This window comes from Mytilus californianus, unplaced genomic scaffold (assembly GCF_021869535.1).
Source record: "Mytilus californianus isolate M0D057914Y unplaced genomic scaffold, xbMytCali1.0.p SCAF_8, whole genome shotgun sequence".
NCBI lineage: Eukaryota > Metazoa > Mollusca > Bivalvia > Mytilida > Mytilidae > Mytilus > Mytilus californianus.
In genome coordinates this window covers 59739059-59883237 of record NW_026262734.1, presented here as the reverse complement: position 1 = coordinate 59883237, position 144179 = coordinate 59739059, and the positions used below count along the sequence as shown (strand labels likewise).

General features: G+C 32.2%; 4 long non-coding RNA genes across 5 annotated transcripts in view; 2 read left to right on the top strand and 2 right to left on the bottom strand.

Moving 5' to 3' along the window:
* Positions 1–6947, top strand: part of LOC127710828 (uncharacterized) — a 7292-nt gene extending 345 nt beyond the window's left edge. Inside the window, exons 2-3 of the long non-coding RNA XR_007986349.1 lie at positions 801–951; positions 6791–6947. This is a non-coding gene — a long non-coding RNA (uncharacterized LOC127710828). The remainder of the gene's footprint in view (positions 1–800; positions 952–6790) is intronic.
* A 25877-nt stretch (positions 6948–32824) lies between these two features.
* On the bottom strand, positions 32825–40807 carry LOC127710731 (uncharacterized). Its single transcript, XR_007986305.1, has 3 exons — positions 40686–40807; positions 36562–36733; positions 32825–32943 (listed from the first exon to the last, which is right to left on the bottom strand). It is a non-coding gene; the product is annotated as an uncharacterized LOC127710731 (long non-coding RNA).
* Positions 40808–48128: 7321 nt separating this feature from the next.
* LOC127710730 (uncharacterized) lies at positions 48129–88908 on the bottom strand. Of its 2 annotated transcripts, none has more exons than XR_007986304.1 (3): positions 88777–88908; positions 83619–83790; positions 48129–48245 (listed from the first exon to the last, which is right to left on the bottom strand). It is a non-coding gene; the product is annotated as an uncharacterized LOC127710730 (long non-coding RNA). The 2 variants fall into 2 exon arrangements; XR_007986303.1 differs by lacking the exon at positions 48129–48245 and adding an exon at positions 81413–81529.
* Positions 88909–135551: 46643 nt separating this feature from the next.
* On the top strand, positions 135552–140162 carry LOC127710733 (uncharacterized). The gene is made up of 3 exons (XR_007986306.1): positions 135552–135730; positions 139007–139175; positions 140064–140162. It is a non-coding gene; the product is annotated as an uncharacterized LOC127710733 (long non-coding RNA).
* The last annotated feature ends 4017 nt before the right edge of the window (positions 140163–144179 follow it).

The following is a 144179-nucleotide window of genomic DNA, read 5'->3' as shown; positions in this document are numbered from 1 at the left end:
CTTATCAGTGTGAATTTTCCTATGGTATACTTCGCCTCTTTTTTTCAAATCTTACAAATTGAAGATTGAAGGTAAATTCATATTACATTCGAATATTAATTTTGAAATTTAAAAAAAAAACCTTTTTAAGAAACCATATAACTCAAGGATGTCTTTTTTTCTTATCGAAACATATCCCTTTTCTCCTTTTATTCATATAGACAACAAACACATATGATTGATGTTAATTATATATTAAGCAAACATGATAATTTGGTTAATGTTATTTTATCTAACTAACTGAATCCCCCCGTTTCCTTGTAACTTATAAGATAAAAATGCAGAAACTATGTTATTTTTTAACGAATGATAGATTGATGTTTCCTTAACGTTCTCTCGTCACACGGCATCGTATTAAATGTACCCATTCTGATGGATGTGACTGCGAAATTATACATCTTGCACTGCCAAAAGATATCCGACCCCTCTGTAGCAAATATTTCCCTGCTGGATTGGATGACCATATAACTATATCCCACTCGAACGGTTTGTGTAATTTCTATTTTCATATTTATACAGTAGGTCAAAGACTTCAAACTAACCTCTATATTATCTTCAATGGTGCAAAACTATACAAAAACCGTCATAATAATTCAAATTTATAAGGATGTAGATATTTACGTATTGACTGTGTTTTTGGTGCTGTTTAAACTGATTGCAGTAAATTTTTGTGTATACTAATGGCTAAAAACACTGGAAGAACTTTTAAAGCGTTGATAAGTGATGATTTCCAAATTATATCTTAATATATTTTTCTGTAGAGCAATGTAATCCTGTGTGTCCATCCGTGCCTCCCGATACAGCTGGTGGAAGCGCTGAGATGTGTCAACCTGAAGGTGAACAAGGTGGATGTGGTGTTGGACAACTGTGTTGTTCTAATGGTTGCGGCCACGTGTGTAAACAAATATGCTAGTAAGTACTATAAAAAAACTTTGAAGACGAGATAAATTAATTATAAATGCAATAGATAGGTTCTCCGTTAGGGGGTTAACTGGGATGATTTGTTGGAAATTTGGTTTGCAATTGGTCAATCAGGGTAATTTGCATAAAGACATAAATTAAGCCTTGCAACAGGCCACCTATAAACCATCAAAGAAATGTTTCAATGGTTTTTAACGTGCAGAGAGGATGACACTCTCTCAAAAAACATGTACAAGAAACACTTGAGTTAAGGTCGTATGCGAATTTAAACAACGCAGATAACCAAAACAGACGCAAAACTTTGGCAATGATTTAACTGCCGGGCAGAAAAAACCAAAGAATTGGCCAGTTTTTCTATATCACAGTCAACCCTGTTGGTGATCGGCAAGTTGATAAACACAAAATACACTTTCTGTGTGAATTTCATTTTGGTCAAGAGTTATCTCATATACTATATTAATCATATAGTCAGATTGCCGAGGCTTTTGTCAAGGAAACACTTTTACTCAATTAACTGTCTGTTCATGGCGAGCAAGTATTCTAAACTAAAAAGCTATGATTAATTGATGAACATAGATTCTTATATTAATATTGCAAAAAAAGAAAATTTAATTGAATTTATTTAAAGGCCAAATTGCCTCCAAATTTTTTTAACATATATTCCTTGGATTTCAAAACGCAAAATATCAAAGGAAAGTTGCAATACTGTGGAATAAAAAATATGAAACCTTTTGTTTTTAAATCGAATCATTTGTTTGATATACTGTGTGTAATATTTTCATTAGTTTTAATTTTCCTTATTCTCAAATAAAGATTAAAAAAATTCAATCATAGTATAATTATTTTACAAAAATTTGCCAATGGGTACTCCTTAAGCTTTAAACAATATCTTGGTTGTTGTCAGCTTAACGTTCAGTGATAAATATTTCTTACATCTTCAAGACGAGAACAATTTGAAAAATATATCAGATAAGTACAACGAAGGTACTGTAATAGGTCGTCCACGAAGATTGGGACGGAAGTTTTGATTACAACTTAATAAAAGGGAATGTGGTAGTTAAACAGTCGTTACAACTATTCCCTAAGCCCTTTGGTGTATACTGAATGATACTTAAGTTTTGGAAACATGACTTATAAATCAGAAGTATATGGTTCAAAGTTTACATACCAAAGACTAATATTATATATTATTCAGGGTTTCAGACAGGGTATATAGTTTGTATAATGTGATATACCATTCTTAGAGTTTATAATGCCTGAGCCGAAATCGATGAATATAAATCGTAAGCCGGGAATGTCACATTAAATACCCTGTATAAAACCTGAATCACACACATATAACGGATTAGCCCTGCCTTAATGTATTTTTCCAGTACCAGGTATGGGTTGAACATTCACCAAGCAGTATAATTATTCAGGACTTGTTAATTTTTTCTTAATATTTTGTTTAATTCATGTATATGCACTTTTTCATTTTGACGAATATTTTTTTTCTTTAAGAATATTTTTGCAAACAAGTTTTTCGATTTAATGTGTATTGTTTGTATATTAGTTACTTTGTATGTATTATGACTTTTTTCTAAAACAAAAATATTAAAAATGAAAAAAAAACCAACTTGATATTTTCTGCGTACGTTAAAAATTTGTATTTGAGTGAAAATAATTTTAATCGTCTGTGCTATAATTTATATTTAAACTTTAAGTCTTTAATCAAGTATTTGATGTGTAAATCGAGTGATTTTAAATTAAAAACGTATTATTGACGGATAGTCGTCAGTTTTATCTCTCTGTGAGCCTCAGACATTGTTTAAGCTTTATGCTACGTCAAATGATAACGTTCGTTTTTACTTTATTGAGGTTCCAAATAGGGGTAAAAACGTCGTATATACCCCTGCAGTTTCCAATCATAAAACTCGACAAATTTGTAATTCGTAATACAAACGGATATTACATTGTACCATCCAAATATATATTTTAGAATAAAAAAAAGATACCTTTTTATACCATTTAATAAATAAAACACATAACTCATGGACATTTTTGTTTCTTATCGTTATCTAACGATTTTATTCATATAGACAGCAAACAAAAAATAAGTGATGCTTAATATGAATTAACCAAAAAAATATACTTTTGCTTTTTGGTTGTTATCTTCTTAACTGAATCCCCTCGCATTAACTCATCAGGAAAAAAAATACACAACCTATATAATTTTTTTGTGTGAATGATTGATCGCTGTTTCCTAAACGTTCAGTGGATAATTTTATAAATATTAAGAACGAAAGTATATTTACAATAAATACAATAGAAAGGTTCTGCATAGTCTATTGTCCTGAATGAAGTGTTGGAAGTATTGGCAATTCTATCACATTTTCTCAGTTTAAAGACTCATTTTTCTACATTGAAATGGAAAGTATCTAATTGGGAAGCTGAAATCATCCTCTTTTGTCGTAAAGCATTGTTATCAACTGACCCTCATTGTCATTTTCTAGATGCAACTTAAGATATGAAGCAGACTTAACGCTATATGTTGTATCATTTATTTCAAGTCCATTGGTATATTAAAACTATAAATGCAATTCATAAGTTTATGACCAAAGGTCTGTGCATATGGCTATACTTTTCATCATGTTTCGTGTGTTAATGTTGATAGTTCTGTTGATGTAATTTGTGGCACGTTTTTCACGTCTGTTAGGCAAGTACAGACACAATAATCTCGTTCACTCTTCTCACTACCCTTAACTTTCCTGGTTTAATTAGACCTAATGCACAAATTTATATTACTAAGGCAAAAATTCTTGAAGGCCGTACTTTGACCTATAATTGTTAACTTTTTACACATTGTGACTTGGATTGAGAGTTGTCTCATTGGCACTCATACCACATCTTCTTATTTCTATTTACACACATATCATGACCCAAAGACAAGTCGCTTTAGTTATGTATAATACTAAATAAATGAATTTGCCGTTTTAAAGGAACTCACTTAAATTACAAACTGTTGTCCCATTTGTTTTGGTTTTTCTCGTGCATGTATCAACTTTCCTTGCGTAAAGCATTGTTATCAACTGACCCTCATTGTCATTTTCTAGATGCAACTTAAGATTGTTTTTTTTTGAAATGCGCTTTACAATGTCCATTAGTCTAAATAGAAGAATAAATTATATATGGGATTAAGTTTCTGTTCTCTTAAAAAATAGTTTTAATAGTTTTCTGTCAAAAACAAGTAATAAAATATACAATAATATTGATTGAATGTTACTCTTACAGTATTTGCAACCTTTGGTGATTCTGTTTGACGTGAATATTTCCGATCGGTGAATGATCGGTGATGCGAACTTGACTAGTCCTTCAATGATTGGTGATCGATACAATGTAGCTTATTTAATTTATCTGACGGATTCTATCTGAGAGTAATCATGATAACCGTCAGCAATCGATCAGTCAATTAATTATATGACTGGATCGGACGGATAGATATATAATGAGCATTCTTATGTGAAACGAACTCTGCAATATTTATTGCGAACGACTGTTTATGACGTCTTCATTGGGTGTTGGATGTGTACTGATTGATATTCTTGTTTTCAATACATGATTTTTTTAATACAAATATAGTTGTTATTGGCTTTGAACTAGTTTTTAGTAACTGCGAGTATTCTTAGATCTATACTTTGTATTTTTTGTGATTTTGTTAGGGTTTTTTGTGTTTTGTATCGGTCTGATGATTTTAGCCCAAATCAACTAATTTGTATAGTTTGTTCTTATGTTGCGCTATCACACTGATGTCTCATGTTGGGTAGGGTTTGGCAAGCAAATATGTTTGTCCCTGCCGCGTAATGTGGGTTCCTGTCCCAAGTGGGGAGCCTGTGATTCAGCGGTTGTCATCTGTTGCTGTATATCATATTTGTGTTTCGTTTATTGTTATGTACATGGATCGGGCCCTATGTTTTCTCGTTTGAATTGTTTTTTCGTTTGTCTTTACGTGGCGTGTCGTAGGTTACTCATATTATACTTTGTGGTATAGGTTTTGCTCATTGTTGAAGTTCGTGCGCTGATCCGTGTTTGTTGGCTTCTTTGTCGTTTTATATTTTTGGGAGAGTTATCTCATTGGCTGTTATACCTCATCTTCTGATATTTATATCAAACATATGTGTTGATTAAGAGTGAAATTACTGATTTTAATGATAATCATAAACTGTTTTTTGATAGTTGTCTTCTCTGTGCATTAGGATGGGTTGGTTTTCATAAAATTGGTTAATTTAAGAGAACAGATACCAAAAATGTACTAGTTTATCACATTAGAAATAACTATATTTTTTAAATTTAAATTAATGCACCCTCTTTAACATTGTATATTAAAGCCTCTAGATGAGAAAGCTTTCATGAAAAGTGATTAATATAAGAGTAACGATACCTTAACTTACTTTGTGTTGATTAAGATTGCAATAATTTCTACATCTTAATTGAAATCATGAACCGTCGTTATATATTTGTACTTTTTTGTACATCAGGATAGGTTGTTTTTATAGAATGTGATGAATATCACAGAAACGTTATAAACATGTTTATCTCATTCAAAATGACCTTATATCTTCACTTTATTAAAATTATTTGCAATCAGTCATCAGGCGTTTTGTAAATCTTTTATTTCTAGTCATTTTTAATGAAAATTAGACAATTTATGCTTTTTAAACCATATGTTCTATAGTTAGGCATGTTAGTTGCTTGTCAAAAATTTATATTATCCTTACGATAAATCATTTAAAGTTTTAATCAAAAATTGATCCAGAGTTTTCAGAAAAGTGAGGCCAATAAGGCAAGTTGACCTTAACATTTAAGGGTCGGTTTGAAATTGTTTCGTTGACGTATGTATTGCGTCTCCTGTTTTTTGTTTGTTTGAAGTGTTTAGTTTGGGCTCAAATTGAGTTTCAGGTATATTCACGTCCTCAACGATAAAAGCAAAGTATGTCATACTTTCATTAGTTAACAAACATTAACATTAATTACAATAAAAAAGGTCAATATTATCTATAAAGTTGTAGTCTAAATATAATTCGCAGAAGACTTCAGAGTTCTCAACGTAGTGATACCTATTGTTTGTTAGTGTATCTCAGTTTGTGCAAAAGTATATACACCCTCTTAAATCAGATCTCTTTTATAGAAGAATAGAAAGAAAAGCGAGAAAAAAAAGATATTTATCAAACCTCATTGCTGTAAAAAATGAATAAAACACGTTATAAGTTTCAAATTTCCGACGCGCTTTTCTAGATTTACCTTCATAAGGAACGTTAAAAGCCGAATATTTAAAGACCAAGGATGTATACGAACCTTATCAGTTGAAAAGCTATATGACCAAAAAGGACCTAGAAATATAAGCAAGGTCTAGAAACTGAAAGTGAAAGCTGATTGTAAAAATCATGAAGTTATAAGCTAAAGTTACAGTACATTTTGTAACTTATAAAGCATTGAAGCATTTTTCTGGACATTTGTATATCCAGTTTATTGAATTATTGTTTTTAACTAAACTACAAGTGTAATCAAAATCACTGCTCTAGACTAATTTACCTCCTGAAATAAATTTTGAAAAGACCATTTTGATATTTCAACATTTGAATCAATTGGTTTGGCAAACAAAATTTCTGCATTTCTTCAATATTCTTTATGAATTTGGTCGTAAATTTTCTTCAAAACCACAAAGGAAATTACAATTCTACAGAATTTACTATTTTGTTTAGCAACCTTAGAGTTGAGAAGAAAATCCTTTATTTTAGTAATATATTAAGATTTATTTTGTAGAGAATAAATATTTGATTTGTTTGGTTTTCAGATGAACCAGATGCTGTATTTGATGTTGTTATTGCTAACAAGGAAGAGAGAAAATCTTTAAATTTGAAAGTAGATCGTAAAAAAGCCTCACATCCATTTCATGCATTTCGCATTTCAGCGCTTTTTGTTAAAATGAAATAAAATACAATTGAAAAGTAGACTAATTTTTCTTTTCTCAAATAGTTACCGATTTATTTTTTGTCAGTTTAAGAACAATATAAACGAATAAACGGGTTGAATAAAAAAAATAAACAACTTTTAAACGCTTACGTTAACATATGAGAATTTCAACTCACTTAACTATTCTTGGTTTTTGTGGCATTGTCGGTTTCGATTTCGGGTTGGGCTTAAGATGAATTTGTCGATATATCATGTTCCTGCAATATATATTGCCATATGTGACTTTCGAACCGTAGAATAAATAAATAAAATAGTTGTAACCGAACTCAACACTGACCACTTAAGATCCGTCATCAACACAAAGAGGAGAACAAATATAATAGGATTGCTACAGGAATTAAAGTATACAGACAGCTAAGGTTTTAACTTCAAACACCGAGTTTTTAACTCATATTTCATCTGTTCAAATGTTTCCATAGAAATCTTACTGGAATATGAAATTGAAATAGTCTGAATATTATCCCTACAAAATTTCCAGCAATGCGACATTAAAAACTTACTAAACGCCACATTTTGCCATTCAACATTCAACATGTTCAAGACAACTTTGTCGGAATAACTTATTAACATGTTTGTACTTACATAAGCAACACAACAGGTTCCACAAGTGGAGCAGGATCTGATTACCCTTCCGGAGCACATGAGATCACCCTCGGTTTTTATGGGGTCCGTGTTACTCAGTCATTGGTTTTCAATTTTGTGTTTTATATACTGTTGTTTGTCTTGGTCGTTTTTCGTTGCTTTTGCCATGGTTTTGTCAGTTCGTTTTCGACTTGTTTTTTTTATGAGTTTGATTATTCCTTTGGTATCTTTTGCCAATTCTACATGGTTTTTTTAATTTTAAATTCGCAAAGTAGTTCTTTACTTTTTAGAATATAAATACCGTTATTTTGATATTATCTTTTGATTAGTAGCAATATACCAACCTCACCCGCGTATGGAGTATACAATACTTAACTTATATGATTTTCAGGAGCATGCAGCTGCTACTCAGACTGTATAAACCGTCATCGGTGTCGGAGTAAAGATTGATGAGCCAGGGTTTTGTCAAGGAACATCTCGTTGATTATTTTTATAAAGTTCATTCGAAAGTACCAAGACCTAAATTAAAATTATGTATTATAATTTGAGTTTATAAGGAACTTTGTCAGCTCATTCAATTGAGTAGCTATATTTTTTTTCACACGGTTATTGACGTCACAATGCACATTCCATTCTAATCTAATTTTGCTACGTCATTTCTTCACACGAGCAGCAGGAGTTATCAGAATTCAACAAATCAAGCTCCTCATCAAGACAAATATGGAAGAGATATTGTTGTTCACTATGGAATGAAAATTTGCAACAATTCTAATCAACTAAAATGTTGTGTTAAGCTTACTGCCGGTACGATCATGTGTGTAAAATCTGCAAGGAAAATCATGGAAAATTTGAATATTCTACAAAAAAAGCTTTCCTGGAACTCAACAACAGAAAGAAAACAAATCAATCTCTAATAGACAGCACAATACAAAATCAAAATGACTAGAATTTAGTGATACAAAAGACGTTCCTTCAACACTAATAAATATTAACTAGAAATGGAACTTGTAAATCACCAAGATATGCATTTTGTGAACTGTTTATCTAAAAGTCTTCGTTATGGATATGATATGCTAGTTTCAGAAGTGATTTACCTTCTTTTGAATGTAAAAATTCTTCAACTACCAGAAACAATCGTGAAATATTCATACATTTATTACAAGAGGAGGTTGATAATGGTTTCTTAAGGGCCTATTATCTCAACACCCCTTTAAAAGTTATAGAGTAAGTCCTTTGGGTATTGCAACACACAAGTATTAAATAAAAGGCTTCTCATAATTAAGATATGCACTACAGAACTAATCATTTGATAGATGCAGACCTATGTTCCTAGACATACATTTTTTAAGAGGTCATAGATATTTTGCCAAAATCTAGTCAAAAATGACAAATATAGAAAATAGAGTGCATAATCTTCTTCTTGGTTACAAACATCCGATTTATCTGTCTAAGTTATTTTCCACTGCAATAAAAGTTTTTTTCGTTTGAACAATATATTATAATAATTTCCATCTTAAATTTAATTAGATATTCAGAAATAAATTGGTACAATGAATTCATATTTAGAGTTTCTTATATTTCTAGGATTCTAAGCCATCTGTTTATCCCTATTGATGTCTCTAGTTTTATATTTACTAAAGAGTAATATATGACTTTTGATATTTTACACAGAATGTTTTTTTTCTATTGTATTTTTGATAATTTACAGATGTTTAAATAGAAGCTGCATGTATAACACCTGTTTTCGGCTTTTTAAGATGTGGTGATTTTACTGTTCATGATACAAAAAAATTGTGTACCTAATAAATTCTAAGACTGATCCTTTTATATATGGTGTTACTATTCCTTTGTTCAAAAACTCTTCCGATATATGTCCTCGTATTGTATTGAAAAATGCTATAGACTTAGAATGAGTATTTTTAGCAATTCTTAGTCCTATTTTATTACTAAAAAAAGTGATCCATTATCAAGAAGCTTTTTCATTTCTCATGTAAAAAGTACATTAGACCAATTATGATGATCTAGGGATTTGTATAACATTCATTCAGGAGTGGTGATTCAACTACTTCCCACTAAGCACGACTGGAAGATAATCTTAGTTAAGAACTGAATCCAATAACTTAAAATGTATAAATTGTGTTTTCCAACCCTGAATCGTCCTAAATATTGATCGCATATAACAAATTATCAATATATACAGATGTCCCTATAATTTCAATTCCCAAGAGTTCATTAACCTCCCCTTGGATTTCCAATAAAAGTCACTGCTACAATTACTAATAAAAAAATAAACCCAATGATGAACATAAAAGCACCAGTTCCAGCTTGAAACATAAAGGAACACCATGCCCGTAAAAGCAAGGAAACACCAATACCGTTCTTCAATATGGTGAAAATACAAAATGTCAAATTCTTCGCTACTATATCTACAATGTTTACACCGGCCTTGTTACCAAATCCTCATAAATCTAATGAGTCCTCTCCAACTTAAAACCAAATTTCAGATGCTACTTTTAATTCACTGCATCGCTTACTTACTTCTACCAGGAGCTCTGCGACTGCTGGTTACAGATCCAGCTTCACACTGCAGGCGACATCTGCTCCAAGGTAGGTCAGCACCATCTCAGCATTGTCAAGATCAAATACATCCCTGGCCCTTTCGATGGCGCTGTTCACTGTGGTCACCGTCACCATTTTCCTGGTGTTCTGGTACACTAGGACCACTACAGATTCCTTGGTTATGGGTGCTGCCACTGCCACTGTTCAGTAATTGGTGGAGTGATCTTTCCAGTTGACTTGGGGTCCTCCACTGGTAAGGTAGGCTGAACCACTGGTATGGTGGGTTGTACCACTTGTATGGTGGGCTGGACCACTGGTGTAGTGGGCTGGACCACTTGTATGGTAGGCTGTACAACTGATAAGGTAGGCTGTACCACTTGTATGGTGGGCTGTACCACTTGTATGGTGGGCTGGACCACTGGTGTGGTGGGCTGGACCACTTGTATGGTGGGCTGGACCATTGGTATGGTAGGCTGGACCACAGGTATGATAGCTCTGGACTGAACAACGACGGGCCCTACCACACTAGGTGCACTCAGGAACCTACAGTTCATACGGTACACCCTGTCATAAGAGGGACCGTTGTTTCCCGTGTATTCTTCGGTAGCCACAGAAGCCCTGTCTACCTGGCCGAGGTGCCTGAGGAGGGAAAGGATTATCCCTGCTCGCTGCTGGACAAATTTGGTCGCCGTTACATCCTGGAAATTCCGGTCCTGCATGACTTCCCTGGAGAACTTACTCCCGAACAGTCCTGACAGCTGATCAGCCAGGGCCTGTTCGAATGCCTTGTGATGACAGGACATTCTGGAACAGGGCAGGCAACGTCCCGGTCACTGACTCGCCAAGTCCTCTCCTTATACCCACTGTGAGGTCCAGTCCAAACCGTATCCTCTTTGCCTCTCCATGCCTCTTGAATAACCTTCTTGATGCCATGGAGTCTTCCTCAGCTGGCTTATCTGCTGCAGAGCTGGCTGCTACTGGAGCGGACTGCTCCTTCGCCTTTACTGCATGCGCCTCCACTGCTGTATCCTTTCCAACAGCTTGTTCCTTAGCAGCAGTGTCCTGCACCACAGCTGGTACCGCCTGCTGCTGTACAGCTGGAACCTACTGCTGCTCCACAGCTGGTACCTCCTTGACCACTACTCTCCGATTCCCATCCAACAGGGATAGGTCAAACGGCTGAATGCCCACTCCCAGCTGGGAGTTACCACTAGGCCTCGAAGGCCTTGTTCCCTAATCAGTACTGTCATCACTACAAGATTGGAATGATTCTGCTGAATCTGTCATTCTGAAAAAAAAAAATTAGTAAACCTGTTGAACTACTTGCTTTCTTCTCCTCCTTTGTCGTTTGAGGGTGGAGTAGTACAAACAAGTTGACAGTTAGGACAGATATAAGGATCTATTTCATTGGTCTCTTGTACCGACATGCGAATACCGATGAGGTGAAACCATTCCTTGCAATTATTGCATTGAACTATAGTCTCGAACGTGTCTGGGCCACGACACACACAGTACCGTGAATTATTAGTCTTGGTCTGACGTTTTGCCAAGACGTCCTCACCTTTATGAATTGGTTCCTGCATGTCTGTCCTCACATGGCTTCAGCCGGTAGTGATTAGTATTAAAGACCACTGTGAAGTTTTTTTTTTTTTTTTTTTTTTTTAATTCTATATAATTTTATTTGAAATGTACATTTGTTAGAGATACATAAAGTACCGGTACCTTATCCCGGTCTCTTTGACGTTAGTATATAGCATTTCATAAGGTTAGTACTTGTTAGTACACAACATACAGTTTTGCTAATAAATAATGTATAACAGAATAAAAAGCAATTACTATGATATATTATAAATCTTAGTTAAGCACTCTGAAGTTTTACCGGGTAAACATAACCAGTAATCTTACCAAGATTGATACCTGGTTCTTCCAAAGATACCCCAATTTCTTGCATTTACTTAGTACCTTTGATCTGGGACATATACAAGGTCTCCCGGCTGGTATGACGTCTCAAATACTCTTAGATCATAGTCCCTTTTCATTTTTTCCTGGGTGGTCGTCATTTTTTCCTGGGGTCTTTAGTTTGTCCCGTGCTATGGTGTGTGCACTCTAGAATGCTTTTTCTTGCTCTATGATGTAACTGTCAGCCCCTCATTCTTCTTTTCACTCTGACTGCCAAACATAAGATCAGCTGGCTGATTTGTCTTTCTGCCTAACATAAGTCTGTTGGTGTGTACCCTGTACTCCTCACCCTCATAGTTCCCCCTAGCTGAGCAAGGTGTTGGTCCCAATTGTCTTCATTGGAGCCAACAAAACATCTCACCGCATCCATGAGACTGGGATTCTGTCTCTCCACCTGTCCATTGGACTGAGGACGATATGGTGTTGTCCGCGCCTTGTGAACTGCAGCAAATTACACACTGCTTTAAAGAGTGCGCTTCCAAACTACGTCCTGACCTGAGAATGGCTAGAACGGGTAACCGAATCTGGTGAAAAACTCATTTATAGCTGCTTGGGCAGTCACTTCAGCTGTTTGTGACGGTAGTGGGATGCATTCTGCCTACTTGGTGAATTGATCTGTCATCATCAGGATAGTCTCGTTGTTCTGTTTTGTCTTTGCCAAAGGGCCCATAAAGTCTATGTGGATTCTCCCCATAGGGCATCCATCATAGTATTTGGTCAGAGGACACTTACCATATCTGCCTGTTTTTTGTTCTTGTTGCAGGTATCAAAACTGAGTACAAATGAGTTGATGTCCTTGGTAATGTTATACCAGTGATATTTGTCCTTGATTTTGGAATTTGTCCTTATCACATCCTGGTGTTCTGCACTCGGCAGTTCATGATTATGCTCCATTACTGTCTCTCTAAAAGTAGCAGGTACAACCAGCTTGGTATATGCTCCCTCCTTCTGTGGTTGAATCTTTAATGTTTAAAACACCAATATTGTCCATGAAGAACATTTGTTTATTAACTATCGTAACTCATGGCTTTTGGTGATGCCAAAAACAAGTAAATGTTTAGAAGTTCACTGCTGTCTTTCACCTACGCTAGTATGAACTTCAGGTCTACATCATTCTCCTGTAGTATTTTAATTTCTTCTTCACCAAAACCAGAGATGATATTCCCTCTGCATGTGCGATTGCTGCCACATAGCAATAATTCGGACTGTGAACTACAATTTTTGCGGTTGAAGGACAAACAATCAATTCCATTCCTGTACTGACAGGTATTAAATCGTACTCTTGGGTAGACTGATCCCGTTATGACTGGTGCTCAACTTGTTCCATTGGGTCCGGGCTACTGGTGTTATAGCAAACGTCAATAACTATGGGCACACCTGTTTTTTTCAGGTTGTGGGACTGATTGTTCTTAGGTTGAATCTTTTTCTTGAGTTTCAAATAAGAGCATCATTGCTCTCGCTGACTTTTTAATTATTTTATGCTTCTTTTTCCTTTTTCTAGCCAGTGGGACTGTCTCGTCTACCTCACTCAAAAACAGTGCAGCTAACAACTTGTATGTTAATGTCTGTCTGGAATGCTAGTTGACGTTCATGGTTCCATGAAAACACATTTTTTCCTGTTACTTTATATAGTGGCACAGAGATCCTGGCATAGTTCTTGCTGAATGAACGGTGATAGTTCACAAATCCTAGAAATTGTTCAACTTCCTTTGTACATGTAGGCACCACCCAACCACTAACTGGTTGCAAATGTTGCTGACCTATTTGGAGGCCATGGTAACTTACTCTCCTCCCTAAAAATTCCACAGCATTTCTTAACAAAGCACATTTTTTAGGCTTCAATCTGAGTTCGTACTCTCTAAATCTTGTAAATACATTGTCTTTTTTTGTGAGATGTTCATCGAAAAATGGTCCTAAAACCAATATGTCGTCCAAGAAAGCCAGAACAGTTTTCCACGTTAGTCCCATGAGGATAAGGTTCATAATTTTTGCATAAGTCCCTGGTGCATTGCACAGTCCAAAACAATCTTGACACACTCACACAACCCATACTTTGTAACAAAAGCCGTATTTTTATGGTTGTCTGGTTTGATCTTGATTTACAAGTAGGCACTATTAGCATCCAGTTTGGAGTACAAGATGTTACCAACCAAAGTATCAAAACCTTCGTCTATAAGTGGCAGAGGAAAAACGTCCTTCGCATACGCAACTAAATATGTCGGGCATCACCAGTGTTGATTTCATGTTCTAAACTACTGAAGTTACCAAGGTCAAACTCTGTCTTTGTTACTGTAGTTGTAAAGCAATGTTCTCAGTTTTGCTTTCTGGTCTGTGGTCAAATTTTGACTTGAATTTGTATATAGTTTTTTGAGATGATCTGGTAAAGACTCCTGCTGGGGGGTGTACCATTTGGACTGGTACCCTGCGGACTTGCTGAGCAAGTGACAACACTTGGCTCCTCAGGCTAAACCATATATTGTACGACGGTCACTGCATGTGCCTCTGCTATTTTCAATCCACTATGGAGGTGGCCAGGGTTGTCCGTTACTTTCATGAAACAAACAACTGGACCTCAAAATTATTCTCTTGTACTGGTACTGTACAATTCATTCGCACTGCTGAGTTTGGTGGTACCACTATGGAGGTTGGTATTGTAATACTGTTTACAGTGGGTGTAGCTGTTGATGTCTCTCCTCCGAGGACTAGCTTGATAGTCTTGTCGTTGATTGACATGTATCCTTGTCCAATGTTGAGTATGACATTATTCCTAGCTAGAAAGTCATGACCAAGAGGAATCTCACAGTCCATTTAAGCGATATATAGCTGACGGCTGAAAAGTAGGTCATTTATCCTAAAAAGAGTAGGATTAGTTATCTTGCAGGTCATCTGCATATTTCTGACTGCAGCGTGAATAAGTGTTTCCATAATTACATAGAGTGTTTCTTGTAAGGAATCAAAAAATTTCTGCATAATGGCTACTTCTTAGCTTGTATCTATCAAAGCAGTCATTAGCTAGTCCTGGACATGTACCTTTACTCTGAAGAGTTGAGCAGTCCCAATTGTTCCGACAACTGTGAACCCATTACATGGCCCCTCAGCAACTGGTTCTTCTAGCACATTTATAGTAACCGACTTGCGTTTCGTTTGAGTTTTCTGTTTATACGTCTGCCTTCCTGTTGAAATTTGTAACTCTGGACAATCTCTATTGTATTGGTCCTGTTTATGACAATAATAACACTCCCCCTTTGGAGTCCGTGTCCTAAGATTACCTCTGCGATCATTATAATCACCTCTCCGGCCTTGTTCACTTCTTGGAGATTCATTGTTTACTCGGTAGTCCCTACTGGGTGAAGCACCACTAGATCTGTTTAATTGTCGTAATGCAGCAGTAATTGTGGCCATTGAGGACATCAGACTTTGCATCTGCATCATGCTTTGCTGTTGAATTTGTTGCTCCATCAGTGCTTTGTGTGCTTGCACAGCTGTCCTGGAATGCTGAAACCACTGGATCATTGCAACCTTTAACAAAATTTCTTTACTGCCTGTTTGTCATGTACCCTTCATAAAGGTCTTCAAGAAGGATTGTGATGCTAGGGACAATACACGATTCGCCCAATCCTCCAAGGATATATCTTTCGTTTGTGTTATCGTTTGGAACTGGATGTGTGATGTTTTTAGTGGCTCCTGAAACCCAAAGCGTTCACCATTTTTGACACCACTGAATCAAAAGCAATCTCTTTATTTCAGTCCAACAACACTGTGTAAAGGTCACTCGCCTTGTCCTCCAAGCACCAACATAGCTGTTCTCTCTTTTGTTTTTCTGTCCAACCTGCAGCCCCAGCATACCCAGAAAACTTAGTGAAGAATGAGTTGCCTTTTCCTGTATACTTCAGGTTCTTTGGCATTGAAAAGAAAAATTTGCTATCATGTTTCCCCGTTGGATCTTTCTTAGCCCTATAGTGGCTACTAGAAGAATGATGACCATCCGTGTCTGACTTCCCCTGCCTTTGTGACTTGCTTTTTGAGTGTTTTTCTGTCTGAACTCTTTGTATATACAGATGAGTGATCACTCACCTCCTCTCCTACAGGAGAAATTTGTCTACTTGAAACACTATGTTTAGAATGTGCTCGATGGTTTCTACGTTTGTGTCAGCTATGACGGTATACTACACCTGATGTAGTACTCGACGAATCTGAATCACCACTTGAATAATCTGAAACCTTAGCTGGACTCCTGTGATCCTGAAGCATCCCCGGTAGTCCTTGATGAGGTTACACTGGCAAGTGTATAGGTGCACCATAATGACTTGGTTGAGCATTTCTCTGAAGAAGATTTGGTGTAACTGTAGGCAGATGAAGCCTTCCTTTTTGATACGGTATATATCCCTGTGGCGGTTGACGCTGATGTACTGATGCAGCAACATGTTACAGCTGTTACACCAGCTATTATATGGAGAATTCCTGTTGACCCTTGGTTGACCGAGAACTCTGTGGTTGCAGGGTTGTTGAAACCCTATTTCAATGGTGTTGGGTTGCAATAGACCTGATCTGTTGTAAACAAGTGGTCGTGTTGGTTGAACTTGACTACTGATATGTGAGATAGGCACAGTTTGGTTGATCGGTTGGTGGTGGTGTTGTTGAGGACCCATCACCCTGTTGAAGTTTTGTTATCCAGCTGTCTGACCAGGAATGTTGTAGTAAATAATAATAATAATAAATACAATATTTATACAGCGCATTGTATAATAACAACAATTTATCTAAGCGCTTCACATTTGAAAATAAATAAAATACAAAAATACATAAAACATAAATTACAAAGCACCAACTTACAAGAATCAAACAAGCATATAAAAATTAATAAAATACTAAAAATGAAAAATGCATGTACCCTAAAATATACAAAAAAACAGTCTAAAACTAATGCAGTCAATTAAAAGTATATAAAATCTACAAGAAATCCTTAAAAGCAGTTCGAAATAAGTGAGTCTTGAGTTGCTTTTTAAAAACATCCAAAGAATTTACACTCCGCAAGGACGATGGCAAACTGTTCCAGAGTGTAGGTGCAGCCTTGTCAAAACGCCTCTCACCGTAGCTTTTCGTTCGGACGTCATTTGGAGGATGTAAGAGCATACAATTTTCCGACCTGAGGGATCTACTGGGTTTGTAAGGCGTAATTAAATCTTGAAGGTAGCTAGGAGCCTTGCCATTCTGGGCTGTCTGACCAGGAATGTTGTAGTTAATAATAATAATAATAAATACAATATTTATACAGCGCATTATATAATAACAACAATTACTCTAAGCGCTTCACATTTGAAAATAAATAAAATACAAAAATACATAAAACATAAATTACAAAGCACCAACTTACAAGAATCAAACAAGCATATAAAAATTAATAAAATACTAAAAATGAAAAATGCATGTACCCTAAAATATACAAAAAAACAGTCTAAAACTAATGCAGTCAATTAAAAGTATATAAAATCTACAAGAAATCCTTATTTAAAGCAGTTCGAAATAAGTGAGTCTTGAGTTGCTTTTTAAAAACATCCAAAGAATTTACACTCCGCAAGGACGATGGCAAACTGTTCCAGAGTGTAGGTGCAGCCTTGTCAAAACGCCTCTCACCGTAGCTTTTCGTTCGGACGTCATTCGGAGGATGTAAGAGCATACAATTTTCCGACCTGAGGGATCTACTGGGTTTGTAAGGCGTAATTAAATCTTGAAGGTAGCTAGGAGCCTTGCCATTCTGGGCTTTGTACACATATAAAAGAAGTTTATATTGGCAACGGTAATGTATGGGTAGCCAGTGTAATGATATTAGAACAGGCGTAATTGAGTCAAATTTCTTTTTTCGTGTAATCAAACGTGCTGCTGTATTTTGGACCCGCTGTAACTTACTGGTAATGTTGGTGTTAGTACCGTACAACAATGCATTGCCATAGTCCAGCCTTGATGTAACTAGGGAGCATACTAGTGTTTTACAGGATTCTACTGAAATTAAAGATCGAATTCGATCGATATTCCGAATTTGGTAAAAACAAGCCTTAGTGATCGCACTGGCTTGATGTTCCATGTTGATGGTTTTATCAAAGTACATGCCCAGATTTTTCACACAAGAAACGTCGCTTAACACAGTTCCATCAAATGTCAGACGGAAATCGGAAAGATGCTCAATTGATGCTTTGGTGCAAAAATAATTAATTCTGTTTTTTCTTCATTAAGTTTCAGCATGTTGACACTCATCCAATCACCAATATCAGACAAACATTTTTCTAGGCGTTTGGACAGATCGCACCAGTCTCCTTGCGGTCTTATGATTTGATAAACCTGAGTATCGTCTGCGTATGAATGGTATGACATTCCGTGGCGCCTACAAATTTCACCTACTGGTTTTGCAAAAATACAATACAGTTTCGGCCCTAAAACCGAGCCCTGCGGTACACCAAAATCGAGTTTTATATCGTCAGATAGTACTGATCCTATAGCAACACGTTGAGTCCTGTTCATAAGATACGATTGTAACCATAGCAAAGCATCTCCGGTAACGCCAAAGGAATATTCTAAACGATCAAAAAGAATTTGATGGTCGATGGTATCAAAGGCGGCCGATAGATCGAGCATGAGCAAAACGGCACAACAGCTTTCTCAACCCACCTCCTGTGATAAATATGGTTGACCTGATTCCTTGCATAGTTCTGTTGACGTGCTGCCTGGCTTGTTGACCTTTGGCAGGTTTGTTGAGTATCACTGTTGAAGTGGCTGTTAACTAGTAGCCCTTTGGTTTACTTTTTGAGTTGACCTGCTGACAGTTGCTTGAGTTGACATATTGACAGTCGGTTGAGTTGACATGTTGACGGTGGGTTGAGAAAGCTGTTGTCTGCTAGACGTTGCGTGCTTTTTGTCGATGCGGTGTGTTGCATATGGTATGCTGAAATAATTTTTTTAATGATTTTTTGAGTTGATTGTGCGTAGTTGATGATATGTTCAATTGGCAGTTTATCGGCTTGTTAATGTGGTTTTGTGTAGTTGATGGTATGTTCATTTGGTTGACTGTGTTGGCTGTTGGTGTGTCGACACTGGCTGTTGAAATCCTGTTTAGTTGGCTGTTGGCTTAGTTTAGAATTTTGTTGAAACCTATCGGTATATTGTTGGTCCTCAAAATGTTGCTTCATCATAGTTGTTGATGGCTCGTATGGCTTAATATTTTCACCACCAAACCTTGGCTGCTGGTTCGGCTCAACCTCTATCATGCTTTGTGTAGTTGTGTAGTTGATGGTATGTTCATTTGGTTGACTGTGTTGGCTGTTGGTGTGTCGACACTGGCTGTTGAAATCCTGTTTAGTTGGCTGTTGGCTTAGTTTAGAATTTTGTTGAAACCTATCGGTATATTGTTGGTCCTCAAAATGTTGCTTCATCATAGTTGTTGATGGCTCGTATGGCTTAATATTTTCACCACCAAACCTTGGCTGCTGGTTCGGCTCAACCTCTATCATGCTTTCACTAGTGTCATGCTGAATACCAACTGACTGGTTGTTTCCATGACACCATTTGGCCTGATCTTGACCCGTACGGTCTGGTTTATCGGACGGTTCATATTCAACGTATGGTTTACTACCATATAATGACAAATATCCAGGACCAACGATTTCTTGCTGTGATTGTTGACTGTGTAGGAATTCCTCACAGTAGGACCTATGGTCCTTTGATAGTCTGCAGTCATTCATCTCCTTGGACAGATATTCTTTCTCGTTGCAAGCACTCTGGATGTGTTTATTTCCTGTATAGGAGCTTATGACCCTGTCATTTGCATCTCCACCTCCTGTGATAAATATGGTTGACCTGATTCCTTGCATAAACATTGTCAATATCATGCAATTCACACGGGGGAAAATCAATCATATCCTACCAAACCCTGAGACATTTTATTTCTCATGTATGGAATTTGTGATAATATTTCTGGTGTTTATGTTATTCCATTATTTTTCATAACCATAACTCTATGGGCAGTAGCCGTACCCATGCCAGGTTCATGTAGGAGAACAGACTCCGGACTGGAGTTAGTTTAAATTTTTTACCCACTCATTATGTTAAATAACAACCTAATATATATGCAATGATACTCTCAATATAAATGAATGACAATACGATAAATAAAGAAAAAACAAGTCTTTACTGTTTCTAAATCCCGTTTAGAAATACCCCAGATGTGTATTGCCTATGTAAACAAATCACGGAAATCACTTCCGGTATTAATCTCCGTTATCGTCGTTTCCTGGTAAGGCGAGCTCACGCGAAACTCAATCTGAAAAAATCAATACTTTGAACAAAGTTTAAAAACTTTCAAAGACAGTGAAAAACTTATTATAAAACGCGTAAATCAATGAGGTAATACTTCTAAAGCAATAATGTTGAGCCTAAACTAACTTCCGAAGTCACAGCAATGCCAAATAATTTTGCAAGTCACGCTTGCTTACACCCGGTTAAAATTCCATAACCAAAATGGCTACCAAGGCCCCACGAATGTTCGTTTGAACCACCTGCAACTACCAATAGTGGGGCGTTCTTCTCGTGGAAACACTATTGCCCCTTGAAAGGACCCGACCAGGAATTTAATATGTATCTAGGTGTAAGGCTCTACACTATTATATTACCTCGATATTGGGCGTTGCTAACTGTGTCTTCTTTAGTCTCGTCTAATTGACTTCGATAACAATTGACAAAGAGGGCGCTGCAGGCGTGCGCAGACTCCGTCCTTAGATTCTTCTGTAAAGAGGCCCACTGGTGTCGGCTATCTACTCCTAGCTGGGAGAACTCCCGGACTTAGGGTAAAGATACAACATCTCATGTTTCTCTGCTAGATGGGATGGCCATATTTCTATATCTCAATTAAACAGTTTGTGTTATTTCTATTTTTTTATATGTTGTTGTTTAAAGACTTCAATCTAACCTCTATATTGTTAAATGGTGCAATATCGGACAAAAACTGTCCAATAGTTCAAATTAATAGAGGTGTGGTGTTGTTTATTCATTAACTGTTTCTTGTGCTGTTTAAACTTATTGTAGTGAATGTTGTTTGATACTAAATGCAAAGAACTTTTAAAGCTTTAATTACTGTTAAGTTTCCAAATTATATCTATATTTATTTTTCTGTAGAGCATTGCACGATTTCGTGTCTATCCTTGCCTAAATGTACAGCCGATATCTCAGTTCAGATGTGTCAACCAGGTGCATGCAGTTTTGGACATCTTTGCTGTTCTAATGGTTGTGGACACGTGTGTATGAAAGCGAAAAACTTATGTCGGTAAGAACTTTCTAAGTCCTTATCTGTAGCCCTTTAATTTTCAAAGTGCTGCAGATAGTTGAGATATAATATACGTTCATGACAAGAACAAATTAAAAGTAAATGCAATAAGTATGTTCTCCAATAGGGGATTAACAGGTATGATAGGTCGGAAATTTGTTTTGGCAGTGGGTAATCTGGATATTTTGTATGACGACATATTTAAGCCTTGCAACCGGTCCCCTCAAAGAAATGTTGCAAGGGTTATTAACGTGTAGAGGGGATGACACCCTCCTTAAACGAAACATCTGATTTAACGTCTGCGAAAATATAATAAACATCCCGCTCAGCAAAATACTAATAATAATGCTGCCGGGCAGAAAAACACCAAGGATAGGCATTATTTCGAAACAACGGTCAACCCTGTAGGTGATCGGCAAGTTGAATTTATTAGTTTTGTGCTTTACATGCAGCAATGTGATTTAAAAGTATCGCTTTCCAACACATAAAGTATTGATATTTCTGTGATCCATTCTTTATCACTATTTTATCAAAAGAACAATACCAACATATACTAAAGTAATACTATATTGTACAAAATTATTCGAAGAAGTAATTTTTCAATATCTATATCATTCAGTCACAAGTCTTTATTTATGTACAAATACCACTGTGACTGAAGTATGAAAATGATATGTATGAAAAGAATACATACACACAAGTTGCTTTAGTTATATATAATACTACATAAATTAATTTGCCGTTTAAAAGGAAATTAAGTTAGACGTTACAAATAGATGTCGCATTTGTTTATTTTCTTGTACATGCATTAACTTTCTTCGCGTTTAATTTGAAATGCGCTTTACAATGCCCAATAATCCCAATAGCAGAATAAACTATTTAAAGGTAAGTTTTTGTTTTCTCTAAAATCAGTCAAATGGTTTTCTGTCAAATAAAAGTAAAAAAATTGGCAATGATATTGACAGTTACTCTTCAGTACTTGCAACCTTAGGCGTTACTGTTTTGCGTGAACTTGTCCGATTGGTGAATAATTGCTGATGCGAACTTGACTGATTCCAAGCCGAGAACCAGTGATTCAGTGGTAATCATTTGGTGTTTTGGTTTATTGTTTTGTACATGGATCGAGCCGTTGTTATTCTTGTTTTAATTGTTTTTCGTTTGCATTATCGTAGATTTGTTTTTTGGCTTACTCATCTGTAACTTTGAGGTATTGGTTTGGTTCATTGATGAAGTGAGAAAATTGGAAGAATGAAATCGAGAAAAAGATAAGTCCAACAACATACAAAGTAATATATACGTAGTATATTAAAAAAGAAAAAGAAAAAAAAAAAGAAATTACTCTCCTCTCCGATTGTGTTGTATAAGGGTGCAATCATTTATTCATTTTTATGATAATCATGAACCTTCATTTAATAGTAATACTTTTTGTGAATCAGGATGGGTTGTTTTGCATACAATTATTAGTGAATATAAGAGAAAAGATATTTAATCACATTAAAAATGTCAATATATTTTTCAAAATTTAAATTAATGGACCTTTTTCAGCAATGCATTTTAACGCATCTAGATGAGTAATCTTTCATAAAGTGATTTATATAAACGTTAAATTTAACTTATTTTGTGTTGCAATTCTTTCTTCATTTTGATAGAAAACATGAACCGTATGTCTTACGTCCTTGTGATTCGTTTGTTTGACGTGCTAGGTTTAAGATTATATTAGATTTCTGGTTCATTCACTTCCTCATCGATAAAAGCAAAGAATGTCATAGTTTCAATAGTTATCAAACATTAATGTAAAATATTAAAACGCAATAATATACATACACTTGCGGTCCCCATAAAATTCTCAGAAAACTTCAGATTTCTCAACGCACCGATAATGCTTGCTTGATAGAGTATCTCCTTTTGTGCAAAAACATCTAAGTCCTCTTAAATGAGATTTCTTTTACAGAAGAATAGAAAGATATGCGAAATAGACCATTTTATTTTAAAACCTCATTGTAGTTATCGTCGTTTATGTCAAGAAACTTCGAATTGGGAAGAAAATCATTTACTTTAATATTATATTCAGATTTATTTTATAACCAATATATGTTTGTTTTGTTCGGTTTTCAGATGAACCATATGCTGTATTCGATGTTTTTATTGCTACCAATGAAGAGAGAAAGTCTACAAATTTGAAAACAAATCTAAATATATGCCTCATATGTGACTGTCGGACTATAGATTATATAAATAAAATAGTTGTTTACAAATTTAACACCAACCACCATAGATCCAACATTAACACAAAGAAGAAAGCAAATATGATAGGATTGCTACAGGAATTAAAGTATAAAACCATCTAAGGTTTTAACCCTCAAACACTTGTCTTATATTTCATATTTAATCTGTATAAGAACAGTCTTGTTTGCACCTGACATCTAATTGGAAAATGAAATTGAAATAGTCTGAAAATGATCCCTTCTAAATACCCAGCAAAGTGAAATTAATAAGTTAATAAGCGCCATACATAGCTATTCAAGACAACTTTGTCGTAATCGCAATTCCGTCCTCTTTTCCTCGAATTGGACTTACCGAATTGATCTTATCACCGCGTTTGTACTTACACAACACAACGGAATCAACGAGTGGAACAGGATCTGCGTACCTTCCAAGAGCACCTAAAATTCAGCCCTATTTTTGGTGGGCTTCGTGTTGCTAACGGCCTGCTTTATGTAAAAAAAAAAAACAATAAACGAAATACAAATATGATTTACAGCAACAAACGACAACCACCAAATTACAGGCTCCTGACTTGGGACAGGCACATATAGAATGTGGCGGGGTTAAACATGTTAGCGGGCGCCCAACCCTCTCCCTAACCTGGGACAGTGTTGTTACAGTACAACATATGAACAAACTTTACAAATCAGCTGAAAAGGGTTAGACTCATCAGTTCGATACAAAGCAGAAAAACAAGTAACAAAAACAAAGACCGGTCGTGGCAGGGTTTTTATACATCCCTACAACAAACAAGACACTAGGTACAGATTGAGAGTAGTCGCAGCTAGTTCAAAGCTGATAACAACTTATTAAAAAATCATGTATCTAAGACTTTAGTATCAATCAGCACACATCCAATATCCAATGGCTTTAGTATAAAGACGTCATTAACAGACAGAGAAAAACATGACCTTGTACAATGCCAAAATGCAGGTATCGACAGATTGTAAAACCGCCAATGTGCATTTGTATATGCATAAAACAATGATATTTGTTTGGTTTTAATTTACTAATAACAAAATCAATATCTATACCAATAAAAAAATATTTAAAGATCTAAATACAGTGTTGAATTTGTAACCTTTTTATAATAAGTTTATTCAAAGGATTAACTAGTTTAACCGTACAGTACCTAAATATTCGGGCTGGAAAAACAACACCCCCGTAAAAATAAAAATGTGCTATCCCGTTTGAAATAAGTTTTCTACAGGTACAGCCAAACTTTAAACCAAATATTTGTAGTTATTGAAGACTTTAGTAAAAGTTTTAAATAACGAAATCCCTGACATAATGATTTACCAGTAATACATAGATTACCTACTTTGAAATCCAAAATGTCACTTAGAGATACGGGCATAGCGATCCAGTTGTGAAATATAAACACCATAAGCTGGTGCCGAAGGAACATCACCATAAAAAAAAGGGAAATTATCAAAAGGGAAATAAAAATCGTCCCTTTTGTCGTTAAGTTTAGTGTAGAGTTTCCCGTGTAAAACTGAAATATCCAAATCTAGGAAAAGGAAAGTTATTACCTTTTATATTTAATTTATTTAAAGTAAGTTCCTTTGGGTAAATTTCGGCAGTATATTTGGAAAAATCTAGATTATTTAAAGAAAATATTTCATCAAGATAACAATAGTGTTGTTGAATTTATCAATTAAATAAAATTTAGACCGGTCTTTACTGAGTTTGGTCATAAACTGTGATTTTTAACAGTACAAAAACAAGTCTGCTATTAAAGGGGTGCAATTGGTGCCCATAGGAATACCTACAACCTGTCAATGAGATAATTAATCAATTTAACCTCCTTTTTGCAACTCCATGGACTGCTTTATAAAACTAAAACAGACAAAATACCTTTTTTGAATTCAAAAAAAGTTTTTAATTTTGTGTTGCAGTTCAGCCGGTTAAATTTAGGGTAATGGTTTCCAATTTCATTTATGAAGACATTTTGACTACTATTACTAATTTGTCAGTGAGGGAAAACGTGTTCCTCATCATCTAATTATTTTACAAACTTTACAAACTCTATGTTCTATGAATTTGAGCATTGACAAACACACATATCACTAGATATTTCCGACATTTGATCTTCAGATCTTGGCAATTCAATAAATAATCACTCGGACGGACATTAACGTCCGTACTGATACTAGACGAATGTTATCAACAATAAAACATTTCCAAGCTTTAGCACTACAAAAATATTAGTAAGTTCAAAGCGAGTTCTTCAATCTTTAAGCTGTGAATTGTATAAACTACTCTTTAAAACCAAAGTCGGCTTTCAAAACGTCGCAGATTACGACCAAGCACCATAAATACGTTCACAACATATGCTTGAAATAACCGAAACTTGAATTTGAGAATACAAGATTTGGTAGAATGCTTTGCACGGTACCATTTAAATGTAAAATTAGTAGTACCTCAATTTATAATTTCCATTTGTAGACAGTATATTGGTATCGTCTTTCATTTAAATTGTTAAAAAGAAAGGGAGAAGCAAACAGACAACCCTATCAATTATTAATCTTTAGACGAATGAGAAACATGAGAGATTTACTATAAAATGTATTTTGAAGAAAAAATTGAAGAACTAAGTTAAAAGCCAATAATGAAAAGAAAGTATAAACAGATTAATTTAAACTTTTTATTATGACACTTATAAATAGTATTACGGAAATACATTTTAAGGCATGTTTTCTCAATTCAGTTTTAACAGATGCATATATCCCACTAAGTGCAGGTTTATGCTTAATCGTGTCATTATCTATTATTTAACTATCAATTAATGTGACAACATTTAATAATCTAGTGACAACATAATGCCAAATTGAATAGACTGATTCTGGCAAGTGTATGTGTCGATTGCTTGTGTAGTAATGTAAAAAAGTTCCTAAATTCAGTTATTAGTTTAACATTTGTGATTTTCTAAGTCAAATTAATTACAATAGTTATGATCATGATTAGAGACCAAATAATAAATTTAATGTTAATACAAATGTTTTAAGAAAGAACAACGGCGTTAAGAACAAGTTCATACAGTAACATATGAATGATATATGTTTTAAAAAAGTGTTCATGAAATGAAGAGTACTCGCACACGTTGTCAAAGCATGTTCTGGACAAATACACTAACCTAAGTATACTAATATGCTCAGTCCAAAATACTGGGTCTTGAAAAATTGTTGGTATATTCATTAGTTTATTTCAAATTTAAGTGTTCTATTTATAATGATCACAATAAAATCCATATCTGCACTGGACTTTATTTGACAGTTGTCTCATTGGAAATCATACCACATTTTCTTATTTCTATTATCTGTGAATTCCTCGATAGAAACAGAGGTAAAACCACAACTATTTCGTTTGGGCAACGTTTAACTTCGTTGAAATGACGTGCTCTGTTGCGTATAGTATTATGCGCTTAGAAAATTTTAACAAAGGGAAAGAAAACCTTTGGTTTAATTTTGTCTTGTTTTAAGGATCTTCTATATAATGTGTATTTGCTATACCAAACTGTACGAAATTGTTTAGGATAATATATGCTATGCATCTAATATACATACATTTTACCCCACCATTAATTATACGACTGATGATCTTGAATTGTTTTCTAATGAACTGGTGTTTACAACTCCCTTTTTACGAATGCTGACGAAGACAGTGTATCCCATGTAAGACATAAGCAAACATTTAGCTATATGGGATGAACTGATACCTAGCCTTGTCTAGCCAGAATGAGGAAGTTAGATCCGATGCCTCCGGTATAACAAAGTTAGATTAACAAATAAGGTTAACTATATGATATATCAAAGCATGGTTCACGTGTATGACAAAATAAGAATATTTCCAGAAATCAAGCAACATTGTTTAAAACCATGAAATAAAATATCAACAATTTGTTTTATCAATCCTTAAAAATTGGTTTCGATAAAAAAAAAAAAAAATGTGTGCACAATTGCATGAGATTCGTGTAAACTATGTAAAACATTCGATTCACCGATCTTATCCAAACAAAGCATAATAATGTAATATACAAGCTACAGTAAAATCTTCTCTGCTATTTATTACTTGTTTATACATAACTACAACTTTACAACTTAAGTTTACCATACATGTCACATTTGTCTTTATCTTCATACCTCTTTTAAATATTCAATTTAAAATTCCATTCTGTCAAGGTAACTATATTGCCACCTTTCTGTTGCGTTTCAATTCTTGTGTATTGGTGTGGGTGCTATTTTGTTTTCTATGTTGTATTTTGTATTTTGTATACTGTTATTTGTCTTTGGCAACGTTCTTTTCGAACTATGGCATTGTCAGTTTGTATTCGACTTATGAGTGTAAATATCCCTTTGGTATCGTTGCCTCTCTTTTTTCAAATCTAACAACTTGAAGATTGAATAAAAATTCATATTACATTCGAATGTTTATTTTGAAGTTTTAAAAATACCTTAGACATTTTCAAGAAAACATATTACTCAAGGATGTCCTTTTTCTTCGTATCGAAATATATCTTTTTTCTCCTTTTCTTCATGTAGACAACACACAAAATAATTGATATTGATTATGAATTAACCTAACAAGATATTTTTGGTTTTTGGTTATGCTATTTCACTTACCAAATCCCTTCGTTTTTTTTGAAATCATAAGATAAAAGTACACAAACTATGTTGTTTATTCGTGAATGATTGATCGATGTTTACTTACGTTCAGTGGCAAATATTTTATGGATATTTACAATACATGTACGTGTTACATGTTAATTTTTCAGTAGAGCCATGCAAACTTGTATGTCCTAAAGGTACAGGCGGTGCATGCGTTGAGAAGTGTCAGTAAGGTCAGCCAGGTGAATGTAGTCCTGGACATCTGTGTTGTTCTAATGGTTGCGGCCATGTGTGTATGAAAGCAAATAAATTATGCTGGTAAGATTTGTCTAAGTCCTTGTGGTAGTTTTTTTTTATCTTAAAAGTACTATAAATAGTTTAAATATAATACACATTCAGGACGAAAACAAATTATTAATAAATGGAATAGGTAGGTTCCTCAATAGGGTTAGCATGGATGTAGGGTAGTAATTTTGGTTTGAATCTGGGCAATCAGGGTATTTTGCATAATGACATAAAAACAGCTTTGTAACATGCCCCTTGGGAACCCGTCAAAGACACGTTGCTAGGTTTCTTAACGTTCAGAGAGGTGACTCTCTCTCTCTCTCACTCAACGAAACTTCTGATTTCAGTGGTTGTCGTAATGTTGTTGTGGTTCATAGGTGTTTCTCTTTTCTCGTTTTTTATATAGATTAGACCGTTGGTTTTCCTGTTTTAATTGTTTTACACTTGTCATTGTGGGGCCCTTTATAGCTTGCTGTTCGGTGTGGGCCAAGGCTCCGTGTTGAAGGCCGTACTTTGACCTACAATTGTAAACTTTTTATTCTTTTGAACTTGGATGGAAAATTATCTCAATGGCACTCATACCACATTTTCTTATTTATATTGTATTATCAAATGAAAACTTTAAAAACCTTAATAAGATATCTGTTGTATCCTTTATTTCAAGTTTATTGGTAGTTTAAAACCATCAATGCAATTAATTATTTTATGACCAACGTATGTCAATATTGATAATTGATATAGAGCTATTTTTATGCACGTCTGTAAATCAAGTACAGAAAAAATAATCTCGTTCAACCTTCCCGTTACTTACAAATTCCCTTGATTAAATTGGATCTAATGTACAACTTTGAAATTCTTAAGCATATATTCTGAAATTAGTTGTCGGATTTCGTTTACTTAATAGATAAATGTGCACTGCAAAGTAAGCAATCTTATAAAAGATCTGATTTTTTATTATTTTGTTGGATGTAAACAGAACTCAAAGGGACTATTCAGAAATTTTCATACTTGAATCGCGAAAGTACATTTTAAAACAACTTGAAGATAACACCTTTTTTATACAGAACTTCACCCTTTTGTATAAGGATATTGGAATGACACACTCCTAAACTTTAGAATTTTCCCAAATACTTTCTATATATACATGTACAATCCGTCATAAACGAATACGTGTTTTATACGTGACATCTGCAACATCTCTGGGTACAATGCCTCTGTATGTATCGATCAGGCTTACAATTATTGTCACATTAAACTTTTATGTCTGTTTGGGTTGCTTACTCAATTTTTTCAATATAACGGAAATAAAAACAACTATCATCCAAGTTGGAGGTTTATATATATCTATTAAACCAGTTTAAATCACTATTTTCTTCGGAAAATGCCTGTACCGAGTCAAGAATATGGCAGTTGTTTTTCACTTGTTCCGTTGATTGATAGCGTTTTATTTTGTCAGTTGTTTATTAACTTTCCTTTTTTGAATTTGCCTTAGAGTTCCGTATTGTGCAAACGCATCTAAACTCTCTTAAATCAGGTTTACTTTATAGAAGAATAGAAAGAAATGCGAGTGAGACAGATTTTTTTTGTAACCTCATTGTAGGAATCGTCGTTTAGCATGTTCAGGCCAAGAAACAGGAATTGAAAACTGATTGCAAAATGCAGGAAGTTGTAGGATATTCAGTAAAAGTACATTTTGTAACTCTTAAAGCACTTAAATATCTTACTTGACATTTCTATGAAAATATCCAGTTTTATTGAATTTTTGTGATTAATTAATTTACAAGTGTAAACAGTGTCACTTCTCTGGACGTATTTACCTCCAGAAATAAAATAAAAAATGATGATGGGAGTTTTTAACGACCTTGTCTGGCTATACAGCCCTCGCACTGTCGGAAAATAAAAAATAAACATTTCAATCAATCGTTTTGGCAAACAAAATTTCTGCATTTCTTCAATATTCTTGATAAATTTTGGCGTAAATTTTCCCAAAGCACATGCAAAAGATATAATAACTCTGCAGAATTTACAATTATGTTTAGCAACCTTGGAATTTGGGAAGAAATCCTTTATTTTAATATTATGTTAGGATTCATTTTGTAAACAATAAATGTTTGTTTTGTTTGGTTTTCAGATAAACCAGATTCTGTATTTGGTGTTGTTATTGCTACCAATGCAGAGATACAGTTTACAAATTCAAAAATAAATCCTTGAATAAAGGCCTCACATTAATTTTGTAGGTTGTAAATAAAAACAAAAGACAACAATAATGAAAGAGTCATAATGATGAATCTTTTGTTATCTTTATATTTCTGGAATAAAGATATCTTCAAAATTATTTTTAATTCTGACGGTTCATTGATATTAAAACTCTACATTGTTGACATCCTAATGTTTTTGAAGTCTGTTTAAAGCGAAAAACTAATCGTTATCATTATCAAAGGAACATCAAGTTGACATTTAAATTATTTGTTCTCGCCCTTCACCGTCAGTTTAATATTTTGCAAATATTCTTGTAAAAAGGTTGTGATTACATCAGTTTAAGTAGAAGCACTTTTTGAAGTCAATGTTATTTGGTATGAAGTCTCTTAAATTGTACTGTATCCGGTCTGCCCATTCTTTCATTTTAGCTTTCTTTCATTGAGAGTTTAGCCTGAACCTTGATGGTGATGAAAATCTAATTTAGTTGAGGACCAGTGTTATAGAATTGTTAAATAAGTAATGACTGTAATGACATCATGTGTTAGCAAGAAATGTGCAGCGTCTACCTCCGAACAAAACTTATGGTATTTAAGGTGGAGATCGTTTAGTGTCCGGGAATTGTTCCTTAGAGTGTTACTGGAAATCGAACAATACTCTCAGTAGTCTGTTCTAATGATCAGCTGAAAATTGTCCTCCTCTAGAATTTTAAATTATTAGACAATTTTATTAATAGAAATTGTGAAAGATTTATTGATTTTGTTTGTCTTACAGATCTAGAAATACGTATGAAACTACTCATCTCTCGTAAGAAATTTAATAATAAATGATGAATATTTCTTAGGTCTCTTAATAACTACTGATTTGTTTACCGTGACTAGACCTTTTTTTATGATATTTGCGAAAATAGTAAACTATGTATTTTTAAGGAATGACTGTAATATTTTTTCTGCCTATGAAGAAATTACATAAGAAATGCGGTGCACACTGAATAACCAGAGTAGCGGGTTATTTAAATGTGTGCACCACATGTTTTAGATTATTTCGAATACACAGAATAAAATATTACAGTCATTTATTATAATTCAATTCTAGATTCCATTTTTAAGGTGTAAATTTTGAAAAAAAAACGTTGCTGACGTCACGGTCACATGACAAACTTATGTCTATGAGTTGATAGACAAAACACTTTCAGCTAATCAGAAGACGTTTTACATCCAAAATTAAATCATTTATTGATAGATGAATTCCTTTCTTGTTACTGATGACAATAATCACAGTATAACATTAAAAATTCGAAAGTACAGAAAAATCAAAACCTCTATTGGTCAGTTGATGCATCTAAAGTATAATTTTTCGGTTACTTTAGATTATAAAAATTAACTTTATATGTCTATGCATATATCTTATTCTGAAAACCTCCTTGTTATTCACATTTTAGCATAATCGAGGCAAAATTGTAAAAAAAAAATTCTTAAATTGCACCGGACATTACCCCCTTGTTTGATCCAATTGCGTGATTTAGATTAAATGCAGGTGTAATATAAGTATGATCTTAATTACACATTACACTTGTGATTTATTTTAAATCAGTCTCATAATATTGAGAAAATTAAAACTATGCTCGTGCTTATGACAATTTGAACATACACCTCTGGTATCTTTGATGATGGTTTTGTGTAATAAGCAAGTAAGGAAGGGTCTCAAATAATTACTGTCAAACCTTGTCGTTATCTTTATGTGAACTTTCTTCTCGTAAAAATATATATGTTTAAATGACACCCTCACACAAGAGCTGTATGTTACTTTTGTAAAACACTTGTGAAGATTTGTGCCTCGAATCTTTTATGTTACATGTATGTACAATATCTCATTTGAATGAAACCGCAAAGTAAGTATTTCATCAAATACCCCTTTTAAATCATTTTGTCAGACAATAGGCTGTTGCTCTGTTCGCATGCAATTTTACTCCTTCCTCATAAATTTTCATTGCAATTGAAGAATTTAAATAGCACGAGTTATTTCGGATAATCAATTTTGTTCACTTATTTGAAAAATAACAATGAAGGACATACTAAATGAATGAAGACGATACACTTAATACTTTTTACTTGAGAAGACGTTCCATTCCAAAGTCAGTGTTAAGGCAAAGACAAATATCAAAAGAACAACTGTCCTTTATCTGAAATATAACTTTTTCAATCTGGTAGCCTACAACATAAAAGAAAGCAAGTATAGTATTAAAATTATATTACTACTACATGTACATGTTAGCAACTTTAAACAAACACTTAATACCCATTTAAATATTTTAATCCTACATGTTATATAACTTATTTTCATCATTTGGTCGTTCGATTCGTTGGAATTTGTTTTTATTAAACTATATCCATTGTTTCTCCGGTACCTTTTGGCAACATTTTTGATTTTTTTGGGGTAGCTTTCGTTTTCATGTTTAGATTTATTTGTTTTTGATTAAGCGGTGGCGATGGTTTGCGGATAATTTGTTTTTGTCGCATAAACATTTTGTTGATATATATATATTATATAGCTCTTCACACTTTGTTTATCCGACATCAGACATGGGGTCTATTACTTTTGAAAGTAATTAATTACATTCGAATACAATTACAAAATCTTCGATTAAATTGTAATTAATTACTGTCCAATTACTACATGGCAAATGTAATTAATTACCTTAAATACTTCTGAAAGGAAAAAAAGATATAATATTGAAAACATGCATTGATTCCATGATATGTACATGAGTATCATACATTGCTTTATAGTAATAACAAATGAAATCTACAGCGACTATTTTCAAATTCAGCCAGTATCAAAGAAGAGATAAAGTTAGATTTCTGGTGTTTTACGGGAATAAAGAAAGAAAAAAAAAAACACACATAAATCTGAAGTTCACTTAATACTTTGTCTATCAGAAATCCCTTGGACTAAAGGAATGGTTTCATTTAGTGCTCAAAGTGATAAAAAGCCGTTTCAATATTTTGAAAATTTTAAATTTTGTTTTTATTAAAATTTTATATTTTAATGAACATGATGTATTTCATTGAAAATGATACAAAAAGAGATCCCTAATTTTAATATTTTGAAATGATTTTTTATTCTGATCACAACTTAGTAAAATAATTTTTCCTAAAGAATCTAGAAAGCCTGACTTTTTTAAAAATATACTTTAGTTTCAATCACACTCAATTGATTTAAAAAACAATCATGTACCTAGGGGTATATTTATCTCTCTCTAATTGTCTTAACACCTGTTTAACATGCAAACATAACTGTTGTAAAAACAGTCATTATATATTTTAAAATAAAACAAATGTACGCAACAAGCTAACTAAGGTATAAGACAATGTTTTTTTTTCAAACACAAATTATGCCATGTTTCAACAATCATTTTCTTTTCCTTCTTTTTTAATTTTTGCTCATTCATTACAAAATAAAAAATCTCCCATGGTTGTGTAATTACAGAAAGTATACTGTGTAAGCTTTCCTTTTTCAGCTAACTACATTTACTAAGGTCATGGCATTTCATCATTTTTGAGAAAACACAAGATTAAATCTTTCTGATCCAAAATTACAAATTTAATTGAGTTGTAATTGAAAAGTAATTGTCAATTACAGAAATTTTGGCTATGTAAACCATTACTTTCAAGCACTTGTAATTGAAAAAAATGCTCAATTACACATTACATTCATTTACTTGAGAAATTGTAATTAATTACGGTCAATAACAATTACATATTTCAATTACCCCATGTCTGTCTGAAATAGTCTTGATAATGGGTTAAGTTGGGTAACAGGTTTTTCAAATCCTTTATATATGAATATACAGTCACAATAAGTTAGGCTATCAATATTGGATCCAAGGCTGTTGCTTTTTGTGTGTTTTTGTTTTGGCTGTACCTGTACTGTTTTTGTGTCATTGATGATACCCTCATTTTCTTTGTTTTTCATTTGCAGATATCATGTTTTTCGAATTCAAACTACATACCATTTTTTTTTTGCAACAGATGGGAATTTCCACAAATTTAGAACCATACGTTTCTCTTATATAAAAATAACTGCCTACGGAATGTAAGGTTATTCAGCCAGTATTTTGTAAGTTTGTTGAATCAAACAAACCAGCCGGTTTAAATTTACACACAGTGAATTTGTTAAATGCTTGAAAAACAATAAGAGCTGCTTTTTCAAGAAAGGCTAGACTGTAGGCATTGCAACAACTTTAAATATGTTATAACTAGTTGCTCATGCTTCATCATTTCTATATGAATTTTGAATTTAAAAAACTCAATATGCCAACTACTGAGTTATTTTGTCAAAATCAATTTTTGGTTTTTATTTATGCGATTATTTTCTCACAGTAAAGAAATGAACCACATGGGATGTTGGGTGAATGTAAATGTGACAGCAACTAAGCACCAGTAGAAGCAAAAAAAAAAACCAATTCATACGTCCAATTTTGGATAAAAATCTTTGATTGTTTATCAAAGGGTACCAGTACACATAAACTAACCAGTAGAAATTTTCACAGAGTACGTTAAACACAATTAAATTTACATAGTGGAGTGTACTGAATCAAGGGCGATGTAAACCACATAAAGCTAGGTCCGAAATGAAGCTTAAAAGGTAAACTACCATAACTTATTCGTTTCTGATGAATGTACGCACACCTTTTAAAGACTATGGACTATATAGAGCTTACAATATTTTAAAGAAACCTGCATGTTGCTTTATATAGGTAAAGGAAGATGTAGTATGAGTGCCAATGAAACAACTCTCCAACCAAGTAACAATTTATAAAAGCAAACCATTATAGGTCAAAGTACGGCCTTTAACACGGAGCATTGGCTCACACCGAACATCAAGCCATAAAGGGCCCCAAAAATTACTAGTGTAAAACAATTCAAACGGGAAAACCAACGGTCTAATCTATATAAAAACGAGAAATGAGAAACACGTATGAACTATATAAACAGACGACAACTACTGTACATCAGATTCCTGACTTAGGACAGGTGCAAACATTTGCAGCGGGATTAAACGTTTTAATGGTACCAAACCTTCTCCCTTTTCTGAAACAATAGTATAACATGACAACATAGAAAGACACACTATAAAATATCAATTGGAAGGCTTAACTCAATCAAAAAACGTAAATTAACACACGATGAACGAATAAATTTGATCTTAGATACCTAAATGCAAATACATAGTTAATAAAAATTATAAGGGATAAATAATTAAGGTCAAAAGTAAATAAACAGGTTTAAACAAAGTTAAAGTATGATACCACTGAGAAATGTTAAACAATATTTAGAAAATCATCACTTTTGAAAAAACCTGCGTCATATTATACACAGGTAAATGAAAATAATTTTGTTCTTAAGTATACTTCTTCTTCTGTGTGTATAAAATCTTCCGTTTAGGAATATCATGAAATTTCTTTAATATCAATAAAACTAATTTAACACTTGGTGCATATGGGGTGAATATCCTCAATAAAACTATACAATAAGTGCTAGATAAAACTTCCTGTACAGTATTTAAGGAGAAATGAAATAATTTTGATGTTCATAGTACGAAGAAGTGAAAATTAGTAGTAATATCAAATAATCAAAGCTGGTATATAGGCAAGATCCATGTTAACATTGAATAACAAACAAGCATTACAAATAGTATCAACAGGTCAAATTAAAAAGAAAGTACGATTTGAGAGTACTCGCAGTTACTTATGCATGTATCACAGTTGTTATCGATGAGTTGCATTTATTTTAATATTCAGGAAAGTAATGTATAACATTATCTTACCACATATGTAGGTGATTGCGGTTTTAATTGTTAATCCGAATTCCCTTTCTGCAATCTTTACCACAGCCAACTGAACAGCAAAGATATCCATTTTTACAACCAGTATGTCCACACATGTCAGCGCAGTGGCCGTGTCCATCCCCGGGAACAGGTGGACATTTCAGTGTATATTCTGTTAAATAAATGTATCAATAGCGTATATATGGATATAAATAACAATGATCACTGTGGCTTGTTTCTGAATTTTGATTGTTTATACTTAGGATGAAAATCAGTTTTTTTTAATATATAATATTGTTTTAACCTTTGAGACAAAAACGTTTCTGGTAAATAAAACTAAACAGATTTCCAACTCTACTTGCTAAAATGCATTTCTTCATATTTTACAATATTTTAGAAAAATGTAATTTTCAAAAAAAAGTAGGTTTTGTCTCTGTTTAAATATTTTATGATTTGATGGAATTGATAACAGTGTGAAAAACCGTACGATGAGTTTTGCGTTAAGTTGTACATTTTAGTGGCTATTGCAATGGCGTATAGCCAACGTATCATTTTATACAAATGTACATATAAGAATATTTTGTATATCCAACGATCGTAGTCATATTCATTAAAATTAAAACATTCCCACCCGGCAATAATATGAAAGCTAAAAATGGGCGTCTGAGATGCATAAATACGTAGCCAGGTCAGGTCAGAATCAGAACATTTAATATGATGTATCGAATAGGAACATTACAACATTCCCAGGAACCGTTGTTGCGAATAAAGATGTTTCTTTAACAGGTTCAATTTGATTGTCGACATATATCATGTAAAAATGCATACAACTGTTCCAATGCGGTACCCGAATTCTCTAGATTCAATAATTACACCTAATTAATTTCAAGGATCAGTTGGAGTACGATCATACTGAGGAATTGGTATAATGACATTATCCCCCACAGAAAGTTCTGATAATTTCAGTTTCATTTTCTTGGTTAGATTTTCGGCTTGGCTCTGTTGGCCAGACAGCGCACGCTTCCTGGCAGGTATAATTGGTGTGTCAACGTCATGCAGTTACGTCTTGATTTTCACTCGGGCCAATTTCTAATATACTATCAGAATTGTCACTGGGACCAATTTCTATTACACTATCTGAATTGTCACTGGGACCAATTTCTTTTATACTATCAGAATTGTCACTGGGACCAATTCTATTATACTATTAGAATTGTCACTGGGGTAAATTTTTATTGTACTATTAGAATTGATACTGGGGCCAATTTTTATTGTACTATCATAATTAACTGACATGCATGTATCAATTACATTTCCTGTCTCCATCTGAATATTTTTTGTATTTTGTAATTAAGGTTTATCGGGTGGTCATATAATAAAAATTCTATAGAGTGTATCAATGCTATTTTTATAACAAAATCCATACTATAAATTATTATACAAGTTATAAGTGAATTTAGTCAAATTTTGTACATATTGTAATTTGTGCAAGCGATTTTTGTACAAATAACAATTTTTACAAAGTCAAAATACAATTTATAGTTTGTACAATTTTTTTTTGTACATGTTAACATTTGTACAAAATGATAACTTGTACACAACATATACATAGATTAGCTTCGCTTATAAAGGATATATATTACTGAAAATCAAATGTCAATGAGTAGTATATGATAATTCTATATAGTTTAACTGTAATAACAGGTAACTGATGTATAATACATACATTTTTTCTCGATGAAAAATTGTATACTTGATTTTAGAATATAGCAAAGTGCTCTCCACCTATATAATTGTAGGATTTTGTGTTTCTTAGTTGTAAAGAATGAATGATGCTCTTAGTAATGGATATCCTATTGTTTAGGCCTACTTACAGTTAAAAAAAAGTTGCTATAAATGAGTTACAAATGCCCCGAAGCACATTTATCATAAAGAATTTGTGATTAAAACTGACTAAAAGATGACTAAAAGTTGAATTTTGAAGCAAATAAAAAAATCACAAAAAGATGAAATTTACTGTTGCAGTAACATTGGTACCGTGAACGTTATTATAAGAATATTAATAACTTCAAATTACTTAAACAATTACTCTTTCAAAAAGTCAGAATACTGGATCCGCGGTTGGTGAGAATAGTAATTTCCAATATTCTGATTAAATTCTAAAAAACGGAATTTAGTTTAACTTTTGAATATATTTTAAACTATTTTAATATTTCCCTGACATAATGAAATAGTATTTGATATAAAGTAAAATATAAAATTGAGAATGGAAATGGGGAATGTGTCAAAGAGACAACAACCCGATATATAAAGGACTGGATTGAAATATTGGCTGTAAAATAAAATGTATTTGCAACTCAAATTTTGAATTTATTGATTTGAACTGGAAATAAACAAAAAGATAATTCCTCGCTAGAATATTACATGATTTACATTCACACTCACAATCAGGAAACATTTCTAACCATTTCATTTTACTGTTGTGTCATCTTATGTCAAAAACACAATCTATTATACTTTCCAAAATTATAAGAAAGTCCTTACATCACTAAAACTAATCCATTGATTTTGAAAAGTTTTCAGCTGTATGACCCGTTTAAGCACTGCAAAAGGATATTACCAACTTATGATAAATACATTAATTAAACTTTTACTGAATACACAAATTAACGAAATATTTGTACACGTAAATGAATTTTGCCTTTCCAGTGAACGGCTAAGATTAAAAAGAAACAGAATAAAATGACTGGTTTTTATAATTTGTTTGATGTTAAACTACCAGGTTTGGGTAAAGCTTTGGCGCTCACACACCTGTTCTTTTTCATAGGCAAAGAGCCTATTGCTTTTTATTTAATGTTATCAGATAGAATCGAATTGATGTTTCAATTTTTTGACTCGATAAACATTTTCTATAACGTACTAGACTGTATTGGTTATGCTTGTAGCTCACTTTGTCATGTAAATTATATTTGGTTTGCTAATGGCTTATTTAATATTACCAGCTAGAATCGAATTGTTGTTTTACTTTTTTGACTCGATCTACATTTTCTATAATTTTTATATTAATCAAGACTTCATTTTTGTTTAGCTATTATATGAAACAAAATAACACGGATTATCAAACCATTAAATAGTGGTATGTTATATAACATGTCTAAGGGTTGTTATCTGAATAAATTGTCATTGATAACAAAACTGTTATCTATTTCCTTTTGTTCGTAATCATTCATTGGTTTTTTGTATGGATTACCGGAGTTATTTAAAAGTTTCACTATTCAATTGATTTTATGTTATGTAAACAAGGTAAACATGCATGTGCAGTAATAAATTCTGTGATATTTATTCAATAGTTTTTATATGCATGTAAGCTGCAATTGTATTCGCGTGTATTAATTTCGCGAATTTAAAGTTACAGCAAAATTCAATACAACACGAAAAAAGTACATAAACAGTATCATAATTTTTTGGGACTTTAATTGATAGTTGTCGCCTCGCAAATTTCGCCAAATCTCCCTTTTGTCATAAACTTGTTCTATCAATGCTTTATACTTAGTTTTGTTTAGCTTACTTATATTTATATCAAAACATTATTAAAAAACTTAATGTAGCAATGTCATCGGGTTCCTATTCGGAAATTTACTTTCCCTACAGTTTACTTTTCTGTTAATTTGACTTAAGATATGGCACAAAATAAAAGGAAAACTATCGTTTCTTGTCTGAGTTGAAAACTGAAAGTTCGGTCCTCTATGCAGAATTGACAATACCAACGTTATGAAACAACTGCTCTCAATTCTTTTCAAATATTTAGAAATCCGACTGTCTACACGCTGTTTATAACTGAATTTCCGTCGTCGGCATGTTATCTTATTATGACAGACGATCCTTTGACCCAATCTTATCAACACGTTTATTGATATACACAGAGGTATGCGCTTCTTCGAGATGATCTAAAAAGAACCAGTTGTAAATATTGGTTACCGATTAGAAGTTGTACAGTTTAATGCGGACTGGTTATTCAGTTTGTCATATTTGGCGTTCAACTGAGTTTACATCAACAGAATTAATCTAATGGACGACATTTCATGATTTGATTTTAATATGAATACATGAAAAAATATACGTACCTTGACTCGACACTTCTGTGTTAAAGAGAAATATCAGAAACACACTGATAAGAATTCTGCTGGTAAGTCTGAACATTGTGTTGTCTTTAGACTGACGACAGAATAATTATTTTAAACTGTATCATTTTTATATTTAATACATTACTTGTCAAACACTTAATTATTCAAAAACAAAAATAAGTTTGGGGAGTAACCACATAGGGTAAACATGTCCTAAATTAATACTACATGAACATGTAGACGCATAACAAATTAGCACACGCATTTTTTTTATGTCATTTATAAGTATTTATTACGTTCATTAACCTGGAACACTGTCACCTTATGCCATCAATGTAATTAAGACTCTTATTCAATTGAAAGTACATTTAAATATACTTTTTTGCATTGTTTAATACGATTTGGTTTCTTTTAGGGTGTTTCCACAAACATAATTAATGTCTTACAAGTAACGACTCTTTTGGAAAACAAAATACTATCATTCTTTCAAAGGCAACTTTTGGTATTACAGTTATTTTGGAATAAATGGAAACATATACAAAAGGGACAATGAAAAATCAAAAGTCGAAGAAAACACAACGGTATAGCAAAAAGATATTGCAGGAATGATGCTTAGATATCATGTTAAAAATATTATTACAGTTTTTATTCTTTTATGGGATGATAAAATTTGGAATATCAAAATATAACTTGTGAGGTTGCACTTGAATTCATTATTTCTTTCATAATACTAGCATTTCAAGTGCTTAAAAGTTTTTGTTAGTTAAACAATATTTTACATTATCGTGTTACTATCATATACCTGGTATGATCTATAACATTTGTATATTTTTTCAATGCATTGGTTGGACATATTTGTAGGAGAAGAAATTTTTTATCCTCCGAAGGCTTACAAGAAACCCCAAAGATTTTTCTTTGTGGTTTTTGAAAAAAGAGAAAAACCTTGAAAAACAACTCCGAATTACACTAGGTCATGTTAACAAAGATGATATTAAAAATTTGTGATAAAGTAAAAAGTCTACCAATTTTCAAATTTACCAAGTAAGTGTATCACCTTTATTTTTGCGATGTTTTGTTGTTTGTGAGTGTCTGTGTGTGTGTATGTGTGTGTATGAATGTGTTGTTTCAAGCTCAAATAGTGTGTTATAACATGTATAAGGTTATGTATTAAAGACTAAGTAAAAATGGAAATGGATCCGCTATATAATGAATTTCCCAAACTAAATTTTTTTTGTTTTAAATGAAATGTTGTCTCATATACATGTTGATAATTCTATAAATAGGTCCTTGCATTAATTATCTGAATTAAAAGTTTTGATTGAGGTCTGTTTCTGTGGAGGTTAGAATGCCCCCTTTGTTCTGCTCAAAGTTTTATAAAGTCTTGGATTAGATTTTCATCAATAGAAAAGTATAACAGAAATACCGCAATCCAGGGCAAACCATTAAAAGAGAAGTCCATAAATACCGACCAAATAAAACGCTATTAATCAACGGAACGAGCGAAAAAAAAAAACATCTGCCATATTCCTGACTTGGTATACGCATTTTCCGAAGAAAACCTGGTTTTATAGCTAACTTAACCCTACTTTTATGACAGTCACTTATAGTTCCGTTATATTGACACAATTTGATGACGTCAAGAAAAACATTTTTTGCCGTTGATATTACATACCGTATAATTATATCCACTTTCTCGGTAAAGTAAAAAAAAAAAGTAAATATAAATGCAAGGGATGTGTAAATACCGAGTCACTTCAAAAGGCATACGAATAAAGGAATATAATAACACGAAGAGAAATAAAGGGGAAAGTTAAGTAAAATATAAAACTACACAAGTTCAGCACCGAGAATCTATAACCAAATACCACCTTGTATCATTTGTGAATTAGACACTGACTATTTACCTATTAGGTCTCGGTATTTTCCAATGAACTTGATGAGCAAAGGATGAGACGTTCTTTGACAAAACCCTGGCTCATTATTTGTTTGCTGAAATACCGATTGCGTTTTACAAAGAATGAGTAGCAGCTGCAAGCTCTTGCAAATCGTTTGAGTTCAGAAATGTTTGCTTGCGGGTGAAGTTGTTATATTGCTGCTAAAGTGAGAAAAATTAATAATTTCAAAATTGAAATCGTCTCGTTTGTCATAGATTTTGGTAATGAGATGACCCTGTTGTCAAATTCGAAGTATATGTCTAGAATTTAAGAAGCTGTATCGGTTTTTTTAATTTATAGTTTAGAAAGATATATTAGTCGGACCCAATCAGAAAAAATTGGATTGTTTATGGAAAGAACATCATCAATATACCTGTATGAGAAATTAAATAATCTAGCTTCTTTGATCTTCTTCTTTAAGTATCTGAACGACCTCCGACTCACATGAACACAAGAAAAGGTCGACCAGGAGAGTTGCACAAATGGTTCCTATAGGAATGCAGATAATTGTATTCCAAATTCACATATATTTGATAAAATTTATCATTCTTAAGAGATTTATATAAAAGTTACTAAAGCTCTGGCTAGGGCACGAATTTTTTCCACAAGGACAAACATTATTGTAAACATACATAAATTTAATGAATAGAATGTCTCATACGCATACTATGATCTATAATTACGAAATAAATTTAGGAGTATTGAGGAAAATTGATATTTTTGCTTGGACTTACAAACACAAATCTCACCTACTTATACTAAAATGTTGTAGAAATTTTTAAATTAAGGTGACTATCTGAATTTAGTCCGATCTGAAAATTCTAGCTTTTTTAGCTGTTAATACGATTCTTAAATTTAAAAGCAATTAACCAAACTACCAAATAACCTGGCATTTTGTAAGATCAATAAATATTTGAGATAGCTACAGAGTTTTATTAAAATCCAAATTGATTTGAAAAATTTATAGAAATTTGTAAAGGTGACTATCTGAATTTAGTCTGAATTGAAAATTCTTCCTTTGTTTACCTACTACATATAATTAAATTATAGAATTTGACAGAAATGAGGCAAACTAAGAAATAACTTGGCATTTTGTAAGATCAATATAAAGTGGAGATAGCTGTAGAGTTTTATCCAAATCCAAGATGATTTGAAAAGGTTATAGATTTTTTTTTTAAAGGTGACTTATTTGAATTTAGTCAAAACTGAAAATTCTTGCTTTTTTCAACTTTTAATTGAATCCTTATATTTGACAGCAATTGACCAAACTACCAAAATGACCTGGTATTTTATAAGATCAATTTTTAATTGAGATAGCTGTAGACTTTTCTGAAAATTCAAGTTGATTTAAAAAAGTTATAGACATTTTTTAAAGGTGAGTATCTGAATTTAGTTCAAATCGAAAGTTCTGGCTTTTTTTTACATTTTTATTAAATTCTTAAATTTGACAGCAATAAACCAAACTACCAAATTACCTGGCATTTTTTAAGATCAATATATAATTGAGATAGATAGGCTGATTCAGACCAAGTCTAGAACAGTCGAGAAAATTTTTAAAGTCATGACTGGTCGAGACTGAGTCGAGACTGTCGAGACTTGTCAATCATTTGTCCAGACCATATTCAGACAATACCAAGATGATCAAGTACTCAGTTAGACTTATTAAGTACTGTCGAGATTATGTCGAGTCTTGTCAATTAAAATATGTGCTCGACCTTACAGGTTTAGATCCAAATATGGTCTTTTCAGACTCTGAGCAGTATGTAGTGATAATACAGTGTAAAGTGTAAGGTTTGTTAACGTAGCTTGTTTTTTTTTCGCAACATATAAGTGTCCTTTATAATTACAATATGAAAACAAGGAGATGTGGTATGGTTGCGAATGACGCAACTTTCAAACAAAGTTCAAATGAATGTAAGCATTTGTTTGCACCTGTCCTAAGTCAGGAATCTGATGTTAAGTAGTTGTCGTTTGTTTATGTGGTTCATAAGTGTTTCTCGTTTCTCGTTTTTTATATAGATTAGACCGTTGGTTTTTCCGTTTGAATGGTTTTTCACTAGTAATTTTTGGGGCCCTTTATAGCTTACTGTTCGGTGTGAGCCAAGGCTCCGTGTTGAAGACCGTACTTTGACCTATAATGGTTTACTTTTTTAGATTTTGACTTGGATGGAGAGTTGTCTCATTGGCACTTATACCACATCTTCTTATATCTAATTAAATACAACCATACGGCCTTCAAAAATGAGAAAAGACCATACCGTATAATCGGCTCTATAACGCCCCGACATAAAAATATGAAACTATTCAATTGAGAAAACTAACGGCCTGACTTATTACAAAACAATTTACGAAAAAAAAAAAATTGACAGACCTGAACTAACGACAACCACTGAACAACAAGATCCTGACTTGGGACAGGCACAAAAAGAATGTGGCGGGGATTAAATGCACACACCCTCCTCTAACATAGGACACTGATGTAACGGCACAATACAAGAACAAAATATACAAAACAATAAATAAAAAAGAAAAATGAGCTACAGCAAAATACGATAACAACAACTGCCGGCTCATAAATTGGGACAGGCACATTAAGTTTGTGACGGGGTTCAACATGTTTGATGGCGCCAAACCTTCCCTAACCTTGGACAATGGTGCACCAGTACAAAATGAGTTGAAAAGGGCTTATTTCGTTTGAATTGTTTTATATTTTTCATTTCGGGGCATTTTATAGCTGACTATGTGGTATTGGTTTTGCTCATGGTTGAATATCGTACGGTGACCTATAGTTATTAAATTCTATGTCATTCGGTCTCTGGTGGAGAGTTGTCTCATCTTCTTATTTTTATATTAACTCATCAGATCGATATAAAGCAGAACGTTATCTTACAAAAACACAAACCAGACTTTGCAGGAAATTTGTACATCCCTCACAACAATATAGACACTAAGTACAGATCTGAGAGTACTCACACTTGCTGACAGCTGCTTCAAAACCAAACACAACTAATACAAAAAACCTCATGTTTATAAAACTAAATTATCAATCAGTACACACTCAACATCCAACAGATTTAGTTACAGTTGGTAAAAGTATTGTTTATATGTTCTTACTTATATAGATACATGTAGTTAACTGTGTTGGTCGTAAATGAAAACAAAGGACATAAATAATGAAAGAGTCATAATGATAAACATTTTGTTATTTTTACATTTCTGGAATAAACATTTCTGGAAAACCATTTTTTTAAATTTTAGACGAAGTCGGAGAAGCGAGACTTATTCGTGCTGTTTCCGTGTCAACGATTGTTTAAGTTTATAATTTCGTTAGTTAAAGGGGAACGATTAATAGTAACTCTAGAACAGCTTGTAATAAAATTGTATTATGTGTACATTTCATTGATGTGGTGATTATTCGGCACCCCCTCAAACCAGGTTCATTGATTTTAAAACTCTGCATTGTTAACATCCTAAAGTTTTTGATTAAGTCTGTTTAAAGCGATAAACTAATCGCTATCTTTACTTTGAATTTGTATTATCAAAGGAACATCAAATTGGCATTTAAATTATTTGCTCTCGCCCTTTATCGTCAGCTTAAATATTTTGCATATATTCTAGTAAAAAGGTTGCGAATATGGCAGTTTAAATAGAAGCACTTATTGAGGTCAATGTTATTTGGTATGCAGTCTCTTTAAGTGTACTGTATTATATCTGCTTAATCTTACATTTTAGTTTTTTCTCTTTTAGAGTTTAGCCTGAGTCTGAATGGTGATAAAAATCTAAACAAATTTGGTCGAGGATCAGTGTTTTTTTAATAAGTTATAACTATAAGGACATCATGTGTTAGCAAGAAATATGCAGCGTCTACCTACGAACAAAAGTAATGGTATTTAAGGTGGAGATCGTTTAGTGTCCGGGAATTGTTCTTCAGATTGTTTCTGGAAATCGAACAAGAATTTCAATAGTCTGTTCTAATGATAAGCTGAAATTATCCTCCTCTAGAAATCTAAATAATTAAACTATTTTATTGGTAGAAATTGTGAACAATTTCTTGATTTTGTTTGTCTTACAGATCTAGAAATGCGTATGTAAATACCCATCTCTCGTAAGAAATATTAAAATAAATGAATAATTTTTTTAAGATCTCTTCACAACTAGATACTTGTTTATCGTGACTAGACCTCTTTTTTACGATATTAACGAACGTAGTATGTATTTTTATTGATATACGAATTCCTTTATTGTTACTGATGTCAACAGTCACAGTAAATAATGGCAACAGTAGTATACCGCTGTTCAATAGTCATAAATCGATTAAGCATCAAATCGATTGAGCATTAAAACATTAAAAATTCAAAAGTACAGAAAAAATCAATACCTCTATTAGTCATTTGATGCATCTAAAGTATAATTTTGCAGTTATTTTAGATTATAAAAATTAACTTAATATGTATATGCATATATCATATTCTGAAAACCTGCTTCTTATTCACATTTGTGCATAATCGAGGCCAAATTGTAAAAAAAGTAAAATAAAAAAAAAAATTGAATTCCAAGGAAAATTCAATACGGAAAGTCACTTACCAATTGACAAAATCAAAATCTCAAACTCAACACACAAATGGAAACCAACTGTCATATTCCTGACTTGCATTTTGGTACATACATTTTCAGTGTCGGCTAGAGCAAAATACTCTTACTTTGCGTATTTGACAACTGCTTGGACCGGATCACATTCGTTCCAACAATGCAGTTCCGGATTCCTATTAATATTATACTACGTAAAGGTGACCAATTACCAACAGTGACGCCATAGTTTAAAGATCGTGTTTTCCATGTTTAAGTCTATGATGTAACTGTTCATGGGTGATTTAAAGTGGGTCATGTCCCCAACAACACCCCCCTCTACCTTTTTCTAGTTATATTTCTCAAATTGCACAGGACATTATCGCACTTGTTTGATTTAATTGCGTGATTTAGATATGTAACGTTATTATGATCTTAATTAAGCATCACACATGTTATTTTGGTTTAAATCAGTTTTTGTAAAATTAATGCTGTGTTCGTGCTTATGACAATTTGAACGTAATCCCCTGTTATCTTAGATGATGGTTTTTGTGTAATATGTAAGTAAGGAAGGGTCTCCGATAATTACTGTCACGACTTGTCGTTATCTTTATATGAACTTTCTTTTCGTAAAAAAATATGCTGAAATGACATCCTCACACAAAACCTGTATGTTACTCTTGTGAAACACTTGTGAAAATTTGCGCCTCGATCCTTTTACGTTTATGTATGTACAATATTTCAATTTAAATGAAACCGCAAAGTAAGTATTTTATCAAATACCCCATTTAAAATCATCTTGTCAGACAGTAGGCTGTTGATCTGATCGCATGCAATTTTACTTATTCCTCATAAATTTTTATTGTAATTGAAGAATTGTAATGGCCTGAGTTGTTTAGAATAAGTTTACAATGAAGGACACATTAAATGAATGAAGACGATATATATAATAATTTTTACTTGAAAAGACGTTCTACGCCAAAGTCAGTGTTAAGGCAAGGACAAATATCAATAGTACGAATGTCCTTTATCTGAAATCTCACATTTTCATGCTGGTAGCCTACAACATAAAAGAAAGCAAGTATGATATACAAAAAAATATCGATACTGAGGTAAAGTGGAATAACTGCTACATGTAAGCAAATTTACAAACCTGTTGGTGCATTTTTCATTGTTATTCAACGCAAAATAATTATCTAAGATACCTGGACGATCTCTTTTCATAAAGGATCTCTTTTGTTTACTTATTGTACCTCGAACTTATTAACCCGGTGTAAGTCTTTAAGTTGAGGTTCAATTTACTAAAAGTTAATTGGACATGACTAATTAGACACGCCCTCTTAGAATCAGGGGTTCAAAATAGTATCGGGGAAAAAAAAAACAGACAGCGCAAAACCATAATTTACAATTTCAGGGAATCAAAGTGCTTTTGGTTGATTTATAATCTCCGCTCAATAAACAGAAGTATTTGAGTGGAAATACAAACCTGTCCGAAACCGGGAAATGTTGGCTGCAACAGGAATTTATTTACAAAATAAGTCCATATATCATTTACTTATAGTGGCCGTTATTGGTTGTGAATGGATGTCGTTTTGTTGTTGGCATTCGTCTACCGTAGAGAAAAAAGAGGGGGGTAGGGGTGGCTAATAGCTTAACTTCCGATTTTGATCATGGTTCAACTTTATTCTAGTACGGCATATATTTTACCTGTAGCCAACGCTCTATCTTACTAAAGTTTGCCACTGGACATTAAATAAGCAATAAAATAATCAGCTTCATTTACTGATGTATAACCCTAAGTCTTCAGTTGACAATTATCACAGTTTTCTAATTTTTATATATATTTGATTTTTATTTGAATTTGATTTTTTAAGCGAAAGTTTAAAAATTTCTTTCCTCATTTTCTCTTTTCTTTTATTTTTTTGGACATTAAATAACGTAGTCCACACCAGGGGTTATATTTTATCCTATCCAGACAAACTAAGGGGAGGGGAGTGACCAGAAAAAAAATCTTCATTGAGTGTCTATACCTCATATATTGAAGCGTACAACGACGGCAGTCTCGTCTATGTGACAAAATGTGAGGTGTCAAGTTTTTTTTTTATATATGGTATAGTTGTCACAAAAGCAAAAATGGGTAAAAACAAATATTGGCAACAATTTATATAAGTATTAAACTTATTTTGGCTGTTTCATTTATTTTTTAGATACTGTCAAACTGATCGGTGTTGTTATTTAAGTATTTATACATTCGAATAGCCAAACTGTCGCATCCCTTTAGCAAGGGTATACTGTCGGACGGAAGAAGTCCAGATATGTCAATATTTCTATACCCCAGCCAATCCTTTGGTTTTGAATACAAGGAAATAAAGGTATACATTATTGCGACAGCAACTTAACGACACAGACAAATCAAACATGTAGAGTCAAAAACATGTAAATATGATATGAATATTAACCCTGCTTTGTACTAGATCGACACGCTAAGCCGGATTTTTAAACGTATAAGTTCACAAGGTGACCGTTCGCAGGAAGAAAATTCACCCTACCAGGATACAATTCTGACTCCGAGCCGACCAGTCTGTGCTTTTACTCATATATGCCGCTTGTTTAGCGTTGAAAGGGAAAATACCAGTTTTAACGTCTTTGTTTAACCCGGTAGGGATTCGAGGCGAACACACTCCCACGAAACCAACCAGAAGAGCGGTAGTATAGAATATCATACCAAAAACTCAAGTACAAGAAACAATACAGTTTCACAGAATTCTCACAGTTACTAAAGCGTGCTAAAAGTATGTAACCTAAATTAGATGCATTAAATGATATTTGAAACTACACGTACATATCGATGGACGAATTCAGAGTTTATTTCATAGATCAAAAGTAAAATCACAAAAATACTGAACTCCGAGGAAAATTCAAAAAGGAAAGTCTCTAATCAAATGGCAAAATCAAAAGCTCAAACACATCAAACGAATGTATAACAACTGTCATATTCCTGACTTGGTACATGCATTTTCTTATGTAGAAAATGGTGGGTTGAACCTGGTTTTATAGCTAGCTAAACCTTTCACTTGTATGACAGTCGCATTATTCCATTATATTGACAACGATGCGTGAACAAAACAAACAGACATAATAGGTAAAAATGTCAAAAATAGGGGTACAGCAGTCAACATTGTGTTATCATCTTAATCACTATAAAACAAACAAATGTAACAAAGAAGCACATAAAGGCATACATCAAATTTAACATCCTCATTGTGCTTTTTTATTATACGATTGTATTTATCTATGTAAAATCCACCCATAAAGAATTGAAGGTTTTAAGTACTGGTGTAGAATCACGTGTTTGACGTCACACAGGTAGATATAAGATTATTTTGTCGTTCAAAGTATGACGGGATACATAAGTACAGAGTCACGTCAAATGGATATCACAAAAACAGACTTAACAGTAAAAGTAATATTAATAAAATAAAATAATTTTGTCGCTCAAAGTATGACGGGATACATAAGTTCAGAGTCACGTCAAATGGATATCACAAAAGACAGACTTAACAGTAAAAGTAATATTAATAAAGACAAATAAAAGAATACTATTACACGTTATTAAGATGATAAACAACGTAAGTACGCAGAATCTATACTTCAAGACCATCGTGTATAATTATGAAGTTGATACGGAATATTTATCAACAAGGTCTTGGTACCTTCCGATGAACTTTTTTAGAAATAGGTCGAGAAGTTCTTTGACATATCCCTGGTTCATCAACTTTCTGCTCAGACACTGGTTACGTTTTACAAAGTCTGAGTAGGAGCTGCAAGCTCTTGAATACCGAACAAGTTGGGAAATGTATATCTCATATGCAGGTGAAGTTGGTATATTGCTACTAAGGTGGGGGAAATTGATAATTTCAAAATTAAAATTGTCTCGTTTGTCATAGATTCTGGTACTGAGATGACTGTGTATGTCAAATTCGAGGTATAAGTCTAAAAATGAGGCGGAGGAAGCCGTGTCTGTTGTTTCTTTAATTTCTAGTTCTTGGGGATATTTATATTTATGGAACCCAATCAGAAAAGTTCGGATTGTTTATGGAAAGAACATCATCAATATATCTGAAAGTGAAATTAAATAACCTGGCTACTTTGATCTTCTTGATTTTGTCAAGTGTCTGAAGGAACTCCGATTCATATGAAAATAAGAAGAGGTCGGCAAGGAGAAGCGAACAGTTCGTTTCCATAGAAATGCCGACAATTTGTTGAAAAAGTCTACCACCAAATTCAACAAATATGCTGTCAATAAGAAACTCCAGCATATTGATCACTTGTTCCTCTTTGTAGCATGATTTACCCTTTTGTTCACTATTAATAGAATATGCCTTATGGTATCCCAAAGTAATACATTTATAACGTATGCTACCATATTTATGTTGAAAAGCATTGTGGATTATTTCTTTTCGCCGGTTTTTCAATTTCACATGGGGAATGGTGGTATACAAGGTTGAAAAATCAAAAGTTTTGATAGAACTAATTTCTAAAAAAAACCGAGATTTGAAATTATCCAGAAGTTCTTTAGAGTTTAAGAATCCACATATAGTTAATACCACTGCGCGAGTAAACAGTTTCACAGTATTTCTAAAGACCCTCTTTCACTGCGGATATAATTTTAGACAATCTAGTGGACAATTCTTTAGTGGAACATGCAGATGAGCCGGCAATGTACCGTTGTTTGTACGGAATTTTGTGAAGTTAAGCTATCCAATACAAACAAGGTAAGTCCTCCGATTTGTTGTTTAGTGCAATGTTTATTGAAGCCATGAAGGACTTATGATTCGCCAAAATCTCATCCTTGTCGAATGATATGTTTTTGTATGTGGGATAACATGAGTGCTCATTCATTCCTAATTATTTTACAAGACACTCGTAGTAATACGATTTACATACAAAGACAATATTATTTGAAGCTTATTCAACGCTCTCTACAAATTAAAAACTCTTGCGCCAATTATTTAAGGGGTCCGGATGTGGCAAGCTGTTGCAAGGCTAAATTTCTGTCCTTATTCAATATACCCTCATTTTCCAGTGGTATTCCAAGTTTCACGTCCAACCTCACTGTCAAACTCCTATTGCAAGACCTACCTATTGTTTTTAAAATTTATGTGTTCTCGTCATAAACATGCATGAATTATTTGCCACTGGGCGTAAAGCAAACAACAATCAATCAACTTCATAAATTATTCCATGTACATAGTACACGAAGACAAGATCTTGTACAATGCTATAATGTAAAATTTCCATTTGAATCACTCAATAATAGTGCAAAAATGTTTTGTTTATTTTTTTTTTTGGGGGGGGGGGGGGTATTTTTTCACTACATAATTGAACACTTATAATATTTTTTTCAAATATTTCTTTACTATGGTTCTTATCTACCGTTTTATTACGATTTATAATATATGATTATGTCAGGCAATTATAAAACTGAGAAAGGTAAAAGTTGTTTTTTCAAGGTGTTTATGTTTCATTTAGACGTGAAAAGGGAATGACGGACGACTAAAATAAAAGTGTTTTCATATAATACATTGTATTTCAATTTAAGAATGATAATAAACCTTTCGAAATTATCTCATCTATACACGTTTTAATCGAGCCACTCAAACCTACATAACTGGATGCTAAAGATGTTACATTTAGGCTATTTAATACGATTTTATTCATTGATGTTTACAGGCATAGTTTTTTATTTAAAAAACCAAACAAAACAAGACCCTGCTCTACTAGTGGCATCTGTTCTGTTTTCCTTGGCAAGTTAACATTTCGTTGATTAGTCGCATTCAGCGATTACTTTTTCTAGAGAAAGCGGATATGATTGTGGATGCGACAATCGGAACATATTTGTGGTAATGTGTGACACAAGTATCGTACAACGAATATTTGAAATAAAAAAAAAAAAATTGATGTTTGAACTTTGAATTTGATTGACTTTCAAAAAGATCATGTGAGGACAGAATTTATATAAATTTAGAACCATATGTTTCTCTGATGTAAATATAACTGCCTACGGAATGTAAAGTTCTCATGAGCATTATTCAGCCAGTATTTTGTGAGTTTCTTGAATCAAACAAACCAACCGGTTCAAATTAACACACAATGACTTTTTGAAATGCTTGAAAACAATGAAAGCTACTTTTGCAAAGGTAGACTCTAGGCATTGCAACAACTTAAACTATTTTTAACTAGTTGCTCATGCTTCATCATTTGTATTTGACTTTTGAATTTTAAAAACTCAATATGCTAATTACTGATTTATTTTGTCCTAATCAATATTAGTTTTTTAATCATGCAATAATCTTTTAAAAGTAAAGAAATGAAGAACATGAGATGTGGGATAAATGTAAATGTGATAGCAACCTAGCACCAGTAAAAGCAAAAAAAAAAAAAAAAACAATTCAAACATCTAATTTTTGATAAAATTTTTTTGATTGTTTATCAGGGTACTAGTACTCATAAAAAGTAAAATAACACAAATACCGAACTCCAAGGGAAATTCAAATTGAAAGTCCTTTATAAAATGGCCAAATTAAAAGCTCAAACACATTTAATGAATGGAAACAACTGTCATATTCCTACTTTAATAGCTTTATAGCTAGCTAAACCTCTCACTTGTATGACAGTCGCATAGAATTCCATTATGTTGACAACAACGTGTGAGAAAAACAAACAGACATAATAGGTAAACACGTCAAAAATTTGGGTACAGCAATCAACATTGTAATATAATCTTAATCACTATAAAACAAATAACTGTTATAACAAAGAAACACAAAATGGCATATAGACAAAGTACATAAGCAAAAATGAAAGACAAGAACTCAAAATTAACCATATTACAATAAAACAATGGCAGGATGTATAAGTACCGATCTACGTCATAAACTAACCAGAAGAAATTTTCACAGAGTACGTTAAACAGAATTGACACTACACACTGGAGTGTACTGGATCAAGGGCGATGTAAACAACATAACATTAGGTCCGAAATGACGCTTAAAGGGTAAACAACCATAACTTATTGTTTCTGATTAATGTATGTACACCTTTATTAGACTTTGGACTGTATAGAGCTTAAGATATTGTAAAGAAAGCGGCATGTTGCTTTATGCATGTATCAAAGTTGTTATTGTTGAGTTGCATTTTATTATTGATATTCAGGAAAGTAAGGTATAACAATTTCTTACCACATATGTAGGTAATTGCCACTTTAATGATTAATCCGAATTCCCTTTCTGCATTCTTTTCCACAGCCAATAGAACAGCAAAGATATCCATTTTTACAACCAGTAGCTCCACACATGTCAGCGCAGTGGCTGAACTCACCTATGGGAACAGGTGGACATTTCAGTTTGTAGCCTGTTAAATAAATGTATGAATTGCGTATATATTGATATAAATTACAATGAGTAACGTGACTTGTTTCTGAATTTTGATTGTTTATACTTAGGAAATGTAGGATGTAACTCAGTTTTTTTTAATATATCATTGTTTTAATCGTTGAGACAAAAAAGTTCCTGGTAAATAAAACAAAACAGATTCCCGATTCAACGTTGCTAAAATGCAGTTCTTCATACTTTACAAAATTTAAAAAAAATGTAATTTAAAAAAAATGTAGGTTTTGTGTCTGTTTAAAAATATGACTTGATGGAATTAATAATAGAGTGAAAGACCGTACGATGAGTTTGCGTTCAAGTGTACATTTTAGTGGCTATCGTAATGGCGTATAGCCAACGTATTATTTTATTCAAATGTACATATACAGGTTATCTCCCTTACTTGCAGAGTGAGTGTTTTTTTGAGCTCCGATACATTTTTCGATTTTCTATTGTAATATAGTCTTAGAGTCTATAACTTTTTGGATTTGTGTATGCATAGAGGAATTTGCTATTTTTCATGTGTTTATAGGCATTTTCACACAGGCGATAGTGTGATTCTATTGATAGACATTTTTTTATGTGTGCGACATTTGAATTCAACTCACCAGTTGTTCAAAATGTCAAACATACAAAGAATACTATCAGTTCATTTTTATACTCTTGGTTTTAAGGGGATAACACACGATGAAATAATAAGGAACTTGAAAAACAAATAAAATTAGAGAGTGTTAAATCCATCCAACTGACTAAAAAAAGTTGTGTTGTTACTTTAAGTGACCTAGATGCCAAAGAAAGGTTAGTACAGTGTGAATTAACAATAAAAAGTAGAAACGTCAAATGTGTTGATGTAGACAACACAATAACGAATATAACAACAAAAGACCTTCTAAATGAACTAAATGACTGCTATGTAGCTACTAAAATGCTTCAGTATGGCAATGTCGTCCCGGGTTCAGTAAAGCGAGGATATATTCGATGAAAAAATATAGAAAATGGGTCAAGAAACATTCTAATCATTTATTATGTTCCGACAATACCAAACAAAACAACATTTAGGAGATATGATGTCCGAATGATTGCCGACAATGGTCGTAAAGATTGTATGCATTGTAAACAAAGAAATCATCCTTCCTATGCTTGCAAAGATAAACCAGATCATAGTAAACGCTGCTATAACTGTGCAGAAATTGGGCATTTTGCTTGAGACTGTCTTAATGAATCGAAAGATTCCTTCTGTAAAATAACCGGGCACGTCCGTAATGACTGCGTTGACTTTGAACACCGTGAAATGATAAAGTCTTATGGTAATTATGCTAATGATATTCTAGACGGTAGGGAAGCACAAGAAAATGACAAAAATGAAAGTCAGTCCATTGACCCCTTACATGTGGCAACCTACCATCTATAGACACCAAATCAAAAGGGACAAACGTAATGTTAGGAGCTTTAAATTGTTTGAGAGTTGGTCGATTTGAGGATAATCTAATCAATGCCTCTATCAATGGTGCCTCCCTAGAAAAAATATTTCAGTGTTTGGGTGCGGCTTTTGAAAACCATCGTGTGAACAGTAATGGTTCACATGTAGGCAAGTTCACCATAAGCTTAGGTACTAATGACTTAAGTAAAAACAACCACGACAGTGATCAGGTGAATGTTTCTGCAACACAAGCTATTGTTAAAGTCAAACAAGCATTTCCAAATGCGGATATTGGACTATGTGGTATCATTCCGAGAAAAGGGAACAGTTACCATATTCACACAGTAAATGAGACAGCTACAATTGTGAATAAGTTCTTTGAAAAATTATGTCTCAAAGATGAAGTGCTGACCTATATTGATGTAGAACGTATTTTCACAAAAAATGGAATCGTGATTAAGCCGCTTTATGAAGAAAAAAAAAAACCAGATACTAGTGGAGTTCATATCACGACCGAAGGGGATCAAACAGTTCGAGTCAAACAACGTGAATTTCTTAACCCTAAGCTGTCACAAATCCAGTAGACCCCTCGTCCTTGGGACACCAAGCGCAAACTTAGTGACATATCGCTTACGCCATTTTCTGCAGAGAAAGAGAGTAGACCAATCAAAAAGGTTCTCCAGATGAATCTCAAAGATAAGACACAAATGGAAATTACTATCGTTTTTGTTACTTTTAATGTAAAACTATAAATAAAAAAAAAAAAAAATGGTATTTGTACATATGTTTTATTTTTCTGAATTACAGTTTTTGAATTATTATTATAGATTAATTTTCTATATTAGTCTACTGTACTTCAATATGAATCGCTGTATTTGTATTGTTATATTTTTAGACAGACAATTTGAAATGTGTTCAATAATAGTGTATTGTTTTAATTGGTCAATGACTCGTAAAATTGAAAGTAAACATAAAACGGTAGCGTTGATCGTGAATGTTGATATGGTTTCTTTCAAATTAAATCGACCAGGTATAGCGGTGTTGAAATGGTAATCAAATCGAGTTCTTTAGAATGAAAACTAATCAAGAATCTCGATCCAAATTATAATTTTGAATGTAAACGGCTTACGTGATAAAAAAAAACGTAATTTAGTTTTCAATTGGTTAGCTAACAAAAAATATGATTTAATTTGTCTACAAGAAACACATTGCACAGTAAATGTTAAAATACAGTGGCAAAATGAATGGAAGATAAATTGGGGCGATAAAAGTGCCTAGAATTGCGGAACCAGTGATTCTCGTGGTGACGCTATTTTACAAAACAAAAATTGTCTCGGCGAAATACAATTGAAAGTGAAGAATTTAAGAATGCATTTGAAATTTGGTGGGAAAAATTGAAAAAAATTGGTTCGAAAAAATTCAAGATTGGTGAAATGTCACAAACTCACAAATAAAAGAGTAAACAATGCAAGTAAGTATACCCTTAAACAAAATAAGCGAAGAAAGTTAATTAACCTTGAACAAAAATTTGAAAGACTCAAATTATATAGCATCGTTGAAAATCAGATCTAAGAAATAGAACTACTAATTAAAAACTACTATGAGAACAAATCAGAGGCATCAAAATTAAAGGCGCGTGTTAAATGGGCAAAAGAAGGGGGGAAATCGTCAAGCTACTTTTTCAATCTCGAAAAGCAAAACGGAAAAAAAAAATATGGAGTCGAATAAAAGCAGAAAATGACCGTTATAAATACAATATAGACGAATTACTAAATGAACAAGTTAAATTTGATTCAAATGTATTTAGCTCTGAGGGATGGCATTTGGGAAGTGCTCAGGATTTAACAAGCCACAAAAAAAAAACAAAATAAATGCTGACCACAAAAAAAATACTAGACCGGGATATTACCGAGGAGGAAAAAATGAAATTATTAGAAATGATTAAAACAAATAAATCCCCAGGGGAGGACGGAATCATTTCTGATATATAATGTTCTGGAATATCATACAAGAAGAATTTTGCACGTTATTTAAAGAAATATTTGATAAAAAAACATTGTCGGACTCGCAATATAAGGGAGTTTTAACATTACTATTTAAGGGCTGGGAGCGAGAAATTATACGAAACTGGCGCCCGCTTAGACTGCTGAATTGCGTTTACAAAATTATAGCAACAATACTAGCAGAAAGATTAACAATAGTCATTCTAAAACTTATTCACCCCGACCAAAAAGGGTTTGTAAAAGGCAGACATATAACAGAAGCAGAGGCACGTGGACGATAAATTTGGATATTTGGATAGAAAGTATACCAAATTGTCATATTCGGTATAACAGAAGCCAATACCTAGTTGGAACGCAATAGGTAAATTTTGGTAAAAAAATATGATAAGAAATTTGCCGATGAACTTTTTCTGTGTGAATGTTCTGACCTTTTAAATCGTGTACTTTAAAATGAAAACTAATAAAGAATGTCGGCATGTGGACGATAAATTTGGATATTTGGATAGAAAGTATACAAAATTGTCATATTCGGTATAACAGAAGCCAATACCTAGTTGGAACGCAATAGGTAAATTTGGGTTAAAAAATATGATAAGAAATTTGCCGATGAACTTTTTCTGTGTGGATGTTCTGACCTTTTAAATCGTGTACTTTAAAATGAAAACTAATAAAGAATGTCGATCCAAATTATAATTTTGAATGTAAACGACTTACGTGATAAAAAGAAACGTAATTTAGTTTTCAATTGGTTAGCTAACAAAAAATATGATTTAATTTGTCTACAAAAACACATTGCACAGTAAATGATAAAATACAGTGGCAAAATGAATGAAAGATAAATAGAGGCGATGAAAGTGCCTAAAATTGCGGAACCAGTGATTCTCGATGTGTCGCTATTTTACAAATCAAAAATTGTCTCGGCGAAATACAATTGAAAGTGAAGAATTTAAGAATGCATTTGAAATTTGGTGGGAAAAATTGAAAAAATTGGTCCGAAAAAAATTCAAGATTGGTGAGATGTCAAAAAATCACAAATAAAAAAGTTAACAATGGAATTAGTAAACCCTTAAACAAGATAAGCCAAAAAAGTTTTATCATTAATCTTGAACAAAAATTAGAAAGACTCAAATTATATAGCATCGCGTCGGGGCACGTTGAAAATAAGATATAATAAATAGAATTACTAATTAAAAAATACTATGAGAACAAATCAGAGGCGTCAACATCAAGGGCGCGTGTTAAATGGGCGAAAGAAGGGGAAAAATCGTCAAGCTACTTTTTTCAATCTCGAAAAGCAAAACGAAAAAAAAAATTTGGAGTCGAATAAAAGCAGAAAATGGTCGTTATAAATACAATATAGACGAATTACTAAATGAACATGTTAAATTTGATTGAAATGTATTTAGCTCTGAGGGATGGCATTTGGGAAGTGCTCAGGATTTAACAAGCCACAAAGAAAACAAACTAAATGACGACCACAGAAAAATACTAGACCGGGACTGCTGAATTGCGATTACAAAATTATAGCAACAATACTAGCAGAAAGATTAACAATAGTCATTCTAAAACTTATTCACCCAGAAAAAAAAGGATTTGTAAAAGGCAGACATATAACAGAAGCAAATAGAGTGATACAGGATATTATAGAATATATTGATGATGTAGATGAAGAGGGTATACTTGTCTTTTTAGACCAACAAAAAGCCTTTGACAGGATGGGATGGTGATAGACAAATTTCGGTATGAAGGAATTTAATTTTGGGGACAATTTTCGTGGTTTGGTTCGAATGCTATTAAAAAGTGCAAAGACATGTTTTAAAACAAATGGCTACGTCTCAAAATATTTATCAATTTCTAGATCAGCCATACAGGGGTGTCCTACAGCCCCTGTTATATATATATGTATTACAGGCAGAGCCCTTAGCCTGTGCAATAAGAACGAAAAAGACGTTCAAGGCATTATATTGCCTAGGGAAGAAAATGAAGAGTTACTAGAAACAAATTGAACATGTTTGCAGACGACACGCAACATTTTAATAAAAATGCAATTTCTGTTTGAAATCGTTTGCAATATCAGCCAAATATGAAAAGGCCTCGGGTTCTAAAATTAATTACGAAAAGACTATGGGGATAAATATTGGCGCAAATAAACGCAAACGGCCTTCTTTTAAAAAGATAAACTGGACAACAGATAACATAAAAACACTAGGTATTCACCATGGTTATAACATTGATAATGCCAAAATTTGGAAATCAATATTAGAAAAGGTACAAAACTGTGTACACGTCTGGAAGAGTAAAAATTGACATACTCTGGATTTTATTTGGGATGGTAAAGTGAATCAGGTAGACCGAAAGGTTTGTTGTTTAGATGTAAAAAAAAGGGGGAGCATGTTGATGATAAATTTGGATAGTTGGATAGAAAGAATGTATGAAATTGTCATATTCGGTATTACAGAAGCCAATAATACCTAGTTGGAACGCAATAGGTAAATTTTGGTTAAAAAAATATGATAAGAAATTTGCCGATGAACTTTTTCTGTGTAGATGTTGTGACCTTTCAGGTCTTGATATCAAAACCCTACCACATTATTACAAAAGCGTTTTACAATCGTGGTAAAAATTGACAGGGATCACACAGGATATTTTTAACGAAATAGATGTAAAGAAACAGCGATCACTTGGAAACTCAAATATTTGATTCAGGGCAAATCTTTATTTTATTCTTCTTTTTAAAAAAGTCAAACAAAAACTATTGATGACATATGGGACGATAAAACCACAGATTTTAAATCATGCAATGAAATATACCAACAACTAACAGATAAATGTAACGTTTTCGGAATATTCGCGAGTTAAAAGTTCCATACCACATATACTCTTGCAGATTTAAAAAAAAAAACTAACAATGTTCAAAGCACCTAAAAAAGCCACAAAATCCAAATTTCTGAAAACCTAAATTTCTAAATCCACATAATAAAATCATTAAAACTAAAGATTTGACATTAAAATTTCTTCAATGAACCATAAACAGAATTGAGACCCCTAAGTGTCAAACAAAATGGGAAAATTTGTAAAGCTAGGATATAAATTTTGAAAAAAATTGATTAAATCTCAATAAAATGGATATTAATAGAAAAGTTACAGAATTTCAATGGAAATGAGGATAATATGTTCTGAAAACAGACTACGAATAATGCATATGTCAAATGGAAAATGTCACTTGTGTGATGAAAATAATAAATATTGAAACTCTTGAGCATCTATTTCATCAATGTAACAATGTTAAAACCATTGATTGAAACAGTTGTCAGAAATTTACAGCTTTGTAACTTAATAAATAACGAGGCACTTGTTGAAAAAGATATTCTATTAGGATGGGGATAAATATTGGCGCAAATAAATGCAAACGGCCTTCTTTTTAAAAAAGATAAACTGGACAACAGATAACATAAAAACACTAGGTATTCACCATGGTTATAACATTGATAATGCCAAAATTTGGAAATCAATATTAGAAAAGGTACAAAACTGTGTACACGTCTGGAAGAGTAAAAATTGACATACTCTGGATTTTATTTGGGATGGTAAAGTGAATCAGGTAGACCGAAAGGTTTGTTGTTTAGATGTAAAAAAAAAAGGGGAGCATGTTGATGATAAATTTGGATAGTTGGATAGAAAGAATGTATGAAATTGTCATATTCGGTATTACAGAAGCCAATAATACCTAGTTGGAACGCAATAGGTAAATTTTGGTTAAAAAAATATGATAAGAAATTTGCCGATGAACTTTTTCTGTGTAGATGTTGTGACCTTTCAGGTCTTGATATCAAAACCCTACCACATTATTACAAAAGCGTTTTACAATCGTGGTAAAAATTGACAGGGATCACACAGGATATTTTTAACGAAATAGATGTAAAGAAACAGCGATCACTTGGAAACTCAAATATTTGATTCAGGGCAAATCTTTATTTTATTCTTCTTTTTAAAAAAGTCAAACAAAAACTATTGATGACATATGGGACGATAAAACCACAGATTTTAAATCATGCAATGAAATATACCAACAACTAACAGATAAATGTAACGTTTTCGGAATATTCGCGAGTTAAAAGTTCCATACCACATATACTCTTGCAGATTTAAAAAAAAAAACTAACGATGTTCAAAGCACCTAAAAAAGCCACAAAATCCAAATTTCTGAAAACCTAAATTTCTAAATCCACATAATAAAATCATTAAAACTAAAGATTTGACATTAAAATTTCTTCAATGAACCATAATCAGAATTGAGACCCCTAAGTGTCAAACAAAATGGGAAAATTTGTAAAGCTAGGATATAAATTTTGAAAAAAATTGATTAAATCTCAATAAAATGGATATTAATAGAAAAGTTACAGAATTTCAATGGAAATGAGGATAATATGTTCTGAAAACAGACTACGAATAATGCATATGTCAAATGGAAAATGTCACTTGTGTGATGAAAATAATAAATATTGAAACTCTTGAGCATCTATTTCATCAATGTAACAATGTTAAAACCATTGATTGAAACAGTTGTCAGAAATTTACAGCTTTGTAACTTAATAAATAACGAGGCACTTGTTGAAAAAGATATTCTATTAGGATGGGGATAAATATTGGCGCAAATAAACGCAAACGGCCTTCTTTTAAAAAGATAAACTGGACAACAGATAACATAAAAACACTAGGTATTCACCATGGTTATAACATTGATAATGCCAAAATTTGGAAATCAATATTAGAAAAGGTACAAAACTGTGTACACGTCTGGAAGAGTAAAAATTGACATACTCTGGATTTTATTTGGGATGGTAAAGTGAATCAGGTAGACCGAAAGGTTTGTTGTTTAGATGTAAAAAAAAAAAGGGGAGCATGTTGATGATAAATTTGGATAGTTGGATAGAAAGAATGTATGAAATTGTCATATTCGGTATTACAGAAGCCAATAATACCTAGTTGGAACGCAATAGGTAAATTTTGGTTAAAAAAATATGATAAGAAATTTGCCGATGAACTTTTTCTGTGTAGATGTTGTGACCTTTCAGGTCTTGATATCAAAACCCTACCACATTATTACAAAAGCGTTTTACAATCGTGGTAAAAATTGACAGGGATCACACAGGATATTTTTAACGAAATAGATGTAAAGAAACAGCGATCACTTGGAAACTCAAATATTTGATTCAGGGCAAATCTTTATTTTATTCTTCTTTTTAAAAAAGTCAAACAAAAACTATTGATGACATATGGGACGATAAAACCACAGATTTTAAATCATGCAATGAAATATACCAACAACTAACAGATAAATGTAACGTTTTCGGAATATTCGCGAGTTAAAAGTTCCATACCACATATACTCTTGCAGATTTAAAAAAAAAAACTAACGATGTTCAAAGCACCTAAAAAAGCCACAAAATCCAAATTTCTGAAAACCTAAATTTCTAAATCCACATAATAAAATCATTAAAACTAAAGATTTGACATTAAAATTTCTTCAATGAACCATAATCAGAATTGAGACCCCTAAGTGTCAAACAAAATGGGAAAATTTGTAAAGCTAGGATATAAATTTTGAAAAAAATTGATTAAATCTCAATAAAATGGATATTAATAGAAAAGTTACAGAATTTCAATGGAAATGAGGATAATATGTTCTGAAAACAGACTACGAATAATGCATATGTCAAATGGAAAATGTCACTTGTGTGATGAAAATAATAAATATTGAAACTCTTGAGCATCTATTTCATCAATGTAACAATGTTAAAACCATTGATTGAAACAGTTGTCAGAAATTTACAGCTTTGTAACTTAATAAATAACGAGGCACTTGTTGAAAAAGATATTCTATTAGGAATCTGTACAGATAATTCTAATATTACTATTGTTAACGCATTAGTACTTTATTTTAAATGGGTTATTTGGAAAATACGTAATAAATAAAAATTCGATTAAAATTAAACTGAATATGTAGTCTATACAGGCTTTGCTGAAATTGCAAATGAAAAACGAATTAAAACTATTCTTGCTACGCTCGCATATAAAGTATATAGGCAGAGCAAAAATTGAACTCTTTATCCAAAAACTAAAGGAAAATATACTTAGTTCTACTGGTCTAAACTAAAGGTGTGTTCGATTCCACAATTGCTCTCAATTCTATTCAAATTTCTGGAAATCCGACTGTCTTCACGCTGTTTATTACTTCATATTAATATAAAAGACGATCCTTTGACCCAATCTTAACACGTTTATTGATATACACAGAGTAATGCGCTTCTTCGATGATTTAAAAAGAACCAGTTGTAAATATTGGTTACCGATTAGAAGTTGTACAGCTTAATACGGACCGGTAATTCAGTTTGTCCTATTTGGCCTTCGACTGAATTTTCATCAACAGAATTAGTCTAATGGACGACATTTCATGATTAGATTTTGATAAGAATACCTGAAAAAAATTTACGTACCTTGAACCGACACTTCTGTGTTGAAGAGATATATCAGAAACACACAGATAAGAATTCTGCTGGTAAGTCTGAACATTGTGTTGTTTTAAGGCTGAGGACAAAATAATAATGATTGTAATCTGTATGCTTTTTATACCTAATACATTACTTGTTAAACACTTAATTATATGAGCAGGAAAGAAAAATTAGTTTGGGAAGTAAACATGTCGTAAATCTAATATTACATGTACATATAGACACATTACGAATTAGCACACGCATCTTTGTATGTCATTTATAAGTATTTATTACGTTCATTAACCTGGAACACTGTCACCGTATGGCATCAATGTCATGAAGACTCTTACTGTATTTGAAAACACATTAAAATTTACTTTTTTGCATTGTTTAAAAAGATGTGGTTTATATTAGGGGGTTTCCTCCAAAATAATTAATGTCTTTCAAGTAACGACTCTTTTGAAAAACAAAATATTGTCATTCTCTCAAAGGTAACCTTTGGTATTACATTTATTTTGGAATGAATGGAAACGTATACGGGTAAATGAAAAATCAAAAGTCAAAGATAAACACAACGGTATAGCAAAAAAGTATTGCAGGAATGATACTTCGATATAATTTTTAAAAACTATTGCAGCTTTTATTCTTTTATGGGCAGATACAATTTTGAATATTAATATATAACTTGCGAGGTTGCACTTGCTTAAAAGTTTTTTGTAGCTAAACAATATTTTACATTATCGTGTTTCTACAATATACTTAGTATGATTTATAACATTTGTTATTTTTTCATTCATTGGTTGGACATATGTCTAGGAGAAAGAACTAGTTATCCTTCAAAGGCTAATAAGTAACCCCGAAGTGTTTTCTTGGTGGTTTTTAACCTTAAACCTGGAAAAACATTTACGAATTACACTAGGTCATGTACAAAGATGATATTGAAAATTTGTGATACAATAAAAAGTCTACCAATTGTCATGTTTACAAATCCATGTAAATAATTCGTTTTAACAACAAGTGTTAACCACATGTCTTTAGTATTCCATGAAGTGTTCACATGTTCGTTGACTTTCTTGTTATATCATTTGAAACATGTATAAAATAAATCATAAATAAACAGTCGCAGTGTCACATCGAATATACAACGACAAGACGACTGTCCGAACCAGACCTGTTCTAATAAAAGTTAACTTTAGCCTGGTTTGCTCTAAGATAAAGTTGACATGATCCAAAGTTAACTAGCACGCAGGACCGCTTTGATTGATGAATATCGTTTGAGTATCGACTTCCAATAAGTGAAAATATAGGACAGATAAAAGAGCAGACCTGTCTCCATGACTGACATGACTGGTCTGTCAAATAGCAGACTTGTCCACAGGACCTATTTACAGGTCGGTCTTGTCAGTCAAGCTGATCTGTTCTCAGGTCTGGTTTACAGCAGTCTTAAAAAAGAAGAACTGGTCTGATAAGGATAAAATTACCTTGCAGGTCTGCTAAATTTTTTTCTAAAGTTAACTTAGAGAGCAGTCATAAGGTATTTGTGTAGAACTTTGTCCGCCAACCGGCTGTGGTCATGGAAATTTTTGTTGTTCAAATGGTCGTGGTGACGATTGTGATAAAGGCATTCGGAAATGCTATTAAATCTCGTACAAAGTCATATGGTAAGATATGTCTTCGAACTTAAAAGTTATATCTGAGTTTTTTAAAATATGTAGTAGCACATTTTTTTTTACACTACACAGCATTCTTTGTATTTCGTTGATTTTGTCGAGTTATTACCCTCATATATAAGAAATGTAAAACAAATTTACAACACCAAAAGAACTTTTTTTGTATATCAACATCGACTTTATTCATTGATAATTCAACCCATTTTTCTTTTTTTTGCTTAAGATATATTAGATAAAGAAAAAACAAATAAATGTAAAAATAGAAAAAAAAAATTCAGAAAGACAAGATCTTTAGATATACCAACATAGTCGAAAATATCTGTTGACTCCTAATATCATTAATTAAACTAAAATGACGATGTTTACCCCCTGTTTTTTTTTTTATCTTTTTGGCAAACACTAAACGATAGTGCAAACTTAAAGAGCTTAAAAAACTAAAATTCCACACTGTTGTGTCAAATAAAGGCAATAGTAGTATATTGCTGTTCAATAGTTATAAATTGATTTAACTGAAACAAAAACCAAAACTGAGGGAAACACATCAACCATAAGAGGAAACAAAACGGAACAAAAGAAACACTGAACTGCTACAAAAACAAACGCCATCATACATAGAAATGGACTATGTGATAACAAATGCCATATTCCTGACTTGATACAGGACATTTTAGGAAAAAAGGGTGGGTTGAATACAGTTATTCCTTCGTACTGAAACTGTAATTAGTAGCGACGATTAAAAACAAAATAATCTATAAATGAGTACACAATTCTAAAATTATCAGTCCACTTATTTCAGGAGTTAAGTTCCTTGAAATAAGATATTTATTCCTTTTTGTGTTTTTGAAATAAAACACCAATAGCAAATTAACTCATTATAGATACCAGGATTAGAATTTTGTACGCCAAACGCGCGTTTCGTTACCAAAAGATTCACCAATGACACTCGAATCAAAAAAGTTATAAATGTATAGCAAATTGGAATTCACTGTAAACGGAGAAAATGATCAGCAAAACACGATAAAAAATAGGTTTTAGTTTTGGATTACATTCGAGTCTACAATGTTTGAGAATGGCTATTGTTGATGATGCACATAGAACCAGGTGAGCATCGCAAGCCCTTTACATTCTCTAATTCAAATATTGAAAATACTGGCAATTGACATTTGATATCCTTTTTTATTACAACAATGAAATATTTTAAAACATCTGGTTTGTCCTGATTGTTTTGTAATTGGTTAATAGTTGATATGTACACCTAACTGTTTACCTGTGTATGGGATATCTTTAAAAGATTGCATATATTGTCAAACCTGTCTGCAGCATTGATAAAAAGAAAACCATATAAAGATTATCAATTTGTGAACAGACTTCTACTACAATCTGTCGATCCTTTATTTTGGCATTGCACAAGGCCATGTTTTTCTCTGACTGTTAATGACGTCTTTACACTAAATCCATTGGATGTTGGATGTGTACTGATTTATATTTTAGTCTTAGATACATGCTTTTTATAGTTGTTATTGGCTTTAAACTAGATGTCAGTAACTGCGAGTACTCTCAGATCTGTACTTAGCGTCCTTTTTGTTGTTAGGGATGAGGGATGGATAGATACCCTGACACGTCCGGTCTGTGTTTATGATTGATATTTTTCTGCTTTGTATCGATCTGATGAGTTAAATCCTTTTTCAAGTGATTTTTATAGTTTGTTCTTATGTTGTGTTAGTACACCACTGTCCTAGGTTAGGGGGAGGATTGAAAGCTCACACAAATGTTGAACCCCGCCACATTCTTTATGTGCCTGTCCCAAGTCAGGAGCTTGTAGTTCAGTGGTTGTCGTTGGTTCATGTCTTTCATATTTGTTTTTCGTTAATTGTTTTATTATTAATTAGGCCGTTAGTTTTCTCAATTGAATTGTTTCATATTTTTCATGTCGAGGCCTTTTATAGCCGACTATACGGTATGGGTTTTTCTCATTGTTGAAGGCTGTACGGTTGCCTATAATTGCTAACATCCACTTTATTTGAACTTTGGTTGATAGTTGTCTCATTGGCAATCATGCCTCATCTCCTTATTTTTATTCTAAAATTAATAAAAATATAGTGATGAAAACATGACTTTTTTGTAAAATAATTTACATTGATTGATAGAAAGATGAAAGCTAAACTATTATTACAGTAATATTTCTTGATGTACACATATGACATGCGTTACAAACATACCTTTGACAAATTGATAGAGTTTGTTTTATTTTCCTAATATATTTGTTATTAAGATATGTAATTGTTTTTGTTTTTGCTTTGTTTTTTTTTTATAGGGTTTATAAAACTACTTCTTAAAACCAAAAAATCACAATCAAATATGGATGACTTATTCAACTTTCATTTTGAAAATAAGCTAAAGGGCAGAAGAGAATTGTAATAGTGCAATGCATATAAAATAAAATCATCAGTTGCTCCATAACGATTTTCAAATTTAAGTTGTGTTTTAAAAAAAGTAAACAAATGTTCTTAAACCCTACTTACTGCCATAGCGATTGCCAAAAAAACGGATCACCAGATGTAACAAAATGGATCTTAATTATTAATTTAATACCAAACAGAGAGCAATAAACTTACGGAAAAGATGGTATACCCCAAACATAAGGTGCAAAAATTGGTACACCATATCCGGATTTCGACAATTAATGTCTCTTCAGTGATGTTAGGAATCGAAACGGTATTTAGAAGGCCATATAATGTACCTCAATTTAGGATTGACTCTTGAAGTTTGAAGAGTCGAAATAGGATGAACGAGTTATATAAACCCGAAGACAAATATAATAGAAGCCCAAACGAAAAAATATAAACAAGTCTAAATTGAAAACAACGTTCAAACCTATGATTGCGTTTGATAAAAACCGCAATTTTTATACGTGTGCATGCAAAATAAATTTCTTGGTAGAGGGGTCGAAATACAGCACAAACAACATTTTCCAAAAGACCAAAAAAGTGAAAAAGTATATTTTAACAAAACGCATTTGACTAGCAAGTCGAACAACAGTGGTTCTTAAACCCTGCTGACTGCCACGGAACCATTTTTTTAATCCACTATACCGAGTCTTTTATCTCATTTTTCATCTGTTCAAAAGCAAACATATTTTCCACCTAACATATTACTGGAATATGAAAGTAAAATAATTTGAGTATTGTCTCTACAAAATGTCCAGCAATGTGACATCAAATATTTAATGATCGTCACACATTGCTTTTCAAGACAACTTTGTCGTAATCGCAATTCCCTCGAATTTTACTAGCCAAATTTAACTTACCACCGGGTTTACATTTACATGAGCAACACAACGGATACCATAGCATGTATATACATGTTTTTTTCTTCATAGCCAGTTGAAATCAGTCCATAGACCTGTCATATTAACAACGTCAAGAATGAAAACAATATAAAAATGGCATGATATGACAAACTCCGGTGAATATGGACCTATCTCTTTTCCAATACGAAACCTATACACAGTTCTGTATTACTTAATTTTTGAGTTCATCTGTTAAATGCGTTTTTGATGCGACTTATTCATTCTATATCTTTCATAAATGATAAAAATTGGCAAATTTCATATGAAAATACATATGTAAATATAATTTCCTGTTGTGTTTATACAATATATTTACGTGCAAACTATGCGTTTATATATTGGAGACAGATACGTGTTATCGTGTGAGGAACTTTTTCAGAGGTTATAATGAAGCACTCCAAGAAATTAAGTAAGGTTTTTTTGTCGACTTTTGATTGCCTTTTTAGTGTTTTATACCCTTTTTTTGACGAATTATGTGTGAAACCGCATATTGTATTTGAAAGCATTAAACAGATTTTTTTTTCGAAGAAATGTATTTCCTTGTCAGACATTAATTAGGTTGGGGAAAACCCTAGTATAAAACATGTATCGTTTTAAACAAGATAAATGTATTTGCAAATAAAATGAGTCTTAATGACATTGTTGCCATGTAGTGACAGTGGTCCAGGTGAACGAACTTAATAAATACTCATAAATGACATAAAAAGATGCAAGTGCTAATTTGTAAAATGTCTTTTTGTACATGTAATAAATAGATTTATGACATGGTTACTTTATGTGGTTTCTTCCCAAACTAATTTCACTTTCATGTTCAAATATTTAATTTGTTTTACAAGTAATATATTAAGTATGAAAAGGGTACACATTACAATCATGAATTCATCTTTAGCCTTTAAGACAACACGATGTTCAGACTTACTAGCAGATTTCTTTTCGGTGTGTTTTTGATATGTTTCTTCAACACTGGAGTGTCTGGTAGAGGTACGTATATTTTTTGCAAATTTTTCAGTTAAAATCAAATCATGTAAATAAAGGCAACAGTAGTATACCGTTGTTCGAAACTCATAAATCGATAGAGATAAAAACAAATCCGGGTTACAAACTAAAACTGAGGGAAACGAATCAAATATAAGAGGAGAACAACGACACAACAAAAACACAACATTAAAATGTAACACACACAGAAACGAACTATAATATAACAATCTTATGGCCATTTTCCTGACTTGGTACAGGACATTTTAAGAAAAAAATGGTGAGTTGAACCTGGTTTTGTGGCATGCCAAACCTCCCGCTTTGATGGCAACGTCAAACACAACACCAAAACGACAACATCACATGACAGGACCACAATACAAATAAATGGGAAAACATATAGGACAAAGAAATACACGAATAATAGCTAACAAAATAATATCGTCCATAAGATGCATTTTGGTGATGTAAAGTTGATTGAACGCCAAATATGACAAACTGAATTACCGGCCTGCGTTAAACTGTACAATTTTCAATCGTTAACCAAATTATAATTTGTTCATTTAAAGGGATTGTGATAAGATCGGGTGAAAAGATTGCCTTTTATACTAAGATAAAATGCCGGCGACGGAAATCCGGGAATAAATAGCAAGAAGACAGTTTGATTTCCAAAAATTTTAAAAGGAGTGAGACCAGTTGTCCCTCAACGTCGGCATCGCCTAGTATGCATACATGACGGAACCTTCAATTTTCTTCCCTAGAACAATTCCAGAAAGTTTTATCCTAGGACAGATTATTACGACAGTTTTGAAGAGATAGTGACACTGATTATAAATGTAACGGCCAGTCTATAATAGTTCATGCAACTTAAGGATGAGAGTAAGATAGAGTGCCAAGTGGGTCAACCGGGAGGAAGGTCGGGAAATTTTGGACTAAAGAACGTTGCAATGTTCCTACCCGACACATCGAATTAAAGGTTCCCATACTTACCTGACCTGGCTGCGTATTTATGTTCCTCAAAAGCCTATTTTTAGACTTTTTATTATTGCTGGATATAAGTATTCTAATTTTTTAAGAATACGACAACCATCGTTAGGTACCCAATTACAGAAATCAAAATAATCAAATCATGCATACGAAGCCATTGGGTGTTGATATCCGGATTAATTTCGTGAAGGGATTGTTATTTGGTTTAGTTTCTGTCTCAATAACAAACAAACCACATGTCCTTTCTTATATATTCTTGAAATAAATGATACGTAGTCTATACGCCATTGTGACAGCCACATAACATCAAACCCTTAAACACATCATTTGGTACTTCACTTTGTTATTCTCTTCATCAAGTCCAAATATTGTTAAAAAGAGACAAAACCTTTGTTTTCTTATTTCAAATGCACATTTTGCCTATTATTGAAAAGTATGAAGGACTGAATTTGAGCAACATAGAATCGGATTCGTTTTTTATCCAAAACTTTTTTGTCCGGATGGTTGAAACAGTATCATATTTCTATGAACTTAAGTCAAGCACTATCATAGCTTAAGTAAAACATGTATAAACAATTAGAATTCAGAAATAATCAACTTTACTTATTGCAATCTGTGTCAATATGTACGTAATAAGCATGATAAGTACATTTATTTCACCGGTTATAGACTGAAATGTCCACCTGTTCCAACGGTGCTGATATATGTGCACATACTGGTTGTAAAATTGGATATCTTTGCTGTTCTATTGGCTGTGGTAGAGATTGCAGAAAAGGAATTCGATTTTATAATTAAAGTCGCAATTACCTCCATATGTGGTAAGATATTGTTACATATATTTTTCTTGAATATTAATAATAAAGTGCAACTCAATTAAAACAACTAAGATCCTTGCATCAGAAACAATCAGTTATAATTATTAACCTTTAAAGCGTCATTTCTGACCTAGAAATATGTGGCAGACATCGCCCTCCATTTTGTATCTTTTTACTTCTCTACGCGTCTAGTATAGTGATCTTGTTTTATATAAATATGAGGACTTTGTAGCTCAAATCTGAAATATTATGATGATCGTGCAATACATTTATCTTATGCAAACCCTATTGATCAAATTTTGCTGAATTTCAACTTCCAGAATTCATTGTAAACAAGAAAATTAGTAGTTTGCTGTATTTTAATACAACAATTTATCATAATGTTTTCTTTCTCATCTAGTGTTATGACATGTTGCCCGTCGTCTAGAAGTGTTTTTTTTTAAAGGAAAAAAGAAATGTAACATGTAGGATATAAATATTTAAAGTAAAAAGTGTTTGTTTTCATTTGCTAACATATCATGTAGCAGTAGTAAAATTTTACCTCAATATAGATTTTTCTTTTTATGTTATACTTACTTTTATAATGTTTTAGGTACGTAGCTACTAAAAAATACAATCATTCAGATAAAGGATATTTGTACTTTGATAGTTGTCTTTGACTTAACACTGACTTTGCGTGTAGAACGTCTTTTCAATAAAAATAAATGATTTAAAAGTACAAAAACATGTATGTATTGATTTCTTTATGGTAACCTTTAACTTAAGATCTGTAATAAAAGTATGAAGTTTACCCTTCCGGAGCACCTGAGATCACCTCCAATTTTTGGTGGGGTTCGTGTTGCTCAGTCTTTAGTTTTCTATGTTGTGTTTTGTGTATTGTTGTTTGTTTTTTTGTCTTATTATGTTTTAGTCATGGCTTTGTCAGTTTATTTTCGACTTATGCGTTTGAATGTCCCTTTGGTATCTTTTGCCTCTCTTTTAGACATCATGCCGATAGAAATTCTCAATAATAAATGAGAATTTATTATATGAATGGGAATCAGTAAAATTCCATACCAACAGAGCAACAGACTTCTGCCTGACAAAGTGACTTTAAATGGGACATTTGATGAAATATGAACAATCATTTTGGGGATTTATCTTAATTGAGATATTGTACACAAATGTTACTTTGAGAATCAAGGCACAAACCTTCACAAATGCTTTACATGATTAAGATCGAGCTCTTGTATGAGAATGTCATTTAAGCTTTTGCCGTCAATTTTTTATACGAAATGAAAATTCACATGCACATAAAGACATAGTGGTAACAATTATTGGAGACACTTCTTTACATGCTTGTCACACATGAAATTACCATTATCATTGTTCAACTCGTCATTAGCATGAACACAGCATTTAATTTTCCAAATTATGAGATTAATTTAAAATAAGACTGTGGTCTTTACAAAATACAAATATTACACTTAATTTTGCACCAGCCGACTGTCGCTGAATATTCTTTCATTAATTAAAACATTACTTCTAAAATATAGGTAACAAAAAGGATTTTAGAAGACATTTTTAGTTCAGTTTTATAATTTAAAGTAACCAAAAACGATCCTTTGAATGGATCAACTGAACAATTTTGTTCGATTTTACTGCACTTTCAAAAATTAATTGTGATTTTGTCATCGGTACCGAGAGAATAATTTCTCTTTGTATAAAGATACATACTTTCTTCTCAAATATTGGCATTGAAATTCATAAAAAAAAAACCAAGGAGCTTCTAGTAATGACAAAATGTCAGTTGTTGTTAAGTGGTCTGAATCAATACTCGTCATTTTTGTAAGTATTAATTTTCGAGATGAGTAGTTGTAAAGAATTTCAGAAGTAAAGTGGTAGCAATGCTACTTCCGATCCGAAGGGACAAACAAAATCAAGAAACCGTTCCCCATTTCAACTGAATAGAATTGTCTAATTTTCTAAGATTATATACACAGACAATCTCAGCTGATCATTAAAGCAGACTTATAGATATGATAGGAAGAGAACATAAAAAATGATAAATATATCCCTTTTGAAAGTTCCACTCAATTTCTAGTAAAATCCTAAGAAAGATTTCTGAATATTTAACGATCCGAACCTCAAATACCATTATTTATTACTTGGGTCAACGCTGCATATTTCTATCAAACAAAATGTCTACATATGATTACAATTTTTACTTTTATTAAAATTTCATTACACTGGGTTTATGCCAAACTCTATATTACAGCTATACAAAGATTTGGATTTGATTCTATCTCGTCCAGTTTTTATATCTCACCAGGTCAGAACCAAATAGGTTAGTTAAAGAGAAGTTGTTGTTTGTTTATGTTAATAGACTCATCATAGATACCAGGATTACAATTGTGTACGCCGGACGCACCTTTCTTCTACAAAAGACTCATCAGTGACGCTCGAATAAAAAAGTCGGAATTGGCTGTCCAGTTCGTGTTCCCGATTCTTATGTTTGAATTGGGATATACCTTAGCTTATATCCAAAGTAAAGACTGTCCAAAAGAAATGGAGAGAAAATTGCATGGACGCGTTATAATGGTTCAGCATTAAGCATTTTAGACCAGTAACCATCTAATTAACCATCGAGATGACCACAAAGAATGCCAATGGTCGTTGACCCGATTTAGACATAAATAAAAATACACAGACAAGCATGTGCAATCGTATAACCGGGATCTTCTTATGTGTTTTATTTTTAAATTTCATGTCATACATTAAAAGCATATATGTAAATCATCGATTTTACCTGTAGAAGAATAATTTGTTGAGGTTCGAATCCGTCAACGAAATGGTTCTTTCCAACAGTTGTCTTTTTCACTTTTCAATGTTGTCATTAACTGGTCATGCTAAACATATGTGTTAATTATCCCTTAGGGTCAAATCAAAGGTTAAATAAATACGAATTCAAATGAGGTTGAATTGTTGACTTGAAATCCAATAATAAACAATACGATGTATTTTTAGCAAATGCGCATAAAATTTAACCTAAGTGACTGATAATAGGGAAATATTATTTCAAAATGCTACTCTTATACATGTTTGTAGCCCCCCCCCCCCCCAATAAAAAAATAGATTTTAATATTTGGTCTTAATCAGAGGTCATGTACTTTAAATCAAGTTTCGGATAACAAACAGATGTATTTCATTCTTCAACTGTATTAATTGCAAAAAATATCCTTGTATAAGTTTTGTGCGTCCAAAGCATTTTTTCCTGGATTGACATTCATCAGGAACGCTCCTACCTAAATTTGAAAAATTCTGATAAAAGTCTGAACATTGCCTGAACTTATCTTAATTGAATTGTCTGAACAGTACCTACTATACCGCTGTGGATAAGTCTAAAAATTGAATGAATGACTGAAAAATGACTAGTAGTTTATTGTTTAGTCTTTTAGAGCTGTTCAGATAAAATTTGTTTACTTGTGTATTTCATGTTTCTGACTACTTTTTGGCTAGTTTTTAAACAAATGCTTACTCCGAATACTTGTCATTGGACATAAAAATATACAATATTTACATTTATACAACCGATGTTTAATGTATAGTAAGTTATGCAATAATGTCATGTGATCCTAGATTTGTAAAAACTATCCACAATAAGGAATTTGTTTGAAACCACATTGCACGGCGAACTCAATCACATGCATAAGCTGAAAAAGAGAAATTAGCAACAAATATTGTGTATGCCTAAATGAATAGAGTTTCGTGAATAACCCATCCTATGTTTGAACGCTAAGTAGTTTTATGCAGAGAGATTAATAATTTCAATACTCTTTTGTTCAAAAACAAATAGATTATGTAAATGTGAAACAAAATTTAAAATTCTTTAATAGATTTTTTTAATTTTGTTTTCAAAAAGGGTGTGTTTGAGGGGAGGAATGAGTCCGACCCCTTGACTACTGATACAAACATACACAAGATATATAAGTCAAAGTTTAGTAAAGATGACTTCAAACTCGGCCAATTTATCGTTAATACATATTTAAAGTGGTAAAAGAGTGTACCGCACACGAACGTAAGAAGCAAAGATAAAAAACACTGCAACATTTGTTTGTATATCTAATTGGCGTTGCAGAGTGATGATAGAAGTCCTCACAAAAAAATTAAACCTATACCAATAATCATTAGAATTACATGTTTTGAAGGGTTTAATAGACTGTGTACAATACTTGAACATTTTAATGCGAATTATGAAGATATCATTTCACAACACTGATAATATGCACAGTTTGAATACTATTCATTGCATCATAATCACTGGGGTAAAGCTGATGACCGTTATTCAATTCACGGTCATTCCAAGATAGAGGACGCAGAATAAGTTCGGATTTGGTATTGTCTGTTAAAGTGTTTATATTATATATAAAGCATAAATTGGTATGAAATAAATTTATAAACGATTCACACGGAAATCACAAATTACTACCGAGAAATGTATATGAAACAGGAAATTCGATTTGAAAAAATCGCTAAGATGACTGTAATTCATCATCATTATTTTTTCAAGATGACCGTAACATATAACAAGGATGGCTGTGATTCCCAAATCCGAGCAACAGATAATGTTGAGTTTGTCTCAATAGGGGCTCGGTTAGCGGTTATAAATATGTTTAATGGCTGTCTTTTTAACTTTTGCCGTATTTTCAGTACAGGACATAGATGGTGAATTGCATATTGCTAGTTAACAATGAAATATTGATAATAACATTAAAATTTTAAAAGAAATTGACAGAGATACGGTAAAAAGTTAAAAAAAAATTGATTTAACATATTTATATCCGCTAACCGAGCCCATGTGTATGTTTCCACGGGAAGCAGATAAAAAGCTATTTCTAGGATCTGAATGGTAGAATTAATTATAAATTTGGTAATATTTTGCCAGAGCTCACCTTCATTAGTTTGATCGTAGTGTTGAAGCAAAAAATTCTGTTAATATATAAACATAAACATAGATATAAATAGATAGCAAACTCATAATTTGAAAGCATTGTTTTTACTGCCCTCTCCTTGCTTGACAACCAGTGTACTTGTTTTATATCACCAAAGTGCAAAAGAATTTGATCAAGAATCTCACTTATATCTGTAAGTACACGTCTGCGCTTAGGAGAATAATAGTAGAACTTGAAAACCCCTTTCAATGTGGTTTCAAATGTTGACATATATGGAATAGTTTTGTGTGCATCTAGTATTGCCAATTCAAGTTTGTGAGCAATACAGTGAATACCTATTGCTTGCGGCACCTCATCTTTCAATCTTTTGAAGGCACCAGATTTGTTACCAAAATTAACAGAAGCTCCGTCGAAATTACCACAAATAAGTTTAGGACCAGGGATATCATGGCGGATCTATTCCTCATTTAGGCCCACAATTTTAAGAGCATTAAAAATTGCATTGAAAATCCCCTCTGCTGTTGCTGATTCTAAGGATATAAGATTAATCATTTTAGTGATGGGCATACACTGGTCAACATACCGGAGATTAACTATTTCCAGTTCAATAACAGACCTGTCAATACAACCATCTGACAAAATACTAACAAATGGTGCTGCAAGTAAACTTGCAACAATTTGTGATCTTAATTGCTTAGATATCAATTTAAGGAACAGTTTACATCCCTCAATGTTGAAATACTGGTCTGCTACATCAACCTCATTTTGTTCTGTACCTCTAAAATAAATTCAGAGTCGGAAAAAGGCTTCTCTTTTTTCCCCACACTATAAGCTGTGTTAAATAAAATCTTATATCGTTTTAATTGTTCTGGTCTTAATTGTTGCATCAGAACACACTGACCTAAATTTGTGACAGATAACAACTCAACCTTTTTGTCAAATTTTGGATCCGTTTCTTTTAGCCACTGTGTTTGGCACGATAGATGCTGGGAGGTGGTTTCATGATTTTTTATCGGGTCAAGTTTAAAGTTTTTAGTCCCCTGAACCAGGGCACTTTCCCTTTCACTGTGTGTGGGATACTTGACACAATACATACACTCCATTAGACCAGATGTCTCGTCGAAATTTAGCCAAGGACGATTAACCTTCCACTGGGGCAAAAATTTGCGTTCTCTCTTTCCCGATCATATTTCTGGTCGTTGGTAAGATCCTGTTTTTTCGGCTACTTTTCATCAGTCACCACCGATGTTTCACCTGTTTTATCTGGATTTCGTTTAGTAGAGGTGACCCCAAAACGAAAAAGACTCATGCCGTTTAATAGTAGTTCTATTTGTCAATTTAATAAGATATTCTCAAGATTCGCGGTATCTTGTACGACGACCGGTCACATGACTACACATCAAATCATATTGTGAAGAATTTAAGCAAACTCAAAAGTTTCCTTTCAGTAAAATCACATATTTGAAGATAATTTTTATACTAAATTTATTTATTTCATTCAGAATGCTTTCGATATTTTTTTAATCTGCAAAATGCTATAAATGTAACTACCGGCGGGAAGGTCCGAACCCAAAAATGGAAGACCACGGACCTCGGACCACCGCTAATTTTAACCCCTGATAATGGTTTACTTTGACAAATTGTGACTTGGATGGAGAGTTGTCTCATTGGCACTCATACCACATCTTCTTATATATATCAACCCTGAACAGAACAACTCAAGGAAAATTAAAAACGGAAAGTCCCTTACCAATTGACAAAATCAAAATTTCAAATCCAACACACGAATGGTAAAACAACTGTCGTATTCCTGACTTGCATTTTGGTACATGCATTTCAATACCATAAGGCATATTTTGTTAATAGTGAACAAAAGGGTAAAACATGCTACGCAGAGGAACAAGTGATTAGTATTATTATCGGAGTTCCTTCAGACACTTGTCAAAAACAAGAAGATCAAAGAAGCCAGGTTATTTAATTTCACTTTCAGATATATTGATGATGTTCTTTCCATAAACAATCCGAACTTTTCTGATTGGGTTCCATTAATATCCACCAGAACTAGAAATTAAAGAAACAACAGACACGGCTTCCTCCGCCTCATTTTTAGACTTATACCTAGAATTTGACATACACAGTCATCTCAGTACCAGAATCTATGACAAACGAGACGATTTTAATTTTTAAATTATCAATTTCCCCCACCTTAGTAGCAATATACCAACTTCACCTGCATATGGGATATATATTTCCCAACTTCAAGAGCTTGCAGCTCCTACTCAGACTTTCTAAATCGTCACCAGTGTCTGAGCAGAAAGTTGATGAACCAGGGGTATGTCAAAGAACGTCTCGTCCTTTTTCTAAAAAAGTTCATCTGAAGGTACCAAGAACTTGTTGATATATATACCGTATCAACTTCACGAATAATACACGATGGTCTTGAAGTATAGATTTTGCGTACTGACGTTCTTTATCATCTTAATAATGTGTTAAAGTATTCTTTTATTTATCTTTATTAATATTACCTTTACTGTTAAGTGTTTTTGAAATATCCATTTGACGTGACTCTGTGCTTATGAATCCCGTCATACTTTTAACGACAAAATTAATTTATTATTAATATTACTTTTACTGTTGAGTCTGTTTTTTGTGATATACATTTGACGTGACTCTGTACTTATGTATATCGTCATACTTTGTACCACACAATTATTTTATTTTATTTATTGATAATACTTTTACTGTTAAGTCTGTTTTTTGTTATATCCATTTAACGTGACTCTGTATTTATGTATCCCCTCATACCTGGAACGACAAAATTATTTTATGTCTACCTGTGCGAATTTCAAACGCGCGATTTTACGCCAATACTTAAAACCTTCCATCCTTTATGGGTGGATTTTACATAGATAAATAAAATCGTATAATATAAGCAAAATGAGGATGTTAAATTTGTTGTATGCCTTTTTGTGCTTCTTCGTTACATTTGTTTGTTTTTTATAGTGATTAAGATGATAACACAATGTTGACTGCTGTACCCCTATTTTTGACATCTTTACCTATTGTGTCTGTTTGTTTTGTTCACGTATCGTTGTCAATATAATGGAATTTGATGCGACTGTCATACAAGTGAGAGGTTTAGCTAGCTATAAAACCAGGTTCAAGTCAGGAATATGACAGTTGTTATCCATTCGTTTGATATGTTTGTTTTTTTGATTTTGCCATTTGATTGGGGACTTTCCTTTTTGAATTTTCCTCGGAGTTCAGTATTTTTGTGACTTTCCTTTTTTTTCCATGCATTTTCGTTTCGGCTGGAGCAAAATCCTCTAACTTTGCGTATTTGACAACAGCTTGGACCGGAACACAATTATTTCAACTATGCAGTTCCGGATTCCTATTAATATTATACTACGTAAAAATGACCAACTACCAACAGTTTAAAGATCGTGTTTTCCATGTTTTAGTCTATGATGTAACTGTTTATGGATGATTTAAAGTGGGTTATGTCCCCAAAAACACACTCCCTTCTAGTATTATTTCTCAAATTGCACAGGACATTATCGCCCTTGTTTGATGTAATTGCGGGATTTAGATTTAACGCAGGTGTAATGTTATTATGATCTTAATCACACATCACACTTGTGATTTGTTTTAAATCAGTTTTTGTAAAATTAATGCTGTGTTCGTGTTTATGATAATTTGAACATATCACCCTGGTATCTTAGATGATGGATTTGTGTAATATGCAAGTAAGGAAGGGTCACCAATAATTACTGTCACGACTTGTCGTTATCTTTATATGAGTTTTCTTTTCGTAAGAAAATATGCTGCAATGACATTTTCACACAAAAGCTGTATGTTACTCTTGTAAAACACTTGTGAAAATTTGCGCCTCGATCCTTTTACATTACATGCATGTACAATATCTCAATTTAAATGAAACTGCAAAGTAAATATTTCATCAAATACCCCATTGAAAATCATCTTGTCAGACAATAGGCTGCTGATCTGTTCGCATGGAATTTTACTCATTCCTCATAAATTTTCATTGTAACTGAAGAATTTAAATGGCCTGAGTTATTTAGAATAATCAATTTTGTTCAATTATTAAAAAGTTTACAATGAAGGACACATTAAATGAATGAAGACGATACATATACTATTTTTTACTTGAAAAGACGTTCTACGCCTCAGTCAGTGTTAAGGCAAAGACAAATATCAAAAGAACGAGTATCCTTTATCTGAAATCTCACATTTTCATGCTGGTAGCCTACAACATAAAAGAAAGCAAGTTTGATATACAAATAAAAATTGATACTGAGGAAAAGTGGTATAACTGCTATTTGTAAGCAAAGTTAAACACACACTTTATATCAATTTAAATATTTGAATGCTATATGTTATATATTTTTTATTTCTCATTTGGTTGTTCTTTTCCTTTGAATTTGTTTTTATAAAACTATATCCGTTGTTTTTCTGGTACCTTCTTACAAGGTTTTGTTTTATGTTTTTGGGTAGCTTTCGTTTTCATTTTTAGATTAATTTGTTTTTGAGTAGTGGAGATTGTTTGTTGATATTTTGTTTTCGTCGCCAACAAATTTTGTTGAGATATATATTATAGAGCTATGTACACTTTGTTTGTCCGATATAGTCATGATAATGGTTTAAGTTGGGTAGCATTTTTTTGAAATCATTTATTTACGAATAAACAGTCACAATAAGTACGGCTATCAAAATTGAATCCAAGGCATGTGTGTTGTAAATGCCCTGATTCCTTAACTCTGTAACACGAGGCGAATAATGAGGTTATCCAATGTATTGGAAGAATTAATTTATATGATAGGGTCGTAATATAATTGTTTAATTTGCTTCGTTCGTTATATTTTTACAGTCTGGTCCTAAAAATATACTCTACATCTTGTATGCAGTATACAATAAAGAACTACTCACTGTGACTTTGAGATAAAGAACAGCAATAAAAGCGCCGTTCTTTTGCTTTTTTGTTTTTTGTTTTTGTTTTACTGTGCATGTACTGATTTTGTGTCATTGATTGATACCCCATATCCTTTGTTTTTCAATGACATATATCGTCTTCAAAGTACATATCAATTTTATGTTTGCAACAAATGGGTATTTCGATAAATTTAGAACCATATGTTTCTCTTATATAACTATAACGGCTTACGGAATGTAAAGTTGTCCTGAGCATTTTTCAGCCAGTATTTTGTGAGTTTCTTGAATCAAACATACCAACCGGTTCAAATTTACACACAATGATATTTTTTTAAATGCTTCAAAACAATGAGAGTTACTTTTTTAAAGGTAGACTTTAGGCATTGCAACCGCTTCAAGTATTTTTAACTAGTTGCTTATGCTTCATCATTTGTATCGACTTTTGAATTTTAAAAACTCAATATGTTACTACTGAGTTATTTTGTCCTAATCTATATTAGATTTTTTTAATTCAAGCGACAATCTTTTAAAAGTAAATAAATGAACAACATGAGATGTGGTATAAATGTAAATGTGATAGCAACCCAGCACCAGTAGAAGCAGAAAAAACCAAGTTAAACATCCATTTTTGGATAAAAAATCTTTGATTGATTATCAAAGGGTACTTGTACACATAAAAAGTAAAATAACAAAAATACCGAACTCCACGGTAAAGGAAAACGGAAATTCCTTTCTTAAATGGCAAAATCAAAAGCTCAAACACATCTAACGAATGGAAAACAACTGAGATATTCCTGCTTTAATAGCTTTATAGCTAGATAAACCTCTCACTTGTATGATAGTAGCATATAATTACATTATATTGAAAACCCTGTGTGAGCAAAACAAACAGAGATAATAGTTAAAAACGTCAAAAATTGCGATACAGCAGTCAAGATTGTAATATAACCTTAAACACTATAAAACAAAGAAATATTACAACAAAGACACACAAAACGGCATAAAGACAAAGTACATAAGGCAAAATGAAAAACAAGAACTCCAAATTGACCATATCACAATAAGACAATGGCGGGATGTATAAGTACCGATCCATTTCATTAACTAAGCAGAAGACATTTTAACAGAGAACGTTAAACACAATTGACACTACACACTGGAGTGTACTGGGTCAAGGGCGATGTATAACACATAACATTAGTTCCGAAATGACGCTTAAAAGGTAAACAACAACAACTTATTGTTTCTGATTAATGTATGTATACCTTTAATAGACTTTGTACTATATAGAGCTTAAGATATTGTAGAGAAAGCGGCATGTTACTTTATGCATGTATCACAGTTGTTACCGTTGGGTCGCATTTTATTATTAATATTCATGAAAGGTAAGTATAACAATTTCTTACCACATATGTAGGTAATTGCCACTTTAATGATTAATCCGAATTCCTTTTCTGCATTCTTTTCCACAACCAATAGAACAGCAAAGATATCCATTTTTACAACCAGTAGCTCCACATATGTCAGCGCAGTGGCCGACTCCACCTATGGGAACAGGTGGACATCTCAGTTTGTAGCCTGTTGAATAAATGTATTAATTGCGTATATATTGATATAAATTACAATGAGTAACGTGACTTGTTTCTGAATTTTGATTGTTTATACTTAGGAAATGTAGGATGTAACTCAGTTTTTTTTAGTTTAATATTGTTTTAATTGTTGAGACAAAAAAGTTCCTGGTAAATAAAACAAAACAGATTCTCGATTCAACGTTGCTAAAATGCAGTTCTTCATACTTTTGATTGTTTATACTTAGGAAATGTAGGATGTAACTCAGGTTTTTTTTTAATATATAATTGTTTTAATTGTTGAGACAAAACAGTTCCTGGTAAATAAAACAAAACAGATTCCCGATTCAACGTTGCTAAAATGCAGTTCTTCATACTTTACAAAATTTAAAAAAAAATGTAATTTAAAAAAATGTAGGTTTTGTCTCTGTTTAAAAATATGACTTGATGGAACTAATAACAGAGTGAAAGACCGTACGATGAGTTTGCGTTCAAGTGTACATTTAAGTAGCTAACGTAATGGCGTATAGCTAACGTATTATTTTATTCAAATGTACATAATTATACAGGTTATCTCCCTTACTTGAAGAGTGAGTGTTTTTTTGAGCTCCGATAAATTTTTCGATTTTCTATTGTAATATAGTCTTGAAGTCTATAACTTTTTGGATTTGTGTATGCATAGAGGAATTTCCTATTTGTTTCTTGTGTTTATAGGCATTTTCACACAGGCGATAGAGTGATTCTATTGATTGACATTTTGTATATGTGCGACATCTGAATTCAACTCATCAGTTTTTCAAAATGGCCAACATACAAAGAACACTAACAGTTCATTTTTATACTCTTGGTTTGAAGGGGATAACACACGATGAAATAATAAGGAACTTGAAAAACAAATAAAATAAGGGAGTGTTAAATCCATCCAACTGACTAAAAAAAGTTGTGTTGTTACTTTAAGTGACCTAGATGCCAAAGAAAGGTTAGTACAGTGTGAATTAACAATAAAAAGTAGAAGCGTCAAATATATTAATGTCGACAACACAATCGAACATAAAAATCAAAGACCTTCCAAATGAACTAAATGACTGCTATGTAGCTACACAAATGCTTCAGTATGGCAATGTCGTCCCGGGTTCAGTAAAGTGAGGATATATTCGATGAAAAAATATAGAAAATGGGTCAAGAAACATTCTAATCATTTATTATGTTCCGACAATACCAAACAAAACAACATTTAGGAGATATGCTGTCCGATTGATTGCCGACAATGGTCGTACAGATTGTGTTCATTGTAAACAAAGAAATCATCCTTCCTATGCTTGCAAAGATAAGCCAGATCATAGTAAATGCTGCTATAACTTTGCAGAAATAGCGCATTTTGCTAGCGACTATCTTACTGAATATAAATGTTCCTTCTGTAAAAAAAACCGTGCACGTCCGTAATGACTGCGTTGACTTTGAAAAGCGTGAAATGATAAAGTCTTATGGTTATTATGCTAATGATATTCTAGAAGGTAGAGAAGCACAAGAAAATAACAAAAATGAAATTCAGTTCATTGACCCCTTACATGTGGCAACCAACCATCTATAGACACCTGAAAAATACTTCACCAAATCAAAAGGGACAAACGTAATGTTAAGAGCTTTAGATTGTTTGAGAGTTGGTCGATTTGAGGACAATGCCTCTTTCAATGGTGCCTCCCTAGAAAAAAATATATTAGTGTTTGGGTGCGGCTTTTGAAAACCATTGTGTGAACTTCAATGGTTCATATGTAGGCAAGGTCATCATAAGCTTATGTACTAATGAATTAAGTTAAAACAACCACGATAGTGATCAAGTGAATGCTTTTGCAACACAAGCTATTGTTAAAATCAAACAAGCATTTCCGAATGCGGATATTGGACTTTGTGGTATCATTCCAAGAAAAGGGAACTGTAACCATATTCACACAGTAGATGAGACGGCTACAAAATTAATGTGAATAAGTTATTTGAAAAATTATGTCTCAAAGATGAAGTGCTGACCTATATTGATGTAGAACGCATTTTCACAAAAAATGGTACCGTGATGAAGGCGCTTTATAAAAAAAACCAGACACTAGTGGAGTTCATATCACAATTGAAAGGGCTCAAAAAGTTTGAGTCAAATAACGTGAATTTCTTCACCCTAAGCTGTCAAAAATCCAGCAGACCCCTCCTCCTGGGGACACCAAGCGCAAACCTAGTGACATATCGCTGACGCTTTTTGAAGAGAAAGGGAGTGAACAAATCAAAAAGGTTCTACAGATGAATCTCAGTGATAAGACACAAATGGAAATTACTATCCTTTTGTTACTTTTTATGTAAAACTATAAATAAAAATAAATAATGTTAATTGTACATATGTTTTATTTTTCTGAATTGCAGTTTTTGAATTATTATCATAGATTATTTTCTATATTAAGCTACTGTACTTCAATATGAATCGCTGTATTTGTATTGTTATATTTTTAGATAAACAATTTGAAATGTGTTCACTAATAGTGTATTGTTCTAATTAGTCAATGACTCGTAAAATTGAAAGTAAACATAAAACGGTAGTGTTGATCGTGAATGTTTGTACGGTTTCTCTGAAATTAAATCAACGAGGCATAGTGCTGTTAAAATGTAAATCAAATCGTGTACTGTAAAATAAAAAAAAAAACAATAAAGAATGTCGAATACATAACCTTGAAAGTAAACGGCTTGCGTAATAAAAAGAAACGTAATTTAGTTTTCAATTGATTTAATTTGTCTACAAGAAACACATTCCACAGTAAATGATACAATACAGTTGCAAAATGAATGGAAGATAAATAGGGCTATAAAAGTGCCTGGAATTGCGGAAACAGTGATTCTCGTGGTGTCGCTATTTTCATAAAACAGAAATTGTTCCGGCGAAGTTGTGTTTGATAATCCTAACTCGCAAAACGGTTGAATAATAAAATGCTGCATCAAAACTGAAAGTGCGTTTTATCATATATCAAATATATATGCCAACAATAATGGCCGTTAGAGGAAACGGCTTTTTGAATCGTTTCATAATTGTTTGGTAATTTTACAGATGACAGACAGTGTAGATTATTACAATATTTTGGTAGGGGATTTTAACTGTAACCTTGACAAAAAAAATGATAGAAATCCTTCTCATTCATGTGATGATATTGGTATCAGACAAATATGAAAAGGCCTCGGGTTCTAAACGTAAATACGAAAACACTAAGGAGATAAATATTGACTCAAATAAACGCAAACGACCTACTTTTAAAAAGATAAACTGGACAACAGATAACATAAAAACACTAGGTATTCACCATGGTTATAACATTGAGAATGACAAAATTTGGAAATAAATATTAGAAAAGGTACAAAATGTGATTAGTTGGATAGAAAGTAAATATATCAAATCGCTATATTCGATATTACAAGCCACAATCTAGTTGGAACGCAATAGGTAAATTTTGGTTAACAAAATATGATAAGAAATTTGTTGATGAATTTGTTCTGTGTAGATGTTCTGACCTTTCAGGGCTTGATATCAAAACCCTACAACATTATTACAAAAGCGTTTTGCAATCGTGGTCAAAATAGACAGGGATCACACAGGGAATGTATAACGAAATAGATGTAAAGAAACAGCGATTTTTTGGAAACTCAAATATTTTATTTCAAGGCAAGTCTTTATTTTATTATTCTTTTTCAAAAAGTCAAATAAAAACTATTGATGATATATGGGACGATAATACCAAAGATTTTAAATCATGCAATGAAATATACCAACAACTAACAGATAAACGTAACTTTTTCGGAATACTAGCGAGTTAAAAGTTCCATACCACAAACACTCTTGCAGATTAAAAAAAACAAAAAAAACAACGATGTTCAAAGCACCCAAAAAAAGCCACAAAATCAAAATTTCTGAATACTTTGAATTTCTAAATCCAGATAATTAAATCATTAAAACTAAAGATTTGACATTAAAATGTCTACAATAAACCATAAACAGAATTGAGACCCCTAAGTGTCAAACAAAATGGGAAAATTTGTATAGCGAGGATATAAATTTTGAAAAAAAATTGGTTAAATCTCAGTTAAATGGATATTAATAGAAAAAGTTAAAGAATTTCAATGGAAATGTATACATAGGATAATATGTACTGAAAAAAGACTACAAATAATGCATATGTCAATCGGAAAATGTCACTTATGTGATGGAAATAATAAATATTGACACTCTTGAGCATTTATTTAATCAATGTAACAATATTTAACCATTGATAGAAACAGTTGTCAGAAATTTACAACTTTCTAACTTAATAAATAACGAGGCACTTGTTAAAAAAATGTTCTATTAGGAATCTGTACAGATAATTCTAACAACACAATTGTTAACGCAATAATACTTTATTTTAAATGGGTTATTTGGAAAATACGGAATAAGGTCGATAGAATTAAACTGAATATGTAGTCTATACAGGTTTTGCTGAAATTGCAAATAAAAAACGATTTAAACTACTCTTGCTACGCTCGGATATATAGTATATATGCAGAGCAAAAATTGAACTCTTTATCGAAAAAATATAGGAAAATATACTTAGTACTACTGGTCTAAACTAAAGGTGTGTTCGATTCCAAAACTACTCTCAATTCTTTTCAAATTTCTGGAAATCCGACTTTCTCACGCTGTTTATTACTGAATTTCCGTAGTCGGCGTGTCATCTTATATAAAAGACGATCCTTTGACCCAATCTTATCAACACGTTAAAAGATATACACAGAGAAATGCGCTTCTTCGATGTTTCCAAAAGAACCAGTTGTAGATATTGGTTACCGACTAGAAGTTGTACAGTTTAATGCAGACCGGTAATTCAGTTAGTCCTATTTAGCGTACAACTGAATTTGCATCAACAGAATTAATCTAATGGACGACATTTTATGATTTGATTTTAATAAGAATACCTGAAAAAAATATACGTACCTTGAACCGACACTTCTGTGTTGAAAAGAAATATCAGAAACGCACAGATAAGAATTCTGCTGGTAAGTCTGAACATTGTGTAGTCTTAAGGCTGACGACAAAAAATTAATAATGATTGTAATCTGTAAGCTTTTTATACCTAATACATTACTTTTTAAACACTTAATTATTTGAGCATGAAAGAAAAATTAATGGGAAGTAAACATGTCCTAAAACTAATATTACATGTACATGTAGACACATTACAAATTAGCACACGCATCTTTGTATGTCATTTATAAGTATTTATTACGTTCATTAACCTGGAACACTGTCACCTTATGCCACCAATGTCAGTAAGACTCTTATTTTAGTTGAAAATACATTTAAATTTACGTTTTTTCATTGTTTAAAACGATGTGGTTTATATAAGGGGGTTTTCTCCAATAAAATTAATGTCTATCAAGTAACGACTCTTTTGAAAAACAGATAATTGTCATTCTCTCAAAGGCAACCTTTGGTACTCCATTTACTTTGGAATACATGGAAACGTATACAAAGGCACAATCAAAAATCAAAAGTCGAAGAAAAACACAACGGTATAGCAAAATAGTATTGCAGGAATGATACTTAGATATCATGTTAAAAATACTATTACAGTTTTTTTTCTTTTTGGGCAATTACAATTTTGAATATTAAGGTATAACTTGTGAGGTTGCACTTGAATTTTTTTTTTTTCATAATGCTAACATTTCAAGTGCTTAAAAGTTTTTTGTAGTTAAACAATATTTTACATTATCGTGTTACTACCATATACCTAGTATGATTTATAACATTTGTTATTTTTTCATTCATTGGTTGGACATATGTAAAGGAGAAGGAACTAGTTATCCTTTAAAGGCTAACAAGTAACCCCGAAGTGTTTTCTTGGTTGTTTTTGAAAAAAAAGAGAAAGACCTGGAAAAACATTTACGAATTACACTAGGTCATGTTAAAAAAGATGATATTGAAAATTCGTGATAAAATAAAAAGTCTACCAATTGTCATGTTTACAAATCCATGTAAATATTTTCTAACAACAAGTGTCTTTAGTATTCTATGACGTGTTCACATGTTCGGTGACTTTCTTGTTATTTCATTTGAAACATGTATAAAATAAATTATAAATAAACAGTCACTTCGAATATATCAACGACAAACGATATCGAAATATACAAGATTAATACTGTGCCGTTTTTTGCATTTACGTTGTCTTAAGCACTACTGTTAGTGGTCACATACCAAGTATGTGTATCACCTTTATTTTCGCTATGTTTTGTTGTGTGTGTGTGTCTGAATGTGAATGTGTTTGTGTCAGGCACACACAGTGTGTTATAAGGTTACGTATCAAAACCTAAGTAAAATTGGAGATAGAAATAAAACGAAAGATCCGTTATATAATGATGAATTTCCCAAACTAGATTATTTTTGATTGATGTAAAATGTTGTCTCATATACATGTTGATAATTCTGTAAGTGGGATTTTGAATTATCTGAATTAAAAGTTTTAATTTAATTCTGTTTGTGTTAAGGTTAGAATGCACCTTTTTTTCTGCTCAGTCTTGGATCAGATTTTCATAAATTAAAAAGTATAGCAAAAAATACCATACTCCAAGGCAAACCATAATAGGTTTGAGGAGTCCATAAAAACCAACCAAATCAAACGCTATCAATCAACGGAACGAGTGAAAAACAACTGCCATATTCCTGACTTGGTATAGACATTTCCCGAAGAGAATGGTGGCTTCAACTTGGTTTTATACATGTTATAGCTAACTAAACATCCCTCTTTTATGACAGTCGTTTATAGTTCAGTTATATTGACACAATTGGGTGAGCAACCCAAACAGACATAAAAGGTTAACGTGATAATACTTTGGATCCAGCAGCCCAAACTGTATAAACATACATATCAGACATACAACACAACTGACTCAAACATACAAATCAATCTAACAAAGACGCCAACAAAATGGTGTAGTAGACAGTAAATTGTTAGAGTGCAGATTGGTGTGTTAAACCCTAACTCCAGGTATAGATGGGTGCAGTCCTTACCTGTACAGCTAGGTAATTTGAAAACCAGACGTTATAGCTGGTGAAAGTTGTCTTGGAAAAGGGGGTATGACTACGCCAACCTGTGCTAGAACAGTTAACTTAAAAAGCAGACTTGCTACTAAGACTGTTTTATTACGGCCCGAAAAGTTAACTTTATGACAGGTCCAATATTGAAATGAACTCTGGACGAAGTTAACTTTGCCAAAACCATTCCTTCACACAAGCTAACTAGTGACCAGGTCTGCTATTAAAAACAAACATGTTTAATCCCGCCACATTCTGTATGTATGTGCCTGTCCCAAGTCAGTAGCCTGTAATTCAGTGGTTGTCGTGTGTTGCCGTGTTACATATTCGTTTTTCGTTCATTGTTTTGTACATTAATCAGGCCGTTAGTTTTCTTGTTTGAATTGTTTTACATTGGTCATTTTGGGGGCTTTTATAGCTGACTAAGCGGTATGGGTTTTGCTCATAGTTGAAGGCCGTACGGTGACCTACGACTGTTAATTTCTGTGTCATTTGGTATCTTGTGGAGAGTTGTCTCGTTGGCAATCATACCACATCTTCTTTGTTATATTGATCTGGACGGCTCTGTCCGAACCAGACCTGTTCTTATAAAAGTTAACTTTAGTCTGGTCTGCTCTAAGATAAAGTTAATATTATCCAAAGTTAACTAGCACACAGGGTCGCTTTGATTGATAAATATCGTTTGAGTATCGACTTCCGATCAGTGAAAATATAGGACAGATTAAAGAGCAGACCTGTCTCTATGACTGACAGAACTGGTCTGTCAAATAGCAGACTTGTCCACAGGACAGGTTAAGAGCAGACCTATTTACAGTTCGGTCTGGTCAAGCTGACCTGTCCTCAGGTCTGGTCTACAGCAGTCTTAAAAAAGGAAACCAGGTCTGATAAGGATAAAGTTAACATGCAGGTCTGCTAATTTTTTTCTAAAGTTAACTTAGAGAGCAGTCATAAGGTATTTGTGTAGAACTTTGTCCGCCAACCGGCGGTGGTCATAGACATTTTTGTTGTTCAAACGATCGTGGTAACGTTTGTGACAAAGGCATTCGGAAATGCTATTAAATCTCGTACAAGGCCATATGGTAAGAGTATGTAGAACCACATTTTTTTTTACACTTTACAACATTCTTTGTGTTCGTTGATTTTGTCGAGTTATTACCCTTATATATAAGACATGTAAGAAAAATGTACTAAACAAAAAGTACTTTTTTGTATATCAACATCGACTCTCTTTGTTGATAATTTAACCCATTTTGCTTTTTTGACGTTAAATATAGATAAAGAAAAAAACAAATAAATGTGAAATGTAAATGTAAAAATAGAAAAAAAATTCAGGAAGACAAGATCTTAAAATTTATCAACATAGTCGAAAATATCTGTTGACTCCTTATATCATTATTAAACTTAAATGACGATGTTAACTCCCTGTATTTTTTTATCTTTTGGGCAAACACTTAACGATAGTACAAACTTTAAGAGCTTGAAAAAACTAAAATTCCACACAGTTGTGTCAAATACAGTAATTCCTTCGTACTGAAACTGTGAATAGCAGAGACGATTAAAAACAAAAAAAAATATAAATAAGTCAACAATCTAAAATAATCAATCCATTTATTTTAGGAGTGAAGTTCCATGAAATAAGATATCAATCCCTTTTTGTGTTTTTGAAAAAAAAAACATATAGCAAATTAACTCATTATGGATACCAGGATTAGAATTTTGTACGCCAATCGCGCGTTTCGTTTCCAAAAGACTCATCAATGACACTCGAATCAAAAACGTTATAAATGTATAGCAAATAGAAAGACACAGTAAACAGAGAAAACGATCAGAACACTACGATAAAAAAAAGGTTTTAGTTAGGGATTACATTCGAATCTACAATGTTTGAGAAGGGCTGTTGTTGAAGATGCACATAGAACCAGATGAGTATCGCAAGCCCTTTACATTCTCTAATTCAAATATTGGAAATACTGGCAATTGACATTTGATATCCTTTTTTATTACAACAATGAAATATTTTAAAACATCAGGTTTGTTTGTCCTGATTGTTTTGTAATTGGTTAATAGCTGACATGTACACCTAACTGTTTACCTGTGTATGGGATATCTTTAACAGATTGCATTATATTGTCAAACTTGTATGCAGCATTGATAAAAATAAAACCATATAAAGATTATTAATTTGTGAACACTCTTCTGAAAATAAAAAAAAATGTAGTGACGAACACATAAATAAACATATATGTACATTTATTGATACAAAGAAGAAAGCTGCACCTATGATTACATTAGTATTTCTTGATATACACATATGCCAGGCGAAATAAACATACCTTTGACAACATGATCAAGTTTGCTTTATTTGCCTAATATTTTTGTATCAAGAAATGTAATTTGTTTTTATTTTGCTTTCTTTTTGTTTATATAGGGTTTGTAAAACTACTTCTTAAAATAAAAAAATCACAAACAATTAAGAACGAATATTAAATTTTCATTTGGAAATAAGGTAAAAAAAGCGAATGGGAATTGTGAAAGTGCAATAAATATAAAACCAAATCACCAGTTGCTCCATGACGTTTTGAAAATTGAAATTGTGTTATATTCTCTCATAAATGCATATATGCGCTTCATGAATGATGCAATATGTTATGAAAAAGTAAATCTGCCTTAAACGTAATTATTTGTCAAAGAATCAGTAGACATAGTCTTGACAAGTCCAAAGATGGATGAAAGCGATAGACAATACAAAAATGAAAAAAGTTTTCTTGCTTTTTAATTTCTATTTATATAATTCTGTACACTGTTTCAAAAACTTATACGTATATATATATCGGTGAGCTGAATTTGCCAATCTTGCAATACCTATAGTTAACCCATTTCTCTGACGTCAGTCTATTGTTCTTACAGTAGATTATTTTTCAAGAATCCACTGACCACTTCGCTAACTTAAGATAACTTATTTTATAACTTTAAACTTTTAACTTACGATTTTTTATCCTCTCAAAAACGAGTGGCATAAGAAGGGTTCGAACTCGCGCGTATTTTCTTCATAATCAGTAGAGTCTTCAGTCTATGCATGATACCACTATACCACGAGTGCTGACATAAATCAAAATTTAAATAACACTCATAAAGCGCACAACTGTCAATACATGTCAATAAACTGTATGTCTCAGAGATAATTCGCTTTTGTTATCTAATAAAATATATATACTATGTCTGGATTTGTTCATGTTCTTTTCAAATTTATTTAAATTGTTTTATTTTGGGCGTTATTTTTTAAGGAAGATTATGTTCTACATTTGAACGTTCTTGATTATAGTTATATAGCAGTATGGAAATATCTTAAAACAGAGTTTATTTACGATGTCAGGTTTGAACATTGGTCGATTTTAAACATCGTTATAATGAACCGATGGGTCTTTATACGATTGTGGCTATTACACACTAGTTCTAAACACTAGAGAATCAAGGAATTGTATATATTAGTGCAATTCCTTGATAAAATAAACATTCATATGCCCATTACACTTGTCATTTTTAACGTACAAGGACTTTTCCTTTTTATCATAGCAAATACTTACTTATGGTTTTAGTCTTATATTGATATCGTACTATCAATATTTTTTTCTTTGTTTGATTATAAATGGTCCAAATATACATCACGTCAACATTGAACGGACTCTAATTTGAATAAAGTGTGATATATAAGCTACGACCGTAAAACTACTTCTTTAAATTGTAAAACCAGAAACAAAATCATCGCCTTTAAATGAAAATGAAGTATATAATACCTCTAAGATTAAAACAATATTTTTGTCGAGAAAAAAATTACAATAAAAAAATTTCAATTCGGGTATAAGGTTTGAACTTGGCACTGTTAATGTCACAGTTATGTTTTTCGGTACCAACGACTAGACGATCACGGCTATGAACAGCTTGAATGTAAGAGTAAAAAATTTACATAATTATACATTGTACATCTGTAGCAAGAGCAATTCTGCTGGAGATTCAGAATGCGTACCACAGATAATACTAGTTTATTGACTGGTTTACGATGGATGCCAAATGTAATAACGTTAAAAATAATCTAAACTTAATGAAAGGGAAACAGTTTAAACAAAATTCATGTATAATTGTTCAAAAAAGACCTTAAGCAATTATTATTTTATTTATTTCGGAAAGCATCATTAACTGGAGCATCATGAAATTGTAGTATTATGGCAACTACGCTAAATATATGTATTTGACTTAGTACGGTTAAATTGTAGACAAACCTTAATCAGCTGTGAACAATAGCAGATTGCTAAATACTATATATGTAAATTTCAAAGGTTTCTAAATTTTGGTAATTACAATTTTTTAACTATTCAAAAAAAGATAAATAAATTCTGTATATTTATATATGTCTTTTTGAATAAATCATAAATACCAAAATCTATATAATTTAAATACTTTGTAATGATAAAGCATTAAATGAAATATAAATATACAAGTATGAAATCTGGTAATAAAAAGGGGAGCTAACAACCCATTTAAGTTATATTAAACTTATGTTAACTTAAATATAGACGTGAACCGTGTGGATATAATCATTTCCAGCTATTATAAAATAAAAAAGACAAAATACGAAATTATTTTTATGAAATTCCGTTGATTAATTGTCAAAACATAAAACAGACAGTCGTTTTACTAGAAATAGGTTAAGCTAGAGAATTGATAAGAAGTAGTGGATTCGGAAACAATAATCAACTTGCGACTAAAGTCGCTCGTTGATTATCGTTTACGAATCCACTACTTCTTATCAATTCTCTACTACGTCTTTTTCTCTATCGTCAAAAATTTGGCGTATACCCTCTCTTTTCAATTTATCTATCAACAGTCCCAACTAAGCCACACTTCTATGTCTCTACATTCAATAAGTATTAAAATGCAAATTTACAAGACAGAATTCCAAGACATACCAATTTCACCAAGTACTTTATCCAAAGACGAGTTGCTTAATATAATAACATTAATGGTACCAATTTTACTGCACCAGATGCATATGCTGACAATAAATGTCTCCTCAGTGATGATCGGGTCGAAAATATTTGAAAATCTAAAAATTATTCAACACTTGAAGAGCTAGTCAAACCAAAAAGGAGAATAGGTATAGCCAATGCAGAGCTGGAACTTTGCAAGAGGGAGATACATTCCTAAAGTTCAATTAATTTCCTAAATTTTGTAACAGCAAAGTCCAAATACAGAATATCCGTATTTTCAGTAATATAATTATAATTGTGTATGATGCCGAATTCAATGTGCGCGCCACGACGTTTTGGATGTATATTATATATATATATTACGTACGCTCGACACCAATGGTATGGAAAGTGTAAAGTGTGAGGTTTGTTAACATACATAAGAGCCAAAGATGAGCATTCAACATAGTTTTTTCTCAATATATCATTGCCCTTTATATATATAAACATATACATGATATACTTAAAAGTATTGTTAATATTTTCTTACCTATATATAGTTTAAGTAATATATATTATTTTTTGTAGGTCATAAATGAAAACAAAGAACAGACAAAACGAAAGTGACAGAATGATGGACTATTATGTTTTCTTTACATGTTCCTCATTTAAGATGTTTGCAAAACTCTTTTTTCAATTTTAACGAAGTCTCAGAAGCAACACTTATTCTTGCAGCGCCGACGATTGTATAAGTTTGTGATTACAATGTTCGTCAGTTAAAGGGGAACCACTAATAGTAAGTCGAGGATATTTGGTATGCAGTTGTACTATGTGTTCATCTAGTAATTGATCCGGAGATTATATGTCACCACCTCTCAGTCATGGTTTTTTATGTTAAAACTTCTGTTTATTTGGATCATACAGTTTGTGATGAGGTCAGTGTAAGTGAAACAACTAATTATAAGTCAGTGATGGCTGGTTTGAAGGTGTATTACATTTGTATTACAGAAACATCTCGTTGCTATTTGAATTATCTAACCTCGCCCTTCATCGTTCATTGAGTTTAACTATTTTACATATTTTATTTGTTAAAATCTTGTTAAAAGGTAAGATGGAAGCACTTATTAATTGTAAGTCGATGATATTTTGTATGCAGTTGTACTAGCATTGATATATATAATATCTATTGGTAAATTATTTGGCTTTTGTTTCCCTAGTACATCAATTACGATAAAAATTGTCTTCCTAGGATATACATTAAACTTCCTTTTTTGTTCACCCTTTTTATTTTACAAAATGTACAACGAGTCGTACAGTGCTGCCTTGAGTTTAAAGTTTGCTTTATATTATGGAAATTACTCACAGACGATACATATATCGGTGGCAATAGCTTTTTATTACTAGAATGTACTGCAAAAAAGAAGTAAATAGTCATGCACATACTCAAAATATGAATAGCTACTCACGTTGTGGAATAAAACTCCACAATACATGTAGTAAATGCAAATAACCAATTTCGTGCGACCAAAGCGCTTTTCTAGGAACATTCGAAACAAAACATTTAAAATCCAAGATTGTATAATACCTAAACACGCAAAGAGCTTTATGATCAAAAGAGGATTAAAATATCCATATTAATCTAAGGTCACCCTTCCCTGAGTGAATTGAAACCTTAAGGTTATTTTCTTAATAATTTCTTGATTTATCAACGTAGAATTTTAGAAAATATAAATTGTTCAAAATCATGTCAGTACCAAAGCAGTGATTAATGAGTTGATGATACCCACTGTGACTAACAGTCCACAAGCACTGGTATCGACCCAGTGCTAGAAAATGATATTAACACTTTAGTAATGTCGTGCGTCCGACCGGCCTTTCTGGATTTACCTTCATCGAGATTGCTCACCCCTAAACAGTTAAACGTCAAGGATTAAACATACCTCAAATGTAAAGAGCTATATGGTAATAAAGGCTCTTTTCATTGACAAAAATGTCAGCTTACTAGAAAGTTGGTACCAAATAAAGCCTAAACTGAGTAAATCAAAAATATGCAACACAGAAATATCATAGTAATACTGTTGAATATTCCTCGAAAGTTTACCTTAGTAATGAAAACAAACCCATAGAAATAAAGCAGAAAAACGAACGATAAACAACAGTAAAATACAGACCCCTCAATAGAAAAACAGTACACCAATTATTGATATTGTTTGAAACAGTACACCATAAAAAAAAAAAGAAGAAACGCTTTATTTTACGCTTTTTATTTGCGCAGTGTGTTCTACAGTTGACAGAGATGTGGTACAGTCCTTGGATAGTGTAAACTTCCCACTTACACCATACACCATTACACCATTCACCATACACCATTACACCATACACCTTGTGCCATTACACCATACACGTTACACCTTTGCACCTAACACCTTACACATTACACCATACACCATTCCCCATTCTATCTACACGATCTGAAATTACCCATAATGCAATTGAATTTCAAAGAAAGCGTGCGACTACAAAATTATTTATTTGTTTTTAAAAAACGAATTTTGATCACAATATCGTAAATTAATATATAAAATTAAATCCTCCGTGGTCATGCCTATGATGGTTATAAAACAATACAGATTAAATATATATACATGTATTTGTAAATAAAGTACGCATAAAACTTTGCATGAATGCAAACTTTATCCGCGATCTGCCTATCTATAAATTAAAAACGATATTGGTAACAATGCTATTATTATCGGTTTTAAAATTTAGCGTAAATCTTATAAACTTTGTTTTCAGATAAAATCGACAAACAATGCCAACAACGAATAGTACTTAGATCATATAAAATAATCATGATAAATGAAATCAATATTAGTGTACAGTTAATCATGCTTATGGCCGCGTAATATTAATAATATTTCTTTTTCTACACCAATCAACAGTGCAAGTATGCATGTCCTTTTTTTATTCAAATAATTGAATCATCGCAAAAAATCAGTAGTTTTTACATCTCAGACTGGCTCCAATATAACATTTGTTTTTACTGTCTCAAGAACATATATATATTATCTGTATTTTAGATACTTCAGGCCAGAGACATATATACACATATGTGTATATATGTCTCTGTTCAGGCTGACTGGTACATGTACAACAAAATTATTTTAACGCATCAAACAAAACTGACCATATTTGCACTTAATTATAAAATTGAGAATGGAAATGGGGAATGTGTCAATCTGTTAATTTATATAGGGTTAAACAATTTGGAAATATTTTTGTCCTCTTTTTATTTAAAAAATATTGTCTCGCAACAAAATTTCAGTACTTTTGATACCTCAGGCTGACTCATATAACAAAATTATTTTAACGCATCAACCAAAACTGACCATATTTTCACTTTATTATGTAAATCTATATATAGCCGCAAAGTAAATCAGCAATAGTTTGATGTCAGGATGGATTGTATAATACAAATGACAGCAACATTGCAATACAACATGTACAATGACAACAAACATTTGTCCCCATCAATCTAGATAGCCAGCATGTCCTCTTTTTATTCAAAATATTGTCTCGCAACAAAATTTCAGTAATTTTGATACCTCAGGATGACTCATATAACATTATTTTAACGCATCAACCAAAATTGACCATATTTGCACTTTATTATGTATATATATGCCACATAGTAAATCAGCTATATTTTATTGTCAGAATGGATTGTGAAATAGAAATGACAGCAACATTGCAACACAATGACAACAAAAAATTGTCCCCATCAATCTAGATTGCCAGCATGTCCTCTTTTTGTTCAAAATATTGTCTCGCAACAAAATTTCAGTAATTTTGATATCTCAAAATGACTCATATAACAAAATTATTTTAACGCATCAACCAAAACTGACCATATTTGCACATTATTATGTATATATATGCCACATAGTAAATCAGTTATATTCTATTGTCAGAATGGATTGTAAAATAGGAATGACAGCAACATTGCAACACAATGACAATAAAAAATTGTCCCCATCAATCTAGATTGCCAGCATGTACTCTTTTTATTCAAAATATTGTCTCACAACAAAATTTCAGTAATTTTTATACCTCAGGCTGACTAGTATACCAAATTATTTTAACGCATCAACAAAAAATGACAATTTTTGCACTTTATTATGTATATCTATATAGCCACACGTAAATCAGCAATATCTTGATGTCAGGATGGATTGTTTAATAAAAATGACAGCAACAGTGCAATACAATGACAACAACAACAAATTTGTCCCAATCAATCTAGATAGCCATTATATCCTCTTTTTATTCAAAATATTGTCTCGCAAGAAAATTTCGGATGTTTTGATACCTCAGGCTGACTCATATAACAAAATTATTTTAAAGCATCAACCAAAACACACCATATTTGCACTTTATTATGTAAATCTATATAGCCGCATAGTAAATCAGCAATATTTTGATGTCAAGATGGACTGTATAATACAAATGACAGGAACATTGCAATACAATGACAACACAAATGTGTCCCCATCAATCAAGATAGCCAGCATGTCCTCTTTTTATTCAGAATATTGTTTCGCAAGAAAATTTCAGGAGTTTTGATACCTCAGGCTGACTTAAATTGTATAACAAAACTATTTTAAAGCATTAACCAAAACTGACCATATTTGCACTTTTAATATTATGTATATCTATATAGCCACATAGTAAATCAGCTATATTTTATTGTCAGAATGGATTGTATAATACAAATGACAGTAACATTGCAACACAATGACAACAGAAATTATCCCCATCAATCAAAATAGCCAGCATGTCCTCTTTTTATTCAAAATATTGTCTCGCAAGAAAATTTCAGAAGTTTTGATACCTCAGGCTGACTTAAAGTGTATAACAAAATTATTTTAAAGCATTAACCAAAACTGACCATATTTGCACTTTTAATATTATGTATATCTATATAGCCACATAGTAAATCAGCTATATTTTATTGTCAGAATGGATTGTATAATACAAATGACAGCAACATTGCAACACAATGACAACAAAAATTATCCCCATCAATCTAGATTGCCAGCATGTCCTCTTTTTATTCAAAATATTGTCTCGCAAGAAAATTTAAGTAGTTTTGATACCTCAGGCTGACTTGTACAGTATAACTCAATTATTTTAAAGCATTAACCAAAACTGACCATATTTACAATTTTAATATTATTTATATCTATATAGCCACATAGTAAATCAGAAATATCTTGATGTCAGGATGGATTGTATAATACAAATGACAGCAACAGTGCAATACAATGACAATAAAAATTTGTTCCGATCAATCTAGATAGCCATTATGTCCTCTTTTTATTCAAAATATTGTCTCGCAAGAAAAGTTCAGATGTTTTGATACCTCAGGCTGACTCGTATAACAAACTGATTTTAAAGCATCAACCAAAACTGACCATATTTGCACTTTATTATGTAAATCTATATAGCCGCATGGTAAATCAGCAAATTTTGATGTCAGGATGGATTGTATAATACAAATGACAACAAAAATTTGTCCCCATCAATCAAGATAGCCAGCATGTCATCTTTTTATTCAGAATATTGTCTCGCAAGAAAATGTCAGTAGTTTTGATACCTCAGGCTGACTTGTATAACAAAATTATTTTAAAGCATCAACCAAAACTGACCATATTTACACTTTTAATATTATGTATATCTATATAGCCACATAGTAAATCAGAAATATCTTGATGTCAGGATGGATTGTATAATACAAATGACAGCAACAGTGCAATACAATGACAATAAAAATTTGTTCCGATCAATCTAGATAGCCATTATGTCCTCTTTTTATTCAAAATATTGTCTCGCAAGAAAAGTTCAGATGTTTTGATACCTCAGGCTGACTCGTATAACAAACTGATTTTAAAGCATCAACCAAAACTGACCATATTTGCACTTTATTATGTAAATCTATATAGCTGCATGGTAAATCAGCAAATTTTGATGTCAGGATGGATTGTATAATACAAATGACAACAAAAATTTGTCCCCATCAATCAAGATAGCCAGCATGTCCTCTTTTTATTCAGAATATTGTCTCGCAAGAAAATTTCAGTAGTTTTGATACCTCAGGCTGACTTGTATAACAAAATTATTTTAAAGCATCAACCAAAACTGACCATATTCTCACTTTTGATATTATGTATATACATGTATATATAGCCGCATAGTAAATCAGCAATAGTTTGATGTCAGGATGGATTGTATAAAACAAATGACAGCAACATTGCAATACAACATGTACAATGACAACAAAAATTTGTCCCCATCAATCTAGATTGCCAGCATGTCCTCTTTTTTATTCAAAATATTGTCTCGCAACAAAATTTCAGTAATTTTTAAACCTAAGGCTGACTCGTATAACAAAATTATTTAAAAAAAACAACCAAAACTGACCATATTAGCACTTTATTATGTAAATCTATATAGCCGCATAGTAAATCAACAATATTTTGATGTCAGAATGAATTGCATTATACAAATGACAGCAACATTGCAACACAATGACAACAAAAATATGTCCCCATCAATCTAGATTGCTAGCATGTCCTCTTTTTTGTTCAAAATATTGTCTCGCAACAAAATTTCAGTAATTTTGATACCTCAGGATGACTCATATAACAAAATTATTTTAACGCATCAACAAAAAATGACCGTTTTTGCACTTAATTATGTATATCTATATAGCCACACGTAAATCAGCAATATCTTGATGTCAGGATGGATTGTATAATACAAATGACAGCAACAGTGCAATAGAATGACAAAAACAACCTATTTGTCCCAATCAATCTAGATAGTCATTATATCCTCTTTTGATTCAAAATATTGTCTCGCAAGAACATTTCAGATGTTTTGATACCTCAGGCTGACTCATATAACAAAATTATTTTAAAGCATCAACCAATACAGACCATATTTGCACTTTATTACGTAAATCTATATAGCCGCATAGTAAATCAGCAATATTTTGATGTCAAGATGGACTGTATAATACAAATGACAGCAATATTGCAATACAATGACAACAAAATATGTCTCCATCAATCTAGATAGCCAGCATGTCCTCTTTTTATTCAAAATATTGTCTCGCAAGAAAATTTCAGTAGTTTTGATACCTCAGGCTGACTTGTATAACAAAATTATTTTAAAGCATCAACCAAAACTTACGATATTTGCACTTTTAGTATTATGTATATCTATATAGCCACATAGTAAATCAGTAATATTTTATTGTCAGGATGGATTGTATAATACAAATGACAGCAACATTGCAACACAATGACAACAAAAATTATCCCCATCAATCTAGATTGCCAGCATGTCCTCTTTTTATTCAAAATATTGTCTCGCAACAAAATTTCAGTAATTTTGATACCTAAGGCTGACTATTATAACAAAATTATATAAACGCATCAACAAAAACTGACCATATTTGCACTTTATTATGTATATCTATATAGCCACATAGTAAATCAGAAATATCTTGATGTCAGGATGGATTGTATAATACAAATGACAGCAACATGGCGATCGATACATTGACAACAAAAATTTGTCCCCATCAATCTAGATAGCCAGCATGTCCTCTTTTTATTCAAAATATTGTCTCGCAAGAAAATTTCAGTAGTTTTGATACCTCAGGCTGACTTGTATAACAAAATTATTTTAAAGCATCAACCAAAACTGACCATATTCTCACTTTTAATATTATGTATATACATGTATATATAAACGCATAGTAAATCAGCAATAGTTTGATGTCAGGATGGATTGTATAAAACAAATGACAGCAACATTGCAATACAACATGTACAATGACAACAAAAATTTGTCCCTATCAATCTAGATTGCCAGCATGTCCTCTTTTGTATTCAAAATATTGTCTCGCAACAAAATTTCAGTAATTTTGAAACCTAAGGCTGACTCGTATAACAAAATTATTTTAAAAAATCAACCAAAACTGACCATATTAGCACTTTATCATGTAAATCTATATAGCCGCATAGTAAATAAACAATATTTTGATGTCAGAATGAATTGCATTATACAAATGACAGCAACATTGCAACACAATGACAACAAAAATATGTCCCCATCAATCTAGATTGCAAGCATGTCCTCTTTTTTGTTCAAAATATTGTCTCGCAACAAAATTTCAGTAATTTTGATACCTCAGGATGACTCATATAACAAAATTATTTTAACGCATCAACAAAAAATGACCGTTTTTGCACTTAATTATGTATATCTATATAGCCACACGTAAATCAGCAATATCTTGATGTCAGGATGGATTGTATAATACAAATGACAGCAACAGTGCAATAGAATGACAAAAACAACCTATTTGTCCCAATCAATCTAGATAGTCATTATATCCTCTTTTGATTCAAAATATTGTCTCGCAAGAACATTTCAGATGTTTTGATACCTCAGGCTGACTCATATAACAAAATTATTTTAAAGCATCAACCAATACAGACCATATTTGCACTTTATTACGTAAATCTATATAGCCGCATAGTAAATCAGCAATATTTTGATGTCAAGATGGACTGTATAATACAAATGACAGCAATATTGCAATACAATGACAACAAAATATGTCTCCATCAATCTAGATAGCCAGCATGTCCTCTTTTTATTCAAAATATTGTCTCGCAAGAAAATTTCAGTAGTTTTGATACCTCAGGCTGACTTGTATAACAAAATTATTTTAAAGCATCAACCAAAACTTACGATATTTGCACTTTTAGTATTATGTATATCTATATAGCCACATAGTAAATCAGTAATATTTTATTGTCAGAATGGATTGTATAATACAAATGACAGCAACATTGCAACACAATGACAACAAAAATTATCCCCATCAATCTAGATTGCCAGCATGTCCTCTTTTTATTCAAAATATTGTCTCGCAACAAAATTTCAGTAATTTTGATACCTAAGGCTGACTATTATAACAAAATTATATAAACGCATCAACAAAAACTGACCATATTTGCACTTTATTATGTATATCTATATAGCCACATAGTAAATCAGAAATATCTTGATGTCAGGATGGATTGTATAATACAAATGACAGCAACATGGCGATCGATACATTGACAACAAAAATTTGTCCCCATCAATCTAGATAGCCAGCATGTCCTCTTTTTATTCAAAATATTGTCTCGCAAGAAAATTTCAGTAGTTTTGATACCTCAGGCTGACTTGTATAACAAAATTATTTTAAAGCATCAACCAAAACTGACCATATTCTCACTTTTAATATTATGTATATACATGTATATATAAACGCATAGTAAATCAGCAATAGTTTGATGTCAGGATGGATTGTATAAAACAAATGACAGCAACATTGCAATACAACATGTACAATGACAACAAAAATTTGTCCCTATCAATCTAGATTGCCAGCATGTCCTCTTTTGTATTCAAAATATTGTCTCGCAACAAAATTTCAGTAATTTTGAAACCTAAGGCTGACTCGTATAACAAAATTATTTTAAAAAATCAACCAAAACTGACCATATTAGCACTTTATCATGTAAATCTATATAGCCGCATAGTAAATAAACAATATTTTGATGTCAGAATGAATTGCATTATACAAATGACAGCAACATTGCAACACAATGACAACAAAAATATGTCCCCATCAATCTAGATTGCAAGCATGTCCTCTTTTTTGTTCAAAATATTGTCTCGCAACAAAATTTCAGTAATTTTGATACCTCAGGATGACTCATATAACAAAATTATTTTAACGCATCAACAAAAAATGACCGTTTTTGCACTTTATTATGTATATCTATATAGCCACACGTAAATCAGCAATATCTTGATGTCAGGATGGATTGTATAATACAAATGACAGCAAAAGTGCAATACAATGACAAAAACAACCTATTTGTCCCAATCAATCTAGATAGTCATTATATCCTCTTTTGATTCAAAATATTGTCTCGCAAGAACATTTCAGATGTTTTGATACCTCAGGCTGACTCATATAACACAATTATTTTAAAGCATCAACCAAAACAGACCATATTTGCACTTTATTACGTAGATCTATATAGCCGCATAGTAAATCAGCAATATTTTGATGTCAAGATGGACTGTATAATACAAATGACAGCAATATTGCAATACAATGACAACAAAATATGTCTCCATCAATCTAGATAGCCAGCATGTCCTCTTTTTATTCAAAATATTGTCTCGCGAGAAAATTTCAGTAGTTTTGATACCTCAGGCTGACTTGTATAACAAAATTATTTTAAAGCATCAACCAAAACTTACGATATTTGCACTTTTAGTATTATGTATATCTATATAGCCACATAGTAAATCAGCAATATTTTATTGTCAGAATGGATTGTATAATACAAATGACAGCAACATTGCAACACAATGACAACAAAAATTATCCCCATCAATCTAGATTGCCAGCATATCCTCTTTTTATTCAAAATATTGTCTCGCAACAAAATTTCAGTAATTTTGATACCTAAGGCTGACTATTATAACAAAATTATATAAACGCATCAACAAAAACTGACCATATTTGCACTTTATTATGTATATCTATATAGCCACATAGTAAATCAGAAATATCTTGATGTCAGGATGGATTGTATAATACACATGACAGCAACATGGCGATCGATACATTGACAACAAAAATTTGTCCCCATCAATCTAGATAGCCAGCATGTCCTCTTTTTATTCAAAATATTGTCTCGCAAGAAAATTTCAGTTGTTTTGATACCTCAGGCTGACAGTATAAATAGTATAACAAAATGATTTTAAAGCATCAACCAAAACTGACCATATTTGCACTTTTTTTATGTAAATCTATATAGCCGCATAGTAAATCAGCAATATTTTGATGTCAGGATGGATTGTATAATACCAATGACAGCAACATTGCAATACAATGAAAACAAAAATTTGTCCCCATCAATCTAGATAGCTAGCATGTCCTCTTTTTTTCAAAATATTGTCTCGCAACAAAATTTCAATAATTTTAATACCTCAGGCTGACTCGTATAACAAAATTAATCAACAGAATCAAACAAAACTGACCATATTTGCACTTTATTATGTAAATATATATAGCCGCATTATAGTGCAATAATACTTTGATGTTAGAATGGCTTAAATTTAAAAACATACTGACATATAACAGAAATATTGGACAACAATGACTACAAAATCTTGTCCGCTTTAATTTAGAGTGCCAGCATTTCATCTCCCTATTCGTAATATAAAACTGTCACTAAAGTCAGTATCAGTACCTATATTTCCCACTTCTGAATATGGATGGGTACGTCACAGATTCCTTTTGGGCTATTGTGTGATGGGTTGGCTGCGCATAAATTAGTCTTGCTTGCTGAGGTGAGATGATTTAAACTCAGTAGTTCAGGATGGTTTCTATAATAAAACTATTCCACCACATCTTCCAACACTGTGACTGACATGACAGATTTCATTTGTACTTTATAATGAAAAGTATGAGAAGTTCTCTTCTAGGAAAAGTATACTGTTAGTTTATTATGTCGGTTGGTTGATTTTGTTGGTGGCTAAATATCAAGTGGCAAATATTTCATTCCTGTTCACATAAGTATATTTTATTCGGACGTTCAAGATATATCTTTTATAATCCGTAAAATCAAATCTAACGAAATAGACGAGATTGTTCATAATTATACAACACCTTATGTGCAACAACACTGTTCAATTTTCCTTTGAACAGTTTTTGGAACACAGAATCGTAAATCTAAGACAAACTAAGGTGAATTACGATGAAATATTTATAAAGAGACTGTCAAAAATGGGGAACGAAGCAACGTTAAAAATAATGTTGATAACCCATGATATAAAAATATTGTTCCGATGCGTGGATAACCTTTCTATCTGCCTTCTAGTTTAAAAAAAATCCTTTCTTTTATGATAACTACATGTGATCACAAGTGTGTAAGTTTATCGCCATTGTTTAATGTAAATAAGAATATGAAAAAAAAAAGATTTTTTGATATGTGTATAATACCTATAACATAGTGTCTAACGAGTAAAGTAATTTGCTTTACTGGGAAAAAAGGACAATAAGATTATTATTATTGTTTATGTTTACAATCCAAAAAATTAAGATAAAATGAACTTCGGTTTCAACCAATGAAATGTCGTACACCATTCATTCACACCATTCCCGATCGCACGTTACACAATCACACCATTCCTCATACACCATTACACCATTCCCCTTACACCATACACCATAGCACCATACACCTTCTACCATTGCACTATATACCATACACCATTACACCATACACGTTTTTTTGGGAAGTTTACACCATCCAAGGGCTGTACACGTAATATTGCAAATGAGACAACTATATGTTTGAGATGCAATGTATATGCTTATCCCTTATATCGAATGGTTTGTTAATGGAAAAGTATATATACAATGAAAATTAGCGGGATGGGGCTTTGCGAAGCAAACTTAATATGTACTAAGAAAATAAGAACGGGCATTCAAACATTTTGATTGGATGTGGAGTTGTAAATAGTTGCTTATTCTAACTAAAACAAAATCTGTTCTTGGGCATTTCAAAATAACCATATTTTCTTAAAAGGGCATTTACGTCCACTCTGTGTTTTTGTTATACGCATTTCTACTTGTATCCATCTGATGAGTTAAGCCTTTTTCAACTGATTTTTATAGTTTGTTCTTATAGTGTACTGTTACACCACCTGCCCAGGTTAGGGGAGGGTTGGCACCTTCAAACGAGTTTAACCCCGCCCCATTCTGTATGTGCCTGTCCTAAGTCAGGAGCCTGTATTTCAATGGTTGTCGTGTGTTGCTGTGTAACATTTTTGTTTTTCGTTCATTTTTTTGTACATAAATTAGGCCGTTAGTATTTTCGTTTGAATTGTTTTACATTTGTCATTTTGGGGCCTTTCATAGCTGACTATGATGTATGGGCTTTGCTGATTGTTGAAGGCCGTACGGTGACCTATAGTTGTTAATTTCTGTGTCATTTGGTCTATTGTGGAGAGCTGTTTTTAATTGGAAATCATACAACATCTTCTTTTTATATTAACTGTCAAATTCATATTCATCGATTTAACGCAAATTATCATATTTAATTTATAACATACTAAAACGTATATCCAAATTATACAAAGGCTTAAATAAACAATTTCCGATGCATGGACTCGATAATATGTATCTGCATTTCGTGTGTATTTCAATCTAGATCTAATCAACCATCGAGGTGACCTCCGAAGACGACCGACGGTCATATAACCCTATATAAACATAAATATAGATATAAATAGATAGCAAACACTTGCAATTGGGTTTTTCTAGGTCTATTTGATATCATATTATAGGTAAAACAAATATCTTAATCATCGTTTTTACCTGTATAAGAATGAGTTTTTGTGGATCGAATCAGTCAACCATAAGGTATACCCTTGTTTCACTTTCACTGATTACATTCTTTTCCTTTGAATACCTGAACACGCCTAGTTCATGCGAACCCATCTCTAGCTAAGGGGTTAAATAAAAGGTCACATTGAGAGTCGTCTCATTGGCAATCCTACCACATCTTCTAGTTTTTATATTTCCATGAATACGGATTCCATGAGTTCGAATTTTTCGCTTTCGATGTTTCGTAGCTTATTTTGACAAAATGGAATCAACTTGACAGCTAAAAGCGAATTATTATTTCACTATAATTTCACTTTCATTAATGATTAACAATATTTTATTTTTTTTTATATCTCGTAGCTTATGCCCCTTTAAAGCTGTTGTAGCAAAATGAACTTTATACAATTTTTAAACGACAATATATTTTTCAAGCCTTAAATTTTATTGAACCAATGTTCCCTCAAAAATAAGTGATTATGCCCTTAACATGATTTTATTTACTTTACATGACAATATCCCTAAAAATCATTAAACCCAATCTAGTTATCAATCAAAATATTCGAAAGAGGATTTAAGAAATATAAAAAAATGTGTACAATATGTTTGTATTAATTACAATGTCTTATTTCTTCTCGTTACATAAACATGATAAAATCATAATAATATGTGAATGTAATTTTGCAGAATGTGGCATAGTCATCTTCACAATTATATCTTCTTTTTTTCAATGTATTGCATTAGAAAATATTAAGAACTCATTAAAGATGCTAGGCTTATAAGTATTAGCGCAGGTTAGACTGAAGACTTTACAGTCACTGTGGTGCTCTATTCAAAAATATTTTGGAAACAAAATCAAGTTGAAGAAAAATTTTCGCCGAATCCGGTTAAGGTCATTTATGCCAGAGTTAAAAATACCCTAATTTAGTGTTTCAGGACATTTAATATTTCATGAAGGATACGTTAACCACATAACCACAAAAAGGTAAACAATTTTGTTTAATTAAGTTTAATTATTTAAGTATGATAAATGATCTTGTCAAGAATAACTTTATTGACATACTAGTTATAAAGTCCGGATTCTGTCAAGACACGTATGGATTTTGTAAAGAGAAAATCTTTGGAAAACACCTACGATTAATACTTTAATTTTGTTGTGCAATAAAGTAGGTTTATTAACGAATGGCCACATGTCATGACACCGGCTAGTACGAATTATGTCAGGTTAGATATCCATATTGATGCTTACATATAAATTTATGAAAATTATTATTCTGGGTAAAAGCTTTACAACAAGTATGTGCGTCATCTGAAATAAGGGGATTTTTTTCTTGATTTGATTTTTTTTTGGTCCATGTATTATATAAACTACCAGGTAGCAATCAGAATGACAATTGCAATAACATTGACACCATGGCAAAATTGAGTGGACTTATACTGTGCAGCTTTTATCTTTTATTATTTTTCATCACAGAAGTCAACGGTCGACGTAAGTATATCGATTTCCTATTGTGTTTAGTTTTGTGTGTGTGTGTGTGTACTAAAAATGTAAAAAAATATAATTTCTTCCATAACATTACACTTCTTTTATGAAACTTAATTTTCCCAGTGTGTCACTTTTGCGACAAAGCTGAAGCGGTGACGAACAACATAAGATATATATTATGTGTTGAAAAACTATCGAATCAAAAAGGAAGAACTCATTGCATAGATTGTTTTGTCCTTGTCAAAATACTTATAAATATAATCAACCATTTCATTCGATGAATATTGCTATTAGAATGGAAAAGTTTATATCCAATTCTATAATTTTTACTGTGAAACAACACTTTTTCATTGACGTATACTTCACAGCTGCTTTCAATCATACTTAGTTTTCATAAAAGGATGCGTAATGATGTGTCCTAAAACCCCTGGTGGAATCGGTCCATGTGCTGAACTGTGTCCCAGCGCTGGCTGTAGCTCTGGAAAAAGTTGCTGTTTTAATGGCTGTGGTCATGATTGTAGAAAGAAAGTTAAAACGTGCTTTGAAATTTGGTAAGATACTTTAAGATTCCCTTTCTAATACTTAATATAATGGTCTGGAGGTAAATCATTATCCATAAATAAGAAAAGAATAATAATAGAAAAAGGTTACAGAAAAACGACTGTGTAAAAATGAACATATAAATTAAACGAACAAACCGTTATATTATGATGAATTATAAAAACTAAATTATGTTTTATTTTCTGAATTAAAAGTTTTGAGTGAGTTCTGTTTCAATTGCTCTATTAAATCCACGAATGTCAGATGCATAGTGAAGTAAAGTCACCACCATACTGTTGCAAATAAACATTTTGACTGATTCCAATAATTATACATTTGATTGATGAAAAACTCTGTTGTTTAATATTTATAAATAAGAAGATGTGGAATGAGTGCCAATGAGACAAATTGCCTATTTTTTGTATTGAAATAGAACATTCCACTGTATAAAGTTTTACAGGTTTTCATCAATAAATTGTACTGTAAATGCACATATGTTTGTCAAAATTGATCAGTCTTAAGACAGTTGGTATGAAAATGACTATCTCTATATATGTTATAGCTAGCGAAATGAACTTATACCTCAGGATAAAAAACACACATCATTTTTATGAAAAAAATGTCGCATAAGCATACTTCGGAATTGCTGGTCCTCAACGCTCTTCAAACTCGTACATATTTTGGCCGTTTTAGTTTTTGTGATTCGAGCGTCACTGATGAGACTTTTGAAGACAAAAAGCGCGTTTGGCGTGCAAAATGTTAATCCTGGTATCTATGATGAGTTCATTTACTATGGTAAAAAATTACGAAATACATTTAGGAGTATTGAAAAAATTGATGTTTTACTAGATTTTACAAGTAATTAATTTGCCCACTAAAAAAAATAACGCATCTAGATAATTTCATTTTTTCTCAAATGATTCACTATATTTAAGGAATGGAATGCTCTTTTAATTTACAAAGAAACGAAAGCAAATTACCTTTACATGTTGCTAAAAAATGTGATCGTCAGTTGCTTTCATTTCGTGTATGTACAAATCTTCGAGATGAACTATTTAATATGTTATTAGCATTTAAATCTGAAAGGAAAACCTTATGCACAAAATGTCGGCAGAAAATGTCTATTGAAATGAAAGCAGCGGGCTAAAAAACTAAATTTGTTTATCGTATGGGGAAGAGGTGGGTGTGGGTTGCAACAGTTCGCATCTGCAGGTCATAAAGAAATATTATTGACCCAGAGATATGTTAAAAATTGCCACGTTTAACTCGGAGATATTATCTTAAATCATTGAAATATATATCCCAAATCCCAAATCATGAGTTTGACGATAAATCATGTCAGTGTCTTTATTATATAGAAAGGGATATAATCAGAAAAGCTTCGAAAAAAACTGAAAGAACTAAGACATCAAACCTTCAGTCACTGATATTGACCTGCTTCATGTCCAACAAACAGAAGACAGTCATGACTCACATGAAACAAACATTGAAATAAATCTAGAAGCCAAAATTGATGACACAAGAGATATAAATATGACACCTTACTGTATCCCGTGCATTGAATATCTTTAAATGATTGGGTATATTGTCAAACTTGTATGCAATATACAGATCATTAACTTGTGAACACTCTTCTGAAAAAGAAAAAAATGTAGTGATAAAGACATGATTAATGATGTATGTATATTGGTTGATACAATTTTGAAAACTGGACCTATGATATCAAAAGGTTTGTGCCTTATAAATATACCTTCGACGAAATGCTGAAATTAGCATCATATATTTATCATTAAAAAACACAATTACTTTTTATTTTGTTTTTGTTTTTTATGGGGTTGATATGTTCTTAAAATTTAACAAATCACAATGTAATCAGAAAGACATCTTGAATTTTAATTTTGAAAATAATATAATCTTAAAAGGAAAATGCATATAAAACCAAAAACATCAATTGCTTCAGAACAATTTTCAAATTAAAATTATGTTGTTCTTCTTCTTCATAAAAATGCACTTATGAATAATTCAGTATGTGATGGAAAAGTCAATCGGCCTTTAACTTAATTATTAGAAGAAGAAAAACTCATTGGATTTTCTATATGTATCAGTGCGCTGGATGTGTCTTTCCTGCTAAACCTTTAGCTTTTTTTTTTATCTATCATGAAAATTTGGCATATATCCTTCCTCTTTTTTAATGTTTAACAGTCCCACATTGTCCCACCTAAGCCACACATCTATAGCTCTCACAAACCCAGTAGTCAGCAATTCTTTGTTGACATGAATTACATGTATCTTTGATCATGTTGATATGGTCATAATTATAAATTGCATTTTATAAAACTTTGAATTTTTCAAAATACTAAGAATTTTTTACCTCAGGAATAGGTAATCTTAGCTGTAATTGGCTAACTCTTTCAAAAATGTGGGTCCTCAATGCTCTTTTGCTTCGTATTTTTTTGGCAATTACATTTTTGCTTTCGAGCAACAGTGGTGTAACACTTCAACATAAGAACAAACTATCAAAACCAGTTGAAAAAGGCTTAATTCATCAGATCAATACAAAGCAGAAAATATCTCACAAAAACACAAACCAGACGTGACAGGGAGTTTATACATCCCTGGCAACACAACAGACACAAAGTGCAGATCTGAGAGTACTTACAGTTACTGACAGCTAGTTCAAAGCCAAAAAAAAACATAATAAAAATCATGTTTATAAGACCAAATCATCAATCAGTACACACACAAAATCCAATAGATTTAGTAACAGTTGGTAAAAGTATAGTTAATATGCTATTACCTAGCATATAAATATCAAAAGTAACATGCATGTATTTAATTTTGTAGGTCGTAAAAAAAAACAAAGGACAGCCATAACGAAAGAGTCATAATGATGAACATTTTGTTATATTTGCATTTCTGTAACATGTGTAATAAAGATATCTGCAAAACTATTTTTAATTCTGATGAAGTCGGAGAGGCGAGACTGCTGTTTCCAGGTCAACAATTTTTTAAGTTTATGATATCGATAGTTAAAGAGGAACCGTAGAAAGTCGAAAATAGTTTGTATTAAGTGTTATTATGCATGTCCATATTTCATTGATATGGAGATTATTCGGCACCCCATTAAGCAAGGTGCATTGATGTTTAAACTCTGCATTGTTGACATCCTAAAGTTTTTGATCAAGTCTGTTTAAAGCGAAAACTAATTTTAACTTTTGCTTTGAATGTGTATTATCAAAGGAACATCAAATTGGCATTATTTGCTTTCGACCTTCATCGTTTATTGAGTTTACATATTTTGCATATATGCTAGTAAAAAGGTTGTGATTAAGTCAGTTTAAGTAGAAGCGCTTATTGGAAGTAAAAGTTAGTTGTTATGCAGTTGTGCATTGTACTTATTTCTTTATTTGTACGATTCTTTCATTTTAGCTTTCTGTCATTTGGATTCTGGCCTGAACCTGGATGGTGATGAAATTCAAATGTGGTAGAGGACCAGTGTTATGCAAAATAAAGGCAACAGTAGTATACCGCTGTTCAAAAACTCATCATATTGAAAGAGATAAAAACAAATCCGGGTTACAAACTAAAACTGACGGAAACGCATCAAATATAAGAGGAGAACAACGACACAACAAAAACACAACATTAAAATGTAACACACACAGAAACGAACTATAATATAACAATAGCCATTTTCCTGACTTGGTACAGGACATTTTAAGCTGTTTCCAGCTATCATCGGCTGCATCAAAATATTTTAATTTTGCGCATTTGACAAATGCTTAAACCGGATCACAGTTTTCCAACTATGCACTTCTGGATTTCTATCAAATATTGTAGTACGTAAAGATGATCAACTACAAACACTGACGCCATTGTTAAAAGATCTTCTTTTCCATGTCTTAATCTATGATTCAACAGTTTATAAGTACGGGTGAATTGAAGTTGATTATGTCCCCATAAACACATCCCATGCTGATGGAAGAGTAGTATAGGCCTATAATGATATCGCCTGATATTTTGCATTATAAAGTACATATATGGTCAGTGTTCATTATTCTTGCAAATATTTTGTTATGCAAACCGTCCTGAGATATAAAAACTACTGATTTTTAGTGATTTTTCGATATTTTGAATTACAAGAGGAAGTGCTGGCACTCTTATTTGATGCAGAAAACAATGTGTAGCCATTTTGTAGTAACAGTGCTGTCATTTGTATTATACAATCCATCCTGATTTGATAATTTTACTGATTTAATGATTCCCCTACATAATTGTTACGATATAAGTATACATATTGTCAGTTTTGTTTGATGCATACAATTATTTTGTTATACAACCCATCCTGGGGTATGCAAACTACTGATTTGAAATGCCGATTCAGCATTTTGAATAAAAACGGAAATGCTGGCACTCTGAATTGTTGCGGAAAAATTGGTAGCCTTCTGCCTAACGGCCCTCCCTCGGCTTCATTTGATTGTATTCTACACAATGCCTTATTCGTAAAAAAAAGAGGAATTTTCAATACAATGTACGGATACAAAAGGTGTGCATCATGATAAAAAAGATCAGAATATACTTGGTGCTTGGGATGGGCTAGCAGACCCTGCTTCACTAGTGTAATTTGTCTTGTTTTCCATAGTAGTTAAGATTTTGTCGATCAGTCTCATTTGTATTGTCTAGAAAAAAGAGGATAGGATTGTGGATGCGATAATTTGAACTTATTTGTTGTCATCTGTGACATAAATATTGAACAAACGGTCGACAAAAATAAACATTATGCTTTGATTAGCAGTTTCCGATATGTCGACAACAGATATTTCTAATAAAAAAAATATAAACTGATGTCTGGATTTGGAATCTGATTGACTTTCAAAAAGACCATGTGAAGATGGAACTTATATAAAATTATATCAACATACAATGGAGAACTGCATAATATCGTGTTCAAACTACATGTCATATTTAATTGTGCAACAGATGCGCATTTCGACAAGTTCAGAATCATACGTTTCTCTTATATAAACATTAATGCCTACGGAATGTTAGGTTCTTTTGAGAATGATTTAGCCAGTAGAATGTGAGTTTGTTGAATTTTCAAACAAACCAGCCGGTTTAAAGTTACACACAATTAATCTTTTAAATGCCTGAAAACAATAATTGCTACTTTGTCAAGAAAGGCTAGACTCCAGGCATTGTACACTTTAATTAAGTTTAAACTAGTTGCTAATGCTTCATCATTTCTTTCTGACTTTTGAATTTAAAGAAATGAATAGGCTAAGTAATGAGCTATTTTGTCCAAATCAATTTTTGTTTTTACTCATGCGAAAATCTTTTAAAAGTAAACAAATGACAGGAGATGTGGGTTAAATGTAAATGTGACAGCAACCCAGCTCCAGGAAAATGAAAAATAAATTCAAACATCCAAAGGGTACTAGTTCACATAAACTCACCGGAGGAAATTTTCACAGAGTGCGTTAAACACAACTAAAATTACATATTGGAGTATACTGGATCAAGCGATGTATACCACTTAACATTAGGTCAGAAATAACGCTTTAAAGGTAAACAACCATAACTCATTGTTTCTGATAATGTACGTACACCGTAAATAGACTCCGGACTATTTAGAGACTAAAATATCGTAAAGGAACCTGCATGTCGCTTTATGCATGTATCTCAGTTGTAATCGCTGAGTTGCATTTTATTATTGATATTCGGGAAAGACAGGTATAACAACATCTTAACACATATGTAGGTAATTGTTACTTTAAAAATGAATCCGCATTCCTTTTTTTCAATATTTAACACAACCAATAGAACAGCAAAGATATCCATTGTTACAATCAGTATGTCCACACATGTCAGCGCAGTAGCTGACTACATCCGTGGGAACATATGGCCATTTCATTTCATAGCCTGTTGAATAACTGTATTAATTGCGTAAATATTGATATAAATAACAATAAGCAACGTGGCTTGTTTTTGAATTTTAATTGTTTATACTTAGGATATGACTCAGTTTTTTTAAATATAATATTGTCTTAATCATTGAGACAAAAACGTTCCTGATACATAAACATAATCAGATTTCCGAATCTTCGTACCTAAAATGCAGTTCTTCATATTTTACAACATTTGCAAAAGTAAAGGGTATATATTACTAATAGTTAAGTGCGTAGTATACGACAATTCTATAGATTAACTATAATTACAAGTAAAATATTCATATTAAATATCTTTTTATCGGGTAATTAATGTATGTTTGCTTATACATCAGAACCATTATGATACAACACAATCTGATGTAAGGATACACATGTAGTCTAGTATTATTTGGTGAATTATGGTATAAGATAATTGACTTTGAAACAACAGTTCGTAAAAAAATAAAACAAAAATATTATCTATTCTTAAAAAATTAATTACTAAATTAAACTATAAAAAAAACAATATTCGTAAAAAATAGTTAATAGATCTGTTCAAAACTCTTCCCTGTATAGAAGTGTCATGAATCTATAGGTAGAACTTTCTGAAAACTGTTCTAGGATAAAACGTATCCGAACTGTAAGCTGGCAATTATTATTTTATCAATCTTATCAAGAATAAATAGGTAGTTCTTATATATCGAACTAATCATTATATATTCATATGCACTTGATTGTGGAAAGTTTTCAGCTGTATGACCCATGTTTTCACTGCAAAAGGCTGTTACCAACTTATGATAAATATATTATTTAAACGTTTACTGAATACGCAAATTAACAAAATATTTGCACACGTAAATGAATTTCGGCTTTCCAGAGAAGGGCAAAGTTTAATAGGAAACAGAATAAAATAAACAGTTTTTTTATAATTTGTTTTGTGTTCTGCAGTGAAACCAATGGTCCAGGGTAGGTTGAAGCTTGAGCGCTGACCCATCCGTTCCTTTTCATTAGCCAGGACCCTGTAGTCCTATGGGTGTCGTCTGATATGCAATAATTGCTTTTTGTCTAATGTTATCAGCTAGAATCGAATTGGTTTTTTCTTTTTTGAATCGATTTTTGTTTTCTATAACGTACTAAACTGTATTTGTTATGCTTAAAAATCACTATATCATGTAAATGAAATATGTTTTGCTACTGGCCTACTAAATGTAAAGTTGTCTGATTGTGGAAGGTCCATCGGGTATGGTGACTTGCATTTACTGTATATATACTTATTTTTCGCGAATTTGGTATTGCGTTGTTTTCACGTGTACTTAATTTCGTAGTATTTCCTAAAATACGAAAAAATAAATAACGCACTTAATATTATATTGAAATGATGCTTAAATACATGATTATTTAAGACTTGTTTTGAAATTATATGAAAAAAAAAGGATTATTAAATCATCACAATAGTGGTGTGTTATATAAGGGTTGTTATCCGATTTAATTGTTAGTTACACGATAGAACTGTAATTTTTGGAATTGAGCATTATATATTTTCTCTTGTTCGTAATCTTTGATTGATTTTCTGTATGGATTACTGGTGTTGTTTTATGTAAAGTGAACAAGGTAAACATACAGTTATAAAATCGGTGATATTTATTCAGTTTTTATATGCATGTAAGCTGCATATGTATTCGCGGGTATTTAATTTCTCGAAATTAAAGTTACCGCGAAATTATAAACAACACGAAAAAGAAAAAAAATCATAAACAGTATTATAGTTTTTGTTTTTTGGATTTATTTTTATTGTTGTCACATCGCAAATTGCACCAAATTCTTCTATCAAAACTTCTATCAATAAATTATACTTGCTGTCTGTAAGCTTACTAATATTTATATCAAAACGTTATTTAAAAACTTAATGTAGTGATGTCATAGGGTTCCTCTCCGGAAATTTGCTTTCCCTACAGTTTACTATTCTGTTGATTTGGTTTAAGATATGACACAAAATACCAAAACAAGGAAAACTATCGTTTACTGTCTGCTTTGAAAATTGAAGGTTCGGTCCTATATGCGTAATGACACAACTTTTGTCACTCCTTTTCAAATTCCTTGAAATCCGACTGTCTTCACGCTGTTAATTACTAAATTTCCGTCGTCGGCATGCCATCTCAATATAAAAGACAATCCTTTGACCCAATCTTATCAACACGTTTATTGATATACACAGAGTTATGCGTTTCTTCGATGATTTAAAAAGAACCAGTTGTTAATATTGGTTACCGGTTGGAAGTTGTACAGTTTAATTCGGGCCGGTAATTCAGTTTGTCCTATTGGACGTTCAACTGAATTCACATGAACAGAATTAGTCTAATGGACGACATTTCATGATTTGATTTTAGTAAGAACTAGAACACACCCGCGAGATTGCTGGTCCATGACTGAATTAAAGTACCTATGCCTTATTTTAGCTTGTATTTTTAGTATTCGTATTGTCATCTGATACAGTCATGCAGATTGGAAGGTGCACAGTTTTCTCTTCTTTCAAAATATTTCTGTTTGAACCTGTCCTTGTTTTCTTACCACAATAAACTTACTATAATTTTTTTTGTTTTTTAACTAATTAACCAAATTAATAGTGGTATTGAGCTGGAAGAAAGCAGACTTGATAAATAGTGTGCTATAGTGTAACATAGATATAAAATAACTACTGGAAGAATTCCAGGTTCTCCTGATAGAGTAGTGATTTACAGAAGGTACATGTAACAGGAAACTTCATTTGACATATATTGTTGGTATCGGTATCGGATTCGACCCGGAACTTGTTAATTATTGGTATAATTAATTATATGGAAAACAAAAGGGCTTGCAATGGTGTCATTTCTAAAGAACGCCATTGTCCTATAACAGAATTATATAAAGTTGAATTCTTTGATTTGTCGTTTTTACGTAATGCCGACTAACAAATTGGACCTCGTTATTTTAGTAGTATATTTAGATGAAAAATATACTTACCTCTTCCAGACACTTCTGTGTTGAAGAGAAATACCAGAAATGCATTTAAATAGAATTCTGCTAGTTAGTCTGAACATTGTGTTGTCTTAAGGCTAACGATGAGTTCATGACTGTAATTTGTATCATTTTGATATTCCGAAAGGGAAACTTCGCAAAAAAATGAAAAATTGATATTATGTTCATTATGTATAAAAAAGAAAAAAATCATAAAATAATTCACGTTTTATTCTCCTAGATAAGATATCATCGTCGATTTTGAATTTAGCGAATCAAATCTCTACATGTCGCCATCTTAACGGCTTCCTGGGTAAAAAAACCACGTGATATCAATAAACCACGAAGTACTAAAAATGCAAAACAAGCAGGGACTAACGTAGTCGTAATTATGTGTAAAAATCCCTTGTCATTCGTACGGTTGTTTTACCCGATGTATACACAGTTTCGCGAACCCTTAAAAAAGAATTATACCAGACATGGCTGTGCTACATATCGGCAAACTTTTGTTTAATTAACTTGATACGAAACAATGTTTAAAAAAGGTTCAAGAGTCGGAAAAGTCTGCCGCTTGGATATCTATTTTTTTTTATTTAAATAACTATAGTCTGTCGTTTTTAAACTGTTTGTTTTTACTAAGTTTATGCAACAATTAAATATAGGAGAATTAGTGTAGCGCGATTTTTTATGGATACTCTTATAGTTTAAAGTCATAATTAACTAGCGGTGTTCCATGTAAAAAAGTTTTCAAAAATTAAATTTGTTCATTACTCTTTTATGTAAGACATTTATTTAATTCGGTTTTTCCCTAATTTGATCATCAGCAAGGCCAACGGAATTATTGCCACAGGTATTGTGAGGTGACACGTCCAGGTATTCAAGCTATTTCTTGTCGGGCTTAAAAAACTCTTATTACACAATTACGTAATGTAGGTTCGTGCATCGCTTCACAGCTGAGCGTCTAATCAGTGTACACAGGCGGTAATTTGGAACAATCAGGTTTGATATATATCATGTCTTGAATCCGACAGTGATATACTAGACATTACTTAACGCATATAGGTATAGTCAATTATACTACAACTTGTTTATGAATGACATTTCTGTTGTAATGAATGATAATTACCAAAATCCTAATAATTCCAACTGAATATTTAATGAAGTAAATATCTATTTAGATATTGTCCAATGGTAAAATTTTGGAAAATGTAAATATGTACTCGTTGTTAATAATTATGGACATTTCAAAACATATAAATATTCATTTCACATATTTCACAAAAATGTACACACTTGTCGATCATTGGTTTATACAGAGAGTTACGGAACTATAAAGAGTCACAATTTAAAATATGTTTATTGAAAATAAGAGAGAAACTTACAGATCCAACCTGATTTAAATTCATATCTATATCTAACTTGCTTTACTTCGTCGAAGTTATGAACATAGAAAAATCTCATATTTATATTTCAATTAGATTGTTCTAGAACAGATTAAGAAATTAGTCATCACAAGTGTTAGGTATATTGCATAATAATATGAACCTTGTGAAATAGCACGAGAAATTTCTACTTAGCGTAACGACCTTGTAAAAATTAGGGTTCTATTAATGCCTATTGTCAATTTCAAGTTTCTGTTCATGTAATATATGTCACTAGACGTTAAAATTCCAAGCCATCAGTATCATCTTTGTCAAATATTGCTGTTGGTTTTTTTACATGTACATGTATACACTCCCAAGTTATCCCTTTTTTTAATCTCTTTTATATAAAAGATTATTCATATATAACACAGATATTTATTGCAATGGGAATTCTAAAGATGAAAATCACATGAATCAATTTTGCTGAAATAGTTCGATAATAATTCGATTTATATACAAACTTTGCATATATGATAACTGCCTTATTCCGAATTCCTGACTTCAGCGTTTCCTTTGTGGAATAGAAGATAAGAGAACAATAGGTATCTGAGTGAATTTACGTCTCAGTCAAGCGTCATAAATTGATTACAACATATTCTTCAATTAAAAGATGGCTATGATTGTCAATGAGATAACTATGCAACAGAGACCAAATTAGCCCAATTTATTTTTGATCATATCTGTTATAACAGGTACGTGCATGGAAACCATATCACCTAACTAAGTTTAAGAGTACACAACAACCCTTTTTTTGTGCATTTTACGCTTGTGAATATACGTCTTACTATTTTGCATTGGTTATCAGCAAATGCTATATTTCAACTCTAGTCCTAAGCAAAAGCGCTGTACGTTTTTTATGTGACAAGCCTAATTTCGAATTTAATAATCATACAAGTAAGGAGGACAGGGGTTATAATTCGGGTAGGCCTTGGCTGACTTCGTGTCATACCCCCGCGCCGTACTCATTATTTTTTCACATAAATCATTTAATTTTAGATACTTCAGTTTGCATATAAATATCATTATTCAAAGTTCTTCCAAAACCTGACACACTAGAGACGAACAGTACAACATGTAGGCATTAACCTATCGTCGACATAGTTATGGCAACGAGACAATGATACTACAGATCCCCTAAAATCCTTCGGTTTGCATAAAAGATATATCATTATTCGAATAATGATTTTGAATTTACACCAACCAAACCAATAAAAACGTATGGCTAAGTATACCATGCAGGCATTTCGATATATTGAGGGACCACTTATAACACATCATATAAAAACAAAGACGCTATTTCAATAAGAAAAGAACTATGTGAATAAAGTCTTATTTGATAAGGAAAATTAGTCTCCTTTGATCTCGAATTAACTTGTTAAATAAAGCTCAAACAGGATAAACAGTTAATTAATTAGCTTAAATTTCTAATGAATGTCAATCCTTTAATGAAATGAATAATAATTGGACTTCTTTTCAAAAAAAAAATCCCCCTATGTATTATCCCCAGGAAATTGCTATTTGAATTTTATAACGTAACTATATATCGACAGATTTGAATTTCGGTGTACTAGATGAAACATATGTGATATGGTATCTTTCTATTAAATTGGGAGAAATATAGCATTAAAAGTATTATTCTTTTATTCTCCATATTTGAATCGTTATGTTAATTGCATAGTACGTAACCGAAAGGTGTTCCTTTTTTAATGGTATTTTCAATGTATTCATACAATTATTTTTTTTTCGCTGTCATCGGATATTTTATCTTGGTGTATTAAACTCGCCATTCTCTTTCTGTTAATCCATTCAAAATGACAACATTCCCACCTGTAACAGTGTACGACTAAATTGCCCTCAGATAAAGTTCAAACGAATTGTTTTACAAAATGCGCATCTGTTCCAGAAATAAACAATGCTGACCGAAATAACAGACACATTCTATTTACACAGACTTTGCGCTGAAATGGATGTCGAAATTATTAAGGTAAATAAAAACGAAGAATATGTTCAGTTCAATATCAGTAAATAATTTGTGTTCAATAAATATTTCCAGAAAAAATAGCAACTATTAATGAATAATATTAAATCGAAAATATATACCGAAACCGTAGGATTTTTTATTTAATCAATGCAAAACGTTACATGTGTGTTCATTTTCTTATCTTTTTATTTTGTTGTTATTAGCTACGAGAAATGGTCGTCTTCGCTTTTATAAATTACGGAAGTCTTTAACTGATTTTAATTTCCTACCAGCATTCAAAATCGGGCTAAAACGTCACAACCCGATAACGTATGTCAACCATAAAATTGCAAATCTTCGATTTTCTCCGTTATTAGAGGATTAAAAATTTAAAACTTTGTGAATGTGTTTTTTATATTATAATTAATATATTTAGATGACAAGTAAAAAAATACAAATTTTGCCTTTAATGTATTACTTATAAATCAAATTTATTTTGAAGGTGAAAGAAAATTAGCTTAAGAAGAAACCACAATTAGTAAACATGTTCAAAATTTATTATTACATGTACATGTAGATACATTACAAAAATGCACTAACATCTTTTTATGTCATTAACAAGTATTTATGATGTCATTCACCGGGACTACGGTCACAACATGCCAACAATGTCATTAAGAGTCTCATTTTATTTGCAAATATATTTCAAATTACTTTTTAACCTTGTTTGAAACGCTGCATGATTTTTAATAGGGTTTTCCCAAAAATTTATTGATATGTGATAAGCAAATACACTTCTTAGAAAGATACAAAATCTTTTGTCATGCTTTACAAGGTAACTTGTAGTATCACATGTATTTTGACATACAATAGAAGATCCCTAAAAAGTAAAATAATACCGAACTCCGAGGAAAATTCAAAACAGAAAATCCCTTATCAAATGGCAAAATCAAAAGCTCAAACATATTAAACGAATAGAAAACAACTGTCATATTCCTGACTTGGTACATGCATTTCCTTGTGCATGTTGTATAGAAAATGGTGGATTAAACCTCGTTTTATAACTAGCAAAACCTCTCACTTGTATGACAGTCGCATATAATTCAAGTGCTTAACATTTTTGTTGTAGTTAAACAATGTTTATCAGTATCGTGGTACTACAATATACCTGGTATGTTTTTTTTTAACATTTATCAATATTTTCAAAATTTTGGTTGGATGAATTTTAGGATGGCACTAGCACAAAAGGAATTTTATAATTCTTGAAGGCATACTAATAAACCTAAAGAGTTCTCTTGGTGTTTACGATTAAAAGAGTAGATGATAAGGCTAATTACAGAAAATGTGAGCTCTGGACGAATGACAACATGTCATCACACAGGTTACAAAAAATTGTATTAAAAATAAGTATCAAGATAAAAAGGCTATTAATTTTCATGATTATAAATCCATGTAAAAATTTTGTTAACCACATGTCTTTATTCTTTTCCTTAAATAAGTTTACTTGTTCGGTGAATTTTTATAATTATATCATTTGGAACATGTATAAAAGATAAACTATAAATACACAGTCGCGGTGTCTCTTTGAATATATAAACGACGAGACGATGTCGAAATTGAGTGGATTAATTCTGTGCAGTTTTTGTATTCTATTTGTCTTCAGCACCACTGTCAGTGGTCGATTACCAAGTAAGAGTATAAACTTTTTTTTGCGATATATTGTTGTTTGTTAGTGAATGTGTGTGTATGTGTTTGTTTCAGACACAAATAGTGTGTTATAAGGTTACGTATCAATGTCTAAGTAAAAATATGAATGCAACGAATGATCCTTTATATATTGACGAATTTCCTTTACTAAATTATTGTTGTTTTTTGTGAAAAGCGTTAAGAAGCGGAATAAAGTATAAAGTCTGAATAGTAACTCCAGTTCTTGATTATCGTATAAGTTGAGAAATGTATACTCCATACGCGGGCGAAGTTGCAGCTAAGGTGCGGAAAATTTTCAAAATATGAAATCGCCAAGTTTGTCAGTGATTCTGGTACTGAGATGACCACTGTTGTTAAATTCGAAGTTAATGTATAGAATTGATGCGGCAGAAGCTTTTTATGTGTTTTTTTATCTATAGTTCAGGAGGTTTAAATTAACGGGACTGAATCAGAAAAGTTTGGTTTGTTAATGGAAAGAACATCATCAATATACCAGTATGTGAAATTAAGTTATCTAGCTTCTTTGATCTTCTTCTTTTTTAATAAGTATTTGAGGAAACTCCGACTCATATGAAAATAATAAAAGATCGGTCAGAAGAAATGCACTATTGGTTCCCACAGGAATGCCGATAATTGTACTCCAAATTCACATATGTTTATCAAAATGTATCATTCTGAAGAACGTTCATCTAAAAATGACTACATTTCTAGCTAGAGGACGAATTTTTACCTCAAGGACAAAAGTATTGTAAAAACACATAGATTTAATGAAACAATGTCGCATACACATACTTTGATCTATAAATACGAAATAAATTTAGGGGTATTGTGGAAAATTTATGTTTTTGATTGGACTCACAAAAAAATAAATTTTCCCCACCTATTTCCACTAAAACCACAGCTGAATAATGTTTATTGTTTCCAATGATTCACTATAATTATAGAATTGAATGTATTTTTAATTTATAAAGAAACTAAAGAAAGTAAGCTTTTTATTTTGCATGTCGCGCGGAAGCGTTAATTACGTGGTGTCACTTGCTTTTATGTCGTGCATTCAGAGATACTCGAAGTAAAATTGATGTTATCAACATTTAAATCTGAAAATAAAAAATTAAACACAAAACTTCGGCAGACTTTGTCTTTTGAAATGAAAGCAGTGAAAATTAAATATTATTAAAGCTGAGGTTCGTATAATGATGACAAAGTATTTATGAAATTTCAATAATTTTTATTCATGAATATCATAGGGTTATAATTGATTGTAAAAGAGGGAGAAAGATACCAGAGGGACAGTCGAACTCACAGATCGAAAACAAACTGACAACACCATGGCCAAAAATAAAAAGACAAACAGACAAATAATAGTACAGATGACACAACATAGAAAACTAAAGACTAAGCAATACGAATCCCACCAAAAACTGGGAGTGATCTCAGGTGCTCCGGAAGGGTAAGCAGATCCTACTCTACATGTGGCACCCGTCGTGTTGCTTATGTTATTACAAATACGGTAAATAGTCTAATTCGGTAGGTCACATTCGTGAAAAGGGAAGGGTATTGTAGTTACGACATAAGGAGTATATCCGATATCATCTGTGAAACGGTAATTCCATAACGGTCAACCAACTCGTGATGGCGTTCGTAAAATTTACGAAGGGATGATTTCAACTTCACCATATTGTAACATATTGCTATTGATTATCTATATTAACAATATAGAATATCAACTTCTTTTAATATATTTGAAATCTTCGATTATGAAAACATAACCGTTTGCACGAAGTATATGAACAATGTGTAAAATAGTGTTGTCTCTTTCGGTGGGCTGAGCTTATAACTCTTGGGTTCCTCTCATATGAAATTTGAAACATAACCTCAGGAAGTGGTTCGACTTTCAGTTAACAAAAAAAAAAATTTGTATGAGTTTATCATCACACGTAACAATTTAAGAACTATGAACTTGAAATGCACTGTATTAGCATTATATCGAAGAATAAAGGCAACAGTAGTATACCGGTGTTCAAAAGTAATAAATCGATTGAGAGGGAAAAATCCGGGTTACAAACTATAACCGAGGGAAACACATCAACTATATAAGAGGAAAACAAAGGAACAACAGGAACACAGAAGTGCAACAAATACAAACGCCAACATCCATAGAAACAACTGGCATATTCCTGACTTGGTAAAGGAAATTTCAAAAAGAAATGGTGGGTTTAACCTGATTTAATGGCTAGCCAAGCCTCAATAATCAACTTCTTTTATTAATAGATTGCAGATTTGGGTGTCCAACCATACCTCCAGGTACATTCGGTATTTGTGTAGAACTATGTCCGACAACTGGCTGTGGTTAGGGACGTTTATGTTGTTCAAACGGTTGTGGTCACGTTTGTAAAAAAGGCATTCGGAAATGCTATTAAATCTCGTACATAGCTATATGGTAAGATATGTTTTCGACCTAAATAGTAATTTTCAGAGTTTTTTAAAGTACGCAGTAGCAATTTGTTTTTACATTATACAGCATTCTTTGTAGTTTGTTGATTTTGTCGAGTTATTTCACTCAAACGTACGACCAATGTACAAAACCGAAAGTACATTTTGTATATAAACAAATTGATGATTCTATCCCTTTTGCCTTTTAAGCGAAAAATATATAAGATAAAGAAATTCTATAATAATAGAAAAAAATAAAAGGACAACACAATCCAAAAATATATCAACATAGTCGAAAATATCTGTTGACTCGTTGTATTAGTTATTGAACTGAAAGGACGATGTTGGTCCATTTTTTTAAAGATCTTTTAGAAAAACACAATAAGATATTGCAAAATTAAAAACAAAAAAACGAAATTCTGCACAATTTTGTCAAATACAGCAATTAGTGCGTAATGAAATTGTATTTTGCAGAAATGATTTAAAACAAAAAAATCTATCAGTAAGTTAAGAAATCAAATTAGTCATTCCAGTTTTTCCGGGAGTTCCCTGAAATAAGATATTTATCCCTTTTTTGTGTTTTTTTCAAAAATTAACTCATTATAGATACCTGGATTATATTGTACTCCAGACGCGCGTTTCGTCTATGAAAGACTCATCAGTGACATTTGAATAAAAAAGGTAAAAAGGTATAGCAAATATGAAGACATTGTAAACGGAAGAAATGATCAGCAAAATACATATTCTTAATTTAAGTAATAAGATTATAATTGTGTATGATGCTGAATGCGATGTGCGCGCCACGACTTTTTGAATATATATGTATTACGTATGCTCGGGACCAATGGTATGGTAAGTGCAAAATGAGAGTTTTGTTAACATACATAAGAGCCAAAGATAAACTTTCAGCACAGCTCGATTTTGTTTTTTCTCAATATATTATTATCTTTTATATATATAACCATATATAGTAACAACTATTGTTAATATTTTCTTACATAGATATAGTTTAAGTAATATAGATTAAATTTGTGTAGGTCATGAATGAAAACAAAGGACAGACAAAACGAAAGTGACAGAATGATGGACTTTTTGTTTTCTTTACATTTTCTCCAATGAAGATATTTGCAAAACTATTTTCAATGTTGACGAAGTCGCAGAAGCTACTCATGTTCATACTGTTTTCATTGTCGTCGATTGTATTAGTTTGTGATAACAATGTACGTCTGTAAAAACGGAACCCTCATGGTAAGTGTAGGATGTTTGGTATGCAGTTGTTCTATGTGTTTATCACAATGATCTAGAGATTATTTGTCATCACCCCTCAGTCATGAATAATTGATGTTAAAACTTCTGTATATTTAACATCATAAAGTTTGTGATTAGGTCAGTGTAAAAGAAGCAACTATAATTATAAGTCGTTGAGATAGTTGGTTATAAGGTGTTTTATCACAAACAAATATCGTTGCTTTTGGAATTGTTTGACCTCGTCCTTCATCGTTCATTGAGTTTAACTATTTTTGCATATGTTATTTGTTAAATGAGGTAAGGTTAAGTGGAAGTACTAATTGTAAGTCGGTGGTTGTTTTGTATGCTGTTGTATTAGCATTGATATATATTATCTACTTATAAACTATCTTACATTCCCAGCTCTATCCCGGTTCATTGCCTTTGAATTATTTGCATAGTTTACATGTTAAAGCTAGTGATTATGTAAGCTTATCTGTATATCAATATATTTGCTATCGCATTAATTACGAAAACCTTTTTTCCTCTAGGAAATACGTTGAACGTGTTTCCTTTGTTTTTGGACAGGATCTGCCTGCCCTACTGGGGCATCTGAGATCATCCTTTGTTTTTTAGTGGGATTCGTGTTGCTCAGTCGTTAGTTTTCTATGTTGTTTGATGTGTACTGTTTATTTTTTCGTGGTTTTATATTGTCAGTTTGTTTTCAACTTATGAGTTTGGTATCTTTCGCATCTCTTGTATTGTATTGAAACAATTTTCCATCGTTTTTACTTTACAAAATGTATAACGAATGTATTACGTACAGTGCTGCCTTGCATTAAAAAATTGCTTTATACGATGAAATGTACACACGGAAGAAATATATATCGATGGCAACCGCTTATTATGACTAGGCTGTATGGAAAATTCCAAGTCTACATTTGGTAGTGTTTGACGAGAAGTCGACCGCCCAAAGGCTGCGATGGCCATTTTGAAAAGTGTATAGGCCTGTTAGACATAGTTTTTGTAGCGGACCATCTAAAGAGCATTTCTATATACCAAGTTTGGTTTAAATAATGTTTTAAGCCGAAAATGTATGTTATATCTTATCTTCTCCAATCTAATTCGGTATATCAAAATGCTCAACAAATCTAGAATATCCTTTTTTAAAATATTTATTGAGCTTTTGAGAAAACTATGGTAGCTAAACATATATAATAAGCACAGACATTGTTTTGTTTTTCTTGTAACCGGCGAAAACCATGAAAACATGCTTGATATTCTGCCGCTTGTCAAGGACTCGTTTGCACAAGATGTTATGTGACAATTGCTTATAACCATTTCATTTTAACTCTGGTGGACTGCTGTCTCATTGGCAATATACCACATTTTATGATTGTATCAATATAAAACCTTTATGGAGGCACGCAAGACAAACGTTCAGACAAATTATGGAGTCCTCTGAAGGACTTGTGAACCGACAACAATCTTTATTAATTTAAATAAATCGCTGTGTACAATATGGTTTAACAGTTATCTTCAAATTTTACCTTGAAATGCTAATTATTTAGTGCTTTTTTTTTCATCTCAAGACAATCCCCTTCACTTTACCTGTCTTAGTTGGTGTAAGTTGTGAGTACCGATACTTTCCGTCAATCGCATTTCGAAAAATACAGAATCATACGTTTCTCTTATATAAACATAACTGCCTACGGAATGTAAGGTTCTTATGAGAATTATTTAGCCAGTAGTTTGTGAGTTTATTGGATTTTCAAACAAACCAGCCGGCTTAAATGTACACACAATGGATTTTAAAATGCTTGAAAACAATAAGCGCTACTTTTTCAAGAAAGGCTACACTCCAGGCATTGCAACAACTTTAATAAGGATTTAACTAGTTGCTCATGCTTCATCATTTCTATCTGACTTTTGAATTTTAAAAAAAGTATATGCTTTTTAATATGAGTTATTTTGTTTAAATCAATGTTTGCTTTTTTACTCTTGCGATAATCTTTTAAAAGTAAACAAATGAACAACATGAGATGTGGGTTAAATTTAAATGAGACAGCAATCCAGCTCCAGGAGAAGAAAAAGATAAATTTAAACATCCAATATGGATAAAAAAAATCCTTGATTGTTTATGCAAGGGTACTAGTTCACATAAACTCATCAGAGGAAATTTTCACAAAGTACGTTAAACACAATTGAAACTACATATTGGAGTGTACTGGGCCAAGCGCGATGTATACCACATAATACTAGGCCAGAAATAACGCTTTAAAGGTTATGAACCATGCACTCATTGTTTCTGATAATGTACGTACACCTTAAACATGTTAAATAGACTATTGACTATTTAGAGCTTAAAATATTGCAGAGGCACCTGTATGTTACTTTATACATGTACCTTAGTTGCTATCGTTGAGTTGGATTTTATTATTGATATACGGGAATGTCAGGTATAACAATATCTTACCACATATGTAGGTAATTGTTACTTTAATTATGAACCCAAATTCCCCTTTCTGCAATCTTTACCACAGCCAAAAGAATAGCAAATATATTCGTTTTTACAACCAGTTTGTCCACACATGTCAGCCCAGTGGCTGACTCTATCCGTTGGATCAGATGGACATTTCATTGTATAGTCTGTCGAATAAATGTATTAAGTGCGTACATATTGACATGAACTACAATAAGCAATGTGACTTGTACATGAATTTTGATTGCTTAGACTTAGGATATGACACAGTTTTTTTTTAAATATAATATTGTTTAACTATTGTGACAAAAACGTTCCTGATAAATAAAACAAAACAGATTTCCAATTCTTAGTTGCTAAAATGCAGTTCTTCATATTTTACAATATTTGCAAAGATAAAGGGTATATATTAGTTATAGTTAAGTGAGTAGTATACGACAATTCTATAGCTTAACTATAATTACAAGTAAAATATGCATATTAAATATATTTTTGATCGGTGAATCATTGTATACCTGATTTTACCTAACGGACCATTATGCAACAACACAATCTGATGTAAGAACGCATGTGTAGTTTAGTATTATTTGGTGAATTATGGTATAAGCTAGATTACTTTGAAACAACAGTTCGTAAAAGAATAAAACAAAAATTAATAACGTAAATAATAATTATTCTAAAAATTTGATTACACTGAGTAAATCATCTGACAACGATATTCTTAAAAAGATAATTAATAGTCAGATCAGTTCAAAACTCTTCTTTGTTTCGAAGTGTCAGAATCTTTAGGTTAACTTTCCTTAAACTGTTCTAGGGTACTACTTATCCGAACTGTAAGCTGGCAATTGTTATTCTATCAATATTATGAAGAACAAATAGGTAGTTTTTATATATTGAACTAATCATTATTTATTCATATGCACTGATTTTGGAAAGTTTTCAGCAGTATGACCGGTTTTATTACTGCAAAAGGCTATTACCAACTTATGATAAATACTGTATTCAAACTTTTAATGAATAAGTAAATTAACAAAATGTGTGCACACGTAAATGAATTTCGGCTTTCCATTGAAGGGCTAAATTTGAAAGGAAATAGAATAAAATAAACTGGTTTTTATCATTTGTTTGAGGTTCTGCAGTTAAACCACTGGTCCAGGTTCGGGTGAAGCTTGAGCGCTCACACATCCGTTCCTTTTCATAAGCCAGGACCCTGTAGTCGTAAGGGTGTCGTCCAACACCGTCTGATATACAATGATTGCAATAAATAAATGTTATCAGCTAGAATCGAATTCGTGTTTAGCTTTTAAATCGATTTTCGTTTTCTATAACGTACCAAACTGTATTGGTTATGCTGATAAATCAATATGCTATGTAAATGATATTTGGTTTGCTACTGGCTAACTAAATATTAAGTTTTCTGATTGTTGAATCTTTATCAGGTATGGTGACTTGCTATCACTGTATATGTACTTATTTTCGCGAATTTGGTATTACCTTTGATTTCGCATGTATTTTCTAAAATATGATAAAAATAACGGACTTAATATATTTAAAGGATGCTTAAATTTGTGATTATTTAAGACTTCATATTTGTTTTGCAATTATATGAAAAAAATAAACAAAGATTATTCAATCATCACAATAGTGATATGTTACATAAGGGTTGATATCCGATTTACATGTTATTGTTAGTTACACAATAAAACTATAATATTTGGCATTGGACATTATGTATTTCCTTTTGTTCCGTAATCCTTGATTGGTTTTCTGTATGGATTACCGGTGTTGTTTTAACAGTTCCACTGTTCGATTGATTTTATATTATGTAAACAAGGTAAACATGCAGTAATAAAATCGGTGATATTTATACAACAGTTTTGATATGCATGTGAGCTGCATTTGTATTCGCTGGTATTTAATTTCGCGAAATAAAAGTTACTGCGAAAATAAATACAACACGAAAAAAAAACATAAACACTATTATAATTTTTGTTTTTTTTTTGGACTTTGTTTGATATTTGTCGCATCGCAAATTGCACCAAATTCCCTATTTTTTATAAACTTCTTCTTTCAATAAATTATACTTAGTGTCTTTTATCTTACTTATATTTATTTCAAAACAAAACATAAAAACTTAATGTAGCAATGTCATAGGGTTCCTATTCGGAAATTTGTTTACTATTCTGTTGATTTGACTAAAGATATGACACAAAAGACCAAAAAAAAAAAAAAAAAGGAAAAACTCTCTTGTCTGCTTTGAAAATTGAAAGTTCCGTCCTATATGAGTAATGAGACAAATTTTCTTACTCCTTTTCAAAGTTCTAGAAATCCGACTTGTTCGCTGTTTATTGCTGAATTTCTGTCGTCGGCATGTCATCTTATTATAAAAGACGATCCTTTGACCCAATCTTATCAACACTTTTATTGATATACACAGAGTAATGCTTTTCTTTGATGATATAAAAAAGAACCAATTGTAAATATTGGTTACTGATTGGAAGATGTACACTTTAATTTGGGTCGGTAATTCAGTTTGCCTTTTTTGGCGTTCAAATGAATTAACATGAACAGAATTAATCTAATAGACGACATTTCATGATTTGATTTTTAGTAAGAATAGCTGAAAAAATAAACGTACCTCTGCCAGACACTTCTGTGTGGAAGAAAAATATCAGAAACGCATCGAAAAAAATGCTTCTAGTTAGTCTGAACATTGTGTTGTGTTAAGGCTAACGATGAATTCATGATTGTAATGTGTCCTCTTTTTATATTCTTCAAGGGTAACTTTAAAAGATATTATGTTCATTGCGTATAAAAAAGCACAAATTCATAAAAAATAACGTTTTATTCTCCTAGATCAGATACCACCGTAGATTTTAAATTGAAAATATCAATTCTCTACATGTAGCCATCTTGACGGCATCCCGGGTCAAAGAACCACGTGATATCATTAAACCACGAAGTACTGTCTTGAATCCGACAGTGATATACTAGACATTACTAAACTCATATACATGTAGTCCATTTTACTACAACTTGATATGAATGACATTTCTGGTGTAATGAATGATATTCATAAAAATCAAAATGATTGCAACTAAAGATTTATTGGAGTAAAAATCTATTTAGATATTTTCCAATGTAAAAACAGACACATTCTATTCACAAAGACTTTGCGCTGAAATGGATGTTGAAATTATTAAGGTAAATAAAAAAAGAAGAACATGTTCAGTTCAATATCAGTAAATATTTCCGGAAAAAAATGCAACTAATTATGAATAAAATCAAATCGAATATAAACCGAAACCATAGGATTTTTTATTTAATCATGGCAAAATATTACACGTGTTCATTTTCTTTCATTCTTATTTTGTGGTTTTTAGCTACGAAAAACGGTCATCTGCGCGCTTTTAATTACGGAAAAAAGTCGTCATGCGATTAAGACTTTAACTGATTTCCTACCCAGCATTCAAAATCGGGCTAAGACATCACAACCCGATGACGTATGTCAACCAAAAAAAACCCAAAAAAACAAACAAATATCCGATTTTCTCCGTTATTAGAGATAATATAAATTTAAAACTTTGTGAATGTGTTTTTTATATTATAATAAACATATATAGATGATAAGTGAAAATTCTTTTAATGTAATACTTATCAATAGAATAAATTTTGAAGGTGAAAGAAAATTAGCTTGCGAAGAAACCATATTAAGTAAACATGTCCAAAATTTATTATTACATGTACACGTAGACACATTACAAATTAGCACTTACATCTTTTTATGTAATTTACAAGTATTTATTATGGCATTCACCGGGACTACGGTTACAACATGCCAACAATGTCACTAAGATTATCATTTTATTAGCAAATATATTTCAAGTTACCTTTTTACCTTGTTTAAAACGATGTTTTATAATAGGGGTTTTCCCCTAAAATTATTGATACCTGACAACCAAATACACTTCTTAGAACGAAATTTCCTTTATTATTATATCATTTGGAACATGTATAAAAGATAAACTATAAATACACAGTCGCAGTGTCACTTTGAATATATAAACGACAAGACGATGTTAAAATTGAGTGGATTAATACTGTGCAGTTTTGGTATTCTATTTGTCTTCAGCACCACTGCCAGTGGTCAAATTAATGTACATCGTGTACATGTACCAGGTTAGTGTATAAACTTTATTTTCGCGATGTGTTTTTGTTTTTTTGTAAATGTGTGTGTATGTGTTTCAGGCACAAATTGTGTGTTATAAGGTTACGTATCAATATCTAGGTAAAAATCCTGATATGAATACAACGAATGATCCTTTATATTAAGACAAATTTCCTAAACTAAAGAATTGTTGTTTTATGTAAAATTATACATGTTGATGATTCTATAAGTAGGGTTTTAAATAAGTTGTCTACATTAAAAGTTTTGATCGAGTTCTGTTTCATTTGCGCAATGAAATCTACGAATATCAGAATCACATTTATGTATAACCGTCATCGTGTTGTTGAACAAACACATTTTGACTGTTGAAAATATACATCTGAAAGATAAGGAATATGTTTAAAGTTTTAAATTTTGATATTAAATTAGATTGTAGACATACAAATTCGTAATGTTAAGCTCCTAATATCTGTAGCTGAGATAAGTCAGAAGTTGGAATGCCTCCCCTTTTCTCCTTCAAGTTTTATAAAGTCTCGAATCAGGTATTCGTCAATGAAAACGTATTTTCTTTTGTTTCCTATTCTGACATCGGACTCGGACTTCTCTTAAACTGAGTTTTACTGTGCGTACTGTTGTACGTTTGTTTTTTCTATATTGGCTAGAGGTATAGGGGGAGGGTTGAGATCTCAAAAAACATGTTTAACCCCGCCGCATTTATGCGCCTGTCCCAAGTCAGGAGCCTCTGGCCTTTGTTAGTCTTGTATCGTTTTTAATTTTAGTTTCTTGTGTATAATTTGGAGTTAAGTATGACGTCCATTATCACTGAACTAGTATACATATTTGTTTAGGGGCCAGCTGAAGGACGCCTTCGGGTGCGGGAGTTTCTTGCTGCATTGAAGACCCATTGGTGGCCTTCGGCTGTTGTCTGCTCTACGGTCGGGTTGTTGTCTCTTTGACACATTCTCCATTTCGTTTCTCAATTTTATAACAATAATACCTCACTTCAAGGCAAACCCTAAGAGGAGAAGTCCACGAAAAACCGACAAAATCAAACGATGTCAATCAACGGAATAAGTGAAAAACAACTGCCATATTCCTGACTTTGTATAGGCATTTTCCTAAGAAAATATAGAGTTAAATCGGGTTGTATAGCTAGCTTAACCTCCCATATGTGAGACTGTTTATGGTTTCGTTATATGGACAAAATTGGTTTAGCGACACAAACATACATGAAAGGTTAAGGTGACAATAAATAGGATCCAGCAGTCAAAACTGTGTAAACATACATCATAACCGACTAACAAATTCAACCAAACATACAAATTAAGCCACCAAAGACGCCAACAAAAAAGGTGTCGTAGATGGTAAATTTCGAATTTGACAATGACGTCAAAACAAATGTTGTCGTTGATTGTACATATGGTATATAGCATATACTCTTTCTCAATAAATTAAAAATAGGTAAACATAAATGCAATGGTAAATAAAATAAAACTGTAAAAACCATATGCCCCAATCGCATCCCAGGACCCTACTTCACCAGGAATGCCTAAAAGTTAAAAAGTCAAAAAACCGATAGCGTGATGTATTAACACTGAGTCACGTCAAAAGTCATACGACGAAAAGAAACATAATTGCGCGAAGACAAATACGTGTAATGGGGAACTTAAAGTAAAATAAAAAGATACACAACTTAAACACCAGATCTAGAATCTATAACTCAATACCATCTTGTATTATTTGTGAAGTAGACACTGAATATTTATCTAATGGGTCTTGCTATTTTCCGATGAAAGAGAAAGAGGACGAGACGTTCTTTGAAAACTCCCTGGCTCATTAAGTGTTAGCTGAGACACCGTTAACGTTTTACAAAGTCTGAGTAGCAGCTGCAAGCTCTTGAATATCGTATGAGTTGAGGAATGTATACTCAATACGTGAGTTAGGTTGGTATATTGCTGCTAAGGTGAGGAAAAATTATCATTCCTAAGTTGAAATCGTATCGTTTGTCATAGATTCTGGTACTGAGATGCTCGTGGTTGTCAAATTCTAGGTAAATGTCTAGAATTGATGCAGAGGAAGCTGTGGCTTCTTTTATCTATAGTTCAGTAGGATATATAAATGGGATCGAATCAGAAAAGATTGGACTGCTAATGGAAAAAACATCATCAATATACCTGTATGTGAAATTAAGTAATCTAGTTTCTTTGATCTTTTTCTTTATAACAAGTATCTGAAGAAACTCCGACCCATATGAAAATAAGAAAAGATCGGTATGCAGAGGTGCGCAATTGGTTCCCATAAGAATGCCGATAGTGGTACTCCAAATTCACACATGTTTATCAACATTTATCATTCTAAAGAAAGTCAAAATGAAAATGACTAAATTTCTAGATAGAGGACGAATTTTTACCTCAAGGACAAAAGTATTGTAAAACACATATATTTAATGAAAGAATGTCGCATACGCATACCTGTTTACAAATACGAAATAGATTTATGAGTATTGAGAAAACTTGATATTTTTGCTTGGACTTAAAAAATAATTTTCCCCTACCTATTTCCACTAAAATCACATCTGAATAATTTCATTTGTTCTCAAATAATTCACTATCATTAAAGAATTGAATTATCTTTTAACTTATAAAGAAACTAAAGAAAGTAAGCTTTGTATCTTGCATGTCGGGCGGAAGAGTTTATCGCGTAAAATGTGATCGTCACTTGCTTTTATGTCGTTTATTCAGATACTCGAAGTAAGATATGTTTGTTATTAACATTTAAATCCGAAATAAAAAAAATAAATACAAGACCTTGGCAGATATTGTCTTTTGAAATGAAAGCAGTGAAAATCAATTATACGGAATAAAGCTGAAGTTCGCATAATGAAGATAAAATATTTATAAAATTTCAATAATTTTTATTCATGAATATCATAGGGTTATAATTGATTGTAACATATTGCTATTAATTATCTATATTAACAATATAGAATATCAAATTCTTTTGATATATTTGACATCATCAATTATGAAAACATAACCGTTTGCACGAAGTACTTGAACAATGTGTAAAATAGTGTTGTCACTATGGGTGGGCTGATCTTACAACTCTTGGGTTCATTTCATATGAAATTTGGAACATAACCTCAAGAAGTGGATCGAAGTTCAGTTAACAAAAACAAATATTTGTATGAGTTTATCATTTAACGTAAAAATTTAAGAACTATGAACTTGAGATGAGCTAAATTAGCGTTCTATCGAAGAAACAATAATCAGCTTCTTTTATTGTAGAGTGCAGATTGGTGTGTCCAACCCTACATCCAGGAAGATTCGGTGTTTGTGAAGAACAATGTCCGGTAACTGGCTGTGGTCCTGGACGTTTATGTTGTTCAAACGGTTGTGGTCACTTTTGCAAAAGAGCCATGTGGAAATGCTTTTAAATCTCGTACATAGCTATATGGTAAGATATGTCTTCTACCTAAATAGTTATATTCTGAGTTTTTCAAAGTACGCAGTAGCAAATAGTTTTTATATTATACAACATTCTCCGTTGATTTGTCGAGTTATTTCATTCAAACGTACGACCATTGTATAAAACCGAAAGTACTTTTTGTATATAAACATGCCCAACTTATAGGAGCTATTTTCCTAATTGATGACTCTATCCCTTTTGCATTTTAAGCAAAAAATATATTAGATCAGGAAAATCTATAACAATAGGAAACAATATAAGGCAGACACGATCCAAAAATAAATCAACATAATCGACAATATCTGTTGACTCGTTGTAAAAGTAAATGAACTAAAAGGACGATGTTGGTCCATTTGTTTTTAAATCTTTTGGAAAAACACTTTGAGATATTGCAAAATTAAAAAAAAAAAACGAAAATTCCGCACATTTTTGTCAAAAACAGCAATTATTGCGTACTGAAACTGTTTTTTGCAGAAATGATTTAAAACAAAAAAATCTATAAGTAAACAAATCAAGATTGTAATTTCACTTATTCCGGGAATTCCTTGATATAAGATAATTATCCTTTTTTGTGTTTTTGCAAAAAATCTACAGCAAATTTACTCATTATTGTGTATGATGCTGAAATCGATGCGCGCCACAACTTTTTGGATACATATGTTTTACGCATGTTCGGGACCAACGGTATGGTAAGTGCAAAATGTGAGTTTTGTTATCATACATAAGAGCCAAAGATAAGCTTTCAGCATAGTTCGATTTTTGTTTTTTCTCAATATATCATTGTCCTTTATATATATAACCATATATATACAAATATTGTTGATATTTTTTTTACATAGATATGGTTTAAGTAATATATATATTTAATTTGTGTAGGTCATGAATGAAAACAAAGGACAGCCAAGCAAAAGTGACAGAATGATGCACTTTTTTGTTTTCTTTACATTTTCTCCAATAAAGATATTTGCAAAACTCTTTTCAATTTTGACGAAGTCGCAGAAGCGACTCTTGTTTATACTGTTTCCAGTGTTAACGATTGTATTAGTTTATGATATAATGTACGTCGGTCAAAACAGAACTCTTATGATACGCGGATGATGTTTGGTATGCAGTTGTACTATGTGTTTATCTCATTGATCTAGAGATTATTTGTTACCACCCCTCAGTCATGAATAATTGATGTTAAAACTTCTGTATATTTAACATCATAAAGTTTGTGATTAGGTCAGTGTAAGTGAAGCAACTATAATTATAAGTCATTGAGATAGTTGGTTATAAGGTGTATTATCACAAACACATATCGGTTTCTATTGGAATTGTTTGACACCGCTCTTCATCGTTCATTGAGTTTAACTATTTTGCATATGTTACTTGTTAAAGGAGGTAAGGTTAAGTGGAAGTATTAATTGTAATTCGGTGGTTATTTGGTATGCAGTTGTATTAGCATTGATATATATTATATACTTGTAAACTATTTAACATTCCCAGCTCGATTACGGTTCATTGACTTTGAATTATTTGCATAGTTTACATGTTAAAGCTAGTGATTATGTAAGTTTATCTGTATATCAATATATTTCCTATCGCATCAATTACGAAAACCTTTTTTCCTCTAGGAAATACATTGAACGTGTTTCCTCTGTTATGGGACAGGATCTGCCTGCCCTACTGAGGCATCTGAGATCAATCCTTGTTTTTTAGTGGGATTCGTGTTGCTCAGTCGCTAGTTTTCTATGTTGTTTGTTGTGTACTGTTTGTTTTTCGTAATTTTACATTGTCAGTTTGTTTTCAACTTATGAGTTTGGTATCTCTCGCATCTCTTGTATTGTATTGGAACAACAGTCCACCGTTTTTTTAAATTACAAAATGTATAACGAATGTATTACGTACAATGCTGGCTTGCATTTAAAAATTTGCTTTATACGTTGGAATGTACACACGGAAGATACATATATCGATGGCAACAGCTTATCATGACTAGGTTGTATAGCTCCTTACCTGTTTCGGTCCTTATACATCCATAATTTTCAAATATTCGGCTTTTAGCGTTTTTGATGAAGGTAAATCCAGAAAAGTGCTTCGGACGCATGAAATTTATTACGTGTTGTTTTCATTTTTTCAAACCAAACATTTGAAGTCCAAGGATGTATAATACTCAAACACGTGAATAGTTGTATGACCAAAAGGGAACATCAACAACATCCAAATTAATCGGAGGTCATCTTTGCTTGATGGAGTTAGAACCTATGTTTTTTTTAAATAATTTCATCATTTCTAAACGAAGTGTTGAAGAACAAGATGTTCAACATCAAACCAGTACCAAATCACTGACTGCTGAGTTGATGATACCTTCAGTGCAAAACAATCCACCAGTATTTATTTCGTTGATGTGCTAGTAAATGAAAATTACACTTTGATAATTTCGTGCGTACGAAGCTCTTTTCTGGATTTACATTCATAAGGAACACTCAAACAAAACAAAATTGGAAAGTCAAGAATGTATAAATTCTAAACATTCTGATCAAAAGGAACCCAAAAGAAATAGCAAAATTCATCTAAGTTCAAACCTTGCCTGAGGCAGTCTGAACCTCACTTACTTAATAATTTCTGTCTGGATTAATCAAACGAAAATTGTTCAAAATCATACCAGTACCAAAGCCCTGACCAATGAGTTGATGACACCCTCTAGGAATAACAGTCCACCAACAGTGGTATCAACCAATTGCTAGTAAAGGAAAATAACACTTCATTTATTTCATGCGTTTGGTAGGTTTTTTTTATGTACCTTCATCGGGAACGCACAAACACAAACATCTTAAAGGCCAATGATGTGTAATACCCTACTTGGGAAGATTATTTTGGTAAAACAGACTCTTTTAAGGGACAAAACTGTCACCTAATTAGAGAACAGACGCAAAATAAAGCATAAACTAAATAACGCAATCAAATACATCATACAATCAACACAGTAATAATGTTGAAGAACCCTCTAAAGTGTACCTTAATAATGAAATAAAATATAAAAAGATAGTTAAAAAAATTAAACAGCTATAACTGTAAAATATGAAACCTTTAAACAGAGCAATACACAAATCACAAGCAAAAATGAACAGTTGATACTGTTCAAAAGAATGCGCCAAGAAACATTTTAGTGTGCGTTTTTTGTTTGCGTCCTGTGTTCATGTGTGGTTTAGTTGACCGAGATGTGGTACACATATAATTGCAAATGAGACAACTTTGTGTTTAAGACACAATGTATATTTTTAACCATTGTATGAAATTTATTTAATAGAAAGTCATTTATGCTATGACATTAAGCGGGATGGGGTTTGCGTGAGAAGAGTATGCACCTCGAAACTAAGAAAGGAAATTCCAACAATTGGATTAGACTAGGAGCTGTAAATATGTGCTTACTCTACCTAAAAGAAATCTGTTCTGGGGACAAAAAATGCATTGCTATATCAAAATTAACAGCTAATTAATTAGAGAAAATACAAGTACATTGGCATATAACTTGGTTCTTGAAATCACATGCACATATGTGTACTACTAGTTTACTGTATTTGGATATGCATTAGTGAGTAATTTTCGAAATTTATTATATTTTAAACAGACAAAGGTAAGGATCATTTCTAGATATTGTTGAACCTGTATTTTACACAAGAAAATATTCCACAAAATTTCGTCGTTGCTGATTTAAGTTAAAAAAACTAAGTTTCTCAAATCCACTAAAAAGTATAATCATCTGTCAAATTTATATAAATGTATGCATACCCATATTACCATTTGTATGTAGCAATATTCCAACAGCACCTGCATATGGAGTATATCTCCCTGTTGATACGATATTTCCTATCAGAGATTTACGGAAAGTCTCGGTACCGACTGTTGACACCGACTGTGACAGATAAAATGAAAAGGATCATCTCAAATGTGAGCTTTATGGCGTGCTTGATTCATGAGAATTTTCGTGTAAATAAAACCAGAGTCCCATGGATGGAGCAAACTATCACTCCGCCGACAAAAAACAGCAAAATTTGAGTCCAGATATTACGTAACAGAACATTTCAATCAGATATGACGTCAAGCTAAAACACATGTATATGAAGCCAGATAATTACTTTTGAATGATGTTTTTCTACAACTACAATTCCATAGATTGTGAACAAATACAAAAATCTCGTTTTCTGATAGAAAAAAATCCCTCTCCCACAGATGCTAAAATAGAGGGAAGGTCAGATAACCAGAGGGAATGGGAGGAGTAGTAGCAGATTATCTGTGCTGACAAAAATTACTTTAAATAATGTGCCAACAAATTATGGTCTTTAGGGGCGATTCAGACAACCTTTATGGACAATCGGAAACAATTTTGGGATATGACAATCCAGGTAAATTTTGTTCAAGTTTGGTTCGAAAAAAAAATCAGTCAACCAATCACAGGCCTTGGGGGCCATATTTCTAAATTTGTCGGAATAATAAAAAATCGACGAGAAGTCGACCGCTCAAAGGCTGCGATGGCCATTTTGAAAAGTGTATAGGGCTGTCAGACATAGTTTTTGTAGCGGACCATCTAAAGAGCATTTCTATAGACCAAGTTGGGTTTAATAATAATTTAAGCCGGAAATTTATGTTATATCTTATCTTCTCCAATCTAATTCTGTATATCAAAATGCTCAACAAAACTAGAATATACTTTTTTTTCAAATATCTATTGAGCTTTTGAGAAAACTACGGTCGATAAACATATATAATAAGCACAGACATTTTTTTTGTTTATCTTGTAACCGGCGAAACCCATGAAAACATGCTTGATATTCTGCCGCTTGTCAAGAACTCGTTTGCACAAGATGTTATGTGACAATTGCTTACAACCATTTCATTTTAACTCTGGTGGACTGCTGTCTCATTGGCAATATACCACATTTTATGTTTATATCAATATAAAACCTTTATGGAGGCACGCAAGACAAACGTTCAGACAAATTATGGAGA